The sequence below is a fragment of the Diabrotica virgifera genome, chromosome 1 (assembly GCF_917563875.1).
Source record: "Diabrotica virgifera virgifera chromosome 1, PGI_DIABVI_V3a".
Taxonomy (NCBI): domain Eukaryota; kingdom Metazoa; phylum Arthropoda; class Insecta; order Coleoptera; family Chrysomelidae; genus Diabrotica; species Diabrotica virgifera.
Genome location: NC_065443.1, coordinates 53,603,512 through 53,709,249, shown reverse-complemented (window position 1 = coordinate 53,709,249; position 105,738 = coordinate 53,603,512). Strand labels below are relative to the sequence as shown.

Here is a 105,738-nt window from a genome sequence, read left to right as displayed (position 1 = left end):
CGCCTGCGCCACAAACCTTGTTCTTTTATGCCACCATATATTCGTCTTAGAATTTTTCGCTCAAAACGTTTCACCCTCTAGTTCATTTTCTATATTAAGCCGTTGTGCGCTTTTGGTTTTTTAACACATTGAGTGCCACCATGGTAACACAAAAATAGGGTTCCACAGGCCGAAGTTGTCAAAATGAAGAAAACAAAGATAAGTTATGGTCTTAGTATGCCAGTTTAAGAAAAACCTGTAAAACATGATTTGATTGTTATATGACGTCATTTTTAGTATGTATCCGCATTGGATACACGCGGCCACATGTATCCGGCCACACGTTTTTATGTCTAGAAACAGTTTCATTTCGTTCATTTTATCGAAAAATACTATCTTTTAATTTGTTTTTTAGCCCACAAATATTTTATTATATATATTTTTTTTATGTATAAAATAAATAAATTGTTTCATTTTCCTTTATTTTGTTTAAAAATATGTCTAGGCAAAAATCATCGCAGTACCTGCAGGCCAACAGGAGTTTTGGATTTCGTAGGCCACTACTTACAAGCACCCATAAAGATATTTAGACGGTGTGTATCTGGTGCGGATGTACACGGCTCAAAATACAAAAATACATGTGCATCCACATTGGATACACGCGGCCACTAAATCAGTATGACGCGTGTATCCCTGTTGGATGAACGTGTTAAGGGTGAAAACTACCCCTAATTGTAAAAAATTATAAAATAACATTTTTAACTTTAATATTGTCAACATTTGGTTCTTATTAGTTACATAATGATTGTTTTAATTTTTTTAGATACACTACCATAATATTTCAACCCTTAAAACCACCCTTGTTAGAGCTATATATATAAAATTTACTTATCCTAAAAGAATAATTTCGGTTTGCATCGATTTTCATAAAAATTTAGGATTAGGATTATCTCATCCTGTACTTTATATTCTATATCATGCTCAAGGGCGTTGATTATTTTTATGGGTGTAAACTACCCCTTATTGTCAAAAATTATATAAAAACATTTTAACCTTTAATATGGGTAAAATTTGATATTGATTGGTTAAATAATGATTGTTTTATGCTTTAGGATATATTATCATAATATTTAAAACAACACCCTTCATTACAATTTTTATAAGTAGATAATTTAATTGATCTATATAGAAAAAAAAAGTAGAATTAAAGAATTATAATAGTTATTTATGATATCAGTGTTAAAAGTACACGTTTAAGGTACGCATGTGAAAGTTTGCAGAATAAGCGATAGCGAGTTCTGCAATTCCCATGAGTGCCTTAAAATAGTTATTTATGAAACAGTTCGTGAAGTATGCTTTTTGCGAACACACGCGATTTTTAGAGCACGAGCGACAACGGAGCGAGTGCTATACATCGCGTAAGTTCGCAAAAAGTACTTCACGCACAGTTTCATACAATATTTTATTTACAATAAACAAATAAAAAAAACTGTAACTCTTCGTCACTGGAATTCATTTCTATTCTACAATTTTTAGAACTTTGACATCTAAAAATCCTAACTACTTTCAAACCACAAAACTGTCAAAAATTTTGTGCTCATATTGTCATCGCCATGACAACGCGAAAGTTAAGGATATTTGATTATATGAAAGTGTGCCAAAAAACCCATTGAAAGTGTGCGAAAAAGTAAATCCCATTTAAAATACATTGTTACTTCACGCACACTTTAAACCCTTCACGCACTGCTATCTATAATGACAGTTTTCACAAACTAAAAACTTATACATAATTTATGACATAGAATAGATAAATTGCATTTTTAACACGGTTGTAGAAAAAAACATTTATTTACAGAAAAATACGAATTTACAAAATAATGTGCACAAATACAATGTAGTTTTTTAGTCATCTTCCAGTATACGAACCGGTTCTGTGGTATTATACAGACATTGAAATTGCTCCATAAGCGGACTATTCGAATTTTTCGAAAAAAAAATTTTTTATAAACATAACTCCTTCATTTTTGGTGGTTTTTTCAAAAATTATTTTGTAGAATATTTGAAGAGCTATAAGAATGTGTAAATTCGATTCCGTAAGATCCCTTAGGTTTTATTTGGGGTGGGTTTAAAGGACTCGAATGAGGGGGTATTTGCTCGTAAATAGAGCTTTTAAACAGCTATATCTCGCTATGTACAAGTTAATTTTAGCTAAGAAAAAAGCTGCAATTTAGTAGTCTATTATTTTTTTCGTTTCTCCAGTATTTTCGGAGATATTTTGAAGTAAAAGGTGAAAAATACAAAATTGCAAAAAATCAATTTTTCTTTAAACTCCAATTTTTCAAAAATTAGGCCTTTGAATAAGGTTAAACTTTTAGAATGTGTTGGAATTACAAATATACAACGAATTATAGAAAGGCTAAGATTAATTTTTAATTAGAAAGGTAGTTAGGGGGTTCTTTTCACTTATTTTTTCGTAGAGAAAAGCAGGTACCGACATTTTTTTGATCATAAGTCGCTAAATTTTCATGCCAGAAACCTTTTATTATTTTTTTGAAAGATCTAATTGTATACTTAAAAAAAGATTATTAAATTTTCCTCAAGAAATGCAAATTTTTCCCGGTATTTGGCTTTGAATATTTTAAATTATACATTTGACGAAAAAAGCTAACTTTTAACGTACCGTATCTCGGTTTTGTATTGGTCTTAAAGATATTATAGAACAATAATTTTATTTGTGTTACTAAAAGATACAATTTTGATAACTACAGTTTTTTTGATTAAATGCATATTTTTCGAGGTATACTCAAAAAACCCTCTAAAAGAGTCGATTTTTTCGTCGAAAAACTGTTACTTTCAAGCGCGAATAACTCGAAAAATATTAGTTTTACAAAGAAAATGTAAAATAGTTATTTATGAAACAGTTCGTGAAGTATGCTTTTTGCGAACGCACGCGATTTTTAGAGCACGAGCGACAACAGAGCGAGTTTGCAAAAAGTACTTTACGCACAGTTTCATACAATATTTTATCTACGATATACAAATAAAAAAACTGTAACTCTTCCTCACTGGAATTCATTTCTATTCTACAATTTTTAGAACTTTGACATTTAAAAATCCTAACACTTTCAAACCACAAAACTGTAAAAAAATTTGTTGTAAGTCATTGCTCATATTGTCATCACCATGACAACGCGGAAGTTAAGGATATTTGATTATATGAAAGTGTGTCAAAAACCCCATTGAAAGTGTGCGAAAAAGTAAATCCCATTTAAAATACATTGTTACTTCACGCACACTTTAAACCCTTCGCGCACTGCTATCTCTGATGACAGTTTTCACAAACTAAAAACTTATACATAATATGACATAGAGTAGATAAAATATTTTTTTCTTAGAATTACTTTTTACATCTATTTACATGGTTAAAATTTAATAAAAAATTCCCACCCCGAGATGGGGTGGCAACCAACCCCAAGGCTTTAGCGTACAACGGTATGATATAGAAAATGATCCTTGGACTATTATCAACCTTCTGTGAAAATTTCAAGTAAATCCATGCTGGACGAAAAAATTGCGAGCCAAAATGCTTCATTTCCTCGACTACAAGAAATAAAAAAACGGAAAATTACCTGGAACGGATGGTATACAAAATGAACTTTTAAAATATGGAGGCCCTGAACTTGCAATTAAACTGTTGCAACTATTTAACAAAATCTTAAACGAAACAGAAACACCAGAGGAATGGCATAAGAGCATCACCATCCCCATATTTAAAAAAGGACAAAAAACTTGCCCACAAAACTACAGAGGAATAACACTCTTAAATACAACGATGAAACTTTTCACGGGTATTCTTAAGGACAAATTGGAGCAAATCAATAATTCTGAAGAACAACAAGGTTTTACAAAGGGGCTGTCTATAACAGACGCAGTATTTATAATAAAACAAATAAAAGAAAAAGCTATATAGTGGAGTCATTGAAGGTTTTCACCTCCGATTTCGTTGAATCTCCATAGATTTTCTTGAAAATTGGTGAGTAATTAGAGGATGCCTCAAGGAACAAAGGTGACATGATGCCAACTTGCGCTTTTACCCTGGGGGTGAATACCACCCCTTCTTGGGTGTGAAAATTATTTTTCCGCAAATCGCCAGGAAATTTTGACATTCCTGTCAAAATTTCTTGAAGAAAAAGTCAGGACTTCCTTACTGTAAGGAAATGTCATTTCCTTACTGTAAGGAAATGATATTTCCGTACAGTTGTTAGTGTTCTACATAAATGATAATTCAACCTCAATACGTTTCCATAGTAACCCAAGTAATTTTATTAGGAATTTCAAAGCACCATTTATTTGGGAATAAAATTATCGCGTTTTTTTTTAAATCAATCAATATCTGTCGAATTTTAAACGATTTGCGGAAAAATAGTATGTTTACCTCGTAGGAAAAGCCACATTCCTGGACTCTGTGTTGCTAAGTCTCGGCTTGCGCCTCGACTTAGCAATCTTCACAGTCGTCCAGGAATGTTAAGCTTTTCCTACCCGGTAAACAATGTACTATTATTAAAAATAATACCATAAATCGATAGAGGGACAAATTATAAGCAAAATTTGTTATATCATGTTATTAATATAAATCAACAGTTTTTGAGTTATTAAAGACCAAAGATTTTGTTTTTTTCGTAAAAAATGCATGTTTTAAATCGGTTTTTCACGTATAACTCAAAAACTATAAGCTTTTACAAAATAGTTATTATTAGTGAAATTGATGATAATAAAAAACTGAATACATTTCTTACTTAAAGAACTAAACTAATGTTAGTTCAAAGTGAGTTATTGGCAATTGAATGTGTATTTTTTTCGACGGGTACTCAAATCTAAGTATTCAAGCTTAAATAACGGGAAAACGATGCAATGTATAAAATATACCTGCTACACATTTGTCAACGTTCTTCGAAGTACCTATTAAAAGAGCTTTAAAAGAAGTTAATGGCGTCAAAATTAAGCAAGTTATGATGAAAGTAAAAGAACCCTTTCGATTTTTTTAGGCAAAAGTGAAAAATAAAACATACGCCATTTCCACAAAAATTAAAATTTATAGTAATCCTTACAAGTAATTTTTTATATTAGCATAAGTAATGATTTCAATAATTTTGACCGGTTTAGAATGCATATTTCTGAAAAAAAGATATAATTTACAAAAATCATAATTTTTAAAATCATTGTAATTTTCGTATTTTTTTGATAGTAACTCCAAAAATACTCAAAATATATAAAAAATGATATACACCCAAATTGTAATTTTTTCTGTGTCAAATATTTTACCTGATCTACTCTTTCCATAGGGCAAAAAATAACCGAGATAGAAACGTTTAAATCTTAAATTTTGCTGTGAAAACCATGCAACCGGGGCCATTTAACCTTTCAGTTAAAAAAAGTAAGGGGTCTAAGAGATTAAATTCAACGTAGTTAAATAGCTCTTGGAATTAACTTTCAAACAGCTTTTAGATAAACCTGATGTCGGAAAAGTACCGGAGTTATTAAAAAAAAAACAATAACATTTTTTGGAAAAATTTTTAAAAAATAAATTTTGAAAACATTTTTGTGCTAAAATTTTAATGCTATCAACATGTTCGGGGGCTCATTTGGTAGATATTTTTAAGTACTTTGACTAATGTTTAATAAGTTTATGTGATGAAATGCATCATTTTCCCGTTATTTCAGCTTGAATACTTAGATCTTTTTACTCGCCGAAAAAAATATATATTCAATTACCTATAACTCACTTTGACTTAATATTAAAAGGTTTTTCTAATAAAGAGTTTATTTAATTTTTTATTAGCTTCAATTTTGGTAATAATAACTTTTTTGTAAAAACTTATAGTTTTTGAGTTATTGATAAAAAATCGGTTAAAAACATGCATTTTTCTCAAGAAAAATTAAAATCTTTGATCTTCAATAACTCACAAAGTTTTGATTTATTTTAATAACTTTATATTACAAATTGTGCTTAGAATTTGTCCCTCTATCGAATTATGGGGTTATTTTCAATAAAATAATTTTCACCCCCGAGAAGGGGTGGCATCCACCCCCAGGGTAAAAGCGCAAGTTCGCACTATGTCACCTTTGTTCCTTGAGATACCCTCTAATCAGTCACCAATTTTCATGCAAATCTATGGAGGTTCAACGAAATCGGAGGTACTAGCTCATATCCACGTTCAGTGACTGCACTAATAGAGTTCGGCATGTCAACGTATACTTGCTCCATTGATCTGACGAAGGCGTTTGACAGGGTTTGCCTGGAAGACATTCTAAATATATTAATAGAAAATAGAAATAGATAGTCCATAACCTAAATAACAACAACGTAACCAAAGTTAGAGCAGAAGTCCAATTCACTGAAAATATTCAAACACCAGGAGGAATTAGACAAGGCGACAGTTTAAGCCCCTTCTTCTTTAACCTACTCATGGGCAAAATTATAAACAAAGTAACATCTCTTAATCTCAGATATAGAATGGGCAACAAAAGAATTGGTATGGTGTGTTACGCAGATGAAGAGGCAATTATTGCCGAATCAGAAGATGATCTTCAGAGACAGCTCTTTCAGTTCTTTCAAATAAGCCGCCAACTAAATATGAACATTTCTACCAACAAAACTAAATGTATGACAATAGAAAAATATCCGCTAAGAGGTAAGTTAGTGGGTGAGAACAACCCCATAGAACAGGTAATGCAATTCAGATAACTGGGCATAGATATATCAAGCACCCACAACCCAGTAAAGGACCTGCGGAGTCAGATCAGCAAAGCATCTGAATTGTCAAGATATCTAAAATTACAATCTACAAGACTTGCATACGACCGATCATGACATTTGGCATAGAAGTGCACGAAGACACCAATAAAACGACACAGATGCTAAGGGTTACCGAAATGAAAGCCCTAAGAACAATAGTGGGGAAAACAAGAAGAGACAGGGTGAGAAATACAAACATTAGAGGGCAATGCTAAATTCAAGATATTGTAAAATGGGGAAGCAGCGCAAGAGGATGTGATACAACCATGTAAGACAAATGTTTGAGAATAGACTCCTAAAAATTGCCCTACAAAACAACCCGCCCGGTTCAAGACCCCCGGAAGACCACCTTAAAGATGGAGGGATAGTTGGCAATCTACCTCCCAGCAAATTAACCAGAGGCAGCTTCAGAATTTAAAAGATCGAAAGATCTCCAAGAAGTAAAAGTAGAAGAAGAAGAGGTAAGAGGTAAGAACAGAAGTCATCATTAAATGAAATTAAAAAGAAGCAAAATCGGAAAAATATAAAAGGCGGCTCAGATTGAAATTAAAAAAATGGAACTCTTAAAATTCAACGTGAAATTTGTTAGCATATCTTAATTTAACGGTATCCACTAAATCAAAATCAAAACCACTAAATCAAAAAGAATCATATAACCTCAAAATTTCAAGAAGAATTACTGCATTAAACTAACTCACTTGAGCAAAAACGAATAAAAATCTCTTAATTAACAAGTTTGTTAACTAAATATCTAAATGAACAGTCTTATTTTACCACACAAAGCACGTAAACAATAAATGAAAAATTTCTTATGACTATTTAAGGTTATAAACGAAATTGTTTGGAATCAATATAAGATTTAAGCTCCTCCCAATTTTATGAGTCGGACCTAGGCTGTCTAAAAATAAAAACGTTTTTTAAACTTATTTTCACGCCATTAATCTTACGTATTTAAAATCACCTTCAAAAGACGTCTATATGAGGTAATGTTCAAACACGTGTATATATTCAACCAAAAACTGACGTTTCCTCGACGTTATTGACATCGCTTGGTTGCCTAGGATCTGGCTATGTGACCTGCCTAGCACCATTTCAGTTTTGTGATCACTTCGACGACATCCCTGGTATTTGTTCTATATCTTATTAGGCATTTTTAATATTTTTCTGTGATATTCAAGCATGCGTCCTTCCATTACGTACACAGCATCCAAAAATATACGAATTTAACGAGGAGTACGACAGGGTTGCGTCTAATCACCGTTATTATTTAACCTGTATTCGAAATCTATATTCAAGGAAACTTTAGACGAGGTTCAAGGTAGAATCAGGATTAATTGAACCAATATAGACAACATACAACATACCGTCCTAATAGCAAGAAATACAAAAGAACTACAAAATATAAGAAATACGGTAGTTAGGGACAAATAATAGAACAGGTAACTACTATAAAATATTTGGGAGCAAATATTAGCTTCCAGTGTAGCTCAAAAAAACAAAAAATCCAGTAAAAAAACGAACAAGCAAGAAAAACTATTTTTTTTTCTTTTATGGCCTTTGGGAAAGAAAAACTATTACGAAAATGAAAATATTTTGTATAAGATCAGATCTTAGTCTAGAGCTGACAATCCGAATGATCAGATATGTACGTTTTGTTTTCTCTGTTTTGATGTATGGCTGTGAAAGTTAGACAAGGCGAAAACGGCGGGTTCGTTGGAAAAAATATTCCCATGAGATTTTTTTTGCATAATAATATTCGTGAGATATCCCAGAATAAGGCTCAAGAAGTCGCCCACGTAAAAAGTGGTCCAATTTTTTTTAATCAAATTGAAAAACATCAATATTTTTGGCACGGTCACATTTTTTTAGGTTTTTTGGGCCATTCTGGACAAAAAAGGTTTCTTATAATTTTTCTATAAAGTTACTCGTTTTCGAGTTATAAGCAATTTAAAATTGAAAAAGAACGAAAAATGGCGATTTTTAAGGCTTAATAACTCGGTTAAAAATTATTATTATGAAATTCAGAAAGTGACCAAATCAAAGATTAAAGCCTCCACTACATGATCCTGAAAAAATTTGTGTCATAATTAATTACTAAGCTGTTGTTTTTAATTATTAATAATGGGCCGCAAGATCGTATTGACGCGGCTGTAAATGTGAGTGCGAGTAAGATGCACCATTGACTGCCGGAATGGCATCTCTCTCGCACTCATCATTGCCGGCCGCCTAATACGTGCATGGCGCTCATTATTTTACTTAAAAATAACAGCTTAGTGATAAAATAATGACAAAAATTTCTTCAGGATCTTGTAGGGTGGGCTTTAAACTTTTATATGATCATTTTCTGACTTTCATAATAATGACTTTTAATTGAGTTATTAAGCCTTAAATATCGCCATTTTTCGTTTTTTTTTTCAATTTTAAATTGCTTATAACTCGAAAACGAGCCACTTTAGAGAAAAATTATACGATACCTTTTTTGTCCATAATAGTCCAAAAAACCTAAGAAAATATGCCCTGGCCGAAAATATTGATTTTTTCTAATTTGATTAAAAAAAATTGAAAAAAAATTTGGACCATTTTTCACGTGGGCGACTTCTTGAACCTCATTCTGGGATGTCTCACGAATATGATTATGCAAAAAATCTCATGGGAATATTTTTTCCAACGAACCTGCCGGTTTCGCCTTGTCTAAGTTGAACTATGAAATAAAAAAAAATGGAGGCCTTTGAACATATTATTATATATAGACGGATGCTGAGAATTCCATGAATACCAACGATTTGGCGCCAAGTAGAAGAAAATAATTGCTAAGCATTATCAAATAGGAAAATAGAATGGATATTAAAAAAAAAGAACTTGGATCATGTGTTGAGACATGAAAAGTATCAGTTATTCCAAAACATATTGAAAGACAAAAGATCAATAAGAAGACGCCAAAACTCGGGGCTGGAAGACTTGTGATTGTTTGACCGCTCATCTGCAAAAATCTTTCCTGCAGTAGTTTACAAAGCTACAATTGCCATTTGGTTCGCAAACCTTCGAAAGGATATAACGCAATAAGAAGAAGAAGACGGGTAAGACGGGTTGGTCTTAAATCAATACTTCAAGACTCGGTTTAGGAGCTCTTAAAAGATCAATACTCCAGTCTGAACTCGGTTCTTTGTTGCGATGTTCGGTGTTTTATATATTTGCCGGTGTTCAATCTCCAGTGCGCCTCGTTGGTAGTGGTAGCTTGGCAGGGGAAAAAACAAGCCAGCGATAAGCGTTGGCGCTGTCCCTCATTACAAATTTGTTAATTATTTTCTTTCAGTCACTATTAAAATATTATTTTAAATTTTAGGCGGAAGCAAGTTATATAACAGTGTGCTGCGAATCTGCATCTCATGCAAACAGAAAAATTAGAATCATTTGTTATAAACTTCAGGAGTACGTTCGTCCAGATTCATCTTCCAGAGAGGAATTTTTTAAGTTAGCCTACATCGCTTCTACTCTCAGTCCCAAATTGACCGCAGCAAATTTCTTCATTATCAGTCGCGGTACCATTTTAGGCATAATAAATATAACGACGACTTATTTATTGGTAATATTACAATTTTATGTTACGAATCATTCTGAAATCCGTAGACACCATCCAAAAAGTATTGGCAAGAATTAAAATAAATATATATCTTTGACTTTACTTTGTTTCTTCTAAAGATCAAATAAATACTACTGAAAACATTTCTTTGTATTTTACATATCCACTAGAAAAAACAGAATATGACGAGTTCAACAACCAATTAAGCAGTTTTACAAAAAAGAACATTTAACACTAAAATGACACCCAAAGTAAAAGCGATGGGAATAATAAAGGAAGAATTGAGCATGACTCCATAAAAATAGCTAAATATGGCAAGAACATCAACAAAACCGTGAATAAAGAAAAAATAAACGACGAAGTAAAAGAAGAAAGCAAGCAGGAGAATGTAGCGGAGGGGCAAGGTCTCATTAGGGAAGCATAAGACGTCCAAAGGCGAAAGAAATACAAAACGAAATAAATAGAGCCAGAAATGGTAAAGCAGCTGGAGAAGATAAAATAGTAGCAGAATTAATAAAGTATGGTGGTAAGAAGCTGCATGAACAATTACAGAAACTAGTAAAACAAATATGGGACGAGGAACAGATATCGGGAGAATGGACGACAGGGATATATAGGTATACAGTGCTAGTCAAAAGTGCATATCCCCCTCGTATCTTTTGAACGGTTATACCTATAATACTGAAATTTGGAGAGAGGAAATAAACGGACGTAAGCTTCTTAACTAGTCATGACAGGTGACGTAATTATGACAGATGACGTTACAGCTCCACTGTGACAGATAATTTTAAATCTGATGTGCGAGTGGCCATAGTTGCCGAGCACGTTAATGTAAATAAAAAAAAAATCTGATGTCAAATGTCAAGTGATACCTCGTTTGAAAGGTATTGAAAGTACCTATTCAGTCATACTAATTTTGTTTGAGTTTAAGCTAATTTTGATAAATAAATGAAATAAATATAAAATTTTAGTTTCGCATTTAACTAATTAAAATTCTAAATTCCGCATATGATTACTTTTAATTGTCAAAAAGGTTGACGTTGACGTAAAAACTACTAGAGAATTGAAAAACGTCAACTTTTTGACAAAAAAACCATAGGCGGACATTTGAATTTTTATTAATTAGGTAAATGCGAAACTACAATATTATATTTATTTAATTTATTCACCAAAATCAACTAAAACCCAATAAAATTAGCATGACTGAATAGGTATTTTGAATACCTTTCAAATGAGGTACCTATCACTTACCATAAGGTCCCATTTAAAATTATCGGTCATAGTGGCTCTGTAACGTCATCTGTCACTATTACGTCACCTGTCATGACTAGTTAAGAAGCTTAAGTGCGTTTATAGGGCTTTTCATTCACAGTCATTTGTTTCGAGCTTCTGTCATATGTCGTATAATCCGTGTATATTAATATTATTCACAAATTTTACAACATATGACAGAAGCTCGAAACAAATGACAATCGATGAAAAGCCCTATTTCCTCCCTCCAAATTTCACTCTTATAGGTATAACCATGATACTATAAATAACAAGATAGTATCTTCCCGTAGCGCAAATACGTGCGAGTTCGCGCATCGCATGACGTAACTGGAGACCGGAATTTGAATTCTTGTTGTTAGCTTATAGTCCAGGCTGTATCGTAGTCCCTGTTAGGTAACATATTCCGATTCGATTTTGTTGCACAAACTCACTTTAAAAGAGCTCTTTATAACAAATATACCTACAGTGTGCCGGGAGGTGCCGTGGTCGGAAAATTGTTTAAACAATTTTTTTAAAAAAATTCAAAAAATAAATTTTTTCACTTAAAAAAATCCATTTTTTGACTTCGTATAATTTTTTTTTATTCTTTGGGTCATTATGAGCCAAAAAGGTCTCTTGAAATTTTTCTCTAAAATTCACTGTTGAGTTATACTCGATTTAAAATTTGAAAAACGCGAAAATGGCCATTTTCAAGGCTTAATAACTCGGTTAAAAATTATTATTATGAAAGTCAAAAAGTGACTGAATCAAAGTTGAAAGCCCCCCCTATAGGATTCTGAAGAAAATTGGTCATTATTTTATTACTGAGCTGTTATTTTTAATTGTTAAACAAGAGCGCTAAGTGAGGCGGCCGTCAATGTGAGTGCAAGTGAGATGCACCATTAGACGGCCGGAATGGTGCATCTCTTTTGCACTCACTATTGACGGCCGCCTATATGCAGTTAGCGCTCATTGTTAATAATTAAAAATAACAGCTTAGTAATAAAATAATGACAAAAATTTCTTCAGGATTTTGTAGGGTGGACTTTAAACCTTTAATTTGGTCACTTTCTAACTTTCATAGTAATAATTCTAAACCTTTAAAATGGCGATTTTCGCGTTTTTCAAATATTAAATCGCGTATAACTCGACAAAAATAAATTTTAGAGAAAAATTACAAGAAACCTTTTTTGCTTATAGACCTGGATCCCGCTTACCAAAAAAGTTAATTAATAGCAAGCTGAAAATTTGTTAATAGCTTGACCGTGTCTAGTGACAAATTTTGATGTATGGGAACACTGGAAAAGGGGAAGTTTTAATTGTGGAACAGTTTAAAAATTTGGAACGTCAGATTACGAAAACGTTCCATGTGTTTTGTCGGACAGAATTTCCAATTGATTTATTACCATTTCATTAAACCCCCATGCAAAAATCAGACTGGTGTTATATCACCATCTGGGCATTTTAATGAGTGGAACACACGAAGAACATGTCAAATAACAAAAATCATGTTGGTTAGTAATAGCAGTCTAATTTTTGCATGAGAGTTTAATGAAAGGGTAACAAATCAATTGGATGTTCTGTCCGACAAAACACATGGAACGTTTTCGTAATCTGACGTTCCAAATTTTTAAATTGTTCCACAATTAAAACTTCCCCTGTTCCAATGTTCCCATATATTAAAGTTTGTCCGACTAGACACCGTTAAACTATTAACAAATTTTCAGCTTGCTATTAATCAACTTTTTTTGGTATTTAAGCGGGATCCAGGTCTATAAGCAAAAAAGGTCTCTCGTGATTTTTCTCTAAAATTTATTTTTGTCGAGTTATACGCGATTTAATATTTGAAAAACGCGAAAACCGCCATTTTCAATGCTTAATAACTCAGTTAAAAATTATTACTATGAAAGTTAGAAAGTGACCAAATCAAAGTTTAAAGTCGACCCTACAAAATCCTGAAGAAATTTTTGTCATTATTTTATTACTAAGCTGTTATTCTTTATTATTAACAATGAGCGCTAACTGCATATAGGCAGCCGTCAGTAGTGAGTGCGAAAGAGATGCACCATATTCCGGCCGTCTAATGGTGCATCTCACTTGCACTCACATTGACGGCCGCCTCACTTAGCGCTCTTGGTTAACAAATAAAAAATAACATCTCAGTAATAAAATAATGACAAAATTTCTTCAGAATCTTGTAGGGGGGCTTTCAACTTTGATTCAGGCACTTTTGACTTTCATAATATTGATTTTTAACCGAGTAATTAAGCCTTGAAAATGGCCATTTTCGCGTTTTTCAAATTTTAAATCAAGTATAACTCAACAGTCAATTTTAGAAAATAATTACAAGATACCTTTATTGCTTATAATGACCCAAAGAATAAATAAAAATTATACGAAGTGAAAAAATTGATTTATTGAAGTCAAAAAATTGATTTTTTGAATTTGTTTAAAAAAATTGTTCCGACCGCGGCACCTCCCGGCACTCTGTATATTTGTTATAAGGAACTATTTTTAAGTGAGTTTGTGCAACAAAATCGAATCGGAATATATTACCTAACGGGGGCGACGATACAGCCTTGACTATAAGCTAACAACAAGAATTCAAATTCCGGTCTCCAGTTACGTCATGCGATGCGCGAACTCGGACGTATTTGCGCTACGGGAAGATACTAGGTTGCGGTCACTCCTGGGAAGTGTAAAATTCTCCCTACTCTAAAGAAATGACTTTATTTAATTATTATTAAGTAAATACTTAAATACTTGCAAGTAAAAGCAAATACTTCTTTTTATTCAATAGACCCATTGACTTGACTCTTGATCCAATCTCATCCGAGCGCAAATGCATCAGGAATAAAATCATAAAAAGCTTTTAATACAGCTATGAAAGTATTTCATACACTTTAAAACTATTCAAAAAAGAAAAAAAATACAATAGCGTTCATATTAATCAAAATCTACTAACGAAACCCATTTATTTAGATAGAGAATCTAGGATAGAGTAATAGCTATTTGTATAACAAGGGAGGAAAGTGTAACTTTTCCTCCCGAGAATGAAGTTTACTGCCCGACGCGTAGCGGAGGGCAGTAATCATTCAAGGGAGGAAAAGGCACTTTACTCTCATGTTATACATATGGGTTTTCCACCTTCCTCAAATAACAAGTAATTTTTTCATTTTTACTTAATTTATTTATGTAACTAACCAACAAAATTTATTAGAACTAAAACAACAAGTAGGTACAATATAACTGTCAACTGTCAAATATAAGTCAAATTATTAATGTAAACATTGTTAAATAAAAATAACAATTTACTGTTTTTTACCATTCTGCAAAATACAGGATGTTTTATAAATAAACGTTAAAATGTATAGATACTTCGTAATAGAAAATAGATATTATACAGGGCGTCAATAAGTTATATTTCATGAATGAAATACCATGACGTCATTTTTACTTTTCCTCCCTAGGGAGGAAAAATATTTTCCTCCCTAGGGAGGAAAAGTACAACTTTGCTCCCTACAATCAGGTCCGGAAAAGTATACTTTCGATAGAGGTAGGTGGAAAAAAAAATTTATTTCGTAAAATCATGATCCTACTCGCCGCGACATCTTGTAGGTAGTAGTGAAACATTTAGAATAATTTCTTTGGCAAAATGACGTTTGGTTATAAATTAAATAACTAAAATATAATACTAAAAAAGTGTTTGTCTATTTATGTATAGTAAATAATAAACAAATAAGTGAAAAAAATTACGGCACCCTAATATTTGCAATTTCCATGAGATCCAGTATATTAATTTCTCATAATGTAGAATGTCAAGCAGTAGAAAGTAGAAGTAGTGACGTTGCGAAGTTGCGACAAAAGGGGGCCAAACCGTCAAATTTAAAATTATAACCTCAACATATTTGAAATATTTACAAAAAACATCTGGATACACAGAAATACAAAAATGAAGAGATCTCCAAGGGTAAGTAGATATTTTAATTCTGAGTTATAAAGTCCAATAAATTCTTGTTCAATCTCTTTACATAGACTAAATCTTTCACCAATTTTACACTAGCTTTTCACAGTATGTTAAAAAGAGAATTGTTTGTCACGTTCATAAAAATCAACTAGATGTTTTATCAATGCACTCAAAGTACCAAATCTGTTGTTACCAAGATTGTTAAATACTAATTTTATCTTCACCAAAGTTTATAGCTAACGCCAGTATCAACTAATATTGTCAATTCTTTCATCCCTTTTATCATCATCATCATCATCATTTTGGTGCTACAGCCGTTAGAGGGCCTCGACTTTCTCAAGCTTTCTATGTCTTTTGAGTATTCCTGTAATTTGATCAATCCATCTTGTTGGAGATCTTCGTGATCTTCGGCCTTCCACCTTTCCTTGTATAATGAGTCTTTCCATGTTTTCTGTGTTTGCTCTCATAACATGTCCAAAATATTTTAATTATTGGAGATGGGCTTTACTGGAGAGCCATTGGCTAACTTTTAGCTCTCTTAAAATTGAATTTTTGTCCTATGGTCAGTCCAAGGAATTCGTAGCATTCATCTCCAACAGAACATTTCAGTGGCATCTATCTTTCTTCTTTCCGAATTTCTCAGGGTCCAAGATTAACATCCGTAGGTCAGTATTGGGAATATTAAGTTGATCAACCTCATCTTTAACACTCTTGAAATTTGACAGCCCTTCCATATTGTGGTCATTTTTGCTGTGGCAACTTTTGCTAGATCACATCTTCGTTTTATTTCTTCCTGTAGTGACCCTGTGTTTGTGATTAATAATTCCAGATATAAGTATGAGCCCACAACCTCAAACCGATCAATTGTGGTTATGTGTAGATGATTGATATGTAGTATATTTACTATCATGATCTTTGTCTTTTATATGTTTAATTGCAGACCAAATATTTGACTTCCTGCAGTTGTACAGTCCCTAGATATATGAACTCTTTGAACACTTCGAAGTTTTGGTCATTGATGATATCTGTGTCAACATTTCCAGCTCTTGTGTTTGTGTTAGTCACCATCCCTTTTATAGGATTATATATTATTTTATTGTATAAAATTAAGTTTCTTGTAGGCTTCCTCAAAGATCTTTGAATTATTTATAACTAGGTATGTATTAACTGTCTATACCATAATATTCTTCTATACAGGAAATTGTGATCAATGGCATTAAAGATTTTTAATTTTTAATTGACTTAAATTCAGTGGTGTTTCCAATTAGTGGCCTCCATATGGGTGATCAAGATCCATATAGAAATACAATGTAATTTTATTTTTCCCGTCTACTTTAGCGTTAAGGGAGCGTTCAAGTATTACGTAACGCGATTTTTGAAGATTTTTAACCCCCTCCCCCCTACGTAACGCACTGTAATGGGCGTTTAACTATTACGTAACGCAATTTTTGAAGATTATTGATGCTCTATTATAGTACTCTATAGTAATTATCTAATAAGTATCTATAGCTCTATAGTAATTAATATACTTCTAACATAAACTATTTTTAATAAGATTTTTTGTATATTATTTTTTTATATATTCTTGACATTTTTAGGTAAAGACTAAAGTGGAGCCTGACATGAGTAGTGTTATGATTTCTGATGACGAAGATTTAACTATGGTAATGGCACACTCTCCACCAGTAAGTTTATGTTATTTACAATATTTTGCAAATCTCTCTTTACTATTTTAGATATGATTTCTTATAGCCCGACGCAACATTTTACGAAAACCTCCAAAAAAATAAAGGAAGGATGAAGATTTGAGAATAGGTAGTTGAAATTGTCTATTATTATATAAGAAAAAGTTTACAATTCTACATCCCCTCCATTTTACAAAAATTGGAAAAGACGGGGGGGGGAATTTTTTCTCGGGTGTCGAAAAAATATATGTTCAAAATAAGTCCGGAATTGGATAAAATATTCTAAGTAACTTTTGTTCTATAGAGTTTTTTTACTAAGTCAATATTTTTCGAGTTATTTGCGAGTGAATGTGTTCATTTTTACCAAAAAAAAAAAATGTTTTGGACGGTTTTTCGGTGATAACTCAAAAAGTAAGTATTTTAGCGAAAAAAAATATTCTTAGTAAAAATATAGCTTAAAAAAAATTGAAAAAGATGGTGTACGCGTGAGGTCTGCAGGCCCAGTAGAAGCAGAGTTGCAGCCAATGAAATGTAAGTTCTTCTTCGTCAAGGAAAAGTGTTTAAGAAAAGGTTTATTTTTGTTTTAAAAAAAAACTTCTAACATTAAAAGTAAGTGAGTTACGCTCAAAATATTGTTGGTCCCTTTTATTTTTTGGTAAAGAAATGGCGAAAATCACCCCTTAATTAGCTTCTCAAATAAAATTAATTGCTACCTCTTTACAAGTTACTTTACTTATGTATTGTTTATATTATCTTAAGTTTCATTGGTTCAAAGTGTTCAGTTTTGAAAAAATTGGGTTTAAAATAAAACATTTTTTTTTTAATTTTGAAAAAATTTGTAATTGTTTAGTTTATGGAATTAACTTAAAAACAATTAGGAATACCAAAAATCTCAAAGAGTCATAAAATGTATGTTTTGCTTTTCTGAATATTTTTTGTTTTCTTGTTAGACAAAAAATTGGTTATGCTATGACTGTTCAATATTTGCCTAAACTCGTGATTAGTTACTCGCTCAAGCAATTTTAACTACAGCTTTTTCAAAACGAAGCACTTTGAACCGATGAAACTTACAGATCATATAAATAATACATAGACAAAGTAACTTGTGAAGTGGTATTGTTAAAATTTATAATGTGGTGCTAATTAGGGGGTGATTTTCACGATTTTTTTACCAAGAAATAAAAGGGAATAACAATATTTTGAGCGTAATTCACTTACTTTTAATAATACAAGTTTTTTTAAAAAACAAAAATAAACCTTTTTTAAACACTTTAAAAAAGTTAAAATGAATTTCCCCTAAAAGTGCTCCGTTTTTGGGTTATTTCACATTGAAATATTCGATTTGGAATTTGACGAAGAAGAACCTACTTTTCATTAGCTGCAACTCTGCTTCTACTGGGTCTACAGACCTCATGTATACACCATTTTTTTCAATTTTTTATGGGCTATAATTTTGCTAAGTATCTTTTTTTCGCTAAAATACTTACTTTTTGAGTTATCTCCGAAAAACCGTCCAAAAACATGTTTTATTTTGTTAAACATGAACATATTCACTCTCAAATAACTCGAATAGTATTGACTTAGTGAAAAAACTCTATAGAAGAAAAGTTGTTTAGAATTAGTCATTTTATCCAATTCCGGTCTTATTTTGAATGTACTTTTTCATGTTCGAGAGGGGGTATTCCCCTCCATTTTTGTAAAATGGAGCGGATGTCGAATTATAAACTTTTTCTTGTAAAATAATAGACAATTTCAACTACCTATTCCCAAATTTTCATCCTTCCTTTATTTTTTAGGGGGGTCAGATTGTTCTTTGATCGGGCTATTATGTTTTAACCTAATACATAACATTAATACAGTCGGAAAACTGAAAGAATACCCATGAACGAACATATAAAACACGCTGTATTTTCCTAATACATAACATTAATACAGTCGGAAAAATGAAAGAATACCCATGAACGAACATATAAAACACGCTGTATTTACGAGGGGCACACTATGGAGTCATATGAAAAATATGAAAGATGAAGTAGTTTTCAATCCTAATAGCAATATTAATAATATTTAAAAATATTAAAATATTACTAAAAGATTTTTAAATTGAAAACTTATTGGTCCATTTTCTTGGTAACACCTCCAAGGCTTCTAAAATTTGCAAGCCAGATAGATGCTGAAGCGAAGAAGACAAGAGGGAATTCAAAAACTTACAATTCACGACCCTGTCTGTTCAGCTGGTAGATTCCAACAGAAAATGGACCTAGTTACTCAAAGAAGTAACGACCAATATAAAAATAAAAAAATTCCGTTTTTATTCAGTTGCAATGCGAAGGCAAAACAATCTTATTTTTCAATTAGAATACGGAGCGCAGTCCAGCCCTCTGAATCGACGATTTTAGACTCTTGTTGCAGTCTCATCGGAGAGAACGTAGGCCTGCTACTCCATACTCCAATAGGGAACTTGCATAAAATTTTAAATTCGAAAAAAATGTTATAAATCACAACAGAACATAATTTAGAACCTGTATCAAAGATAAAAAAGTTTTGTTTGTCTTTCGTTTCGCCCCTAAATACGATTAAAAATTCAACTTATACCAGCCACCCCAAAACGCGTCGTGACGTCACACCGTTGTATATTTACATTCTACACCAATTGTATATATAATTTCAAATTAGACATTATAAACGTCAATAAAAAATACAGTTATGTGACGTTAAAAGTGTTTGTGATCATTTGAACTATTCATAGAAAATTTGTACTTTCACAAAATGGTTTTATTTTTAATAGTAAACCTTCTTTATTTTCAACAAACTGGAACATGAAGTAAAAACCACTTCTATGTAAAAGGTATATTTAATAAAAATTTTTAGAATCCCAATGGATTCAATAAAATGAGTTCATCAGAACGTTTTCAAACCTATCGGTCCATCATCAGTGATTTGAATACCTGCAAAATAGCCCCAGAACCAAACAATGGTTGTGATTATAAATAAATCTACATTATGTTGAAATAAATTTAAAATGGCTAAACGCCGATGTTAAAGGATTAAACCTCTGGGAACATGGTGAAACTCTACCCGAGGACCCAATCAACCATCTTCGGTCAACGATGACTACTAAGTAGTCTCACTTAGTAGTCATCGTTGACCGAAGATGGTTGATTGGGTCCTCGGGTAGAGTTTCACCATGTTCCCAGAGGTTTAATCCTTTAACATCGGCGTTTAGCCATTTTAAATTTATTTCAACATAATGTAGATTTATTTATAATCACAACCATTGTTTGGTTCTGGGGCTATTTTGCAGGTATTCAAATCACTGATGATGGACCGATAGGTTTGAAAACGTTCTGATGAACTCATTTTATTGAATCCATTGGGATTCTAAAAATTTTTATTAAATATACCTTTTACATAGAAGTGGTTTTTACTTCATGTTCCAGTTTGTTTAACTATAAGGTATACAGCCAATCCAGGGAACTACCCCTTTTTAGTTCTTTATTTTCCTTCAAAAACTGTATCAAACTCCAATCTCAACAAACTGGTATATATTATTACAACGACATACGATAAATGTCATTAGAATATAAATATTTTTCCTTTATTCCCCTACGACGAGCTGGACAAATACCCAAGTAGGTGGAGGCCAATAAACTAAAGAAGGATAAGAAGAATATACCTAAATATAACGCTGTGTCTAGGTACACGCTAACGTGTACGCAAAAAAAAAGTTAGAGTGTCAGAGTGTTGGAATTTGTTGAATCGCGTTGTGTTTACACTTTAATTTTAATATTGATTAGTAAAGAGATTTCTTATTTTTTATTTGTTTAGTGTTTGTTTTTAAAGTAACTATGCAGGTGGACAATTATTTAATTGTTTAAGGCCCGGTCTTTCCACCTCCGAATAACGTATTTATTAGGAAGTTTATCCGGCAGATTACATGTAAATCTGTCAAATAAACCTCCGAATAACTTTTATTCGGAGGTGAAAAGACCGGGCCTTAATGAGTTTAACAACATTTTAAAACAGTATGAAAAAGTTAAGAGACTATAAATTAATACATATTTTTTTTAGCTATAAGTGAAATAGTATTACCGTCCAAAATTAAAATAAAAGGAAGGCCTAAAGCTTTCACAATAATAATTAACTTGTTCTGAAGCTATTTCCTTGTGGCATTTTTGTAATCAACTATTCTAAATGGAAACTAAGCCACAATTTAACTAAAAAAAAAATGATTTTATTAACGTTTCGATGTCTAAATCGGACGTCGTTGTCAAAATACAAAATATTATTAAATTAAACAAAAATGTTGTTGCTTAGTAAAAAATTTTTTCTAATAATTTATTTAATCTGACTAATTTTGGTATTTTGACAATGACATCCGATTTGGACGTCAAAACGTTAATAAAATCATTTTTTTAGTTAAATTGTGGCTTATTTCCCATTTAGAATAGTTGATTATAATAATTAACTTACGCATAAAAATTATTTTAACAATATTTTGTACGTGTCATGTGTCATGTCAACTAAATACATATATTTATTTTGCTAACCTAAATACATATATACTTTTATATATACATTGATTTATTACAATTAAGTTTGAAACATCTGAATAGTTCTGCTTCCCTTCCCTTAACAAATATTTTTCTATCACACAAACACTAAACACATCAAAATAGCATGTACCAAAATATAAAGTCACTTCGCACGCTAAATAATGACGTCACTGGCTTGATGAAGTTTAATTCGCGTGTACCTAACTGTTTTATTTTTGTACACGTTAGCGTGTACCTAGACACAGCGAAATATAACCATAATAATAACTAATGTAAAACTATGTGATATCACGGGTCGTTTGAACTATTTTATACCGCAGAAGACTTTAAATATGTATTTCTAAGTTATTACGAGTTTTTGAAGCGTGAAATTTTGGAAATCTCATTTTTAAACAAAACTGAACATTATTCTGTAATAAAAAAAAATTGTGCAAGTTCCCTATTGACCAACACCGAGAGTTTATCCCCCACATCGCAACTGAATTTACCAGCTGAACAGACGGGGTCGTGAATTGTAAGTTTTTTGAATTCTCTCTTGTCTTCTTCAGCATCCATCTGGCTTGCAAATTTTAGAAATTAGAAACTTGGGTGTTACCAAGAAAATGGACCAATAAGTTTTCAATTTAAAAATCTTTTAGTAATATTTTAATATTTTTAAATATTATTAATATTGCTATTAGGATTGAAAACTACTTCATCTTTCAATTGCCAGATGACGCTAGTCACCTAGTCCAGTCACGACAGTTGCGATGTGGGAGATAAACTCTCGGTGTTGGTCAATTGGAGTATGGAGTAACAGACCTACGTTCTCTCCGATGAGACTCCAACAGGAGTCTTAAATCGTCGATTCAGAGGGCTGGACTGCGCTCCGTATTCTAATTGAAAAATAAGATTGTTTTGCCTTCGCATTGCAACTGAATAAAAATGGAATTTTTATTTTATTTTTGAAAAATATGATTTTTCTGCAGGATTGTTTGATAAAAACACTTACAATTTACTGGTAATATTGTCCGACCAAAGTTTATAAACATCTAAATTTACAAAAAGTTCCCCTATCGAAAATCTTCCTGAAATAGAAAAATTGTCTAACTTGACATGAATAACTAAATAAAAAAGTCTCATGAGGGAGGTAACAATTTCTTTTAAATGGCAAGCCTAAGGACTGTAATATGTAGAGCTTTTTACTATAGCTCCAAATTTAAAAGTAATTTATTTTATTTTCTATTGATTGATTTCTACTTGCTTAGATCCATTCATGGAAGGAAAAGATAATATTATTTTGTGAATTTCTATAGTATGTGTAGCTTTGAAGTAAATTTTTATTCTTTATGAAAGTGGGTCATTTAGTTTTAGATATACTTTTTAACCTTTTACCTTAATCTAAATACACTGGCGGGGAAAAAATTTAGGTCACTAGATGAATTGTACACGTTTGATGCCTCGAATTTCTTAAATCTGTTGTCCGATTTAAGTGATTTTTTTAGTATGTTATAGCTTTATTATTTAAAAATCTCAGTGTGTTAATATTGTTGCTAGACAAGTAAATGTCATTTTATACCGGGTGTAACAATCATACTGTGTTTTTCCTTAAAGTTCGGAACACTCTGTGGAATATTATAGCCTAGATAAAATATTGAAATTAAAACTCAATTGTAACCTTAAGCTTGCTTAACATTTTCTTTTTTTATTCATTTGCTTATGTTGGAGAAAAAAGAAGTTAGGTACTTTAACAACTAGCCATGTTCTTCATCAATACAGGGTGTTTCTAAATAAGTGCGACAAACTTTAAGGGGTAATTCCGCATGAAAAAATAATGACCGTGTGCTTTATAAACATATGCCCACAAATGCTTAATTTCCGAGATACGGGATGTTGAATCTTCTCCTACAAACTGACGGTTTATTTGTTGCTCTAAAACCGCTTGAGATATGAAACTGAAATTTGGTAGGTTTTAAGAGGTAGTTATTGCGCATTTTTTGACATACAATTAAGAATTTTATATTCACCATTGGCGTGCATACGGGATGCATCTAAAATATTTATACCCGTATGCACGTCACTGGTGAATATAAAATTTTTATTTGTATGTCAAAAAATTGCGCAATAACTACCTCTAAAAATTTACTAAATTTCATTTGCACATTTCAACCGGTTTTAGAGCAACAAATGAACTGTCAGTTTGTAAGAAAAACTTCAACGTCCCGTATCTCGGAAACGAAGCATTTGTGGACATATGTTTATAAAGCAAACAGTCATGATCTTTTCATGCAGAATTACCCCTTAAAGTTTATCGCACTTATTTAGAAACACCCTGCATTGATGAAGAACATGGCTAGTTGTTAAAATACCTAACTTTTTTTACTGTGCAACATAAGCAAATGAATCAAAAAAGAGAATGTTAAGAAAGCCTTAGGGTACGAACAGAACAAATTGGTCTCGGTGGAGGTGGGGGTGGAGGTCGCGGTCGATGTCGATATCCATGTAAAACAAACACATTGTAGTGAATGGAAGAGAACAGAGCAGGTAGGTCGCGGTGGAGGTTTAGCGCGATGCCAACCAGGAAGTTTATATCGATGCTTTTGAAAATCAAATCAGTTTGTTTTACATGGATGTCTACTGCGCGGCCTACAAGGATGCTTCCCTGTGATTGGTCCGCTCGAAGCCAAGTTGTCATTACCTGCGCTATCTGAGTTGACACTTTTTATATAATCCCCCTTTTTGTATTCAGTTTATTTTTGAATTTCTAAAGTAATTAAATTCAGTAAATTTTTGAAATATGAAGGAGGATCTGATTATTTACAGCTGACATTTCATCACTATCATCACTTGACTGACACAACATCGCAAAATCACAGTCTTTTTGTCATTCAAATTTCATTAAACTACTTCACTTGATAGTGGTTCTAGCTCGACTGACAGCGCAGGTGACCTCCTTGCTATGTGCTGTCGACATCGACCGCGACTTAACTAGTAGCATCCACCGCGACCTACACCTCCACCTCGACCTTTTTGTTCTGTTCTTACCCTTAGGCTACAATTGAGTTTTAATTTAAATATTTTATCTATGCTTTATTATATATTTTTATTTATTATATATTCCACAGAGTGTTCCGAACTTTAAGGAAAAAACACAGTATAATTGTTACACCCAGTATAAAATGACATTTACCTGTCTAACAACAATATTAACACCTTGAGATTTTTAAATAATAAAGCTATAACATACTATAAAAATCACTCAAATCGGACAACAGGTTTAGGAAAGTCGAGGAATCAAACGTGTATAATTCATTTAGTGACCTAAATTTTTTGCCCGCCAGTGTATTTATGATATCTATGATGACTAAATACGTGAATGATTTCTGATTTGATCTTATTGTGATTAAAAAATAACTCTTTGACTGCCAGCTAATCCAGAATTCAAGTTAGGTTGGGAACTAATGAGTTGTATGAATTTTTTGAGAAAATGAAAATTACGAGCAACTGTAGATTGGAGTCCCCTACGAGGAAGAAAATTTTTTAAAATTAATAAGAGTTAAATACAAAAAAGCATTTGTACATATTCAAAATTACAATTAAATTTAATTGAATTCAGGTTCAATTCATCTTCCTCAAAGTTCATCTTTTTGAACGTTTTCTATCTTTGATTCCTCCTTTTTTTACCTTTCTACAAAATCAACCCAAAAGTAAAATTAGTTATATTTTTTGATTACGCTGTATGCCAGATGTCTATCCACTTATCTGTAAAATTTAAAGTAAAATATTGTAAACAGAAGTATTTTTTATTGCAATGACCATTGCAATTATTAGTAACTAAAGGACATAACAAAGATAACTTAATATTGCATGTGAAAAAACATGTTATGAATGAAAGTCATTATGTCATGAACATAAAAGTAAATTCACATAAAAAATCAAAATTAACACTAAGTATTTCCTCCTCTGCATTTTATTACACTTTCCATGCGAGATCTTAAGGATCCTATTAAGTTTCTAATTGAATCCTCCATAATCGTTTCCTACGCTCCATCTAATGCAGTTTTTAGCCCCACCACTGTCGCTGGTGCTGGATTACTGACCTGAACCTTGCGTTTGAGCTTATCCCATATGTGCTCGATGGGATTCATATCTAGACTCAATGGACGCCAGTCTATTGTTGTTATATTGGTGTTGACCATGTAATCTTTTGTAATCCGCGCTGTGTGACATCTAGCGTTATCACGCATCATCGCCTATGTGGCCGCGGTAAGGAACAACATGATCTTGGAGAATCAAACAATCTTTCACAAGATCTCCTGGCAGAAAAATATCACAGTTTTTTAAGTAATAAAAGATGAGACAACTACTAATAAATGGACTGTGACTTGTAACGTTTCAATCAGCCGATTGAACGCTACACCAAGCTCCGCTTGGTATTTGTCCCTCGGACTATATATTTCTATAAGCGACCCTACTATTGTCAAATCAATTAGTACATCTCTTCGAAGGTATTTAATCCGATACAAATTTGTACTTGCTCTTTTTGCCATTGCCACGTAAATCAGGTACAATATTGGCATACATTATCGTGTTTGTGTGTAGGCCGTTAAACAATGGCCCCTACCTCGGGAAGAAGACTTTAATCAAGCACTACCTGGAAAAGAAAACACACTACCTTGAAGAACGGAACTGGCTTACAACCGTATCCTGATGCATCAGTAGAATTAATTAGACAAGACAGCCCTACAGAGATAAGACAGCCCAACAAGGGAGCAAATGATTTTTGTTAAGTTTTTTTTATATCTGAATAAATAGTATATTTAAAATGATTAGGTAGACTTTTTATTTCCTGTACCTTTCTGGGATGGGTGTGAAGGAAGAATGAACAGGGAACGAACCCAGGGCTGAGCAGTCGGGCAGAACACCATTCTGATGGATGGAACGGTGGACGTTTTTCTTTTGAATATCCTAAGGGATGTTCGAGGAATTCCTCCCCTCGTTTCTCCCAGCAGTGTGCTGTTGCTTAATGCCCTGGTCTTGTTATGATCAGGATGTTACAGACTGTACGAGCGTGCCAATTTAATATCGAAGGTATGAGAAGAGCAAACATTTAGTGGATGAGTGTCCGATCAGATCCTACAATGACAGTCAATTGAATATGTCAACTAAATTTTTGTATGTAAAAATTAATTATTATTATTTACAATGTATTGTCCCTCTTATTTATGTACAAAAACTGTGATCTAGCCATACGCCAAATAAATAAAATCTTTGAAAATATCCGTAATTTAACGATTTGCTGTGAAACCCCCTCCGCGACAACCACCGGGCATGAACACAAGCTCTGTTTTTCCTTCTAAAGGTATACCACCCCGAAACATACATGAACTACCTCTATTTTGACACTATTTTGACACTGCAGCGCTGGGCAAATGGTTCTACGCGCCTCCGATAGACGTGTCATCTTCTGTCATTGCTTTACAAGCACCTTCGACTCTTGTCAGAGAATAAAACTGTGCTGCATTGGCCAACAACGTCTCAATTGACTTGTTCTCGGGCAAACTGAAGTCAAGCTTGATTCTGACGTACATTCAATTTGGGTCCTGTATTAGCTTGTCTGGAAGTCAAAGTGGCAGCCTTAAATCTTCTCCTAACTATCCAGTGAGTGACTGTGACACCTCGAACAATCCTCAAGGATTGTTGAAGCTTAACTCCTGTTTCGTGCCGATTCCGCAAGGCACTCCGGACAATAAATCGATGATCTCTCTGGAATTACACTCGCAGAGTTTGAGATGGTAAGCCCTTGAGACTGCAGACTGCGTCATAAGTAGGCGATGGGCGACAGTCCTCTAACTATAGCACTCTCTTTTTATTATGCAATTACGTGGGCCGCCTTCCCTGGTGTATCCATTTATAAAATATATACTTACTGCACTTCGAAGTGTACTCACACGTCAACGTATGAAAAGCGAGTGAGACGAGCAGCGGCAAATTCATAGAGGTCTAAATTGTGTAGAACTTGCCTCTTATACTGTTTACCGCATTGCCTATCTATGCCATACACAAGTTTGGCAAATTTTATAACACATTGACGATTTACATAAAACAATTATTTTTTGCATTAATTGTTTTAATTCAAAGAAGACAACGTGAAATTATTAAGCATACACTACAATTCATCGAGGTAGTCGTTTTTTTGCTCGCAAGTGTATTTTTAGTAGTGCCATTCAGCCAAAGTTCTATCAATACATGGTAGTCATACCATACTCCAATATCAAAAAGCCAAAAGCATTAGTGCTATCAATTTTTATTTTTTCTTATATTCGGGCTTACTTAATAATTAGTGGATATTTAAATGTTAGTGGAATAAATGTTGTTATGAGTTGTAGATTAATGTTTTTGCTGCACAAAGTCTTGAACTTTTGTGTGGCTTAGTATTATTGGTATTCATGTATTAATAATTATAAATAAATACTTATATAATAAAATTTTGTTTGCAGAAAAGAATAACTAGAGAGCGTCGTACTAAATATGACAAAAAATTTTATGCATTAGAATTAACTTCAGATGAAGATGAAATTAGTGACAAAGAGGATAAGGATGCAACATTTGTCTTGGATGATAGTGTGGTAAGTTCATGTTTGTGTTTTGTTAAATTTTTTACAAAGACAGAACTACTGCTACCGCGAATTCCCGATATTCAAATGGTCGTTGGTTGGTAAACCATGATAATCGATAGGTAGTCGATAGTTTCACATTGTACAGGATACCATTTTAAAAGTTATAACTGTTGTTTGAGTTTTATTTTAGATTGAAGGCAAAAAAGAAACGTCTACTAAATCAAAGCCAAAGCGAAATCTAAACAACAGTTCTCTAGTTGAAATCACAGATGACGAGAGTGATGTAGAAACCCCAGTAGTAAGTTTGCTTTGTTTATTTAAATTATTTATAGTCTGGGCTGATTATCGGAGAATAGGCCATTTTTGGGAAAAGTTATTTACCAGCAATTTTATTGCTGGAATCGAATCTGATGATTGTATATATTAATAATATAGGTATGCAAAGTCCGCAGATAGTGTGCTACTTTTTTTATAAACAAAATGGCGCCCGAAAATCGTGTTTTTTTCCATTTTTGCTCTACACCTCCAAAGACTTTAACTTTACACCAAAAACACTCGAATAAAAATTCACCGCAATTAAATTCTGCATAGAGACGTGTTTTTTCCGATTTACTTCGACGAAAACTTTCCCCGGAAAAAGCGGGTTTTTTCAACAAAATCTTTAATTTTCAACTAAACTTTTAGATAAGTAAATGTTAATCAATAATTAAATAACTTGGTAATGCAAAAGCTCTTTTTGTATAGATTATACTTCCAGAAGCTGATGGAAATTGAATGAACAGTTTAGCAACAATTGAATTGTTAATTAAAAATTTACGGTCGCTATAATAACGACAATAATTATGATGCATAAGAATAATTATGATTTTTTCATAAAAAGATACTATACCTATCTAATGTACTTTACAAAATTGAAATTGGACTATTTAAGCGGCATCAGGAATATTTTAAAATTATAAACAATTTTTTGGCTTATAAACAAATAGAATATCTCGGGAAATATTAAACTAAATTAAATTGTGAAAACGGTATTCGAAAAACAGCGGCAGGACGCTACTTTTAAAAGAAAAAACGTTTAATTACGACGAGTGGTTCCTGAGATACAACCGGTGAAAGTTGACCGGAATTTACGGCAAAGATATAAACAATAGGATCATAATTTTTAAACCATCACCTTTCTATTTTTGTCCTCTTTTTCCACACCAGTTTTCATATCCTTCAAATACTCATAACATATATTATTATAGTAAAAACTATCGATAATACGTGTGAAAATTGACAAAAATAGCTAAATTCCAATCAAAAATTAGGTTGGAGAAAATGTAACCCTCAAAGTTCAAAATCGGTATACGTTAAAAAATGCATTTTCTCGGCTTTCCATGGAGCAATTTCCTTCATTCTTTTTTTGTTCCCAAGTAACTCGAGTAGAGCCATCGAACTAATGCATTATTAAATGTCAGACTTGCTTTTGTTTTGTTATAATAAATTTATTTATTTATTATAACACAAAATTTTAATTTGTTTAAATAAAAATTGTTTAAATAATTATACAGCTTTCAAATGAAAATATTTATATTTTTAACTTTAAAAGGTACACTTGTAGTTAGTTTATCTAAAAAAAGCCTACAACTGGAAAAAATATGTAGTTTTCTGTTCTTATAAATAAATTAATCTATTATAACAAAACAGAAGCAAGTTTGACATTTAATAATGAGTTAGTTCGATGGCTCTACTCGAGTTATTAGGTAACAAAAAAAGAATGAAGGAAATTGCTCCATGGGAAGCCGAGAAAATGCATTTTTTTAACGTATACCGATTTTGAACTTTGAGGGTTACATTTTCTTTAACCTAATTTTTGATTGGAATTTAGCTATTTTTGGCAATTTTCACACGTATTATCGATAGTTTTTATTATAATAATATATGTTATGAAAGAGGACAAAAGTAAAAAGGTGACGGTTTGAAAATTATGATCCTATTGTTTATATCTTTGCCGTAAATTCCGGTCAACTTTCACCGGTTGTATCTCAGGAATCACTCGTCGTAAGTAAACGTTTTTTCTTTTAAAAGAAGCGTCCTGCCGCTGTTTTTTGAATACCGTTTTCATAATTTAATTTAGTTTAATATTTCCCGAGATATTCTATTTGTTTATAAGCCAAAAAATTGTTTCTAATTTTAAAATATTCCTGAGGCCGCTTAAATAGTCCAATTTCAATTCTGTAAAGTACATTAATTAGATAGGTATAGTGTCTTTTTATGAAAAAATCATAGTTATTCTTATGCGTCATAATTATTGTCGTTATTATAGCGACCGTAAATTTTTAATTAAAAATTCAATTGTTGCTAAACTGTTCATTCAATTTCTATCGGCTTCTAGAATTATAATCTATATAAAAAGATCTTTTACACTACCAAGTTATTTAATTATTGATTAACAATTACTTATCTAAAATTTTAGTTGAAAACTAAAGATTTTGTTGGAAAAACCCGCTTTTTCCGGGGAAAGTTTTCGTCCAAGTGAATCGGGAAAAACACGTCTCTGCAGAATTTAATTGCGGTGAATTTTTATTTGGGTATTTTTGGTGTAAAGTTAAAATCTTTGGAGTTATAGAGCAAAAATTGAAAAAAACACGATTTTCGGGCGCCATTTTGTTTATAAAAAAAGTAGCACACTATCTGCGGACTTTGCATACCTATATTATTAATACATACAATAATAAGATTCGATTCCAGCAATGAAATTGCTGGTAAATAACTTTTCCTTGTATTTTGCTAATTAGCCCAGAGTATTATAATTTTTCTTCTTAACTATACCATAACTTTTCTTCTCGAAAATAAAACAACTACCAAGAATTAGTGGATGACAGGAGAAATATTAGAGATTAAGATCAAGCGTAAGATCAAGTATAGACCAGGGCGGATCTGTAAAAATATTAGTACATTTGGACGTTAAGGTGACTCAATTTTTTTTTAGAAATTGCTTGAAAATAACTCAAATAATAATATTTGAGTTATCCTCCCTCTCAAAAAGGTCCGGAACATTGTTTAAATAATCAAAATGTCAAAAAATGAAGGAAAAATTCGATTTTTTTCTTCGTTTTTTGATTATAACTTTAAAAGTATTCATTTCCGAGAAAAGTTGTACTGACATAAAAGTTGCGTAAATAAATTTACTATAAAATAAAATTGGTTAAAAATTTAAAAAATTGTCACCCTTGTTGCAAAATAGCAATAATTGCGAAAAAAACCATACAAAAACTAGTATTCGCATTTTACGTTTTTCAACCATTTATGCTACACTTAGGACCTTCATATTTCACCAACAAAAACTTTATGATACAGATAAACAATACTGTAAATTTCATTAAGATCGGTTCAACAGATTTTGCAAAATTAATTTTGCAATCCAGCTTTCGCAAAAAAAATTCATTTCTTCAAAATGTTACAGGACTCAAAATAAAGCAGATAGCGAGTTGAAATTTTTTTTTCTAACTTGCTCTGTATGAACCTTGCTCTGTAGGTTTTTGAGAATCATAAACGGCCGTTAAGGGTAGAACAATACAAGCAGATCATGCATAGGCGCCCATCTAAAATTTTTTTAGGGGAGCGGCCAGACGTGAAGATGTTGCACATTACATTTTGTATACTTTGGATGACAATATATTATAGTTTAAAGCAACAGAAAAGCTAGGGGGGCGTGGCCATGCCCATGGGCATGGGCGCCTATGAGATCATATATTTATAAATGTTAGGGTATAGAAAGTGTAATGCTCACAATATTATTGAAGGTTTTTATTTAAACAGTTTTCGGGCTCAGTTTACGGGCAAGTAAACTGTTTAAATAAAAACCTTCAATAAGATTGTGAGCATTACGACTTTCTATGCCCTAACATTTACACAATGTGCTCATATCAGCAACTTGTACATCATCATATATTTATATTGGTGTAAAATTGTGATTGAACGACAGCGGACCAAATAAAAATTAAGTGTGTTATACAATAATATTGGGGTATTGTTTGGTTTTCATTTAGAACTATAGACGTGTATTATTTTGTTATTTTATAGCGGATGCTATGTCTGGGAGGTAAGTGGAGTATTTTTTCTTCGTAAAATAGACTTTATTTACAACATGTTTGCAAATTGGCAAGAATTTTTAATCGTTTTAAGTTTTCCAAGTTTTAAAAAGGGAAAAGTAAAAAAGTCTACTTTGCTTAGCAAAGATATTTTGTTTAATAAATAGTTCAAAATGTATATAAATTTTCCTCAAAAAATCATTTGCAGCCAAATTAATCCTTAGCGGAATTTTTCATTTTAAAAAAATATAACATGCTGGAGAATTTGTACATGAAAAGACTTTAATGTTATATGGTCAGTTAATAGAGTAAGAACAAAATATGAAGCATCTGATCCAGTAAATTTACAGTTTTTTTTACACAAGAGCCGCCGTTTTTTGTTATTTTTTTGCTTTCTTCTTCTTTTTCTTAATCTTTAAGTCCTTTTACTCGTATGTATAATCCTGTTTTTGTTTCCTTACGTTTATATTTTAGTCGTGTGAGCCAAAAATTTTAATTTTTTAAAAATGAAATGCATAAACGAAACTTTGTGTTAAGAAGCCACACATTGGTAAGTAATAATTATAATTAATCGGATCCATTTACAAAACAATTATGATGTATTAAGAGTTGACCTACCTATTTTTTGGCTTATTAATATAAAATATATCGTTTATGCATTTATTTAAAAAAAAAGGACAAAATTTTTGGACTTGCATGACCAAAATTATTAAAAAATATAAAAATAAGAAAGCGAAAAGATAGACCTATACATAAAGGTAAAATGACTTAAAGATTAAAAAAAACAAGAAGAAGAAAGCAAAAAAATAACAAAAAACTGCGGTTCTTGTGTAAAAAAAACTGTAAATTTACTGAATCAGCTGCTTCATATTTTGTTCTTACTTTATTAACTGACCATAACATTAAAGTCTCTTAATGTAGGAATTCTCCAGCATGTTACAGTTTTTTAAAATGAAGAATTCCGCTAAGTTTGCAACTTGTTGCAGATGATTTCTTGAGGAATATTTATATACATATTGTATTATTTATTAAGCAAAAAATCTTTGCTGACCAAAGCTGACTTTTTTACTTTTTCCATTTTAAAACTTGGTAAACAGAAAACGATTGAAGATTCTTGCCATCATTTTGTAAATATGTTGTAAATAAAGTTTATGTTAGGAAAAAGAATCTAAAAAGTATATTGAAATACTCCACTTACCTCAAGAAATATCATCCACTATAAAATAACAAAATAATACACGTCTATAGTTTTAAACGAAAAGCTAACAATGCCTCAATTGTATATTGTATAACACACTTTAATTTTATTCGGTCCGCTTTCGTTCAATCCCAACTTTAGACTAATATAAATATGTGATATGCTTGTTGTTCTACCCTCAACGGCCGTTTATGATCCTCCGGAACCTACAGAGCAAGATTCATATAAAATTTCTCGGAATATATAAACTTAAATTTTTGCATTTTGGCCAGGTTTTCGGCAAAATTCACCACTGTGCGCAGGCAAGTTTACTCCATAGAGTTATATATTCTTCTTCTTCTTCTCTTCATTTGAATGGCCTTAGCTGCCAGGGCTATCCGGCCAGGATCCGTGATTATAGACTAGAATATTCAAGAGCCGTACCTGAGGTACATCTGGGCTTAAGCTCATAGCTCCTGAATCTGAAATATTAGGAGATAAAAAAAAAACTTTGTAATTGTTTATAAGTTCCATAACTAAAGTTCTACTATTAATGGTCTAGTTCTATTAGTACTACCACGCAAAACCGCACTAAGCACAAAGCACATGCATTGCAAGCAAGCATAAAGTCATAAAGTTTTTAAGCAAGTTACACACGAGTCATTGTTGATGTTAAAAACTTTTGCACTGCGATTAATGTCTTTGAGTTTAAATTTTTAAACAACACATCAGTTAATGTCGGATCACCTTCTAGTTCCCTTCTAAGCAACTGGGACTCTCTTTGGAACCTAGTACATTCCAATAAAACATGTTGTAAAGTTCCTACACTGCCACATAAACACTGGTTTGAATTCACTACCTTCAATCTAAATAAATGTACAGGAACACTACAATGTCCACTTCTCATACGACACATTTGTGTGATTATACCTCTCCCCAGGTTGGGAAATTTTGTAAACCATGCCTTTTTATATGGAACTGTAACTTGTGAGCAATAAGTAATTCCTTTTGCCTGTCCTATTTGTTGGAATCGATTTTCCCAACCGATCCATAGGTTTTCTTTATATTTAATTTGAAAATCTTTAAAGGAGGCCTTTCTTTGGTTCTTCACTAATGGGCAGCTTTCTTCCAAGATTCGCAAGATGGTCAGCTCTATCATTCCCAATAATTCCAGTGTGACTTGGAATCCATGCAAATTTAATTTCTCTATGTTGTTCATCAAATTCACATAGTTTTTGTTTTAGTTGGAGAGTTTGTGAGTCTATTGCCGCCTTGTAGCTTGATCTTGTGATTTTTTCTAGAGCACTCTTAGAATCACTACAGATGAGGCACTTTGTAAAATTATTCTGTTGGATTAACTCTAATGCTTTTTTAATGGCAAATACTTCTGCTGAGCAAATTGAATTAGCGGAGGGTAATCTTGCTGTTAACTGTGTTCTCTCGTTAAGGTATATCCCAATACCTACATTACCTTGTTTATCTTTGGATCCATCTGTGAAAATAAGTTTATATTCCGACCAGTTATTGAGGTACCATTCCATAAACTTGGTTTGGTTATTTGCTTCTTTGCCCATATTGACAGTTTCATAAGCCATAGGAGAAATCTGAATATTAAGTGGAAAGGAGTGACAAGGAAATAAGGAGCTATGTGCTACCTCATGAATTTCATGTAAAGTATTCTGGAAAGCAGCCAGTATTGGTGGGAAATATTTTCTTCTCCAAAAACTAAAGTAACCCAGAAAGACATTGTGAAATTGCTCAATTGAGGCATATATTGGGTTGTCATAGGCTACTACTTTTAAAATGAATTTAGATGCTAGCCATATTCTTCTGAGATCTAACGGTGTTTCTCCACACTCTGACAAAATTATATGAACTGGAGAAGACCTCATAAATCCCCCCACCACTCTAAGAGCTCTATACTGAACCTTATCCAATTTTGCAAGTAGAGAACGTGCACAACCTCCCAGAAAAATGGATCCATAGTCAAGATGTGATCTAATGTATGCCTTATATAGAGTGAGTAAAGTTGCAGGATGTGCTCCCCACCAAGTTCGACACAAACAACGAATAATATTGACTCCACTGGAAGCCCTCAATGCCATCTTTTCAATTTGACTTCTCCAAGAAAGGGAACTATCTAGAATAACTCCCAAATGAGAAACTTCTTGTTTCCAATCTAAACGTGTGTTATTCACTGATATTAGTAAATTCGGAATATTATTCCTATTTCTATCAAAAAAAATTGCTTGACTCTTGCTAGATGACAGACACATTCCCATATCATGAAGTTTATTAGAAATACTTTCTACTGTACCATTCAATTTTTCCACAACATCCACCCAGCTGTTGCCGGTGCAATAGAGGGCAACATCGTCTGCATACTGAGTAATTAGAACATCCTCTGGCACACAAAATGAAATTATATTGATGACAATATTAAATAGTACTGGACTCAAAGGGGAACCCTGAGGAAGGCCCACATTGGTAGTTCTTGGTCCTAGCAGATTTAAGGAAATAGGATCACGAACAGACACCAAACGATTAGTCAATAAATGTTTAACCAATTCAATAAGTAACCATGGCAAATTGAGATCTCCCAAAGCGTCCAATAATTGGATGATTGACACTTTATCATATGCAGAAGAAATGTCTAACATAACAGCAGCTGCTGGTTTCCTTTTTGAGATATTCATTGAGATTTCATTGACCAGATGAATTATGTTTTCAGACACCCCTCTACCTTTACGAAAGCCAGTCTGGAAAGGCGATAGGATCATAAAATGTTCTACATACCAATCTAACCTTATTTTTATCATGTTCTCTAAAAGTTTACTAACACACGATGATAAAACGATTGGTCTCCAGCCCGAAAGACAATTTATATTTTTATTGGGTTTGGGAATTAAACACACTGTTTGTGATTTCCATTGAGTGGGAATATGCATTCCCTCCTTTAAACATAAATTGAAAAATTTTAACAGGAACTTGATTGCTGACTCTGGAAGATGTTGCAACATAGAAAATGTTATACCATCCTGGCCCGGCACAGTATCCTTTCGTTCAACCAAAACCAATGAAAGTTCGTTTAAGGTACTAGTACACTTTATAGGATCAAAAATAATCATTTTTTTCAAGAATTTTTTTCTCAGAAACTTTATTACAAATGAACATAAAACTTTTTACATATTGATCTCTAACTCTTAGAGAGTACAAAAAATATATCTTTTTATATTTATGCAAGTACACTAATATTATAGAGGGCGCAAAAGTCGAGGCCTCGAAAAATGATGGCGGACAGTTAATCTCAGGATTGGGATATCGGAAACAAAAAAATCGTACGGCATTTGAAAAAGGAAGATTTCTTACGTGACAATTTACCACAATTTAACCAAAAAATAAAATATAAATAATTTTTAACCATGAAAAACTGAAGAAAAACGGGCGATTTTTTCACAAACATTTTTCAAATTTCCGTAAAATCTTTCTTTTGCGGAATTTTTCACTAAAGGTGGTAAATTGTCACGTAAGAGACCTTCCTTTTTCAAATGCCGTACGATTTTTTTGTTTCAGACATCCCAATCCTGCGATTAACTGTCCGCCATCGGAGCTAATTTTTTTCGAGGCCTTAACTTTGGAGCCCTCTACAATATTAGTGTAAGTACACAAATAAAAAAAGATATATTTTTTGTATTCTTTAAGAAATATATATTAATATGTAAACAGTTTTATGTTCATTTATAATAAAGGTTCTGAGAAAAAAAATCTTGAAAAAATGCTTATTTTTGGTCTTCTAAAGTGTACTAGTACCTTAAAGTGAAGAGTTCACACTCGATAGTATTAGATTTCACTGGGTGAGACGCAATGTCCTCAAATACAGGTGGAGTCAATGAACAAAGCATTTCCTCCCCTAACGATGAATTACTAGGAGTTCTAACTGAGGCTTTAGTGAAAGCCTTATGGAAACTTCTCACTTTTCTCCACATTACTGATATTGGAGTATCAGGTGAAATTGTGGAACAAAACACAACAAATGATTTTTTCTTTTTGGATTTAAGTTCTTTTTTACAATCTGCCCTAATTTTTTTAAAATTAATGAAGTTTTCTAAAGAAGGTACCTGTTTGAACTTCTTGACTGCCTCCCTCTTTGATTTAATTAAAACTGAACACTCTTCATCCCACCAAGGTAATTGTGGTTTATGGAATCTAACACGCTTTTTCTTAGGGATGAACCTGTTTGCTGCGTCTAATATTAGGTTTTGAAAATCTGTGTAAGACTCATTAGGGATGTTGTTAATGTTAGACTCAATATATTGGTTGAATTGTTCCCAATTGGCTTTTTTCACATTAAAGATACTGCGATCTTGAAGAGGGTCATTTCCTTGGGGACTATTTCTATCCTGCCCGTAACACACTACAAAAGGAAAGTGATCACTTGCTCCTATCTCTGGAAAAACTTCCCAGAGGCAGTCCACAGCCAAACCTGGAGATGCTATAGCTACGTCAGGGACACTGTTTGAGTCAGGCGGTGAGATTCTTGTCGCCTCACCCGTATTGAGAAAACACAAGTTATCCTCCTCCAAAAGATCTGCAAGACGATTGCCGTTCGGATTGTTAGATGATGAACCCCATAAAGAATGTTGGCAATTCAAGTCACCTATGAAGAAAAACGGTTTATCACACATTTGAACCAATTCTCTAAAGATCTCCTTACGAAAACGAACATCTGGTGTCTTATACGATCCTATAATAAAAAATTTTTCAAATTTGATAATGATAGCCTGCCATTTTTCAGGCAAGTGAATATGTGAAATGTCTATCCTATCAGCTGCCAGAGACTGATGAATAAGTACAGCTATTCCACCCCATCCATCAATCCTATCATCCCTATAGCAGTAAAAATTGGGAATATGCAAGTGCTGTGAAAATTTCAGATGTGTTTCATTTAGAAGAATGATATTAACATCGTATTCGTTAAGAAACACCATTAGATCTTGCTTATTGTTAAAGAAACCATTAATATTCCAATGCAAAATATTAAATATCATAACTATATATATATATAATTTGTTACTATTATTATTTTTTTTTTATTTTTAATATAAAAAATAATATATTATATTATCTGTAAGAAATAAATGAAAATTCAGTCAACACTACTTTTACTAAAATTAGATATGTATTATGTGACTCATCAAAACCTGCAAAATCCATATTATTATCAGAGGTTAAATCAACGTTTTTTGAAAATACACTATCCTGAGAATGTACACGATTGCTTGTTAATGAGAGTGCAAAACTTGGGCCTTGTGATCCCGTATACTTTTGTGAATCATTTAATTTGTTTAAAATCGGTAATCTAGGTAAATTTCTGCTTAGATCCTCATTTAATAGAGCTTTATGCGCCTCTTTGTCATAACTAATGTCTTTAAGAATTACTTTATTTTTCCTTTTAACTGGGACCACATGACTTTGACTCTGGAAATGGGGAGTGGAGGATGGGGATTTTTGAAGTGCTTGAGTAAATGCTCTGGGTGAGCTGGATAGTAAAGAAGGAAAATCCCTACTTCTCCTCTGAAACATTCTCGAATTCTCTGGCTTTTCCTTAATTGGGGGAAACAGCTTGGCAGCTTCAAAAAAGGTGAGATCTTGGAAGACCATTACTTCATTTATCTTTTTCTGTCTTTCGAATTCTTTGCAAATTTTATTTGTGGCAAGGTGATCAAGATCGCAGTATAGGCATTTTGGTACAGAAACTGTGCAGCTTTGTACTGTATGTTCATCGGAACATTTCGGGCATCTTGCTTTTCCCCTGCACTGTCTTTGTGAGTGCCCAAATCTTAGGCATTTGAAGCATTGCTGTACAGGAGGGATGTATGGATCTACTGTTACCAAGTTTGAATATATGATTATTTCTTTAGGGGGAGTTCTTACGTCAAAGAGTAGTTGTACAGTTCCTGTTGGAATGTATGTAACGGTCCCACTGCTATCTAAAACTCTTCTGTTAAGTCTTCTGGCCGATATAATTTTCACGTTTTTTTGTAATTTACTGTCGTTAACTATGTTTTCCATTGAAATATTTATACTTACATCTCTAATAATACCCCTTGATGTTAGCATTTTTTGAGGTATATAAGCAAGAAATCCTTTCTCAAGGATTTCTGTACTATTTAGTACCATATTTGCCTGTTTGGAGGTGTTAAAAATTACTCCAATTCTATTCATGCCTTTTCTACTAATTTCTTTAATTCCAGTCGTACCCATTGTATGAAATACTTTCCCAATATCCATAGGATGGATATTTCCTGCTTTTCCCTTGTCACTCTCTATCATACTAAGGAATGGGCCGAAGTCAGTGTCCTTGTATTCAACTTTTCTTCTACTAATATTTTCAATCCTAGATGATAAGTTATTAACTTCTGTTAACATGATCTGATCGTTTTGGAATTTATTTTTTAAAGCACAGAGTTCTTTTTCTATTAAATTAATGTTATTTTTATGTCTCGGGGCTAGCATGTGTATGGAATTTAAAAAATTTTGCGAGTTCAATGAAAGCAAAGCATAGATCCCGCCCCCTTTGTCAGGGGGGCCGGGAGAGTTAGTGTCCATCTCCTAAGCCAGCCTCTACTCTACTATACTACTGCTACTATGATTATATAAAGGCAAAACTTACAGAAAAGTCCTTAGTATTTCTAATTCACTACTAACGTATTATCCCGTTTTAACTTTTAAATTAACTACTAAATTAATGTTCAAACACTAACTAACTATATCTACAGTATAATTACTTAATTTATAACAATTTTAACGCGATGATTTAAGATTTTTCTAAAAAATAAAACTTGACGTCTCGAATTTATGCCCTGACAGCATCGTCTCTCGAGTTATATATTAGCATAGAGAGAGTGTCATTCAGAGCGAAGTGACGACACCATCTTTTTTATTTGGATTAGTGTAGTTTCACTCTTACGCATAGTAAAGCTGCTACAGTTGTCCTCCTCTTCCGTGCCTATATTAACACTGAATGTCATCATATATTTTCGATACAATGTGTTAGAAAGAGATGCAGCAAACCAGTCCATTAGATCTTGTCGTCAGGAAGCGCGGAAGGTAGACTCCCTCTATGTTAATATATACCTCTATGGTTTACTCCACTTTTATTAAATTTTGACACTAATGACATTTATGAAATTTTATGACACTTCTGTCATTTTATAGGTTAATTAAGTATATCAGCGATTTTTTGTGTTTTCTGCATTATTCCTTTAATTTTTAGATTTTTAGTCTACTTTTATATAAAAAACAGTTGTTTTTAGAACTCTTGAGCGATGTGTTAGTATAATATAATATGTATGGATTATCATCGAAAGCTGATATGAGTAACGAAAAAAGAAGATGAATTTGGTGACTTTTCTAGTAACTTTCTTGGGTGTGAATCGGTCTTTTTAGTTTACTCCTCTTGGTTAAAAAATCAACTCTAGTTGTTCAATATTTTCTCAATTACTTTTTATTTGCCACCTAATACATGAATCTTCTAATTTTCAGTTTATTCCCATTTTTTTCACACCCTCTCCGAATGGTTTTTGTTTTTCGTTCTTCTTCCAATTAATGTGTACTATTTTCGTTCGCAATCTCCCGATTGGCAACTTCTAAACCCATCTACAGTGATGAGTGAGATCAAGGGCGGATCAAGAGAGGGAGCCATGGCCCCCTCCGAAAATTAAAAAAAAATATAAATTTAAATATTTGCAGTTCAAATGTTTTTAGTTTCAAACACATAATATATATGTACAAAACAAGGGATAAATATGTCTTTTGGACTAGAATTGAACAAAAGCAGTTACGGAAGCTTCCAGAATGACATAGGATGTTTTATAAATCAAAATGTTGATAATTTTACAAAGTGCCAATTGTTAGAACGACCTTGGCCGCCATCAAAATGATATCAATGTCCTGTACACACAGCGAATAAAAAAGAAGAAGAATGAAAAGTGTGGTCCCAATAAAGCGATGACAGCCCAAAGCCTTGTCACGAAACCTTAAACATCTTCCACCAACCTCATGAGCACAGACGAAGTCATACATACAAACCCATGAAAAAACATCATATTGTCCTTTTCATGAGCATTTTTCAGTGCGTAACAAATTATAGGAAAAAGGGTAAGTCCGTGATAATACACATTTATGACATTTATTCTAACATGACATTTTAGTTAAATCTGACAGTTGTCACATTTTATTTTCAATTTGGAATAAAAACAAATCAAATCTGTTTCTTGCATTTATAAAATGGTATTTTCTTTGATTTGTATAGTCTTATAAATTATACAGATTATATTTGTAATATTATTATCTAATTTAAAAAAAATTATTTTTTTATTATGGCGCCATCTATCGACAACTAGAATAACTAGAATAAATGTTGTAAATGTCTGTAATCACGGATGTGCCTTTTTTTCTGTCACATACAATTTAATGCGTTAGAAAGAAATCGAAAAACTGTGACGCACTGAAAGATGATCATGAGAAAAAGAATACCACAAGGAGTGCGTTCAGGTTGGGCAGGATTTTCTACAAAGTTATCGCAACCCGCAAAAGTCAGTCATTAACCAGACGAAGATGCTGGACCTATCAATGAGGGAAACAGGGAATTGTTAAGAATTAAAATCGCATCAGGAGTTGAGACTCTTAAACAACACCTAACCACAGCATCTTCCCGAGCAACATACACATATTGTAGTGAAGAAATAATTGAACAAATAATGAATGAGGTTCAAAGTTCAAATTATTACTCTGTCATATTTGAGGAAACGACCGACTTGTCCCACGTGGAACAGCTGTCTATAAATTTGGGATACATACACAATAACGACATTCGTGAAGAATTTGTTAAGTTAATTGACGCTTATGAGAACATAAAAATACTTAGTGAAAATGAAGAAAGAGGGGAAGAACTACGCCTGACAGGAAAAACCTTTGGAAAAATAAAATTAAACTTGTTGAAAGAATTGCACTTGGATCCGAAGAAATGTGTAGGAATCGGTAGGTAAGTACTGACTTTAATAATATTTTAATAACGATAAGTTTTGAATGTTTTTATGGCACTCAAAAATGTGTGAAAAGTGCCTTACAACTCACCATTTTAGCCCTAATTTTGAAAATTTTCCTCCAAAAAAAGTTTATGGTCCCCACCGAAAATTGGTCCTGGATCCGCCTTTGAGTGAGGTAATAATAACCGGCAAAATAACGGAAAAAACGGAAAGCATAATACGTTATAAAATTATTAGAGTCTGGAAACTTAATACAGGTTCTTTTTCTCTTCTCCAAACCAGGTTCCTCTTCGTTTTTTTTTAAATAATAATTTTTTATGGTTCTTTGATAGTCCGTTGTATCGATTTATTTTTATAACACATTGTACGCAAGTATATATTGGGAAAAATATAGATTTAGAATAATCGCATGCCCTATAAGTACATATAAATTGTTATACATATGAGTTTGTTTATTTTAGAAAAAAACTAAAAAGAGGGCACCAGTTAAAACAAAGCAACCAATAGTAAAGGCACCGATCGCAAAAGCCCCAATAAAGAAGCCCCAAGTGAAGAAAGAACCAGCTGTAAAAAAACCACGAGTGAAAAAAGAACCAACTGTCAGAAAGACACAAGTAAAGAAGGAACCGACATCAACAATCTATAATGAATTCAGTTCACTAGATGAAACTGTAAGAGCTACTAATGAAAACGTGATACAGGATGGTGATGAAACATTAAAGGTATATATACAATTACTTTTTATTTTTTGTTCCGATGGTTTTAGATAAAATAGATTGATTTCTGCTATTTTCCAACTCTATCTTTAATCCTAACCACTTCTTTACTTATCAAGAGAATTTTTATGTTACTAAATCCACAAGGAAAAGAAAGAATTTTCACGTAGCTGGCTGTACGAGCCCCTTCCCATATCAGTTGACCCAATGTAGATTGAAAAGAAAATCCAATTTTATAGAACAAAAACAAATGTCCAGCATACCTAAAGTTTGAAAGTTTTAATTCATCGATAATTTATGGATTTCCAGAAGTAAAAAAAAGTTTTAAATTAATAAAAACGATTAATTAAACAGAATAACAACAAATTAAAAGAAAAAGGTAATAAATATCTAATTTTAACAAAACAAATGTGGAAGTTTATAACTGAGTGACATCCGTTTTATTTTTAATTAGATTTAAAATTCTTGGAGGCATCGCTTTTACAAAGCTTTGGCGGCAATACCCTGGTGTAAATTAATCCCATATTTCTTGCAAGTTTTGATTCAATTCTTTGACGGACCTAGCATGATGTTTCCTCAATGTTTTTTTATTTTGCGCCACAAAGAGGCACGAAAGTTTCTCTCGGGGACAAGTCGGGACTGTTAGAAACATATTCCAGAAGTATTCTACTATGGTCTCCAATCGAGTTTAAACTCTTTTGTGAGGTATGGCAACCTACGTCATCTCGTTGGAAGACAAAATCTTCAAAATCATCTTTCATTGATTTTAACTTGTTGAAATGACTTTAAGACGGTAAGAGATTATTTAAAACCTTCAAATATTATTTGCCATATTTAAAATTCCATCAATAAAATTAAACTTTTCCACTCCTTTCGCTGACATGCTGCCCTAGACCATGATAAACGTAGGAAATTTGACATTTCTGTTAAGACAGTAAGGCTAAAAAGCTTTATTTTTCCTGCGAATAACTCGACTCCTACTGTCTCCAACTCGACTCCAACACAAACTTCAAATATGGATTCGTCACTCCATTGTATTGCATTCCATAGTGAATTTGTCCACCATCAATGCTCTTTTGGCCATTTTAACCTATCTTTCTTGTGTTGTAATGTTAAGACTAGATTTTCATTAGTTTGAGATAGAATGAAAATTTTCAAAAACAATTCGTATTGTTTTTTTCAACTTTATCAATTACTTTGTAAATAGCAAATCTTAACTTGTGGGCCTTTTGGTGACATGTTGATCTAGAAACGTGTCTTCTAACCAGCTTACTCCACACAACACTTAAATCTAGATAAATTGCACGTCGTTTTTTCACTATAATGCGTCTTAATACCCTTCGATCTGCTTCGTTTATTTTACTTTTTTTACATTTACAGGTTTTCTGATGACAAAACCTGAGGTTTTGTATCTCCCAACTATGTTTCTTACCCTATACTATGATAATTGAAACTATTCGCGATTTCCAAACTGGATTTTCCAGAATTAAAAAATCTATTGATGATGGAACAAATGTTCTCATCCATAACTTTACCTCCACTCATTCCCATCGATAACTTTATCTCGACGAACGGCAATAAGTTTAATGTCACAAAATATTTTTGACATTAATTGACAATAATGTTTTGATATAATTTTCCACAGCTACCTCTGATTTTAAGATAATTATGAATAAATCAATGTATGTTGATGTAAGTGAATCAAAAGCCACGATTTAGCGATTTTTTTATTATTGTTTAAAATATATAAACACAACCATAAGGGTAATGTTTTCAATAAATGTTAATAAAAAATGCAATAATAATTGATATGGAAACTTATAAAAATATGTAGATTATCACTTGTCGATGGTAATCGCCATAAACTGCAAATTCCAAAGGTGTGCCAACTGAAATGGGAAGGGGCTCGTATACCCTTAATTACTAAAATTTTTATTGAAAAAATCCTTTGTAAAAGGTATAAAACTTTTATTAAAATCCCTTTAAGGGCTACATCACAAAAGAACGTTTTAGATGTTCTTACAATATCATCATCAGTGTGAAATAAACAGGTTGAATGCTAGCTGAGCCACCAAAGAAATACCATGGTGAGAACCCTCAGTTGCCTTCAAACTGTCGTAATGTAGAGACAACAATGAGAAGGTTCATACTTTACCTAAGGGCATAATTCCTTATTAATTATATCCATCCTATGGAATTTCAAACAAATATACATTTGTAAAATAACTACATACCATTTCTTTGGAGGCTGGTATTTCTTGGAACTGGTATTTCTTTGGAGGCTCAGCTAGCATTCAACCTGTTTATTTTAACACTGATGATGATTTTGTAAGAAAATCGAAAACGCTCTGTTGTGATGTAGCCCTTAAAGGGATTTTAATAAAAGGTTTTATACCTTTTACAAAGGATTTTTTCAATAAAATTTTTTATGTTACTGTTAGTACACACGTTCTACTTAGTACATACATCTACTGGTAGACTGGTAGACTATGAGAAACTACGCTTTTCGTCACTTAGAATTATTACACAAAAGTGACAAAAATGCAAAATTTAAGTTATTATCTAAATCTGTCGGCGCTAAGTTAGCCATCACTCAGCGGCTCGGTCTTACAGGAAATCCCAACGTCCCGTAAACATAATATTATTGAAATCGATTAGGTATACAAAAACCAAAAAATATCTTTGAAATACAATATGCGATCTTCTCTACTGATAGATAGATCAATATAACTTGATAATTTCAGAAATAGGTATAATTTTACGTTTAGTATAGAAACTACATCGACAAAAATATGATAAAAGAAATTTCGATTTCGAAGCATTTTCGTTTTAAATAAAATGTAGCAAAACATGATATTCGAGTGGTGACTAATTTTATAAAAAAATACAATTAAAAATGTTCCGTTTACGCAACTTTGGGAACTAATGGGATAATATTCTGGGTTGAACGTCGAACAAGTGTATCAATACTAGAACAACATAAAGTAAAAGATAGATTGTTTAAATAAAGCCAACAGAGATATTTGCAGTATTTATTTATTTATTTATTTATATAATATCGTATGGCATATATACGATAAGCATTTGCAGTATTTTTGACACATTCTTAAAAGCACAGGTACAGGGCAGAGATTCCTGAGATAATGTCTTAGAGACCCCACATGGGAGTTTAAATGTTAAAGGAGTTTTATTGTAAATTGATTAAAATTAATTTTAATTACATATATACAAAAGTATATTTTAATATCAACTCTTTAATTTTTTTTAGACTGCAAGTGCTAGAACCAATCTAAAGAGGAAAAATTCCAAAGTAAAAGCAGAAGCCAAAAGTGATTTAAATCCACCAAAAGTAGGTATATCAACAAATTGGTCCCCAAAAAGGGGTTTCATTTGATACCCCTTGATTTTTAAGAGCCTAGGCGCAAAATTTCGTAACAATGCTTTTTAAATGCATTCATTTTTTCGAATCCTGAAAAAATAATAAGTATTTTTGAAAAATTTAAACGCAGAATGAGATAGGTATTATATTATTACCGATGGCCGAAAGTCCCTTAGGGTGTGCTCACTACGGAGACCAAAGGATGGTATCCTAGCCTAGAGCATAGTATCCTACTCTTCATATTCGTGAATTCTTGCGTTCAGAATAATGCATTTATTTTACATAGCGATCGATAATATAGTTTCGATCGCCAGGTAAAATAAATACATTATTTTAAATGCGAGAATTCACGAATATGAAGAGTAGGATACTATGCTCTAGGCTAGGATACCATCCTTTGGTCTCCGTAGTGAGCACACGCTTAGAATAAACAAAAAGTTTCTTTTGAATGAGATATTGGAACTTTAAAATCACACGCAATGTTCTCTTTTTTTTACCCCTGTAAATTATTAAAATAAACATAGAAGTTTTCAGAGATTTTCGGCCCTTGATGATGTAATCTTTTATTCTGCGTTTAAATTTTTCGCAAATAGTTATTAGTTTTCTCAGGATTCGAAAAAAAATGAATGCATTTAAAATGCATTGCCCCAAAATTTTTCGCTTACGCTCTTAATGATGATTGTATGAAATTATTTTTATTTTCTACTAGTATAGTACATACTTGTATATTTGAATAATCTCAACTTTTAGGCTAAAAAATTAAAAACGGAAATTAATCTGCCAAGTACAAGTTTGGAAGCTAAACATGTTAATTTAAATTGTGAGACAACATGGAAAGATCATGAATTATTAGCAGAGAATATGAATTTAAGCAAACATATTGCTTATAACGTAATTAATCTTTTTAACGATGGTAGTACAATCCCGTTTATTGCTAGGTATAGAAGGACTCAAACAGGTGAGTTATAATAGTAGGAGAGCATAGGATGCTAAATCTGAAAAAAAGTTAACATTTTAGTGAGGGGAGGGGGTGAGCGGGTACCAATTTTAAAAAATAGTCTTTTCGATTACAGCGCCATCTATCCACAATTCGAAAAAATGTGTCGAATTAAAAGTTACTTATTTTTGAAATCGATAAATTTTTGAAAAATATTCAACACGTATTTTTCAGTTACGATAGATGACGCTGTAATCGAAAAAAAATTATTTACGAATTATATAATATATCTACGAATATAATCTGTACAATTTATAAGACTATACAAATCAAAGGAAATACCATTTTATACATGCAATAAACACAATTTATTTGTTTTTATGCCAAATTGCAAATAAAATGTGACAACTGTCAGATTTAACTAAAATGTCATGTTAGAATAAATGTTATAAATGTATATTATCACGGACTCACCTTTTTTCTATCATTTGTGACGCACTGAAAAATGCCCATGAAAAGGACCATACCAATGTTTGTAGGGTTTCTCAGCGCAAGTTTAAACACGACAATTTAACATCATTAGTAGGAAGTAAGTCATGCTAATGAAACAGCGGTGGACGCCAGTTGCTCTAAATAGGAATAATTTTAATTTTCACACGTAACATGTAACTGTCATAAGTAACATTTCAATAGTCTAATTCTAATTTACAGTATGGAACAGTTTACAGCAACTACTAAACAAATCAAATGAAGTAAGTGAAAGGTTTGGAATACAAGTAAACATATCAAAAACTAAATTTATGGTCATCAACAAAAATATAATTAGAGACATCCATCTGCTTATCAAGAATACACCAGTGGGTCGAGTAAAACAGTATACCTATCTTGGAACAATACTAAACGAACAATGGGATCACTTACAAGAAGTAAAATTTAGAATAGAGAAGGCTTGGAGTGCATTCAGCAATATGGCTAAACTCTTTAAAAGCCGCAACCTTAATCTGGAGATAAAAGTAAGGTTCCTACGAGGAAGGTCTTTTCAATATTATACTACGGAGTTGAATCCTGGACACATTGAAGCGATGGAGAAAAAACTTGAAGCCTTCGAGATGTGGCTATACAGGCGAATCCTAAAGATATCATGGACGGACAAGATAATCAACGAGACCGTACTACGAAGAATGGGGAAAGAAATAGAGGTGGTGTATACGATTAAAAGAAGAAAGTTAGAATATCTCAGGCACATAATGAGAAACGGCACTAAATACAGATTACTGAAGATAATCATTCAGGGCAAAGTAATCGGAAAGCGAGGAATTGGGAGAAAAAGAATATCATGGTTAAAGAACCTGAGAAAATGGTTCTTTACAACAACAAATCTATTTAAAGCATCAGTTAATAAAATAATTATAGCCAGAATGATCGCCAATATTCGAAACGAATAGGCACCAAAAGAAGAAAAAGTCCCAATTTCTGTTCCCAATTTTCCATTGAATAATACTGCTTTCATCTTATTGAAAGCGCTTCCGGCTATATCAATAAGTCATTTTATTTCAAGGCTAACGTAGCTTCTTTCTCGTTCATTATTCATCATATACTCATTCTTTTAGGTAACATGACTCCTGAAGATTTGCGAGACGTTAAAAGTGCTTACGACGATATCTGCACCCTTAAACAAAAAATTAAGACTGTGGTAAACACTTTAGAAAAGACTGGACAAAAAAATAGGCAAATAGAATTAATAGTCAAATCTTCCAAAAGTTTAGAGGAATTAGAAATAATTGTAAGTATTGGTTGTATATTTTGAATTCTTAGAAGTAATATATATTGATCCAGATGTAATGTATTGTACTAATAGGTTTGTTCCAACAAACAGTCAAACTAGTCAGAAAACGTTAGCAAACAGTTAGTCAGTGAGAGAACATTAAGATAGTGATCAGTGATATCACCTCTACTCGCGCTGGTCGGCTATTCTCTGATAGTTTCTGACTGGTTTAGCCGCTTGTTGGAACAAACCTAATATATTCTTAAAATTCATGTTAATATTCTAAAGGAAACCGTCAATTAGAAACTAGCCAAATATTTTTAGTGATTGTTTCCAGAACTGTTATACAGGGTGTTTCATTAAGAATTGTCCAGATAGTAATTGAAAAAACCCTGGCACATAACGAGATATAGAGTGTTTTATTACAAATATTCTAAAATGATTTTAGCCCATTGTTTTAGCACCTTCTAATATTTTTTAGCGGAGCAGAGGCGAGCTGTAGGGATATATACTTCTAGACTGAGAGGCAGCGCTGAAAAATCTATTTGAATTTACTAAAGCTAGATTTTTCACAGTTGATTACTGTGAGTGTATAGAGAAACATACTGCGGTCGGTCAAGCAAAACGTAGAACAGGGGTTACTGAGAGGGTATCAAAGTTGCTTTCATACGAAGGTAATTATTTCCATTTACTAAGGCTGAAAATCAGTACACACATTCTAAATTAAATATAAATAAAAGTTATTATAGTCGGTCAGCTGTATGACGGGACAGAGCCGGTCGGTCGGCCCCAATAATCGATTGAGGAAATGAAGCATTTTGGCTCGCAATTTTTTCGTCCAGCATGGATTTACTTGAAATTTTCACAGAAGGTAGGGAATAGTCCAAGGATCATTTTCTATATCATGCCGCTATCATACACTAAAACCTTGGGGGTGGTTGCCACCCCATTTCGGTCAAACTCCTTGAGTGTATTGATAATATAAATGTAAAAGGAACTACAGAAGGGTGAAGACCAATTTTGAATTAGGAAGGTAGTTAGGGGGTTGTTTTCACTGATTTTTTCGTAGAGAAAAGCAGGTACCGACATTTTTTGTAAGTTGCTTAATTTTCGTGCTAGAAACTTTTTATTATTATTTTTTTTTTGAAAGGTCCAATTGTATACTTGAAAAAAGATTATTTAAGTTTTCCTCGAAAAACGTAAATTTTTTTCATTATTTTGCTATGAATATTTCAAATTATGCATTTGACGAAAAAAGCTAACCTTTAGTATGCCGTATCTCGGTTTGTATTGGTCTTAAAGATATTATAGGAAAATAATTTGGTTTGTGTTACAGTTTTTTTGATTAAATGCATATTTTTCGAGGTATACTCAAAAAACCATCTAAAAAAGTCGATTTTTCGTCGAAAAACTGTTATTTTCATGCGCGAATAACTCGAAAAATATTAGTTTTACGAAGAAAATGTAAAAAACATTTTTTTCTTAGAATCACTTTTTCCATCGAATTACAAGGTTAAAATGTAATAAAAAATTCCCGCCCCCGAGATGGGGTGGCAACCACCCCCAAGGTTTTAGCGTATGATAGCGGCATGATATATAAAATATTCCTTGGACTATTCCCTACCTTCTGTGAAAATTTCAAGTATATCCATGCTGGACGAAAAAATTGCGAGCCAAAATGCTTCATTTCCTCAATCGACTATTGGGGCCGACCGACCGGCTCTGTCCCGTCATACAGCTGACCGACTATAATAACTTTTATTTATATTTAATTTAGAATGTGTGTACTGATTTTCCTTCGTGTGTACCTTCGTAGGAAAGCAACTTTGATACCCTCTCAGTAACCCCTGTTCTACGTTTTGCTTGACCGACCGCAGTATGTTTCTCTACACACTCACAGTAATCAACTGTGAAAAATCTAGCTTTAGTAAATTCAAAGAGATTTTTCAGCGTTGCCTCTTGGTCTATTCCTTTTACCCCTTTTTTCCGCCTCACAATTATTATTCTCGTAATAATCATTTCAGCATATTTTTTTCATTCTTCGTTATTTTTTACGAAAATGTCATCCTGTTGTTTCAATTTAAAGGTAATGGATTCAATAAGATTAGGTATTTTAAACACATAAGTTGTGAAAACAAAGTCTTTTCGATCTACTAACTCCTGAGCGCGCATAAAAATAACTTGAACAGTGTGTCTTTGCTTAATAACAGGCGGTAGCTGGTTTGTCTTTAGTTTAATGTGTGGAAGACAATGATGCCAGATAAAAAATATGTGTTTTATCTCGCCAGGAATGACGCATGGTAAACAACCATGGACTCAACTGTATGTTGTCAATAAGTTTAATATACCTGTAGTTTATTTTGCTGCTGTTTAGTAAGCACTTTTATTGCTTAGTCTTCCACACTATCAAAAGCTTTCTCAAAGTCTGCAAAAGCTGTATAATATCGGAATGTTATGTTTAGCGAGCGGATTTATATGCGATAAATTTTGATGAAATATGCGCATATATATGCAGTAAAAAATTACGAAATATGCGCAAAATATGCACAAAAATTCAAAAAATGCGCATTTCGAGAAACCACAAATTTTTTGTTCTATTCTATTCTCGGGGGTTCTTTTATAGGGGCGGAGGCGGCAATCTTATTTATTATCTTTCAAATAAAATCATTATTTTTTATATATGCAATTTATTCACATTTTTTACAAAAACTGATAGCAATAGTTACCTATTTAAAATAAAACAGCAATATCACTATATATATCTTCGATTATAATTCACTACAATGTGTTTTTCCAAATTTTTTACGAGGAAACATTTTCTTTGATCAGATAATATATTTTTATAACTTGAAAAACTCCTTTTAACATCAACAGAAGTAATTCGGGCGTATTTAAAATAACTTGTTAAAGCCGAAAATTCTGCACCAAAATCAATTTCAAAATTTCCATTAAAAATTTCGCATATGTTCTCCAAAGTTTTAAAGCCGTTTAAAGACGGAATCTGATCTAAAGAATGAATATTTCAATTTCCGTTAGAAAATCGTAATGGTTAAAGGTGTAAATTCTCTTAACAATAGGGATTTAAAAGAATCACCAGAATTATAGGTACCTACTAAATTCGGATACAAATTGTACTAAATATAATAAAAGTATATAAAATTCGGATTTCCCGGTAAACCATCCTTCATCATCTTGACATCCTACAATCATTTTATAACGCCGTACTATAAGCACTTTGTGTAAAGATCGGGTATTTTCTAAGAAAAAATGAAAAGGTCGTGAATGAACCGTCTCTTTCAGGTAGTTCTCGAATTAATAGATATGACAGCCTGTGCGGGGAAATATTTTGTGTCGAATTAAAAAATTTTAATTTTTTTTGGGCTTAAATGTTTTTAAATATGCACAAAATATGCATGTTTCTTTAAAAATGTGCCAAATTTAGTAAAGTTCTTAAATATGCGAAATATGCATGCAATATGCATTTAGCATAAAATCCGCTCCCTAGTTATGTTTATTTGCGTTTTACAGTTGTTAGGAATATGATTTTCACAGTTAACAAGTGGTCAATGGTGTCAAATCTCTTGCTTTCGTGTCTGGTGTCCGTCTAATTTCGCTGTTAACATATTAGTAAACATTTTTGTGAGGAGTTTATAAGTCGTGTTGAGTAATGTTATTGGGCGATAATTTTTTAAGTCGCTTTCGTTGCCTTTTCTGTAAAATTCCAGTTTTATTGCTTCTTTTCAGTTTTCGGGATCTTCTTTTCTTGTAATATTTTATAAGAAGTTGGTGGACTGTATTGATAATGGGTTTTTCTCAATTTTTTAACATTTCTGTAGTGGCTGCATCTTGCAATTTGTTGTTTTCATTTGCTTAATTACTTCTCGTCTTTCTGCTTTTTTAATCTTTAGCTAGGGCTTGGAGTTTCCATTCTTGATTTTAAAGTTCAATAACTTATTATTTAATCTTTGAATGGTTTTTCTGTACTGTTGTAAAGTCCTTGATAATATTCTTCTATGGCCGTATGGATCTCATTCCTGCTGCTTGTGCTGTCTCCAATATTTTTCTTTATATTATTTATATAGTCCTGTCGCCAGGAGGGTACAACGGCCTCCTTAATTCAGATGGGCTTACCCAAGTTTTTTTATGTATTTTGATCCGTAGAACATGAATTTTTTGGGTAACAGTTGATCCGGATGTCGATAATATTGTTATAAACAAAGAACTTGAGGAATTACATAACAACGATTTTTCACAAAACAGAACATTTTTTTGTATTGTTTGGGTGATTCTCGGCAAAAAATGGTCTTACAAATGTTTTCGTAGGATGCATAGTTTTCGAGATAAATGCGGTTGAACTTTCAAAAAATCGAAAAACTGCCATTTTTGAACCCCAATAACTTTTGACTAAAATATAAAATAGCAATTCTGCTTACTGCATTTGAAAGTTCAAGTCAAATTCTATCGGTTTTGATTATTTGCATTGCTAAAAATGATTTTTTTATTGTTAAACAAAGCTATAAACACATAGTGTTTCCCGTGCCCAATGCATGCGTTTTAATGTACGTAATCTACATAGAAATTGTCTGTATGCGCGACTACTCGTTCGATTTCAAATGAGAAATGCATTGAAAACATCATTCAAGCACTATGTGTTTATAGCTTTGTTTAACAATAAAAAAATTAATTGTAAGCAATGAAAATAATCAAAACCGATAGAATTTGACATGGACTTTCAAATTCGGTAAGCAGAATTGCTATTTTATTTTTTGATCAAAAGTTATTCGGGTTCAAAAATTGCAATTTTTCGATTTTTTTGAAAGTTCAACCGCGTTTATGTCGAAAACTATGCATCCTACGAAAAAACTTGTAAAAACATTTTTTGCTTAGAATGACCCAAAAAATACAAAAACATGTTTTGTTTTGCGAAAAATTGCTGTTATGTGATTCCTTAAGTTCTTTGTTTATAACAATCTTATCGACATCCGGATCGACTGTTACCCAAAAAATACGTGTTCTACGGGTCAAAATACATAAAAAAAACTTGGGTAAGTCCATCTTAATTAAGGAGGATGTTGTACCCCCACAGGCGCCAGGACTATAATGTATGTCTCAGACATTTTAAGTTTCTATTTTTTTATGGTTTTATTTTGTTGCCCTGTTTCTTTAATTTGTTGCTCTTTTATTAATTTTCTAATGTTTTATTCGGTTCTGTAATATCTACACTTCGTGTGCTGTGTCCACTCGTTAGTACTCAAAAGTGATTGTCGTCTAGTGCCACAGAGTCATGCGAAATATGGTTCACTCAACTGTTTCATTTTCTATGCCACAGGGTCTGCAGCTAAGTCTCCATCAAAACAGTAAGGAAGCCTGTTATGATTGATCGTTTCTGCTCGTTTTTCTCGGTACTTCAGTCCTATTATTGTTCCTCCGCTATAACTTTTCCCATACGTCACGATTCATTTTCAAACAAATTAAGTCAAAACATAAAGTGAAACGAACGTCGATGTGTATATACATTTTTTATACTGTATACTAAACTTACGTGCATAGAAATCGGCCCACTTAAAAATTTGGTCATTGTTGGCCATCATCAAAACCTATTGGCGGATTTAAGTGATTTTTTTAAACATGTTATAGCCTGATTCTTTAACAATAGCACAGTAATAATATTGTTGCTAAACAGGTAAATGTTGATTGTATACCGAGCGTACCAATCAAACTGTGTTTTTTTCTCAAAGTTCGCATCACCCTGTGTTATATTCTAGCATTTATAAAATACTGAAATTAAAACCCAACTATAGCCTCAGGTTTTCTTAATATTTTGTTTTTTGATTCATTCGTTTATGTTGGATAATAAAAAAGTAGGAACTTTAACAACTAGACATGTTCTTCATCAATACACGGTGTTTCTAAATAAGTGCGACAAACTTTAAGGGGTAATTCTGCATGAAAAAATAATGACAGTTGGGTTTATAAAAGTATGTCCGCAAATGTTTCGTTTCCGAGATACTTGATGTTGAATTTTTTCTTACAAACTGACGATTTATTTATTGCTTTAAAACCAGTTAAGATATGCAAATGGAATTTGTTAGGTTTTCAGAGATAGTTTTTGCGGATTTTTTGCGGACACGTATGTGCGCTAATGGTGAATATTAAATTCTAAATTGTAAAAATAAAATAAAAATTTTATTTTTATTTCAGTTGCAATGCGAAGGCAAAACAATCTTACTTTTCAATTAGAATACGGAGCGCAGTCCAGTCCCTTGAATTGCAATTTTCGGCTCTTATTGGAGCTTCATCGGAAAGAACGTAGGCTTGTTCTCCAACGTAGGCTTGTAAAGAGAACAAGCCTACGTTCTTTCCGATGAAGCTCCAATAAGAGCCGAAAATTGCAATTCAAGGGACTGGACTGCGCTCCGTATTCTAATTGAAAAGTAAGATTGTTTTGCCTTCGCATTGCAACTGAATTAAAAATAAAAATTTTATTTTATTTTTATATTGGTCTTTACTCCTTCGAGTAACTAGGTCCATTTTCTGTTGGAATTTACCAGCTGAACAGACGGGGTCGTGAATTGTAAGTTTTTTGAATTCCCTCTTGTCTTCTTCGCTTCAGCATCCATTTGGCTTGCAAATTTTAGAAGCCTTGGAGGTGTTACCAAGGAAATGGACCAATAAGTTTTCGATTTAAAAATCTTTTAGTAATATTTTAATATTTTCTAAATATTATTACTAATGCTATTAGGATCGAAAACTTCATCTTCTAAATTGTATGTCAAAAAATGTGCAATAACTACGTCTTAAAACCCACCAAATTTCATTGGCATAACTCAACTGGTTTTAAAGTAATAAAATAAATCGTCAGTTTCTAAGAAAAGATGCAACATCCCGTATCTCGGAAACGAAACATTTGCGCACATACGTTTATAAAGCGAACTGTCATTATTTTTCCATGCAGAATTACCCTTCAAGTTTGTCGCACTTATTTACACCGTGTATTGATGAAGAACGTGTCTAGTTGTTAAAGTACCTAACTTTTTATTATCCAACTTAAACGAATAAATCAAAAAACAGAATGTGAATAAAACCTGAGGCTATAGTTTGGTTTTAATTTCAGTATTTTATAAATGCTAGAATATTCCACAGGGTGATGTGCACTCTGAGAAAAAAACACAGTTTGATTGGTACACCCGTTATACAATGAAAATTTACCTGTTTAGCAACAATATAATACAATGGTATTGTTAAAGAATCAGGCTATAACATGTTTTAAAAATCACTCAAATCGGTTAACAGGTTTAGGAAATATGAGACATCAAAAATGACCAAATTTTTAAGTGGGCCGATTTCTATGCACGTAAGTTTATATACTACACACATCGGCGTACGTTTCACTTGATGTTTTGACTTAATTTGTTTGAAAATGAATCGTGACGCATGGGAAAAGTTATAGTGGACGAACAATAGAACATATCCTTGCAATATAATATATAGTCCCCAATACACCGTCCTTTTTTGAGAATGATTACAAAAGTCTTAAAAATGGTTTTAACTGCTTCGTCTGAGCGAGTCTACCACTTTCTGAAAATGTTCAAAGTACTGGTTGGATGCGTTTCCGCACACACGGCAGCTAAACCTATAGATCTAGCGCGGTTATGTTTTGTTATTGCAAAAACTATAGTTTTTAATTTTAATAAAAAAATTATACGTCAAAATAAAATAACTTATTTTTGTCGGAGAAAAAGGAGGGAGCGATGGTCCAGTCCCGATTAGCTTAAACCCAAACAAAATTAGTATTAATTGAATAGGTATATTTTTAATATCTTTCAAACGAGATATATTATCATTTGCCATAAGGTCCCATTTAAAATCATCGGTCAAAGTGGCACTGTAATGTCATCTATGACCATTACGTCATCTGTTATGACTATTTGAGAAGCCTACGTCAGTTTCTTTCCTCCCTCCAAATTTCACCATTATAAGTATAACCTTTCAAAAGATATGTGCAACATGTTAATACAAAAATAATTACTAATAAATTGAATAATTATTTATTTAAAAATAAATAACTTTGCGAAGGTTTATTAATGAGAGCTAGCTATCCTCTTTCTTTCCTTGCCAAGCACTTCTTCGGCTCATGCTGTTGCGCTTCTTCTTCTTCTAAAAGTGCCTATCTTCTAGAGATGTTGGCGACCACATTGACCCATCTTATTCTATTTGCGCGCGCTATGCTACCAAATTCAAAATAAGTAAAAATAAAAAAAACGTTTTTATACGTTTGCGTCTTTTTTTTTTGTCGGACACTTACTTTTTTAATTAACAGGTTTTATTTAAAAGTTAAAAAAAATTAAAATTATGACTTTTGTAATCTCGAAACATAACCTGCTATAATTAACATATTTGCGTTGTCGGACTAAATAAACGAGGCTATAAATTTGTCGGACAAGAGATCGACCTTTTTTGTAATTAATTATAAGCGCTTTCAATTGAAAATTAAGAAAATAAAAATGTATACCATTTTTATTCAGTTGCAATGCGAAGGCAAAACAATCTTACTTTTCAATTAGAATACGGAGTGCTGAGTGCGGAGTATGAAGGCTCCAATAAGAGCCGAAAATCGCGATTCAAGGGACTGGACTGCACTCCGTATTCTAATTGAAAAGTAAGATTGTTTTGCCTTCGCATTGCAACTGAATAAAAATGGTATACATTTTTATTTTATAGTCGTATTACTCCGTAGAGTAACTAGGTGCATTTTTCCGTTGGAACTTTACCAGCTGCAGACGGGGGATGTGAATTGCATAGTGTAGAATTCCTTCCCTCTCGTCTTCACTGCAGGATCCATTTGACTTGCAAATTGTAGAAGTCTTGGAGGTGTCACCAGGAAAGTGTACCAATAAGTTTTCAATTTAAAAATCTTTTAGTAATATTTTTAATATTTTCAATATTAATAATTTACTATTAGGATTGAAAACTACTTCGTACTTCGTCTGAAAATTAAGAGTTTTGTAATACCAAAAATCTAACGCGCTAGAGTGACATCGCTCCCTCTTTTTTGTCGGACAAAAATAATTTATTTTATTTTAACGTATGTTTTGATTAAAATTAAAAGATTTAGTTTTGCAATAACTAAACATAACCGCGCTAGAGTTACAAATTTAGGTGTTGTACGTGCGGAAACGCGTTCAACATACACTCTGGAAATGGAAATTTTCAAAAAGTGGTAGACTCGTTCAAACGAAACAGTTTTTTTTTTATTAATGGCTTTGACATAGCCAATTAGCCAGATTATTTGTTTTTTTATGGTATTACAATAACAATTTTAAGTTAATATCTAAGCCTACTTATTATCTAAATTTACAGGGTGTTATAATATATTAATGGATACATTTTTCAATTTTGTGTGATAATTTTACAATTTTTAATTTTATTATCTAAGCCCATTTAAAATTTAAATTTACAGGACGTTACATATTCGTAAATACATTTTAACGTCTGCTTATTTTTTGGAAAAAGAATTTCGTTTAAATCGACAGGTAAAGGACAATTTAGATCAATTAACTTTTCATACATCACTTTAATATTTTGTCTGTACTGTCCACACTCCAATATGAGGTGCTGTAGATCTCCCATTCCACCACAGGCGCAATATGGGTTATCACTGATACCTATGCTGTGTTTGTATGCTGGGGTTAGTGCGTCATTTGACCTCATTCTGTTTATTGTTTTTATAAATAGCATATTTGATTCTTGTTTAAACCATCTCTCATTGGGAATTAGTGGTTGGCAATTTCTAAAATTTATTCCCGTTGTACTTTGGTTATATATACGTTGCCGATTTTGTTTGCAATGGTTTTTACTGATATTATCTATATCGGTTACTGGTAGAAGTATGTTGTTTATGTTTCGTTTGGTTAAAGCTGCAGATTTAGCTAATTTGTCGACTTCTTCATTTCCAAATATTCCAGAATGTCCTCTAACCCAACAAATAATAATTGAACTGCCCGAGGAAGTAATATCATAATATAGACTCTTAATTTCTATCTCAATGTGGTTTAGACTTTTTGTCGATTGGATAGAAGTGAGTTTGTCCACAATACTTCTACAATCGGTGAAAATGATATAATTGTCCATACCAACAGAGGCTATATATTTTAGCCCAAGTAATAAAGCTGATAATTCGGCAGTATATATTGAAGCTTCATTAGGCAATCGGCATAATTCTTTGTATTCAGAATTCCAGTGATATATTGCACTTCCGGTTCTATTTTGAATTTTGGAGCCGTCAGTAAAAATATATTGAAACATAGGCCACTTTTCTTTAATTATTTTGTTGATAATACTGCCTGGAAGGTTTGAATCCATGTAATTTGTTTGTATTATCTTGGAAAAGAGAGTTTCAGGAGGTTTAGTGTAAATTGGAGGTATTTTATTTTTGTACATTTGGTTTTCATTCATTGTCAACTTCCTGTAGCTTTCAACGTATATGGGTTTTTTTTTAGTACACCAATATTTATGGCTTAAATCTAATATATTCAAGTTACGAATAGTCCTTAAGTAGCTGACGTTTTTTGAAATAGCTCTAGCTACAAACTTATCTGTACAAAACTGTCTACGTAGAGTAAGTGGTGGTTCCTTAGCTTCAATCTCAATAATAGTAATAGGAGTAGATTTTAAGTAACCGAGACAGAGTCTCAAACATTTATTCCTTTGGATTTCAACTTTATTAAGATATCCTGTTGACGCAGACCCATATAAATGACAACTATAGTCGAAAATTGGTCGAATCATTGAGCGATAGAATAGCATTGCAATATTCGGGTCAGCTCCCCAACCGGTTCTACAAAAACGAAACAGTTAAAACCATTTTTGAGACTTTTGTAATCATTTAAAAAAAAAGTACGGTGTGCTGGGTACTAATCATTTTGCAATGTCCTCTGTTCACTTCTATTGACTTCCAGTTTTTACATTTATTTACTTATACAAAACACTGTTTTCAGTATGCACCTTACAAGCCAGAAGCGAAACGCACTTTGGCGGAAAGAGCCAAATCATTGGGTCTAGAGCAGCCTGCAACTGCTTTGTTCGATAATACTTGCCCTGTTGATTTAAATCAGTGGGTAGATGCATCCAAAGAAGAACTAAAATCGCTCGAGGATGTTCAAAACGGTGTGATCCACATCATCGCACACAAAATTGCAACGGATTCTGATATGCTGTCCTTTTTAAGAGATTTGTAAGTTGTTATGGTGCTTCTCAGAGCCTACTTTCAGTGCGTCATTAATTATGACGTCATATATAATGTATTGGATATGCCGAGAATTATTTCATGTAATTATTAACGAATTTGACAGATGCCAGGATCGTACTTAGCCACAGGTGAAAAGCTTTTGGCATTAAACTAGTACTTTTATTAAGGTGGATTGCATAAGTACACTTCGCGGCAAAAAAAAACTGGTATATACAACTCTTATAACCGAAAATCGCGTTTTTCAAGTTGTGTAAGTTGATCTTGTCAAATGTGTTATTCTAATTTCTAGGGCAACGTTGCCAGTTATCTCAATTAAGTACCCATACATTGATTCGTGTTTTATTATTATTTATTAAAATATTTCAATTTAAAAATAATGATATGTAGTTAATAAATCTAGACATAACTTTAAATTATTATGTTTAAATTAAAATCGAGAAGCGTGATTGGTTTCTCGTAGGTTGTACTGTAAATACAAAACTCTATTGAGTTGTGGAACACTAGAATAAACACACGGGAAAAATAAAAAAAATTATTTGAAATTAATACAATACGAATAACTTTTACAGTGAACAAGTGTGAAATTTAAATATATGTATTACAATCCTAAACTTCTGAAATATTAATATTTTGTCATAGTTCCATTATTATTAATCGAAGATTATTGAAGACACTGAAAAGTAGAATCTGAATGTCAGTGTAATAAATTTAAGTATCAGTACTTGCTCCTTTTCCGTATATCGTGTCATTTTAAAAATATTTTAATGAAAAAATAAATAAATCAAAACACAAAATATTGCACAACGTTGTGAAATAATGTCAAATAGTAAATACAACACAAATCACACAAATACTAACCAGGGCCGTGAGCTCGCCATATAGAATTCTATCTTGCTGATGTCACAAAATCGAATTTCACAATGCAAGAATCGACGGCTGCTAGGCATTAAGCAACGTGACGTCACTAAAATGGAATTCTATTTTGCGTGCTCCCACTACTGAACGACAACGACCACTTCATTATTTGACACTTCGAAACGGTGGTCAACATGATTGAGGTTTTACGTCAAACGTAATTCGCATAATTGATTGGCTAGAGAAAGCGCGCATGCTAAATATCAACAAATCAAACGTGGTTTGGAATAGACCGCTTACGTATGTAACGCTGCAATATTTTTGTGATATTTTTGTGTTTAATTATCCGTCACATCCAACTTAATGCATTAGAGAGAAATCGAAAAACTATGACGCACTGAAAGAAGACTGAGAAGCACTAAACGAGGTAAATTATTGAGGTGTAAAAACGTTTATTTTAGACGGCAGAATATCAATTTCACTTTGGAAACCAAAAAACTTAATGCCAAACAACCAAAAGCTAAAACGAAGAAGAGTGTTATACAAGAAAAGCCTGTCGATGAATTAAAGTTTCAGACATATTTCGATTACAGTATTCCAGTGAAGTTTATTAAACCACATCAGGTATGTAGAACTTATATTTATTTTACTAAACTGAAACTGTAAAAGTATAATATGCGGCAAAATGAACAGCACGGAAATGAATATTGAAATGTTTATGATTATACACTAACCGGCACAAAAAACCGCCACCCCAAAAAATGGTTCATTTTTAATGTCTTGTATTTCCTAAACCTGATGTCCAATTTAAGTAATTCTTTTAATATGTTATAGCCTTATTCTTTAACAATATCACTGTAATAATATTGCTGCTAGACAGGTAAACTGTCATTGTATACCGGGTATACGAATCAAACTGTGTTTTTTTCTCAAACTTTGGAACTCCCTGTGGAATGTTCTAGTTTTTATAAAATACTGAAATTAATACCCAACTATAGCCTCAGGTTTTCTTAACATTATGTTTTTTGTTTCATTCGCTTATGTTGGAGAATAAAAAAGTTAGGCACTTTAACAACTACCCCTGTTTTTAGTCAATACAGGGTGTTTTTAAATAAGTACGGCAAACTTTAAGGGGTAATTCTGCATGATAAAATAATAACAGTTTGCTTTATAAACGTATGTCCGTAAATGCTTCGTTTCCAAGATAGGGGGTGTTGAAATTGTTCTTACAAATTGACGATTTATTTATTGCTCTAAAACGGTTTGTGATATGCAAATGAAATTTGGTAGATTTTAAGAGGTAGTTATTGCGCATTTTTTGGCATACAATTAGGAATTTTATATTCACCATTGGCGTGCATACGGGTATAAACATTTTAGATATATCCCGTATGCACGTCAATGGTGAATATAAAATTCTTAATTGTATGCCAAAAAATGCGCAATAACTACCTCTTAAAATCTACCAAATTTCATTGGCATATCACAAATCGTTTTAGAGCAATAAATAAATCGTCAATTTGTAAGAACAATTTCAACACCCCCTATCTCGGAAACAAAGCATTTGCGGGCATACGTTTATAACGCAAAATGACATTATTTTATCATGCAGAATTACCCCTTAAAGTTTGCCGTACTTATTTAAAAACGCCGTATATTGACGAAAAACAGGGGTAGTTGTTAAAGTGCCTAACTTTTTTATTATCCAACATAAGCGAATGAATCAAAAAACAGAATGTTAAGAAAACCTGAAGCTATAGTTGGGTTTTAATTTCAGTATTTTATAAAAGCTAGAACATTCCACAGGGTGTTCCAAAGTTTGAGAAAAAACACAGTTTGTTTCGTACACCCTGTATACAATGACAATGTACCTGTCTAGCAACAATATTATTACAGCGATAATGTTAAAGAATAAGGCTATAACAAAGGGTTGCAAAAAAAAGTTTTTTTAATTTTATACAAAACACATGTTTTTTTTTTGTTTTAAACGTTTTTTTCTTGTTTTAAGCATGTTTTATTTTGTTTTTAAATTTTATGTTTTAAACAAATAAAACATGTTTAAAACACGTGTTTTTTTATTTTAAACATTTTTTTTCTTTTAAACATTCGTTTTTTTATTTTAACTTTTCTTTAACCTAATAGATAAGAAAACCAATTGCAATTAGGAGCTATTGCCTGGGGAACTCTAGACTATTTACTATTTATAAATTATCATTGTAAGTTGGCTATTATAATAACGCCTACTGTAAGAGTTATTTTGTGGTGTTGAGTGTTTTTTTTTAAACATGCAAATGGCAAATTTTTGTACATGATACGAAGGAGCTTCAAGGAGCGTGTGGAAATGGCTTTGACCTTTCTTCATTTTTTGGCAAATTTGCTTGATAAGCGCTCTAGTGGAAATAAACCTAAAATCCATCTATTATAGATTATCATCCAGGAGCATTGCCAATTATTATTAATTACCAGGCAAAGTGTGTACCGTTTAAACCATATACGTTTTCTAAACATTTAATTTAGAATGTAATACCACAGACATGGTGGCGTTCTATGAAAAATATAAATACTACAGCATTGGAACTTGCTCAACAGCTCCACACAGCTAATGCATCGTCAGCCAACATAGAAAGACTCTTCTCCTCAACATACGGTTTACCATTCCAAACTACGTAATCGGCTAGGCAATGTCAAAGCTACTAAGTTGGTGTTAATTTTTAAAGATCTTAATTGCATCAGTGATGACGTGATATCAGATTGATAATTTTAGATTACAAGATTACTATGACACTGGAACAGTTTTGAGAAATTTATTAACTCTTGTATGCAAAATGTTTTTCCAATTTTTGTTAAGTTCCGGTTATTAATAAATAAATAATATGTATGTTAAAAAGTTTGTATAATGTATTTGAGATTTTTTTTCATATTTATTTATTATTTTAACCCTTAAGCTCCTAGCGTTACATATATGTAACACAGAAACCGCTAAAATCTTAAGCCTTAAATTCGGGAAGTGATTCTAATTTTAACTAGATGGTGATGCAAGACTTTCAAGGGACACTTGTTTACTAGTTTTCAGCAGTTGGTTCGAGGATTTGATATAACCTGTTTATTTAGTTGAGTATTTTATGTGACGGTGTTTATTATTTATGGTAAAAATGGATCTCAAGTTTGAGTAAGTATATTTTTACTATTCTTTTGTTATTATATTTTGTTTAAAGTGTTTTCAATTGAGAATCAATTAATGTCTTTTCTTATTGATAATATAAATTTTTAGAAATTTTATTCTGGTTTTGTAAAAAATGGCTTTAATTTTTGGTGTTACATATATGTAACGCTAGGAACATATGGGAGCAAAAATCGGAACTTTTAAAATTGTAACATATTTTTTGTTTCAGAAAAGGGGTTTCTCTTCAAGAAGTGCTCGAGATGCTTGATACCGTTGAAACTTTAGACGTTTATGCTATATACATACATATAGGTACTGAACCCCCAGAATTGAATGTGCTTACAGACGAGGAGTCTGGCGATGAGGAATATAATGATTTTAACAGGCTGTCCGAGAAAATTCTTAGAGCATCTGTTGAACTTGTTTTACGAAATAGTGAAAGAGATTCCGAAATATAATATGATGATATTACCAAGGCTCAGCTTTCCAGATCATCAACAAAAGCTAAAAAACTAGTGAAAGAAAAGTTGAAGTTGATCTTATGGACCAGAATGTAGCTACATACCAAGTAAGAATTTGCTCTAAAAATGTTAATGGTGTCTATTTACATTGATGCTGGACATAACTATGGATATAATGGTCTATTTATATTGATGCTGGATATAACTGGACATAATAGATGTTATGATCCTATGCCACAACTAGAATTTCGAAGGTATCTAGTAACATCGTATCTTACGAAGTATGGTACCAAACCAAAAGATGCAGGCAGGCCATCTTCGTTCAAAGTAGTCGTAGATATAAGATATGATAAGATTTATCATCTCCTGACCTATATTCCTGATAAGAAAAGGAGACATTTTGCAGATGAATGCTGTAGTTCATATGTGCGTACCATGGGTTGCAAGTGCAATGGGGGAGTGTGCATCAAGTGCAACATAGATTTTCATCTACAATAACTTGATTATGATTTTTCATTTATCTAGTTTTGAATTTGTTTGTTATTTTGAAATTTATAATCGGAAATATTTTAAATATTTTTGCTCCTATATCTTCCTAGCGTTACATATATGTAACAGCAATTTTCTAAAAAATCAAAAATAATTAAGAAAAAAAATGTATGTATTTTGTGTTAAAACCTTCTCCTGAATACATCAAAATAAACAAAAAACAAAATTTGCTAAATAAATTAATTCAGGATCTTAAGGGTTAACACGGGAGCAGTCGCGCCTTTAGAAAAATCTCACATTTTATTCTTTTCCGTGATAACTCGATGAAAAATTTTGCAACATAATAATTGTCCACTAAACATCCACTCGTGTATGCTTTGTTTCATGAGGATCTTTCAGTGCGTCACAGTTTTTCGATTTCTTTCTAACGCATTAAATTGCATGTGACAGAAAAAACGCACGTCGGTGATTACATTTCGTCGGTGACATTTATAACATTTATTCTAGTTGTCAATAGATGGCGGTATAATCGAAAAAAATCATTTATCAATTATATAATATATCTACGAATATATTCTGTACAATTTATAAGACTATACAAATCAAAGAAAATGCCATTTTATAAATGCAATAAACACAATTGATTTGATTTTATGCTCAATTGAAAATAAAATGTGACAACTGTCAGATTTAACTAAAATGTCATGTCACTAAAATGTATATTATCACGGACTTACCTTTTTTTCTATCATTTGTGACGCACTGAAAAATGCTCATGAAAAGAAGCATAGTAATGCGTGGGAAATTTTTAAATGTTTTTTTTATTTTTTTGTGGAATTGATGGCTTTGGTGAGAACCAATTAGCTTTAAAATTGTTAGAAATATACATTTTTAACATAACAAGTAAATAAAAATAGTCTAAAATAGAAATTTGCTTTAAATTCGTATTTAAATTCGTATTGTGAGATTTTTTCTCTACGGGCGAATACTACGTGACAGAAGTTAGCGCGACTGCTCCCGGGTTAATAAAGAAAATGAAAAAAAAAACGCTTGTTTAATTTAAACGTTTTAAACTGTTTTAAACATATACACATGTTTAAAACAGTTGTTTAAAACAAAATGTTTAAAACGAAACAACCCTGCTATAACATATTAAAAAAATTATTTAAATCGGACATCAGGTTTAGGAAATACAAGACATTAAAAATGGCTTATTTTTTGGGGTGGCGGTTTTTTGTGCCGGTGAGTATATATACACTAATCACAAAAAGTATCGCATAATTTTTTAAACAGAAACAAGTTTAAAAATAATTTTTAATTTTTAGCAGAATGTTATAATACTCGTCTATCGTCTTCTTTAGGTGTCTACAAACCCATAACATTTCAAGTTGAAGCGTGTTTTGTAGAAAAAAAAACAGTAAACAAATCGTTGTTAAAGGAGAATATTTATTTTGGACATTTGTGTTCGAGGATTTGATTTGTGCACTATATCTGCTTGAGTTTTCAAAGTTGTGATACGTTCTTATAAAAAATGAGTAATATATCGTCAAAACAAGTAGTCCAAATTGTATATTTAACTGGAGATGGACGATGGCAGCAATATCTTGCTGATGTTATGGGAATCTACCAATCCAGCATTTCGAGAGCTTTAAGAAGGTATAGAGAAAGTGGAGGATACACAAGAAGACCAGTTCCAGGACGTTCCAGGTGCACGAACCCCGCAGATGAACATTATATACATCAGCAGACTTTGAGTACACATCATTTTGAGTTTTGCACCAGAACATGTCGATTGGGACATTAGCGACTGGTCTAATATTATTTTTAAACGCTTTTCTTTAATTCAATCGTTTGAGTCAAATCTCTAGACGTTAATTTGACTGCCTTTTTTTCAACGCAAATGAATGAAAATTTTGCAGACATATGCATTCGCGGGAACAATACACGAATAGTCAATAAAAAAATTATGTTTATTGATTGTTTAAATAAAAAAAAAACGATTTTAATGGAAAATGCTTAAATTCTCTTGTTTTTTACAATGAAACCACTTAAAACTTTTACAGATTGCAGCTAATTATATGAACTATACATAATTTGCCTTTTTACGTTAATTGTTTACGTTATGCTTCATTAAGAAACAATAAAGTTTCAAATTGTTGGCCGATTCCGACTACTTTTCATGTTAGTACATCATATGTTTTATACATATATTTTAATAAACATGACGATATATTTTAATGTTTGAAAAGTGTAAGACTAAAAAGTAAAAAATAAAGAAATATAAAAAAAAATTAAGAAACGCTTTTCCTTAGTTACGATTGACTTTTTTTTTTTTTTGTTTTGATTCTGGCCTTGGTTCAGAACATTTAGCCGCGTAACTACATATAAAATTATTATTCGTTCATAAGTATAAAATTGCCCAGTATACACTTAAAAATAAAGAATAATAAAAAATAAAGCTTACAAATAACAATGCCTACTTACTATGCCTACTTACTATGTTAATAAATACAACTATATTAATTTTTTTTTTCACTACGGTAAGAACTAAATCCGATTCATCCTCACGGAGATTTAGAACCTCTTAGTGATTTATTTATTTATTTTTTTATTTATTTATTTTTTTTTTTATTTTTTTTTATAATATATTTTTTTTATTATTATTATTTTTAATCTTTTTTTTTTCATATATAATTTTTTTTTCGAACATACATAGGTTACAAAATAATATAATTAATTACAGGAAATATCTCATTCATACATTACATAATACAAAGGAAATACCTATTCATTCAAACGATTAGTTTTACATTCACACTTTTAATTTAATTTTTTGAAGAAATGTCATAATTATGATTAATTATTTATATGGGAAATAAGCCACAATTAAAATGAAAAAATTAATTTTATTAACGTTTCGACGCCCAAATCGGGTGCCGTTGTCAAAATACAAAATATTTTGTATTTTGACAACGGCACCCGATTTGGGCGTCGAAACGTTAATAAAATTATTTTTTTCATTTTAATTGTGGCTTATTTCCCATATAAATAATTAATCATAAAAATGCCACAAGGAAATAGCTTCAGAACAACATGTCATAATTAGTTTAAAAATTTTAATGTCATCCTCACTTAATAGTGATTGACTTAATAGTGTTATCCTCACTTAATGTTATCCTCACTTAATAGTGTTATCCTCATTTTAATGTTATCCTCACTTAATAGTGATTGACTTAAATTTAAAATGTTATAAAAAGTCAACTAAAAAGCAAAAAATAAAAACAATTCAAACTCGAAGAAATACTCGACAAAAAAAACTGTTAGACAGATTAAATATACAAAAATCTCAGAAGCTCTAAAAGTGCTCAGATCGTCTCAGACCGATTCAAATCGTCTCAGAAGCTCTAAAAGTTTTGCAAAAGAAACTTGGTCCGTAATAAACGATCTTCGAAATAAAACTCACACAGCTCAAACATTTTCTCTTCCAGACCCAGAAAATCTAAATGAATACTTTGTTAATGTGAGTAAAAATATAACATCAACTATTGTGTCACAACAAGATCCCATTTCCTATCTCCCTAATTCAGGAAAGGTCTCGAATTCATTCTTTATAAGACCGGTTGATAAATCTGAACTGATCCAAACTATCAATAGTATCAAAAAAATTTTCCATAAAAATTTTCTCATTGAATTACTACCGGCACTCTCCAAAATTATTGAGAGACTCATAAAAGCCCGACTTATGTTTTTTCTCGTTGATAACAACATTTTATCACAAAATCATTTTAAATAATAAATGTACCATCGATGTCATGTTTTTGTACTACATGAGGTTTATCAAGCATTAAACAATAATCTGCACACTGCCACTGTTTTTTGTGATTATGCCAAAGCTTTTGATGGTGTAAATCACGATATTTTTTTTATAAAAAAAACTAGATTTCTATGGAATTCCAGGTATTTCTTTGAACTGGTTTCAATCTTACTTGGATAATAGGAAACAAATGGTTAGAGCAAATGATGCAGACTCTAGTCTCAAAAATGTTGTATGTGGGGTACCACAAGGTTCAGTATTGGGTCCTCTACTTTTCCTTATCTTTATTAATGACATCACTAAGTAGTTTAAAAATCGATGGAAAAGTTTTTCTTTTTGCTGACGATACCAGTATCACTTGGAGCGACTGAAATATCGCATTTCTTCATGCTACTATAACTTCTGATCTACTCACAATAAAATCCTGGTCCGACTCTAATTTACTCTCTTTTAACGTAGATAAAACAGTAGGATTATCCTATAAAGGAGCTCTTCAACCCTTACCTCTTCATAACAGCCAGATCAGTATCGTTGATTCTGTAAAGTTTCTTGGTATTTTTTTAGAGAGCAACCTTAAATGGTCCCTTCATTATCGATGTGTTAAGTAAGAAACTATCCTCAGCTTGTTTTGCAATAAGATCTGTTTCGAAGGAAATGAATTTAGACTCTTCCAAAATAAAAAAAAATACTAGGTTTTTTGTAAAGGGTATATTTTAAAATACCCTAAATAAGGGTCACAATGAGACAAAACGTTTTCGGATTAAGAAATCCATCATCAGTGTTCCGAAAACCAAAAATTGCATTTTTGTGATTTATGGTATACAGCCAGCTACAGGAAGTTTATTTTTCTCGTGGATCTTCCAAAATAACATTTTTATTTGTTCGAGTCCCATCTTCGATATGGTCTTCCTTTTTGGGGTTCTGTTACAGCTGCTCAATCTGATGTTATTTTTAAATTACAAAAAAGAGCAATAATATATCTGTTTGGCCTCAAAAGAAAACACATTGCAGAAGCTACTTCAAGGATCACAGGATTCTAACACTACCTTCTTTATATATTTTACAAACTCTTTGCTTAATTCGTAAACATCTACACGTCTTTCCAGCAATACCTAGACATGACTATTCCACCAGAGATTCTACCTTTGACATCTATTTACCGATCCCGTCCAGTGACTTAGTAAAGACATCTGTATTATAGTCTGCAAAAAAAAAACTATACAGCCATCTTCCTCTACAACTTAAATCTGCAACATCTTTTCCCAAGTTCTGTAAAGTGACAAAAGCCTATTTATCTGAAAGACAATATTATTCAATAGTAGAGTTTCTTAACCAATAACTAAGAAATTACAGTATTCTTATGTATAAGTAGAATCTTAATCTATATTTGAGTGACATATGCAGCATTAACTTATTAAATTACTAAGGTAAATTACGCAATTTGCAAATTTTTTCTTTAATTTTGCAATAGATTGTTACTGTTTTTTGTTGCACTTTATTATATTTTATTTATATTGACGATTTATATAATTTTAGGAAATTGTATTTGTTATTGTTTTTATTTATGATTCTTGTAAGCTTTGTCTATAAAATTGTTAAATTTTTCATGACAATAAAGCATATTTCTATTCTATTCTATTCTCACACATTCGTTAAAAAATTGAAAAAAAAAAAGAATGTGTGTGTACTTTGTACGCACGTAAGAAGATATTCTTCTATTATATAATTGGTAATTTAAACGAAGTAAATATACTTAAAAGGTTATTTGTATTTATTTTATTTAAAAATCAAACTAACTTTCTTATCTACCACTTTCAAAAAAGAAGAATATCTTCAAAAATTATATAATAATATACTTACAATCATAAAACCTATAAAAAAAATAAAAAAATAATAACTTGCTTGGGGCTTGAACCCACTTCACGTAACCGCGCCGTACGAAAGTTGACGCCATTTCAAACTGCACCAAACTCTCGTATACGTCATGTGGGAATATACACAAACTAAACGTTTACACCATAAATTTATATGAATTTAATAAAATTATTAGTTTGATTTTTGTCGAAATAAAATACAACAAAATATAGAGTGAGAAAACGATATATGAGATGAAGATTTGTAGAAAGTTTGTTCGTAATCAGATTATGTAAATTAAAGCATTGCCTACTAATAGGTAACTACATTATTTTGTTTACATTTTTCAAATAGATAGGTATTGAAACTATTAGGTATTTCCAACTGAAACATTTAGAATTACGTACCTGCGGCTTTTCAAAACTATTTAAAAAGTCACTATAATTATAAATTTGATTTTATTTCTGTCCACACATCAATAAAAACTAATATTATACAATATTTTTGTTTACCGATAACCTCCATATTGAACAATTATTGACAGATCATTTAAAAATTTGAACACCCAATCAGAGCCCGTATAACAACTAATACCATACTGTCGGTGTGCGCATGCGCGCGGATCAATCAAATTTTACCCTCAATCGATTCGCCGCTTAAGAAGAATATCTTCAAAAATCTAACACATTCATTAAAGAAAAGCGTGGGGCGAACACCGTTTATTCGGATGAAGACGGGTCCCACGCTTTTATTTAACGAATGTGTTAGATTTTTTAATTTTTGAACGTATGTGTGAGATTTTTGTATATTTAATCTGTCTAACAGTTTTTTTTTTCGAATACTCCTTCGAGTTTGAATTTTTTAAATTTTTTGCTTTTTAGTTGATTTTATATAATATTTTTAATTTTAGTCACTCGTAACTAAAGAAAAGCGTTTCTTAAATTTTTGTTTCATATTTCGTTATTGTTGATAAGCCAAGATTTGCACTTTATGGATCCGACATTGCAAAGTGTCTGTCGGATCCACAAAGTGCAATTCTTGACTCATTATCTGGTGCAATCGTCAATCTCCACTTAAAGCTATACGCTCTGAGCTTCGCTGGTGTCGCTCCTGGCGGATTACTAATTCAACTTTCACCGGTAATTTTTAAATTTATTATTTACTTGTTATCGCTTAATATTTACAACGCTAAAAAGTAATTAAATTGTAATAGATTTTTTTAAGATTTTGCTAATCATTTTGACGTTCTATTGATGAAATATTAATTTCTTACTTCGGATACTTTCACAATTTATCATGTAGATGGCGCTAAGATTAATACATTTATTTATAATTACATACTACGGAACATTAAAAAAACGTAAATTCAGTATTTAAAACGTAAGTATATTTAAGGTAAAAATATATACCACAGCTTTGACCAACTAATATTTTTTATAATTAATATTTTTTATAATTAATGTTTTTAATTTTAATTTTAAATTAATCACTTTGACATTTATGTCAAATTTCCGGTAAACGTTTACAGAGTTGCCACTACTGGCGCTCGCGAATTTATAAATATCCCCTCTACGTACGAGCTCACAACAAATAATTTGGGCTGCTTGTTCTGACGTTATATTACTCATTTTTTGTAAGAACGTATCACCTCATTGAAAACTCAAGCAGACTCAAATTCTCTAACACAAATGTTCAAAATAAATATTCTCCTTTAACAACGTTTTGTTTACTGTTTTTTTTTTTGTGCAAAAACACGCTTTAAATTGAAATTTTATGGGTTTGTAGACATCTAAAGAAGACGATAGACGAATATTATAACATTCTGCTAAAAATTAAAAAAAAGTTTTTTCTGTTTTAAAAATTCTGCGATACTTTTTGTGATTAGTGTATATGTTATAGTCAAAGCCCGAATTTCAGGCACTCCTAGGTTTGACTAGGCGATCCTCAGGTCTGACTGACGGTCTTAGTTAAAGCCCGAAATAAATTACAGTTTCGGCCTTTGAGTAGTCAAACCTAGGAGAGACTAAGTTGGTCAGGCAAAGGTCGAAATTTAATTTTATGAAATCGGGGTTTGACTAGTCAAACCCCGATCAGCTATGAAAATGTCGTAATTTGTTAAATTACGTTTAATAAAACGTCATTTTTTCATTTCAATGTTTATTATTTTTAGATTGTCGTAATTAAAATAAAAAAAAATTGGTGTTTACTCTCACATGTTAAGGCATTATGTCAATGTCTGGCTAATTGGCTCGGCCAAAGTCATCAAATTCACACAAAAAAAAGGCATTATGTCATTAAAATTTAGAGTTGCACAATACGTTAGACCTTTTACACTTACATAATTTTGAAGAGCATTCCTTAATGCAGTAGCATTATATAAAGCCTTGTCCTCAAAATTTAGAATCTTTTGTACTAATTTCTCTTAGACACAGCTAACGTCTGGAATATTTTCGAAATTAAGAAAATTCTCTTTGCATTCTCTTATTTAATTTCTTGAAAAAAGTGTGTTCCGTAATTGTTTTATCTTTTATGATAACCAAAGTATCTCGAGCATCTCCTTTGGCTCTATCAAACCTGGGGATAGGTATTGTTACAGTTTTTCCGATCGAAATTGGAGAAAAATTTTTTCTCTTAATTGTTTCATAGTATTAGCCTGGACAAAAAGACCTTTAATCGCCTTTCCTTTATTTATTTTGATCTTTTCTGTCTGTGTAACAATACCTATCCCTAGCTTTGATAGAGCCAAAGGAGATGCTCTAAATATTTTTGGTATCATACAAGATAAAACAATTGACTGTTTATATAGAGTTGGTACGAAATACGGAACAATAAACACACTCTTTTCAAGAAATCAAATAAGAGAATGCAAAGAGAATTTTCTAAATTTCAAAGACATTCCAGACGTTAAGCTATGGCTAAGAGAAATTAGTACAAAAGATTCTAAATTTGGAGGACAAGGCTTTATAAAATGCTACTGCAATAAGAAATGCTCTTCAAAATTATGTAAGTGTAAATGGTCTATCGTATTGTGCAACTCTAAATGACATAATGCCTTAACATGTGCGAGTAAACACTAATTTTTTTATTTTAATTACGACAATATAAAAATAATGGACAATAAAATTAAAAAATTACATTTTATTAAACCTAATCTCACAAATTACGACAGTTTAATAGCTGATCGGGGTTTGACTAGTCAATCCCCGATTTCATAAAATTAAATTTCGACCTTTGGCTGACCAACTTAGTCTCTCCTAGGTTTGACTAGTCAAAGGCCGAAACTGCAATTTATTTCGGGCTTTGACTAAGACTGTCAGTCAGACCTGAGGATTGCCTAGTCAAACCTAGGAGTGCCTGAAATTCGGGCTTTGACTATAACATATACATGATATAGCCTTGTTAAAATTATTCACGACGACGTTCCCGATAAACCAGGTGTAAAAATTATCTCTGATAAAAAAAATCTTTAATTCTAGTCCGCAATTCTGGAACGTCAGGAGGTCAGACCTCCTTCAGCATTCCAAATATGTACGCATCAAGTGGCGTTAGGTCTGGTGAGTGGCGAATTCCAAAATGATCGCGCAGTATTCGAAGATACTTGCTGGCCGTGTAACAGGTTGCCCCGTCCTGCTAAAAACCATTGTTGATTTTAACCTTGGGCCGTTTTCGCGACCTTTTCCGTATGACCGAAAATAGTACTCAACGGTAAAAAATTTTTCTGCAAAACTGAGAACCACCCTGAATCACCTAACATTAACACCATATTCACATACGTTAAAACAACGTTCGGAAACCACTCAGTACGTTTCAGCGCATGACACATAAAAATTTGAAGCATACGCATTTCAGTACTGTTTATTTTGCCGCTTACCGTATAACCATTTAGTATGCATTGTAACCATTAGTAAATCTAGTCAGTGAAGCAAGTTATCAGAGAAGCCTTAAAATTAATATTTTAACGATACAATGTATGCCGGTTAGAAAGATTATTATAGATCAATGTCCGCTTTCTCATAATGGAGAGGAGATAGAACATGCAAACCATTTTAAATACCTTGGCACCTGGTTAAATGTAAATTGTGATTCTGATGAAGAGATAATAAACAGAACAGAAATATCACGTATGGCTTTTATAACATGAAAATCAGTTTTATTTAACAGAAATCTGTCGATATGTATTCACAAGAAGCTTCTGAAATATTGTGTGTGGTCTATTTTATTATATGGTTGTGAGACATGGACATCAAAAATCACAATGCTAAACAAATTAGAAGCATTCGAATTTTGGTGATATCGAAGGACCCTAAAAATATTGTGGGTTTCGCACACTTATAATAAAAATGTTCTTAAAATAATAAATTCAATACGCCTGCTCGTAAACATCATAAAAAGGAGAAAACCGGAATATTTCGGCCATATAAATAGAGGACATAAATATCATCCAATATTCGTCGTTGGCGTAGAGAAGAGTTTCAGGAAATTGTTGACATGATTAAAGCCAACTTCTGAACACGGGTATTGCACCTAAAGAAGAAGATTATTTGCATCATAGGTACCACTTTGTTTCATCTGTAACACGAGACGATTTTTTACTATACCTAACAACGAATTATATATCATGCTATTTATTTTTTAGGTGCTAGCTATCAATAGAGGGGAACATCACAAGGTGTTATCGGTAAAAATTAGTCCGCCGCCGTATCTGATCGATACTTACAAAAAATTTTGTTTACAAAAATATATAAATCGAGGTGTTTTCAACGAGGACAGACGTACGATAGTAGGAGATGCGTGTATCGATGCCTTTAGTAGATTACGTAAGATTTGTATAATATATGTTGTGTACAGTCCGTACAATATAGATACCGTTGCACGTCATCCGCGTCATAGCACGTGACATCACATCATACCAACACGAAATATTTAAGTCGTAGGTGTTTTATTTTTAGAATCGTTTAGCTGAGTACACTGGAACTATAGCCACTAGACATATTTTATTATATACCCGTAGAAACAATCTTAGACGCCTTCTCTTAATGAATATTTAAAGAAACATACTCTAAACTTGTTTCATTTAATAATTTGTATAAGTGGGATATAAAGCGGTTTCATAAAGCACACTTGTTTGGATTACACTCTAATTGCTATCGAACAAAGAGGACATTTTGGCATAAATTGGTAACATTTATTTGAAAGTCACGGTATCGATAGTTTAGATTTATTTTTATTCTTTACTATAAGTATTTTTTTTTATTATATTTATTGCTGTCTCAGCCAACTGAGCCGTCGTGACCGACGGTGATATATTTGATTTAAAATTAATTCAAGAATTTTTGTAATTTGGCAACAATGTCAACTTAGATCTCTGACGTAGATAATGACGTGCAACGATATCTATATAGTACGGACTGTATATAAAGCAGAATATATTTTAATGCTTGATTTGAATGTGTAGTACTTTACAGTGCTAGTCAAAAGTCATCTCCCCCCTCGTATCTTTTGAACGGTTATACTTATAATAGTGAAATTTGGAGGGAGGAAATAAACGGACGTAAGCTTCTAAAATGGTCATAACAGGCGACGTAATAGTGACAGATGACGTTATGGGCCACTTTGCCCGATAATTTTAAATGGAACCCTACTGTTTGAAAGATATTGATAAAACTTTTTGTTTGAAAGACATTAAAAATACCTATTCAATCATACTAATTTTGTCCGGGTTTCAGTTGATTTTGATGAATATAGTCCGTCCGCTCTAACTTTTCCCATGCATCGCGATTTATTTTCAAACAAATTAAGTCAAAACCTAAAGTGAAATGTACGCTGATGTGTGTAGTATATAGTATACAGTATACAAAATGTATATACACATCGACGTTCGTTTCACTTTATGTTTTGACTTAATTTGTTTGAAAATAAGTCGTGACACATGGGAAAAGTTAGAGCGGACGAACAATAAATATAAAATTGTAGTTTCGCAGTTAATTCATAAAGATTCAAACGTCCGCCTATGGTTATTTGTCAAAAACGTTGAGGTTTTTCAATTCTCTAGTTTTTTTACGTCAACGTCTAACGTAAAGACTGCAACGACTGTAACAATGGAGAACTTGCACATTTTTTTTTATTACATAATAATGTTCAGTTTTGTTTAAAAATGAGATTTCCAAAATTTCACGCTTCAAAAACTCATAATAACTTATGATATACAAATTTAAAATCTTCTGTAATTTAAAATAGTTCATACGACCCGTGACGTCACATAGTTTTATTAGATTGTTATGTTTATGGTTATATTTAGGTATATTCTTCTTCTCCTTCTTTAGTTTATTGGCCTTCATCTACTTATTGGGGATACTACTCATCTACTCTATTGAGTATTTTGCCAGTTCATCGTCTCGGAATAAGAGAAAAATATTTATATTCTAATGACATTTATCGTATGTCATTGTAATAATATATACCAGTTTGTTGAGATTGGAGTTTGATACAGTTTTTGAAGGAAAGGAAAGAAGGTATACTATGGAAAATAAAACCATTTTGTAAAAGTACAAGATTTCTATGAATAGTTCAAACGATCAGAACACTTGTGACGTCACATAACTGTATTTTTTCCTGACGTTTATAATGTCTAATTTAAAATTATATACAATTTTGTTTTACTTTGTCGGTGCAAAATGGAAACAAACGGAAAACAAAAACAACTTTTTTATTTTTGATGCATGTTTTAAATTATGTTCTGTTGTGATTTATAACATTTTTTTCGAATTTCAAATTTTATGCAAGTTCCCTATTGAAACTGCCAATCGCGCGATCAAACACTACTTGGGCTAGTAACGGCAGTCCAATGCTTGTTTCTTCTAAAAATAAAATTAATTTAAATAAAAGAAATAAAGAAAAAATAAATTAAAATAAAATAGTATAAATTAAAACAAAATAAATTAAAATCTTGGTCACTCTCAGAGTGTCGCATCCCTTGTTTTATTATTTATTGTAGACTATTTTTTAGTTTTGCCTTCTATGGTAAGAGAGGTCCGATCGGAACTAAAAATAATGGCCGAAAAAGCGTCATACGAAGTGTTTAGCAAAAATTTGAAACAGATTCTATTGGCAGCTCCAATAAAAGGAGAAAGAATTTTGGGAATAGATCCAGGCTATCACCACGGTTGTAAACTTGCACTGATATCTTCAACGGGGAAAGTTTTGGACCAGGGCGTTATTTTTCCGCATTCCGTGTCTGATGATAACAGAGATAAGAGTAAGACTATTTTAAAAGATTTGCTGGATCGACACGAGTAAGTTTTCTTAGATTTCTTTTATACAGGGTGTCCCGAAAAGAATGGTCATAAATTATACCACACATTCTGGGGTCAAAAATAGTTCCGTTGAACCTAACTTACCTTAGTACAAATGTGCTCATAAAAAAAGTTACAGCCCTTTGAAATTACAAAATGAAAATCGATTTTTTTCAATATATCGAAAACTCTCAGAGATTTTTTATTGAAAACGGGCATGTATCATTCTTATGGCAGGACCACCTTAAAACAAAATTATAGTGAAATTTGTCCACCCCATAAAAAATTTATGGGGATTTTGTTCCCTTAAACCCCCCCAAAGTTTTGTGTACGTTCCAATTAATTCATTATTGTGGTACCATTAGTTGAACACAACGTTTTTAAAATTTTTTTGCCTCTTAATATTTTTTCGGTAAGCCAGTTTTTATCGAGATGCGGCTTCCTTTTTACTATATTTACATAAAAAATTTATGGGGGTTTTGTTCCTTCAAACCCCCCAAATGTTTGTGTACGTTCCAATTAAACTATTATTGTGGTACCATTAGTTAAACGCAGTGTTGTTAAAACTTTTTTTCCTCTTAGTCTTTTTTTGATAAGTCAACTTTTATCGAGATGTGGCTTCTTTTTCAAAATGTACAAAAAATTTAAGTTATAAATAAATTTTCAGATTATTAACAGGTGTCTATAATCATACTGAACCATATACAAATAGACCAGGGCTCATCTGTAAAAATATTAGCACATTTGGACGTTGAGAGGTGACTCAAAATTTTTTGCAGAAATTGCTTGAAAATAAATCAAATAATAATATTTGAGTTATCCTCCCTCTCAAGAAGGTCCGGAACATTGTTTAAATAATCAAAATGTCAAAAAATGAAGGAAAAATTCGATTTTTTTCTTCGTTTTTTTATTATAACTTATAGAGTATTCATTTCCGAGCAAAGTTGTACTGACATAAAAGTTGCGTAATTAAATTTCCTACAATATAGAATTAGTTAAGAATTTTAAAAATAGTCACCCTTGTTGCAAAATATCAATAATTGCGAAAAAAACATACAAAAACAAGTATTCGCATTTTACGTTTTTCAACCATTTATGCTAGACTTAGGACCTTCATATTTTACCCAGAAAAACTTTATGACACAGTAAAATAATACTGTAAATTTAATTAGGATCGGTTCAATAGATTTTGCAAAATAAATTTTGCAATCCAGCTTTCGCAAAAAAAATTCATTTCTTCAAAACAGGACTGAAAATAAAGCAGATAGCAAGTTTAAATTTTTTTGATTATAGAAGTTTACTGTACCTTTCATTTGCAATTTTGCAAAATTAAAATCGATTAGCTACCACGGCGTCAGGAATTTTTTTAAATAAACATTTATTATTGGTGCTACGCGCAGGACAGCGGATAGTTTGCTCTTATTGGGCATTCCAATGAACTTTGATAATGATTGATACATTTTAATTTTTATTACATTTCGCTATAAATAAATAAATTTGATTATTGCAAAATAAAAACACATACTCTTTCCTTTGAAATAACACTTTTATTAGCAAAAACTTTATTGTTTATATATTTTAACTTAGAGAATAAAAGTTTATTATTTTTAACCATATGCAATTGTTTAAACAATATTTCACAAACAATAATAAAATTAGTTTGATTTTTGTGGAATTAAAATAATAAAATACAACAAAATATAGAGTAAGAAAATAATATACTAGATAAAGATTAGAAGAAATTTTGGTGGAAATCAACTTGTGTGAATCGAACACCGCTGTCCTGGGCGTGGCACCAAAAATTAATGTTTATTTAAAAAATTTCCTGACGCCGTGGTAATTAATCTATTTTAATTTTGAAAATTGTAAATGAACGGTACAGTACACTTCTATAAGCAAAAAAAATTTCAACTTGCTATCTGCTTTATTTTCAGTCCTGTAACATTTTGAAAAAATGAATCTTTTTTTGCGAAAGCTGGATTGCAAAATTTATTTTGCAAAATCTATTGAGCCAATTTTAATAGAATTTACAGTATTGTTTTACTGTATCATAAAGTTTTTCTGGGTGAAATATGAAGGTCCTAAGTATGGCATAAATGGTTGAAAAACGTAAAATGCGAATACTTGTTTTTGTATTGTTTTTTCGTAATTATTGCTATTTTGCAACAAGGGTGACTATTTTTAAAAAATTTTGCCAATTCTATATTGTAGAAAATTAAATTACGCAACTTTTATGTCAGTAAAACTTTTCTCGGAAATGAATACTTTTACAGTTATAATCAAAAAACAAAAAAAAAAAAAATATCGAATTTTTCCTTAATTTTTTGACATTTTGATTATTTAAACAATGTTCCGGACCTTTTTGACAGGGAGGATAACTCAAATATTATTATTTGATTTATTTTCAAGCAATTTCTGCAAAAAAATTTGAGTCACCTCTCAACGTCCATCTCAAAACAGATGCGCCCTGGACTAAAATAGGTGGTGGATTCGACAAATATTCAAAATATCTCGATAAACACTGGCTTATCGAAAAAGTACTAAGAGGCAAAAAAGTTTTAAAAATATTGTGTTTAACTAATGGTGCCACAATAATAATTTAATTGGAACGTACATAAAAGTTTGGAGGGGTTTAAGGGAACAAAACCCCCATAAAATTTTTATGGGGTGCACAAATTTCACTATAATTTTTTTTTAAGATGTTGCTGTGATAAAAATTCCTCATGTCCATTTTCAATAAAAAACCTCTAGGAGTTTTCGATATATGAAAAAAAATCGATTTTCATTTTGTAACTTCAAAGGGCTGTAACTTTTTTTGTGTGCACCACTATTGTATATAGGTAAGTGAGGTTCAATCAACCTATTTTTGACCCCAGAATCTGTGGTATAATTTATGACCAATCTTTTCGGGACACCTTGTATAATAATTTTTAATGTTTATTAGTTGAGTATCATGATGTGTGTTTAGATGTTACCGGTCCTTGCTTTTGTTCTTCAATTCCTCCCGCCTTTAATTTTCCCTGTCGTCTCACTTTGTTTCGTACCGACATCCGTAAACATTTGTAAGTTACTGATCATTAAAACAAAACATGTAATTTCCATGACAATTAATTATAATTCAATTTCAATTAAAAAATATCTGGTGTAGTAAAGAAAAGACAGACGTTCTCACAAACAATTTATTTTACCACTGACGACCGGTTTCGCTGTTTACAATTTGTACAGCATCATCAGGTCCGGTTAAAGTAAAATCAAATGTTTCCGGTATAAGGGAAAAATGTAGTAGTATTCAATATCATACTTTTAATGCACTTTGCTAGAGGGATGGTTGGTAAAGGGAAAGATTTCAATGTAATATATTAACTAAACATCTATAGGATCTTGAAGGGTTTAGTAGGAAAATACGACATTAAACCGATAATCTAATTTGTTAGTTATATATAGTAATGTTATTTTAATTATACATTTTATATATACATATGAATACTACTACATTTTTCCCTTATACCGGAAACATTTGATTTTACTTTAACCGGACCTGATGATGCTGTACAAATTGTAAACAGCGAAACCGGTCGTCAGTGGTAAAATAAAGTGTTTGTGAGAACGTCTCTCTTTTCTTTACTACACTAGTATGGACTCACACATGCAACCCATTCATTATTTAAAAAATATCTCTTTTTCTTTATTTCTATACGGTATCTGCTGTCTTAATTAAATTTCTTCATATGTTTCTATTCGAGTATTTAGACATATCTAAGTCACGTATTCTGAGTTCTGATAAAGCGAGTGGCTTTATATCATCTAAATAAACCAGACACGCTTTCCAAGATAAACCTCGCAATATATTTCCCAAAAACCTTTAAAATGTCGCTAACTCTTGGAGTCATTTTTCACAGAATGTATTTAAATACTCCACTTCTGACGACAATGTAATGTTTATTTTAATTTATTTGCAGTCTTCTAACGCTAACACCACATTTAATTTATAACATTTAGTTACTTACCTGTACACATTTATATGTTAGATTAACCCTCTACAATTTAACTTCCCTTATATACAGTAGAGTCATTCTTCGAAATATTCTAGAACCCAATTGAATTCTTGTGTCAGGACACCCGTAGCGCTTCTTGGGCTGTCGCGAAGTTTCGCTCAGGGGCGTAGCAAAGCTGTTGTAACATTGTCCCCTCCTTAAGATATGGTTTATCCTGGAACCCTGGAATCAAACCAAATCTTTTTGAAATCCTTTCAAAATTGGATGTACAGTGGAACCCCGATAAGTTGGCTCCCGATAACCCGGAATTCCGGCTAACCCGGTCCGAATTTCATGAGATAAACATTTTGATTTTCAGTATTTTGTATTTTGACAACGACACCCGATTTGATTTGGGCGTTCAAACGTTAATAAAATTGTTTTTCAATCTAATTGTGGCTTATTTCCCATCAAAATAGTTAATTATCAGATAAACATTTCAACAATAAAAATGTATGTAATATAATATTTGAGAGATAATGTGTATTTGTGTAATTTGAACTATACGATAGTAAAAATGACTCATGGCACACGCCGGCAGAAACAAAAGGCACCTGTCTGTAATATTCCTGTATTTTTTATTTCAAACTGTCTTAGCATCGTTTAAAAAAGACTAAAAGACTATTTAAAAAATTCATTCTGGTCTTTAGTTTTCAATATTCTTAAATAACATCGTAACATCGAACATCGTTCGTAGTACAATCTTGTATTGTTCGCTTCCGTTTGCTTACGTTTGTGTTTGCGTGTTTTTAGTAATTTAGATGTGTAGGTACTGTGCATATTTATATATATTTCAATTCTAACGGAGTTTATCTGTATGTATATCGTATTTTATTAATTTTTACTATATTCTCCGTTAACCCGGATTTTCGATAACCCGCATCGGCCGCGGTCCCGATTAATCCGAGTTATCGAGGTTCCACTGTACTTTCTTGAACATATTTCTTCCCTTTTTAGATTTTTTGCGCTATATCTTTCTCGTTTTCATTTGGTGTGACTCCGAGTTATTCTTGCTATTGAGCGATTGGTATCGCACCCTATTTTGTGACATATGTTTATTGTGTATTTTCTGCATTTATCTCCAAGCCTACTTTCTTGTCTTTGCAGTTGCTCATTGATAGGCCTTGGTGATGGTAAAGCCAGTAAACAGACGGAAGAATGGTTGTCCAATTTAATAAGGAATAAATATTTCCATCCTAAGGATGTTAAGTATACCATTGTCACTGAAGATGGCGCTTCAGTTTATTCGTGCAGCGCAGAAGCCAAAAAAGAATTTCCACAAATGGATACTAATATTATTAGTGCAGGTATGTTAGTATGATTACAGAAGTTAACATATGACAAGTATTATTATATAGTAAGTAGTAACGTATTATACTTCTTCTTCTTTTTGTTCAAGTGCCATGTATTTCTAAAACGTTAACACCGATTGCATGATCTGCCTGCTGCTACTCGGAATAGTGATCTAATGGCAATTAACAATCCAAAAGGCCAGAGTTATCGGACCTATTTACTCTAAAATTTAACGCGATTTAGACAGTCTAAGAGTATAAAAATGAAGAATGTGCCAACGATCAGCAGATAAGGGTGTGTATCGGAAAAGCTAGATCCACATTTAATTCGATGGAAGCCTTCTTCAAGATCCACAATCTCTCTCTTGGTATAAAAATAAGAATGCTGCGATGCTATGTGTATGTCGTGGACCCAGAATGAAGATATGTGCACAAGATTGGAAGCATTTGAGATGTCTATGTCTAGATGACTAGATGGACTGATCTAGTCACAAATGAGGGGTCCTCAGAAGACTGAAGAATAACCGAGAGGTACTGATCACCATTAAATCTAGAAAATTGCAATACTTCGCACACATGATTCGAAATTAATCCAGATATGCGAGGTTCAGGAAGAAAAAGAACCCTCTGGTTAAAAAACCTCAGAACCTAGTTCAACACAAAATCTGTGCAGCGTTTCAACGCTTCTGCAGACAAGATAAAGATTGCTGTGATGATCGACAACATTCGTCACAGATAGGCACACCAAGAAGAAAAGCATACTTGATTCTTATGAATAAATATTAAAAAATATTCGTGAATGGACTTAGATATGAAATGCAGGACCATTGTTCCATGTTGCAGAAGATCGAGAAGCATTTGCAATGGTGATCATTTGATATGGCACGTGAAGAAGATACATTGTATTATATTATACAATTGTATCGTATTATTGTATGCATTATAAAATAAATGCATTTTATTAACAACGTATGTTCACAACTAATACAGAAATATTTTAATAGATGCAGACATTTTTTTTAAGATACAAGCCAGTATAATGAGTTAACATTTCATAAATAATTAATTCACATAAATGTGGTAATAAATTCATATAACTATCATTTTACTGAGAGCATCTACAAACCAAAAAAAATGTTCATATATGTAGCATTGCCACCTTCGAATCGTTCAACAATGTAAATTTTTATCCTTCAGTTTTTAATTTCAGTGAGTACCTTAAATGTATGTATTTTAGTATCATTGGCAAGAAGAATTCAAGACCCACTAGCTGAATTAGTAAAAGTCGAACCCAAACACTTAGGAGTTGGAATGTATCAACATGATCTGAAGAAAAAGACTCTTGAAGAGGCTCTGGACGAAGTCGTGTCTGAGTGCGTTAGTTTTGTTGGAGTTGATCTAAATACTGCGTCCCAATGTTTGCTCAGGTAAATAATTTACAATTGTAAATATAATTAAGAAGATATGTATATGATTTCTAAACTAGTATTGCTATAGTCCGTCCGCTATAACTTTTCCCATGCGGTACGATTCATTTTCAATCAAATTAAGTCAAAACAGAAAGTGAAACGTACGTCAAGGTGTGTAGTATATAGTATACAGTATACAAAATGTATATACACATCGACGTTCGTTTCAATTTATGTTTTGACTTAATTTGATTGAAAATGAATCGTACCGCATGGGAAAAAGTTATAGCGGACGGACTATACATGTACGTTTCTTAATTAAAATATTCTAGCTTTTTCATTTCCTTAAATCCCTGTTGAAGTTTTCTTATAAAAATAAAAATTTAATAGTATTTTGCTAGCAGTACTGCATTTTAATAATTAATTTTATGTACTACATAGAATTGTTTACCTTTTAATAACATAACCTCAATCTTACTTTTTCTTCTTATAATTTTTTTGGGCTATGGCCTTGACAGTTATCCAGCAACCAGGACTAATATAATTGGCCAATATAATTAAAAGTGCTAAAAATGTTGCTGAGCTATGAAACCAGGTGTCGCTTTTCCGAACTTGCACGGTCCCAATACGTATGTATTGGCTCCGTGCGTCTCCCCTCTACTTACAGTCACGTGACACGCTGTCAGATTTTGTCAGGACGTTTTAACATTGAGTCTTGTGGGATTATTTTGTTAAACTTGAATATTTTATTTTGTAGTGAAAATAACCGAATACAATTGTTAGAATTCATTAGTTATTCATTTATACTGTAATTTATAGTGCAACAAAAATATTTATTTTTTCGTTAATAAAGATTTATTGACATAAACTGCGATAGTGAGGTTATGTATACAAAATCAAACTGATAATCAATATTAGAAATGGAAGAATTTATATCAGATTAAGTGCGTTTTTATTTTCTGTTTATATTAATACATAATATCACTAGCGTGACACGGCATTTTTTAAATGTCTCATTTAAACATACACAAAGCGTCCTGATAAAATTTCAAAAAACCGCCACCATGAGCAGGTCGGTCGATTTTGCTTTGGCACTTTGTTAACGCTCAGAGCGAATACACCTGCACACGTACATACATATATGCTTTTTCTCATGAGAATCTTTCAGTGCGTCACAGTTTTTCGATTTCTTTCTAACGCGTTAAATTGCATGTGACAGAAAAAAACGCACGTCGGTGATTACATTTCGTTGGTGACATTTATAACATTTATTCTACTGGTCAATAGATGGCGCTATAATCGAAATAAACATTATTTTCGAATTATATAATATATCTACGAATATAATCTGTACAATTTATAAGACTATATAAATCAAAGAAAATACCATTTTATAAATGCAATAAACAGAATTGATTTGTTTTTATTCCAAATTGCAAATAAAATTTGACAACTGTCAGATTTAACTAAAATGTCATATCACTAAAATGTATATTATCACGGACTTTTTTCACTTTTTTTTCTTTTCTATCATTTGTGACGCACTGAAAAATGCTCATGAAAAGAAGCATATAATCCCACAAACTATCTAAGAGGCTCATATTCAGCTTAGCGAGTGCTATTGGTCGAAATTGATACTTACATAAACAAGGGATCATTCTGTAAAACAAGTAGATCACTTGTTTATGGAATTTCACACCTCGAACAATAGCACCCCGCTGAATTAAATATTAATGAGGTTTTTAGATACAAGGTATCCCATAAGTAGTGGAACGGTCGAATATTTCGCGAACTAAACATCGGATCGAAAACCTGAAAAATACGTGTTTAATTATTTTCAAAAATCTATCCAAAGACATGGGGGGGGGGGGGGGTAACTTTAAAATCTCAAATAGAAACACCCAGTTTTTCTTGTAGATTTGGATTCGTTACGTAAAAATAAGCAACTTTTATTCAAAACATTTTTTCGAACTGTGGATAGATGGCGCTATAATTGGGAAAAACAATTTATCCTGATACCATAGGTAAATTATGGAAACGGTCTAATATATCGAGAAATACACTTCCAACTGAGAAACCAAAAAACAGGATTTTAATATTTTTCGAAAACCTATCGAATAACACTAAACATGACAATCCAACCCACCCCCTGGAGGTGCAAAAAAACCGCCAGCAGCAACCCACCTCCCCAACCCAACCCCCAAGATTTTTTAAGCAGGGGGTGCAACCCACCCCCTGCTTAAAAAATCTTAAATAGCAACTCCCACTTTTTATTGCAGATTCGGATTCGTCATGAAAAATTAAGTAACATTTATTTGAAACATATTTTAAAATTGTTAATAGATGGCGCTTTAATTGGAAAAATACGATTTGTTAGCGCCATCTATCAGCAATTTTAAAAAATGTTTCGAATAAATGTTGCTTAATTTTTCATAACGAATCCGACTCTGCAATGAAAAGTGGGGATTGCTATTTAAGATTTTAAAGTTACCCCCCACCCCACCTCGAGGGGGTAGGTTGGAGGGTTCGGTTTGGTGCTATTCGATAAGTTTTTAAAAAATATTAAATACGTGTTTTTGTCTTTCATTTGGAAGTGTATTTCTCGAGATATTAGACCGTTTCTATAATTAACCTATGTTATCAGGATAAATCGTTTCTCCCAATTATAGCACCATCTATCCACAGTTCGAAAAAATGTCTCTAATAAAAGTTGCTTACTTTTACGTAAGGAATCCAAATCTGCAATAAAGCCTGGGGGTTTCTATTTAAGATTTTTAAGTTACCCCCACTCTACTCCTAGGGGGTGGAGTGGGGGGTCGTGTTTAGTATTATTTGATAGATTTTTGAAAATCATTGAACACGTATTTTTCAGTTTTTCGATCCGATATTGTAGTACTATACAGCACGAGCATAGGGTAATTACGTCATTACTATGATAATATGTATTAGATGAGATATTTTATCTGTGATCTGTGTTAATTAATTGACTTTTGTCGATTTTAGGCGTATAGCAGGAATAACAGACAAAAGAGCAACCGAAATCATCAAGTTTAGAGAGACAAACGGAGCATTTATTTGTCGCGACCAGCTTCTAAAAGTTCCTGGGATCGGTCCAAAGGCATTTGAACAGTGTGCGGGCTTTTTGAGGATTGTACCAACTAACACAGCATCTCCCTCAAAATTTAGTAAGAACTACAAAATTACAAAATTGGACCAAACCATTATTCATCCGGAATCGTACGATCTGACCAAAAAACTTCTGAAGTCTCTAAAGTTAAATGAAGATCACATTGGCGAGGAAACATTAATACAAGGGGTTCAGGCTATCAAGACCGAGTTACCTGAGGTGTGCGAGAAGCTGGATACGAATGTGGAAACTCTTAACCTTATAATTGATGCCTTGGAAAAACCATTGAACTACGACTTTAGAACAGAAGGTTCCCAGAATACGTTTTTCGCTGTCGAACTCAAAGATTTTGACGATGTATCTGTCGATGACAAAATGGTGGGAAGAGTGAAAAATGTTACGCACTTCGGTTGCTTTGTAGATATAGGTATGTATTTTTAAATTGGTAATAAATTGTACAGTTTTACTAGTATTTAAAGTTTAAAATACAGGGTGGTAGTAAATAATTATGAAAAATTTTAAGGGCTAATTCTACATGAAACATTAATACCAGTTTGCTCTATAAACATATATCCGCAAATGCTTAGTTTCGGAGATACGGGGTGTTGAAATTTTTATTTCAAACTGCCAATTTATTTATTGTTCTAAGACCAGTTGAGCTATGAAAATGAAATTTGGTGAGTTTTAGGAGGTAGTTATTACAAATTTTTTGACATACAATTTAGAATTTTGTATTCATCATTGGCGCGCCTACGGGCAATGGTCTGAATTTTTTTAAAGAAAAAAATAGTATGCCACTGAGATATTTCGAATTAAAAATTATTTTTAAATTCCACGTCTAATTTATCATAAAAAATCTTTCTTGCCTTTTTTTCATATGATGCACCGTTTTTATGCAGAAAAATAGAACATCTTGGCGCGTATTTTTCATTTCTTAATACATCATCAAGAACTATACAATATAATAATACTAAACTAGAACAATAATAGAAAATATTACTAATAAGATTTCAACTAGGTGCAAAGCTGCAAGAAATGTTTAAAATGATCTCCTTTACAGATAACAGAAGAATTTTATATTCATCATTGGCGCGCGTACGGGTAATGGTCTGAATTTTTTGAAGAAAAAAATAGTACGCCACTGAGATATGTCAAACTAAAAATAATTTTTGAATTCCTCGTTCAATTTACGACAAAAAATCTTTCTTTCCTTTTTTTCATACGAGGAGCCGTTTTTATACAAAAAGATAAAACATCTTAACGCTTACCAAGTATTTGAGGTAGTTTTCATATGCATAGAAACTTGTAAACGTTAAGATGTTTATTTTTTTTTTGCAAAAAAACGGCGCCGAATATGAAAAAAAGGCAAGAAAGATTTTTTGTCGTCAATTGAACGAGAAATTTAAAAATGATTTTTAGTTTGACATATCTCAGAGGCGTACTATTTTTTTTTCTTCAAAAAATTCAGACCATTACCCGTACGCGCGCCAATGATGAATATAAAATTCTTCTGTTACCTGTAAAGGAGATCATTTTAAACATTTCTTGCAGCTTTGCACCTACAGTAGAACCCCTCTAATCCGTCACCCTCGGGACTAGGAGTATGGGCGGAACGCAAAAAAGGTCGGATTATCAGAAAAAGTCATTAAATACGTCTGTACAAGAAAAAAAGCCTGTATTATTCTCTTCAGTGATATAATAACCATACATATGTACATAATTATATTGCATTAAAATGCCAGAATTCTTTGTTATGTATTTATTAAATTAATTGCAAAAAAAATGTACATATGTACTGAAAAAATTAGTAGTCTACTTGGAAAAAAAGTCTTAAGAGCGTTTTCTCCATCTATCGTCATTGTATGTGATTCAATGTCTTTCCGATTTTTTCTCCAATCCTTAATTGTTGTCACGCCTACGTTCAGTTCCTTGGCAATTTTTTGTAGTGATTCACCTTTATCCAGCCTTTGAAGCACTGCAAATTTTTCACTTAACGAAAGAGTAATGTGTTTACGTTTCGCGGACATTTTGAAAACATATGTACACACGCAAGGTTCGAAATAACACTGAAAGAATTGCGAGCAGGCACTGAAGGAATTTGCCGGGGCATGCGGGCAGGTCGGATTACCCGGAGCGTCGGACCATCCGAGGGCGGATTAGAGGGGTTCTACTGTAGTTGAAATGGTAATAGTAATATTTTCTGTTATTGTTCTAGTTTAGTATTATTATATTGGATAGTTCTTGATGATGTATAAGAAATGAAAAATATGCGCCAAGATGTTTTATTTTTCTGCATAAAAACGGTGCATTATATGAAAAAAAGGCAAGAAAGGTTTTTTATCATAAATTAGACGTGGAATTTAAAAATAATTTCTAATTCGAAATATCTCAGTGGCGTACTATTTTTTTCTTTAAAATAATTCAGACCATTGCCCGTAGGCGCGCCAATGATGAATACAAAATTCTTAATTGTATGTCATAAAATTCGTAATAACTAGCTCCTAAATCTCACCAAATTTAATTTTCATAGCTCAACTGGTCTTAGAGCAATAAATAAATTGGCAGTTTGAAATAAAAAGTTCAACACCCCGTATCTCCGAAACTAAGCATTTGCGGACATATGTTTATAGAGCAAACTGTCATTAATTTTTCATGTAGAATTAGCTCTTAAAATTTTTCATACTTATTTACTAACACCCTGTATATACATAAAATATTAAATTGCACGAGTGCTGATATGCGGATCCTCAGCAGTAGCTAACAGTATAATGTATAATCATCCGTAGTTATACATCATATTCCAATTCTTCACTTATAACTCAGTTGGTTTTGGTTTCCTCGTAAAAAAAATCATTTTTAAAATTAAACACAAGCCGTACATACCGATTAAAAATGTAATAATATGAAAAATGTCATTTTTGCAAATAGGCTATTGATTATGTTCAAAATAAGAGAGATAAAAGGAACTACAACGTTAACAAAATTTTATTGTCTCATATGGTCAATGGACATCTACATTTCAAAAAACCGTGGAGTGCTACCATTTAAATGGGTGCGTTTTTGAGAAAGGGGTGAATTAGTCCCTAGGCACAGGGTGAATTAGGGTGAGTTCTATGCACGTTTGGTACAAACACGTCTACAGGAAAATTGTTGCAGGTTAAATTTACTTGTGGCATTTTTATAATCAAGTATATTCAAATGGGAAATAAGCCACAATTTTACCTAAAAATGATTTTATTAACGTTTCGACGCCCAAGTCGGGTGTCGTTGTCAAAATACAAAATAATATTATAAATAAATATAATAAATTTACTATCGAAATATCACATTTTAAAGTCTAAAATATTTTTTTTACAAAAATATATTCAAAAGAAAAGCAAAAACAAACCCGAAACAACAATTTTGTGTCTTGCCCTATAACTTTTTTCCACAGGGATATAGGTATAGGCATTGCTTCAGCGAAAATAACTTCCATCTTTCCTCTTTAAAATGAAGTTTGGCAAAAGTCTCTAGGATTTACAGTTTCCGAAATATGATTTTTTAAAGTTCGCCGCTCACAGCGGCGTCTTTTTAATCAAGCTATGCGTTTTCAAGGTTTTTTACTTTAAATGATTTGAGATATTTTTAATGTTAATTTTTTAAATTTCTCAATATGACTTTTTTTCTTGTACATTTACGTATATACATTGTGGAATAAAAAAAGCTTATTTTCTTTACTTTAAAATGGTGTGTTGCAAAGAATTCTAGGATTTTTTTTAAATAAGATATCCGTAGAATATACAAAGGTATCCGTAATTTGTGAAAAATTTTAATTTTTTTTTTCAATTAGAAGAATATAATTGCATATTATAACAAAATTTTTAATTCCAAATACCTTTTCTTAATAACACTTTCCGATATTATGAAACATACAGGTACTTTACTCTTGAGCGAAATTCATATTTTTTAACATACCTCGTACACTATATCTGATGATTGCATCTTAGGTTTTAGGCTATGCAGAGCATTTTATAAAGAATAATTTTTTTTATAATAAAATTAATAAAAAAAAAAGGTTTCCATGTGGTTCCAACTTAGTGGGAAAAAGCATATCTTGTTTAAGAATAGTCCTGGAATTTTTTACAATACACCATTTTAAAGTAAAGAGAACAAGCTTTCTTTTTTATTGTACAGTGTATATTTCTAAATATACAATAAAAAAGTTATAATGAGAAATATAAAAATAATCGTAAAATAGGTACATCAAAAATCATTAAAAGTATAAAACTTTGAACAACCATATCTGGCTTAAAAATAGTGATACAGCATTTACTTACATACTTCTACAATAGACCATTTGTAGGTAATTGGTAGGTACATTGAAAGGTAATTTACTTTTCTTCTTATTAATTGTAACATTGCATATACCTAAATCTACGTAAAAAAAGCTACAGAACGATGTTTGAGAAGTAACAAGGAAAATAGGCCAAAATCGCCGTGAGTGGCGAACTTTGAAAAATCATATTTTGGAAACTATAAATCATAGAGACTTCTACCAAACGTCATTTTAAAGATGAAGAATGAAAGCTTTTTTCTATGAGTGAAGCATTACCTATACCTATATCCCCGTGGAAAAAAGTTATGGGGCAAAAAACAAAATTGCTATCTTTCGCGTTTTTTCCCTGCTTTTCTTTTGAATATATTTCTGTAAAAAACATATTTTGAGTTTAAAATGTGATGCTTTAATAGTAAATTTAACCTGAAACAATTTTCCTGTAGACGTGTTTGTACTAAAAGTGCATATAACTCACCCTAATTCGCCCTGTGCCTATGAACTAATTCACCCCTTTCTCAAAAACGCACCCCTTTAAATGGTAGTACTCCGCGGGTTTTCATATTTAGAGGTCCATTGACTATATGAAACAATAAAACCCCGTTAACGTTGTAGTTCCTTTCGAAAATACATAACCAATAGCCTAAAAGCCTACTGTTTGTTGCTAACTGATACAAGTGGCCTTTTAGTTATTAATAGTTGCTCTTCACAATCGACCGTTAGGAATGTTTTACTACTACAAAATTCATGGCTTAGAATACTGTTGATAAAACATAAATCTAAAAATTGTTACATTTATTGCATATTGTTTTCATTTATGTTTTGTATTATACAAGACTAAAATGTTTCTCCCTACAAAAATTGAAGGTATGTATTCCAGAAAGGACTCCGCAACACTCCTTATGGAAAAATGGCCCCGATCAAATTTAACGAAAGTTTGGTCATTGGTAGTTCTAAGTGTGGTGATTAAACAAGTCCGTGGGACCTAGGTCTGAAAAACTATTATTCTGAAGCTACAGTCTTCTGAAGTTATTGGATTCAGGTGTTCAGTGTACGTCAAGTGCACTAATTCTCAGTTACATGAACGAAAATATTTATTTCCTTCATGTCTATTTGCGTGTTCCATATGAATTCGTGGTCAAAAGTAGATAGATCGTATTTTAGTCTTCAGAAAACCTCTAAAAATTCCTCAGAAAACTGAAGAAGAGCAGTAGAAAATATGCTGCTAGAGCGACATAAGAATTATCATGTTTTCCCGAATGCTTCACACTTATCCAATACCAGTATAGCTGCAATTACGCCCCAGCTTCAGAAAATTAATGATCAGAGGCGGGTCTAAGGGGAAACGGAAAAATCTCCCCCAAACACGGTCCAAAATTAAAGAAAAAAGTTGTTAAAACATGAAAAAATATAGATTAGCTGACATGAAACTTCAACCACAGACAAACAAATTCAACCCAATAAATCAGCTAGTTAGTAAAATTGAGGGAGCTTAATACATATATAGTTATTTTCCTAACAAGTGCAGAAAGTCATTCTTTTCCGCACGCGACTGCAGTTTGCCGAACGACGCGAAGCGGGAGTTCGGCAAGCAGTCGAGTGCGGAAAAGAGACTTTCTGCAAGAGTTAGGAACAATATTTTTTGTAAGAGTCTTTAAAAAATTACCACATCTTAATTAATTTAATTGATATGAAAATACATACACAAATTAATTCTTTGACAAGGTTGTCAAAACCAAACTTTCAATATAATTAGTTAGCATGACGACGATCTTGGTTTCCATGACGATGATTCAAAACGACTGTTATTGTCTACCGATTTGACTTTCGAATATTATGTCAAAATAATTTTATTTCATCGAATTGTCGCGTTAATTTTATTAAAACAGGAACACAATAAGATATATTTGAAATAAATTAGTAAATAATATCTAAATATTAGTTTATTGCATATATTATAATTACTTTAAGGCTATATTAACATATCTAAATTAACACGCGTGCGGAAAAATAAAAACCGCGTGCGGAAAAGTAACACGCGTGCGGAAAAGTAACACGCGTGCGGAAAAGTGAAATTTTCTAAACTAAAATGCGTGCGCGAAAGTAGACATTTTTGCACGCTCGTAGAAAAAGTTATTATTTATGTGTTTTATGTAGTTTGGGTTTATCTTTTTTATGTCTTTTGGTTTGCGTTTTATTGGAAGTTCAGAAACTGAGGAACAACTACAACGGTATGTGTTGCTCGAGCGACACAAGATATCTCACGTGTTCACGCACATACCTGACTTCAGCATTGCAACAGCACGATATGATTTTCAAAAAAGCGCTAAATCACTATTTAAAAAATGAAGAACCAGTTAAGGCGAGTTCGACCAGTTAAGGCAAGACTAGACTCGATCCAGCCATTTAAGGCAAGAACGTGCTCGATCCGGCCAGTTCATGTAAAGTTGGATTTTATCCAACCAGTAAGGTTATACTAAAATCATACCAATGTGATACATGGCAGAATATACAGTTGAGTCCACGAGTCTTTACCCGTGCGTCATTAATACCTGGCGAGATAAAACACATATTTGATAACTCAAATTTTAGCCTGTGATAGGAACATTAGCTCCTTACTGTCACTTGCTGTTCCGTTTAGTAAATTTCAATTTCCGACTTATCATCGACTTATTTCGTATGCTTTAAATGATGATGCAGGAGTAAAGACTCGTGGACTCAACTGTATAAAAAATGCGAAGAACAGGAAGTATCATGGACACAATTTGGATTACAAGATGCCTTAGGCACCCCAGAGGCGCTATTCGCTTAGGAGCCAAGTGCTTACACAGAGGTGCAGGGATGTCAACTGTGACGTGCATATTTGTTTTATCGACTACAAACGTATTTTATAGAGTAAAACATGATAAGCTCATCATCTTGAAAGAAGAGGGCTTAGATGATAGAGACTTGAGAATCATACATGTTAAATTACAACCAAACTGCCAGCATTAAAGTAGATGGCCAGTTGACAGAGGCAGTTTCCATAAATAGAGGAGTGAAACAAGAATACATTTTATCCTCGATGCTATTTAATATTTACTCTGAACATACCTTCGATCATAAGCACTGGGAGAACTCCAGAAAGGAGTGTTAGTTAACGGGGTGCGTTTCTACAACATTAAATATACCGACGACTTAGTAGTTTGTGCAGATAGGTTAAATAAGTTGCAAATAATAATGTCGCGCATATCAGATGGTATATTATACAGTAAGAGCCACCGTACTAGACACATAGGAACATTGAGCTATTACAGTCCTGGACCCTTCACTTGTTGCAATGTTTATTTTTGTGTCAAGTGACGTTTAGAACGTCAGAAAATGTATAGAAACTGAATATTAACATAGAAAGTTGACAAATCAATTTTGACGTTTATAGTTGTCATTTTGTTAAAATTGTAAAAACTTTAAGTATTGTACTATTCTTGGTGTTTGAATAAAATTATTTTAAAACAGAGTAATAATACTATTAACTAATGTATTTTTTGTATAAAAAAACAATAATTATTTTGAATAGTTTCTTGACAGTAACATGACAGGGATGAAAGTCACATCTGAGAACGGACCGGATTAGCCCATAAGCATAGCAATTAGGTACATACCCATGTGTCTAGTACGGTGACTCTTACTGTATATCAGATGGTATATTGATATAAGTAGTGAACATATGCAGACTTGCTCTCAATACGATAATAACAACGTACATTTTAGTCAGTAAACGCGAAATATTAAATACACTGCTTTTGGTTAATATATAACCAATTGATAGGGTAGACACCTACACATTCCTTGGTACCAACATAAACAGTCAATGGAACCTCTCTACTGAAATAAAATAATTCAAAGCAAAAGCAAGATCAGCGTTTGTAAGTCTTTTGCAGTCTCTTTTCCACAAGTTTCGACAAGCTTTTTTAACAAAACTCGAGGCCTTCTAGATATGGTGTTAAATAGTCATTTTAAGAATTTCATGAGTTAATCGTGTGCCTAATGTTGAGGTCGTACGTAGGCTGGGCAAGCAATATGAGACACACAATGTGATTAACACAATCAAAGAGCGCAAATTGGAATATCTTGGCCATGTTATGAGGAATGAACAGAGATAAGTACGGCTTATTGCAACTCATTCTTCATGGCAAGGTAATTGGAAAGAGAGGACAAGGGAGAACAAGAATATCTTGGCTTCAAAACTTGAGAAAGTGGTTCAATACATCTACAATCGGACGATTTATAATAGCAGCAAGCATTTGGAACCCTGCTGATCATCTCCAACATTCGTTATTCATTCAAAGTTACTTATTTTTAAGTAAGGAATCCAAATCTGCAATAAAAATCTGGGGCTTACGGTCACACTCTCTCTTCAATCCTGACTCTCCGGAGTGGCAATTTTTGCTAGTTCACATCTACGTTTTATTTCTTCCTGTAGTGACCCTGTGTTTGTGATCAATGATCCCAGATATAAGTATGAGCTCACAACCTCAAACCGGTCAATTGTGGTTATGTATGGATGATTGTTATAATGTAGTCTATCCACTATCAATATCGAAAGAGAGATATCGAAACCCTATTTAACGTCGTCCTTTAATAAAAGATCCTTTATTTTGACATAAATAGAGAGATATCGAAACCCTAAGGTAAAAAATTGAAGAGTCTCAGATGCAGAATCCACCAATTTAATAAAAATTAAAATGGTAAATAGTAATGTAAAACTGAGACTTTTCGTGTTGAAAGTTCTTTCTGGTACATCCTTAATCTGCGACTTTTTCAATTAATAAGACCGCAGACGACGAATATAGAAAACGAAAAGGAAACCATCACATTCCGCTTTCATTCGTCTAGGAAAAAAGGACAGAAGAGGAACTTTCAGTACTCAAATCCGAGTAAAGATAGAAAAATAATAAATGATGGTTTTGCTTGTTTTCGATTCAGAGGGTTGCCCACCCGCTGGACAGGCTGTTTCTACCATTTCAGGCGTCCTCAGAAGCGTTCGTAGAGGAGTGCACGCTAACGAACGCTGCTGAGGACGCCTGAAATGGTAGAAACAGCCTGTCCAGCGGGTGTGCAACCCTCTGAATCGAAAACAAGCAAAACTATCATTTATTATTTTCCTAAGGTAAAAGTTTCTTTATTACAGGATCTTTTAATAAAGGACAAATACACGATAAGTCTAATGAGAGTCATCGGAAACGCAGTTTTAAGGAATCTCTTATTTTGACAAATGACACATTAAATATTTTTGTAAATATAAAAATAACTTATAAAATTCTATTTGTTGATAAAAACATAAATATAAGTGAAGTTAGACGCCTTTCTTTTCTTGTTTCTTCACATAATTTGACAAATTTGTCCCATTTTTGACACGTTACGTCAAAATAAAGGATCCTTTATTAAAATATTTGTGTCCTCTATTTTTCCTTAAATACGGGCCTTTATTACAGGACAAAAATAAAGGACGTGATACTTCGCTTGCGTATATGTCAAAATAAAGGATCTTTTATTAAAGGACGATGTCAAATAGGGTTTCGATATCTCTCTATTATGCATGCTTATATGTCAAAAGTGTCAAAATAAAGGATTTTTTATTACAAAACGACGGTTTCGATATCTCTCTTTGGTCTTTGATATGTTTCATTGCAGACCAAGTACATATTTGGCTGTTGTTTTCGACCGAATGATATAATATCAATCAGCTCTGCTTGACTATTTGCAAGAAGGTTGTGTCATCTGCGAAACGTAGGTTGTTTATTTGGGCTATTACGAACTCCCCCACGCTACCTAGATTTTAATGGGTTCAGTTTTAGAGTAGGATTAAAAGCGACTACGAACTGCCCCACGCTACCTAGGTACTTAAATACACGGCAAACGTGGATATCTGGAGCATGATCATGCTCCACCGATGGTTTTTCAAGAATAACGTAATTTTCATCACCTTCCTTTGTGTACACTTTTTGTTGACACCCTTTTTTGATGCATCGCCATCTAACTTTTTCATGTTTGGAGACATGGGCCTTTGAATATTTATATTCATTAATTAATAATAAAAGCTCTCCCCTTTGATTAAACATAGTCGTTGGATTCGCCATTTAAAAGTTAAACACTAACGGACAAAACCGGACACTATACCGTAATACTTGTAACTGAAGTGAATAACTGAAAATATTTATATTCTTAATTTCAACTATAATCAAATTTGGAATTTGTATGTATGTATCGGTTTTAGAACGTCTTTCGACGTTGTCCGATGCCCAACTTCCACGTCCTTCTATCATCCCATTGGCCATCTTTAAGATCCCTTGTACTCATTGCTTTGGTTACCCCTTCTTTCCATGTCTTTTTGGGTCTTCCTCGTTTTTTGCGGTTTGGTGGTACCCACTCCAAGATCTTTTTGGGCAATCTTGTGTCTTCCATTCTTTGAACATGACCATACCAAATCAACTGTTTCCTCTCAATGTCTGTTGTTAAGTAACCATCTATTCCAATTCGTCGTCTTACTTCCTCATTTCGAATTCTTTCCCTACGGGATATACCTAACGATCTTCTAAACACATCCATTTCTACAGCTTCTAATTTTTTCCTGTTGTTTTCGGTTATTCTCCAAGTTTCTGCTCCGTAAAGTAGGCTGCTTTTAATAAGTGTTTCATAGATGTTGTATTTTCGCTGTATTCCTATTTCGGAGCTCCAAAGTATTCCATTTAGGCATCCAATTGTTCTTCTAGTTTGTGTTACCCTTTTCTTTATTTCCTCATCGTCTTTCCCCGTTCTATCGAAGATTACTCCCAGGTACGTGTATTCACTACAGGATGTGATTTGTTCATTATCCTCTAGTTCGATATTGGATAACTCAGCTCCTATGGGTAGGTATTTAGTTTTTTCCACATTAATTTCCAAGCCCCACTGTTCATATTCCTCCTTCAGTTTCCTTGCCATATACTGTAGGTCGTCTTTATCATTAGCTATGATGACTTGGTCATCAGCAAATTGTAAGGTATACAAACAAACCTCTCCGAGGTCTATACCCATACCGTGGCATTTACGTTTCCACTGGTTTAGTGCTTTTGCAACATATATCTTGAACAAAGTTGGTGAAATACAGCAGCCCTGGCGCAGACCCTTGTTAACTATGAACTTTTTAGATAGTGTGTTGCCAATTTTTACTTGTGATGTAGAATTTTCATATAGATTTTTTAAGGCTTTGACTAGAGTGTAGCTGATGTTAGTTTCTTGTAGTGATTTCCACAATTTAGTCACAGGAACGCTGTCGTATGCTTTACGGAGGTCAACAAACATGAGATAGGTCTCTTGATTGGTTGCTGATTTTTTTCAATTAATTGTTTTAGGCAGAAGACATTATCTGTGCAAGTCCTTCCAGCGCGGAAACCAGCCTGTTCTTCTTCTTCTTGTTCCCTATACTCCATCTCAATGAGATTTCTAAGAATGCGCCCGTATACCCGGCTTAGTGTACTAGTTACCGATATTCCTCTGTAATTTGAGCAATCCAACTTATTTCCTTTTTTATGAATGGAAGAAATATAAGCTGCTTTCCATAAACTGGGTGGTGTGACACCGTTTATATATTTGTTCATACACCAAGTAAGTGCTTGAAAGAGTTTATCTGTGCCACATTTTATTAATTCGGCAGGAATATTTTCGGGCCCTGGTCTCTACCATTTTTTAGTTCATTTACAGCTTTCTTCACCATATCAACTCCCACTACAATCTCTTCGCCTTCAACAAATACTTCTGTTGGTGATTGTGTGGTATATTTTCTGTTAGCAAACTCTCGTAGTATTCTTTCCATTTTTCTGTTGATATTAACTGAATAGAAGTAGTATTTCTTTCTGTGTTCTTTATTTTGTTTAAAAATTTCCATGTCTCTGAACACTTCCTTCCGCCTATGTAAGTGTTGATCTCTTGGCATTTCCTATCCCACATTTCTTTTTTTGCTGCTGTTACTGCTCTTCTTGTTGTTCTGCGTAGGTCCAAATATTTGTCTTTGTCTACTGGATGTTTAGTACTTAGCCACCTTGCGTACGCTTTCTTTTTCTCCATTATTAGGTTTTGTATGTCTGAAATTTGGAATTTCCGGTCATTAAGTCTGAATCCCCAACTTTCTCGGCGACGCGATGGGGCAGCAGGTACTTGGGATTAATGGGCCCAGGTAGTTCGTGGGGCAGTTAGGTAATGCCGGTTTATTTTATGGCCATTTATTGAGATGCCCTTTTCCCATCCTTCTCCCCATGTGATTTTCTGACGCGCTCGAGTAACGCGCAAAATCCCTGCTTGGGCTCTCGTACCACTATATAAACACACTAATAACCTGCATGATTGATGTGGAATAACTATGTATGTAAATAAAAAAGTTGTTTCGATAAAATATATAAGTAATATACTAAAGCTTATAATCTGTTTCAGGAATTTCGCAGGATGCCTTAATTCATTCCAGTAAAATGAATGGATTGGATTTGCAAATAGGGGACCGTGTTAACTGCATAGTCATTACAGTTGACAAATTGAGAAAAAGAATTGGATTAAAAGCTCTATCCAAGCAGTGATATTTTTAAATCGTTTTTGTTTTGTATTTTCTATGTTTATTTGTAAGTGTTTACAAGTTTTTTTCTGGTATGTATATAAAAGTGTCAACCTGTATTAATGGGTGTATGTAAAAAGAACAGTCTCTAATTTGTTATTTTTGAGATAGTTCCTTATTGATAGCATCTATACCCTTTTTCTGACGTCAGACCACTACCAAAACTTAGTTAGACTACCAAAACATTAGACTGTGACTTTTCATCATAGCCATGTTTATTGTCATTACTTGTAAGAGATATTTTTCTTTGTTTTTACTGTACAAATAGTATCTACAGTCGGAAAAATGAAAGAATACCCATGAACGATCATATCAAGCACATATTTTGGATTTGCTGCCTTTTTCTATAAATAACAAAGGAGAGAGATAGATTATTAAGTGTTGTCTGCTAAGCAAAAACGTTATCCAAGACATACGCAGTTACATATTTATAATTGACAGAGTGAGACGGCGATACAATTGTTCAACGTAGTAATATTAATTTAGTAGAAAATTTAAACTCACACTTGACTATTTCTATACTTCTACTGTCATTCTTAGAAAAACATTCAACATCAGTAGAGATGAACATCAGTAGATAATGATTGTATAAACTACTATTCGAGTAATCGTGCTGGTCAACTATAATCTGACAAATTTAATTTTTGTCACTTTGACAGTGAAACTGGGTTAGGTTCGATAGAGTTTATAAATTTTAATAATCAGTCGTATTTACTTGAATAAACTCAGTTCTTTTAAAAGCTATTTTGATATTATATTGTATTTTTGGTTTGGTAAGTATTTATTTGTAAGTAATCATCTGTCAGTATGGTTAACTTCTGTCTATGAGTTTGCCAAACGTGTACATATTAGTCTGACTTTTCAATCATAGTGTATCAAATTGCAGATTAATATATTTTTACGAATGTACATTTATTTACAGATAATATCTGGAAAATGATCTGGATACCAAAATGATCTGAATTCATTAAGTCATACTTTCATTAAAGTCACTTAATGCAGGTGACATAAACGACATTTTTTAAATTCCTGTTACTATTTACGTCCGGCAACTTTAACATGGAGAAATTCATAATACTATATTTGCTTACTCATTATTTTTGTAGTATTAATCTATATCAAATAATTAATTACGGTAGTAAAAGTAACATTTATTATGGTATGTTTAACAGTAAATGGTTGAGTTCAATTAGTTACCACTATAAACATCCTGGATTAACCGATAATAGTATAAAAGGCCCGGTTTCAGGTAAAATTTATTTCAGGCTTTATTATGGGAGTACCGTCTAGTCAGTGTTAATTGCAAAAGACCAACTCTGTCTACCTCGGTGGCTTATCGCTCCGGGTGGGTCTTAACAATGGGCCAGGTCAGATAAATTTAATAATATTTACGGCCGCACTAATTGAACTCAACCATTTACTGTTGAACAAATCATACTAATAAATATATAGGTATTATCAGAAAAAGAATAACATCACAAAAAATTTTTGACACATTTACGTAGCGAAAAATCGTATGGTGGGGTAGTAGTCACATCCGTTTTTTTACAGTATTAACTTGTTTAGACGTTGTTTTGACTAGAAATTTTTGATTTGATTCGTATGCATATCATCGATGACGCATGGGTATTCTTTCATTTTTCCTACTGTATAATTCTTTATTATTCTCATTAATGATGTCAATCGGTTTTCATTACTTGTCGAAATATATAGTGTGTCCACGGTTGGGGTGCCCAAGAGGAAAAACTTTTTATTTTCAATTTTAGCGAAAAATGTCATTCTTGATAAAAACTTTTGCTTGTTCTAAAACGCCATAACACGAAATTAAATTCAAGTTTTTCAAATCATGCTTAATTTTGTAGCCAATTTTATGTAAATCCCTATAAATTTTTACACTAAGTTCGAAATTGTAACAATAATAACTTGGGAGAACAACCCTGTCGCTTCTTTAAATTATGAAAACAAACTTTGTCGTTCTCCTTGAGACATTCAGTTATTTTCTAATTAAATAATTATTAATCCAATAATTTTAACAATAAAATTGATCACAAGATAAATTCTTTTTTGAACGCTTAACATTGTCAAAAAAAATGACAATTCGCAAATTATTTATCATCGTTGACAGTTACTAAGCTACATTGTGGCTTGGCAACACTAGATTATTGTTACAATTTCGAACTTAGTGTAAAAATTTATAGGGATTTACATAAAATTGGCTACACAATTAAGCATGATTTGAAAAACTTGAATTTTATTTCGTTTTGTGGAGTTTTAGAACAAGCAAAACTTTTTGTCAAGAATGACATTTTTCTCTAAAATTGAAAATAAAAAAGTTTTTCCTCTTGGGCACCCCAATCGTGGACACACTGTATTAACAACATTATTATAGTGTATAATCCATAAAATAGATCATTTAGTATTTGGATACTGATGCAACACGCTAAATTACATAAATTGTAATACACAATTATAATATATTCTTTAACTTACTTCTTTTACTGCAGTTAATGGTGAAAGGCGATACCCATTATTTCTTTCTTGTTCAAAATAATCTATTAAAGAAGGGTTTTGTTTTGATATTTTTCTAACACAATCACAATACACAACAATAATTAGTTTTTAAATTAAGCTATATTTAATATGTATTTATAAATACAGTACAGTTTTTTAAAGCTATACATTGTGACTCAAATTGTGCACTATGTGTACGAAATAAAAACACACAATTTTTACTATGCAGCAACATTGAACTATCATTAGTCATTGGAGTTTCAAAATTATTTTAAACCCGTTCTTTGAAAACAAAATTATTATTTTTTGGAGTATCAAACATAAACAATTGTTTTATAAAATTTATATTATTAATAATAAAAAAGGTTTTTGGTTATTTAATTAATATAAACTTACGTGTATGGAAATCGGCCCACTTAAAAATTTGGTCATTTTTTTGGACGTGTTAGAGCCTGATTCTTTAACAATACCACTGTAATAATATTGTTGCTAAACAGGCAAATTCTCATTGTATACTGGGTGTACCAATCAAACTGTGTTTTTTTCTCAAAGTTCGCATCACCCTGTGGAATATTCTAGCATTTATAAAATATTGAAATTAAAACCCAACTATAGCCTAAGATTTTCTTAACATTCTGTTTTTTGATTCATTCGTTTATGTTGGATATTAAAAAAGTTAGGTATTTTAACAACTAGACATGTTCTTCATCAATACACGATGTTTATAAATAAGTGCGACAAACTTCAAGAGATAATTATGCATGAAAAAATAATGACAGTTGGCTTTATAAACGTATGTCCGCAAATGTTTCGTTTCCGAGATACGTGATGTTGAATTGTTTCTTACAAACTGGCAAAGGAAAGGTATTTTTCTAGGATTAAATCAAAATACAAATTTACTTGTGAGCTATTTTCTTTAATTTCATATTCTTACTTATTAATTTACATAATTTTACAAAAGCTTTGTGACAATTTGTAGGTAGGTACATACATTTTGGAGACTTTCTTATAAGTAACATTTTAATTTTAAATTATATTTAACATTTTCAACACTCTCTTATATATAATTTTGAAAATACCTTTTAAATATATCATTAATTTTATCTGAAGCTCCCTTTATAAGTTACACCTAAATTTCACACTATCAGGTGTATCCTTAGCTCTAATAATAGAAAATAAATTTTCTATACAGCGAATTCAGTATATCGTGTAATCTGTTTTGTTAGTTTATTCCGAGTGTGTGTTTTACGTAATGTTCTACGTATCAAATACAGTTTAAACATACAGTACAAAACTTTACATAATGTTGCCGAATATTTCCTTTTATTTTTAAATACCTAATAATTGTTTTGGGACTGTGGATATTTAGATTCTCAAAATTAAGCATAATGGTTAAAAACTATTTTTGAAACAGTATTTTTGAATTTTGAAATTTCGTTACGTACTCGTATTTCGTCACAAATGTTATGTGTAATATATTTGGTAATACAATATTTTTTCAATAAACAGTCTTGTTTTATTTTTTAACATCTTCTACGAGTTAAGAACAGAATAACTTCCTTCTGTTGGTCCGATGTCTTCCGATGTAAATTTACTAAATGATGTAATAAACAATGGTCTCACAAAACAGAAAGACAAAAGTCGATACAGGCAGCTCTCATTCCATATCCAGGGAGGTATCATCATAGATATATCAACAGTGTGTGCGCAGAAAACAGTAGCATGTTAGTACCCAGATACA

The 105,738-nt window shown here is 32.2% G+C and overlaps 1 protein-coding gene across 1 annotated transcript; it reads left to right on the top strand.

Moving 5' to 3' along the window:
* The first annotated feature begins 15,284 nt into the window (after positions 1-15,284).
* On the top strand, positions 15,285-105,503 carry LOC114324965 (uncharacterized protein YdcI). Its single transcript, XM_028272897.2, has 16 exons — positions 15,285-15,576; positions 17,172-17,258; positions 28,294-28,422; positions 28,604-28,711; positions 43,178-43,438; positions 46,701-46,781; positions 47,562-47,769; positions 49,359-49,531; positions 60,511-60,746; positions 62,078-62,240; positions 76,034-76,214; positions 78,404-78,689; positions 83,831-84,030; positions 85,253-85,442; positions 88,428-88,978; positions 101,312-105,503. The coding sequence occupies exons 1-16, from the start codon at positions 15,559-15,561 to the stop codon at positions 101,449-101,451; spliced, it is 3,012 nt and encodes a 1,003-aa protein (XP_028128698.2). The 5' UTR covers positions 15,285-15,558; the 3' UTR covers positions 101,452-105,503.
* Positions 105,504-105,738: the final 235 nt, after the last annotated feature.

Bases quoted from the DNA above. Each gene is read 5' to 3' on its own strand.
- LOC114324965 (XM_028272897.2), top strand. The intron at 49,532-60,510 runs GTAAGTATTGGT...CACTGTTTTCAG, and splicing joins TAGAGGAATTAGAAATAATT to TATGCACCTTACAAGCCAGA. The intron at 85,443-88,427 runs GTAAATAATTTA...TGTCGATTTTAG, and splicing joins GCGTCCCAATGTTTGCTCAG to GCGTATAGCAGGAATAACAG.